At 47.3% G+C, this 121,896-nt stretch overlaps 1 protein-coding gene across 1 annotated transcript; it reads left to right on the top strand.

The window, feature by feature from the left end:
* Nucleotides 1-22,089: 22,089 nt before the first annotated feature.
* HS3ST3B1 (heparan sulfate-glucosamine 3-sulfotransferase 3B1) lies at nt 22,090-64,877 on the top strand. The gene is made up of 2 exons (XM_072821063.1): nt 22,090-23,089; nt 60,934-64,877. Exons 1-2 carry the CDS (start codon nt 22,536-22,538, stop codon nt 61,550-61,552), a joined length of 1,173 nt encoding a protein of 390 aa, XP_072677164.1. The 5' UTR covers nt 22,090-22,535; the 3' UTR covers nt 61,553-64,877.
* Nucleotides 64,878-121,896: the final 57,019 nt, after the last annotated feature.

Raw genomic sequence — 121,896 nt, 5'->3', positions numbered from 1 at the left:
GCAATCAGGTGGATAAACCCCACTCGGCTCCCCCGGACCCTCTCCCACGCTTCTGGAGAAGGCTCATGTGCCCGTGAGCAAGCCTGCCCACCAAGCTGCCTGGTCTCTTCTAGAAGCAAACGCCCCCAGGTAACACCTGGCCTGTCCCCGGGCGTCCCCTCACTTGGCGTCACCGCCCATCCGTGCCTCTGTGGGATTGAGCCTCTTACATACATTGTTAGCACCTCACTCCCTGCGTCCAGCTTGGTTTTCCAGAAGGATCAAACCACGATCCTGGCTGGCTGTGCCCCAAGTCCCTGCTGGGGGTTGGAAGTGGCACCAGTCGTCCGTTCAGAGAAGTTGCTTTCTTCTTGCACAGACCACAGCTGATGGGCCCCAGGCCCTGTAATGGGGACCCGTGCGCAGGGGGCCTGGGACTGCAGCTCTGCCCGGTGGGGACAGTGCACAACCGGAACATCCAGACCCCTGTGCGGAGCTGGGTGATGGATGTGGACGTGGGTGGGTGGACACAGCGCTGCAGGTGGACTCTCGGAGGGGGTCAGGGATAGGGGGACAGTTTTCCTGAGGCCTGATTGGGCCATTGCGCTTAGATCTGGAGGGAGGCCATGAGGGGCCCTTCCTGTCCTGAGCTCCCCCTGCCCCTGGGGTCCTTACACCAAACTCCTATCCCCTGAGCCGGTGAGGGTGCCCTGACCCCCTTGCAGCCTAAGGGGGCTCAATTAACACTACACACTTGGCCCTTGACCTCCCTGGAGCCTCCACTAAACGTGCTCTTGGCATTGCCAGGTGTCTTTGATCGTGGCACCATCACACCATGGCCCATAGGAGCCACCGTCCTTCTACCCCTTGGCCACTTTGTGCCACCAGCACTGCCACCTGAGGCTTTCTTGTCCTCTCCACCTCTTTCTGCATCCCTGTTATCATCGACTCATAGAAATCTTCCCTCTACTTCTTGTTTCACGATAGCAGACACTTCGTTGGAGTCCAAGTGGTGTGAAATTGATCGTGTTTACCATTTTTAAGTGTCCACTTAGGAATGTGTTCATGATGTTGTGTAACCATCACCACTATGGGTTTCCAAAACATTAGCAGAACGTTTTCAAAATAGAAATGCCCATTAAACACAACTTCTCCCTTCATCCTCCCCCCAGTCCCTGGTAACCTGCATTCTACATGCTGGCTGGATGCATTGCCTGATTTCTACCTCCTCAGAGAAGCTAATCATGCACTATCGGCCCTTCTGTGCCCGGCTTATTACACTTGACCTAATTTTTTTTTTTTTTAAGATTTTATTTACTTATTCATGAGAGACACACAGAGAGAGGCAGAGACACAGGCAGAGGGAGAAGCGGGCTCCATGTGGGGAGCCCGATGTGGGACTCGATCCCAGGACCCCGGGATCACGCCCTGAACCAAAGGCAGACGCTCAACCACTGAGCCACCCAGGCGTCCCTTGACCTAACGTCTTTGAGGTTCATCCATGCTGCTGTGGCAGGTGTCACAACTTCATTCCCTTTTATGATGAGTGACCTTCCATCGGATAATACACCCCATTTTGTTTATCGTCATCTGTTAATAGACACTTGGGTTGCTCCGACCTTTTGGCGATTGTAAATAATGCTGCCATGAACATGAGTGTATATCTTTCCAAGACCCCATTTTCTATCTTGGGGGATCTGTTTCTAGGATTGGAATTACTGAATTATATGGCAGTTCCGTGTTTGGTGTTGTGAGGAACTGCCAAAATGTTATTTCAAGCAGCTGCAGTGGTGTGATGCTCCCACCAGCGATGCACAAGGGTCCCGATTTCTCCACCATCTCCCCAACTCTTGTTACTTTCTATTTTTGTTTTGTTTTGTTTTACAGTAGTCATCATAATGTGTGCAGAGGGGTGTCCCATTGTGGTTTTGATTGGCAGTTCCTCAGTGACTAATGATGCTCAGCATCTTTTCACAAGCTTATTGGCTATTGGTACATCTCCATTGGAGGAATGTCCATTCAAGACCTTGACTATTTTTGAAGCAGGTTGTTTGTACTTTTTCTTGAGTTTTAGAAGCTCTTTATATATTCTGGATATCAATTCATATCAGATATATGACTTGCAAATATTTTATCCCATTCCGTGACTTGTCTTCTCATTCTCCTGATAGTATACTTTTATGCACAAAAGTTTTTAATTTTGATAAAGGCTGATTTAAATATTTACCTATTTTATTTTATTGTCTGTGCTTTCAGTGTCACATCCAAGAACTCATTGCCAAAGCCATTGTCATGAAGATTTTCCTCCAGTGTTTCCTTCTCATAGTTTGATAGTTTCAACTTTTAAGTTTAGCCTCTGAACTATTTTGAGTTAATTTTTGCATATGATGAAAGGTACAGGTCCAACATCACTCTCTGCATGTGATTATCTGTTTTCCCATAACTATCTGTTGAAATGAATTTCTTTTCCCATTGAGTAGTGTGGAACCTGTGTTGAAAATCAACCAACCATATATGGGAGGGCTTATTCTGGGCTCTCTATTATATTCCAGTGGTCTGTATGTCTGTCTTTATGTCAGCTTCACACTGTTTTGATCACTGCTTTGCCGGAAATTTTGAAATCTGAAAGTGTGAGTCCTCCAACTTTGTTCTTCCTTTCCAAGAATGTTTTAGCTGCTTGGGGTCCTTTGAGATGCCACATGAATTGGAAAGTGTATTTTTCTATTTATGCAAAAAAAAAATGCCATTAGAGCTTTGATAAGGATCACATAGAATCTGTAGAACGCTTTTGGCAGAATTGTCATCTTAACAATATTAAATCTTCCAAGTCATGAACACAAAATGTTGTTCTATTTGTTTATGTCCTTTTTAAATTACTTTCAACAATGTTTTATAGCTTTCAGTTTATAAGTCTTTCACTTCCTTGGTGAAGTTTGTTCCGAAGTAGTTTATTCTGTTTGATGTTGTAAATGTAACTGCTTTTTAAATTTTTTGGGGGGGGTTGTTCATCATTAGCATATAGAAACGCAACCAGTTTTTGAGTGTTGATCATGTATCCTGCAACTCTGCTGGGTCAGTTTATCCACTTGAACAATCTTTTTCTGGAATCTTTAGGATTCTTTTACATGTAAGGTTTTGTCATCTGTGAACAGGGATAATTGTTTTAATTTGGGTGACTTTTATTTGTTTTGGTCTAGTTGCTCTGGCTTAGGCCTTCTAATATTATGTTGTTGTTTTTTTAAAATATTTTACTTATTTATTCATAAGAGACACAGAGAGAGAGGCAGAGACACAGGCAGAGGGAGAAGCAGGCTCCCTGCGGGGAGCCCGATGTGGGACTCAATCCCAGGATCCCAGGATCACACCCTGAGCCGAAGGCAGACACTCAAACACTGAGCCACCCAGGTGTCCCCTAATACTATGTTAAATAGAAATGGTGAAATGGACTTTTTTTTTTCCTAGTTCCTGATTTTAGAAAAAAGGTTTTTGTCATGCATCAGTGAGTATGCCAATACCTGTGGGCTTTACATGAATGGCCTTTATTATGTTGATGAATCTCCTTTCTATTCTTACTTTATTGAGTATTTTTTTAATCATGACAGCATGTTGATTTTGTTGAAATTTTTTTTGCATCAATTGAGATGATCATGAGTCTTTTCCCTTTATTATATTAATGTGGTGTATTACGTTGATATACTTTCATATGTTGAATCATCCTTGCATTCCAGGAATAAATTCTACTCTGTCATGTTGTGTAGTCTTCTTAATATGCTGCTAAATTTATTTTGCGATTATTTTATTGAGGGTTTTTGCATCGATATTAATAAGGAATAATTTCACTGCATCCTATAAGTTTTGCTATGTTCTTTTTCATTTCCATTTGTCTCAAGGTATTTTAAATTTCCCTTGTTGGCTAGTATCCAAGATCTATAAAGAACTTATTAAACTCAACAGCAAAGAAACAAACAATCCCATAATGAAATGGGCAAAAGACATGAACAAAGATCTCACAGTGGAAGACATAGACATGGTCAACAAGCACATGAGAAAATGCTCCACATCACTTGCCATCAGGGAAATACAAATCAAAACCACAATGAGATCCCACCTCACACCAGTGAGAATGAGGAAAATTAACAAGACAGGAAACCACAAACGTTGGAGAGGATGCGGAGAAAGGGGAACCCTCTTGCACTGTTGGGGGGAATGTGAACTGGTGCAGCCACTCTGGAAAACTGTGTGGAGGTTCCTCAAAGAGTTAAAAATAGATCTGCCCTATGACCCAGCAATTGCACTGCTGGGGATTTATTCCAACAATACAGATGCAATGAAACGCCGGGACACCTGCACCCTGATGTTTATAGCAGCAATGTCCACAGTAGCCAAACTGTGGAAGGAGCCTCGGTGTCCATCAAAAGATGAATGGATAAAGAAGATGTGGTTTATGGATACAATGGAATATTACTCAGCCATTAGAAATGACAAATACCCACCATTTGCTTCGACGTGGATGGAACTGGATTATGTTGAGTAAAATAAGTCAATCAGAGAAAGACAAACATTATATGGTCTCATTCATTTGGGGAACATAAAGGATAGTGAAAGGGAATAAAGGGGAAAGGAGAAAAAACGAGTGTGAAGTATCAGAAAGGGAGACAGAACATGAGAGACTCCTAACTCTGGGAAACGAACTAGGGGTGGTGGAAGAGGAGGTGGGGGGTGGGGGTGACTGGGTGACGGGCACTGAGGGGGGCACTTGATGGGATGAGCACTTGGTGTTATTCTATATGTTGGCAAATTGAACACCAATAAAAAATAAATTTATAAAAAATAAATAAAAGAATATAGTTTTGAAATAAAATAAAATAAAATAAAATAAAATAAAATAAAATAAAATAAAATAAAATAAAATAAATTTCCCTTGTTTCTTCTGTCCTATTTGTTAAGAAGGTGTTGTTTGGGATCCCTGGGTGGCTCAGCGGTTTAGCGCCTGCCTTTGGCCCAGGGCGCGATCCTGGAGACCCAGGATCGAATCCCACGTCGGGCTCCCGGTGCATGGAGCCTGCTTCTCCCTCTGCCTGTGTCTCTGCCTCTCTCTCTCTCTCTCTCTCATGAATAAATAAATAAAATATTTTAAAAAAAAAAAGGTGTTGTTTAATTTCCACATATTTGTGTATTTTCCCATTTTTCCTTTGCTATTGACTTCTAGTTTCATTCCACTGTGATGGAAAAAATACTTTGCATGATGTTAATCTTTTTACATGTGTTAAAACTTGGTTTTTGGCTTAACATATGGTCTATCCTAGAGAATGTTCCACATGCTCTTTAGAAAAAAATGTGTAATCTGCTGTTATTGGGTACCGTGTTCTGTATGTCTATTGGGTCTAATTGGTTTATACTGCTGTTCATGTCCTTTATTGATCTATCCATACTGAAAGTGAGGCATTGAAGTCTCCAACTATCACTAGAATTATCTGTTTCTCCTGTCAATTCCATCAATATTTGCTTTACAAATGTGGGGAGGAGTCTGTTGTTTGGTGCATGCATGTTTATAATTGTTACATTATCTTGATGAACTAACCTTTTATCAATATGTAATGCCTTTTTTTTTGTTTTTTTTTTAATAAAAGTTTTTGATTTAAAATCTGTTTTGTCTGATGGTAGTTTTCTTTTGGTTACTATTTGCATAAAATATCTATCCTTTAACTTTCAACCTATTTGTATCTTTAGATCTAGTGTGCATCACCTATAGATAGCATGTATTTGGATAATATTTTCTTTATACACTCTGCCTTTTGACCACATAGTTTAATCCATTCACATTAAAAGTAATTACTGGGGATCCCTGGGTGGCGCAGCGGTTTGGCGCCTGCCTTTGGCCCAGGGCGCGATCCTGGAGACCCGGGATTGAATCCTACATCGGGCTCTCAGTGCATGGAGCCTGCTTCTCCCTCTGCCTATGTCTCTGCCTCTCTCTCTCTCTCTCTGTGTGACTATCATAAATAAATAAAAATTTTTAAAAAAGTAATTACTGATAAGGAAGGACACTTGCCACTTTGTATTTGTTTTCTATATCTCTTATAGCTTTTTTCCACTCATTTCCTCCACTACCTTCTTTTGTGCTTAGTTGATTTTTTTTTTTTTTTTGTAGTGTACATTTTGCTTTCCTTCCCATTTCCCTTTGTGTGTATTCTGTAGATATTTCTGTTGGGGTTATTATGGCATTATGCTTGAATTTTCTTTGTTTTCTCTTTTTAAAAAGCTTTTTAAAAATTTATTCATGAGAGACACAGAGAGAGGCAGAGACACAGGCAGAGGGAGAAGCAGGCTCCCTGTGGGAAGCCCAATGTAGGACTCGCCCAATGTAGGACTCGATCCCAGGACCCCAGGATCATGACCTGAGCCAAAGGCAGATGCTCAACCACTGAGCCACCCTGATGCACCATGCTTGAATTTTCTAATTATAACAATCTAATTATAGTTGATATCAGCTTAACTTCAATAGTATATAATACACAGCTCCTTTTCTACTTCTTTCTGTTATTGATGTTGCAAATTACATCTTTATAACATTGTGCATCCAACAACATAAATATTTGATTTTATGCATTTGTCTCTTGAATCACATGGAAAATAAAAAGTGGAGTTATCAATCAAAGTTACAATAACACTAGCTTTTATATATGCGCATGTATTTACCTTTATTGGGGTTCCTTATTTCTTTCTACAGCTCCAAGTTGCCCTCCAGCATTCTTCCATTTCTACTTGAAAGAGTCCCTTTGCTTTTCTTACAGAGCAGGTCTAGTGTTAACAAACTCTCTCAGCTTTTGTCTGTCTAGGAATGCTTTAATTTCTCCCTCATTTGTGAAGGTCAGTCTTGCCAGATATAGAATTCTCGTTTGACAATCGTTTTTGCATCAGCACTTTAAATATGTTACCCCCTCGCCTTCTGTAATACCAAGTTTCTGTGGAGAAATCAACATGCAGTCTTATTGAGGATTGCTCGTCTGTGTTGAGTGGCTTGTTGTGGCTTTCAAGATTTCCTCTTTGTATTTGGCTTTTGACAATTTGATTATAATGTGTCTTTCTGCAAGTCTCTTTGAGTTTACTCTACTTGGAGTTTATAGGGCTTCTTGGCTTTGTATGCTTAGATGTTTCATCAAATTTGAGCTGGTTTTGGCTATTAATTCTTCAAATAATCTTCTTGCCCCTTCATTTCTCTCTCTCTCCTCATTCTTGGGCTCCCATAATGTGATGTTGGTTTATCCATTGGATGATGTTCCACAGGTCCCTTAGGCTCTGCTCACTTTAACTATAAGACCTCCAAGTAGAAATGTTGAGTAGGAAGTGGAACATGAAACTGGGTCTCAGAAGTGAGATGACTGAGCTGGAAGGGACACACATATTAATGGAATAGAGTAGAAAGGCCAGAAATAAACCCACAATTATATGGTCAATTAATCTTTGATAAAGGAGACAAGAATATGCAATGGGGAAAAGACCGTCTCTTCAACAAATGGTATTGGGAAAACTGGAGAGCTACATGCAAAAGAATGAAACTGGACCACTTGCTTATACCATACACAAAAAGAAACTCAAAATGGATTAAGGACCTAAATGTGAGACCTGAAACCACAAAAAATCCAAAACGAGAGCACAGGCAGTAATTTCTCTGACATTGGCCACAGCAACGTCTTTTTAGATATATCTCCTGAAACCAGGGAAACAAAAGCAAAAATAAACTATTGGGACTACATCAAAATAAATAGCTTCTGTACAGCAAAGGAGAAAATCAACAAAACTAAAAGAGAACCTCCTGAATGGGAGAAGATATTTGAAAATGACATATCAAATAAAGAACTAGTGGCCAAAACATATAAAGAACTTACACAACTCGACTATAAAACACCCAAATAATCCAGTTTAAAAATGGGCAGAAAATATGAACAAACATTTCTCCAAAGAAGACATACAAGTGGTCAACAGACACATGAAAAGATGCTGAATATCCCTCATCATCAGAGAAGTGTGAATGAAAACCACAATGAGATATTACCTCACACCTGTCAGGAATGGTAAGATAATAAACTCAGGAAACAAGCGTTGGCAAGGATGTGGAGAAAAAGGAACCCTCGTGCACTGTTGGTGGGAAGGCAAACTGGTGCAGCCACTGTGGGAAATAGTTTGGAGGAGCCTCAAGAAATTAAAAATAGAACTACCTCACAATCAGAATTAGACTACTGGGTATGTACTCAAAGAATATGAAAACCTTAAATTGAAGGGATACATGCACTCCTATGTTTATTGCCACATTATTTACAACAGCCAAGTGTCCACTGATAGATGAATGGGTAAAGATGTATATATATATATATAATATATATATACATCTTGCCATAAAAGAGCAAAATCTTGCCATTTGCAACAACGCGGATGGATCTAGAGAGTATAACACTAAATGAAATAAGCCATTCAGAGAAAGACAAATACCATATGATTTCACTCAAGTGTGGAATCGAAGAAATGAAACAGTGAGCAAGGGGGAGAAAAAGACACAAACAGATTCTTAACTATGGAGAACATACTGATGGTCACCAGAGGGGAGATGGGTGGGGGGTACAGATGGAATGGGTAATGGAGATCAAGAGTACCTATCTTGATGAGCACTGAGTAATATATGGAAGTGTTGAATCACTATATTGTACCCCTGAATATAACATCGTATGTTAACTATACTGAAATTAAAGTAAAACTTAAAAAAAAAAAAAGAAGACTGACCAACAGATATAAATTTGGAAGTTACCAAAACATAGGTGATGTTCCAATCCATGGGTTTTGATGAGGTCACTTAGGGAGACCATGTAGAGAAAAAAGAGGTGAGGACCCCAAACTCTCAAACCCATCATTTAAAGGCCAAGTGGATGAGAGGAACCAGCAAAAGAACTGCTGAATGCTAGCTGGGCTAGCTGGGCTCTGCAAGGTGTCCAGATCAGACCCCCTGAGCCTGGATTCACTAAGACAAACGTTCTCTAGAATTATGCAATGACATCTAAGTGTTTGAATCATTACTCAGTATCCGTGTTTATACTGTGGAATCATTAAAGCCAAAGGCAGATGGAAGGTCATAAAATGCTGTTTTAAAAAGTCAGTAAATCCTTCTTGGATGGACCAGAGAAATCCTCAAGGCCTCTTCTGGACCTAAACTCCTATTATTTGGGCTTCCTCAGTTGCTTTAGGAAATAACTACTTGTGTCTGAGCCAGCAGAAAGGGATCGGAAGGCTGGGGGAGAGGCAGAGAAAGTCCTTGTGCACAGCTGCCTCAGTTTCCATTTGAATTCACTTTTTGTATTCACGTTTAAAATTATTATCTTCTTTCTTTCTTTAGGATTTTATTTATTCATCTGAGAGAGAGAGAGAGAGAGTGCCAGGGAAAGGGCAGAGGTAGAGGGAGAAGCAGATGTGGGGCTCGGTCCCAGGACCATGTGATCATGACCTAAGCTGAAGGCAGTAGGTACCTAACCAACTGAGCTACCCAGGTGCCCCTTAGTATGTTTTTTTCTCTTTTACGATGAATATATACCTTTATAGTATATAGACTTAATGCCATCAAGATTCTCCTATAGACTGTGAGCTACATGAAGGCATGGACTGTGTTTCTGTTGCAAATGCAGCATCTTAGCCCAAGGGGTGGTGCAGATGAATGAATGAATGAATGAAGGTGTTGAGCTAGTGAAAGATCCAGAAACTCATCTACTTTAGAATCCAGGGGACCTAAAGCAGACCACAAACTGACATTATCCATGCCTATTAAGCAAGCTGCTAGTTTAATGCAATAACCCCACCATGCTTAATTACTTCAATTACTTTGAGCAACAACAATTTGTTGGCCACTTACTCTAGGTCTAAGATCTCGGCAGACACTGGGGTCAGGGTTAGGGAAGATTTACAAAGAGGTGGAGGAGATGGTCCCTGGGTGGTCCACTACGATATGTACAAATGGAAGAAAACAAACAGCCCAAGAGGGTTCTTTGGTTCTCTGTACCCCCCCACCCCCCGTAACGGGCAGACCTAGATCTGGAGGCTCTGTGCGGCAGAGCAGAGAGTGTGGGTAATGGTCTGTTTGGCTTCTCTGTTGAACTCTAGATGACCTTGGGCAAGTCAGTTCACATCGTTGCAAAGCAGCAATCTCTTCCATAAAAGGGAGTGCTTTGACTCACTGCACACAGAAGTCCTTTCGACTCCAAAATTGCTGTTTTGTCTTTGTCTTCAGGACCTATCTGGAAGGAACGGGGGTTTGTAGAGGCCAGAGGTTGGAAGCTGGAGTTACAGATGCCTAATACACTTGTTTTGGGCTCAACTATTAATGGCCCCCGAGACTCTTTTCAAATTGTTTCAATAGTGGAACATTTAAAAATCACATCCCATTCAGGGGCCCCTCTGTGGCTCAGTCGGTGAAGTATCTGCCTTTGGCTCAGGTCATGATACCAGGGGCCTGAGATAGAGTCCTGCATCGGACTCCTTGCTGGGTGGGGAGCCTGCTTCTACCCCTGCTTGTGCTCTCTCTCTCTGACAAAATCTTAAAAAAAAAAAAAAAAAAAGATAAAATCACATCACATTTATGCAAGCAATTTCACATAAAAATCCAATTTTCCAGCTTTGCTGGAGAAATTGGAAGATCTGATGGCATCAGAACACGCTAGCCCAGAGGTGGTAGGGGCTGACTTTCCCATTTACCGTGGATCTTTCAGTGGTTTCTTACCTGTCCTGTTGGTCTCACTATTGACTGAGTTTCGGAGCAGGGATCTGGAACAGGGATTCACATTTATGGTACAGGCAAGTGATTTTGATGGAGGTATGTCAGGGAGGGACATGAGGGAGCTTCCTAATGAGGTAGAGTGGAATGCCTGAGAGTGTTTTCAATCCTAGAGATTCTCAAGATTCTCTTCCCACTTCCTTACCTGATGATTGCCAGACATCATGTGGGGAAGAGTGTACAGAGATCATTTACATAATGGCCAGAGAACTAGCATCCGTTGAATGCTGCCATAGGTCTGGCACTGCCCTAAGGCCTCTGGCGTTACCAGTCCCATTTTACAGATGGAAACTGAGGCATAGAGAGATTAATTAATTTCTCTGAGTCCTGGGTTGATAGGTTGACTGGGCCAGATGCTTTTACTACAGATGAAATCAAGGCTAACAGCTACAGGTGTGCACAACTAAAATCCAGAGTCTGAGTAGGGAGGCAACAGGGCAGGCAGAGCAGAGCCTGGGGGTTGAATGTTAGCTGACTTGAGGGTAATGGCTAGAAAAGCAATCCCAGCACAACATTTTTACTCCAGTACAGTGTGTTGCTTTTAACACACTGTTAACCTCCTCCAGACAAATTCTTGAACAAACCAAGTGAGAGGCAGCTCTGGGTCTTAGAAACCAACCTCATTTTTTGGTAGAATCACATTTGTGCATTTGTGCCCAGCAGATGGAAATGGGGTCGAAAGCCTATGGCCTGTGGAAGTTTAAAAGGTGGGCGGAACACTCTGGAGACAAAGCCCACCATTCAGAGCCATGACTAATTTTCAGGGATGGCTTATAGAGTCAGCATCACTCCTTTGCACTCACAGGCTTCACAAAAAGCACCAGGCGTCCTGATTTCGGGCGCGTTTCCCAAAAGCTCAAAGTTAAGAAATTCATAAAGTGCTAATGTAAATCTAAAGGAAAAAGGCCATTCCTTGTATGGCTGATTTTTCTCTAATGCACTCAGCAAAGCAAGGGAGCCGGCTGTAGCACGTATGACGACAGGAAACTCTCTGGTCTATTACTTCAGCCTGTTTGGTGACTGCCGGGAATTGGAAATGAAGAATAGGTTACAAAGGTGATTTCCAGAGGGAGAAAGAACGGAAGAAGGAATAGAACAGTCAGAAATGGAAGAGGAGGACACATCAATAGCAAAGCGAATGTGGTGTGACATTACTGGGGAGAAGCCGGGGGCAGGGAGGCATGGTATGGAAATCTCTGGAATCAGCAGCCTTTTGGATAAGAAATGGAGCAAGGGAGAGTGTGCATTTGCTTTTTTTTTTTTTTAAGCTGGTGATGAGTCACAAAAACAAGGTACCAAACACCTGACTGCAGAAACATTCCAAGTGAAAATATTTCAAGATTTCAGAGATCACTAGTCATACTTCAATGGGTTTGGGTTGAGAGAAATGTCCATAGGACTCCAGAAAGTCAACCAAATACTACAGCCAATTACTTCCTGCCACTTTAAGAGGAATCACTTGGAAATAGCTGATAAGTGTATGCAGACCTTCGGGATATGGGTTATGAGAATCCCCGGTGCCCCCAGATACTTCTGCAGATTTTCTCTTTGATTAAAACAACAAGATTCCTTTTTTAGCCAGTAAGTAAGTAAAGTCTGGTTCAAAGGCTCTCAAACTGCCACCTGCTACTTCAAAAGCTCTCTCAATTCCCTGAGCAATTTACTATAGGTCACTGGCGCTTCTGGGTGTAGTTCCCACATTTCTAGCCATGCTCTCTCTGTGTGTGAAGGTAACATCTGATGGCGGATTTTCGGTACGGACCTGTCCCCGGAGGTATTTGTCTGCCCTTATGGCTATGATGGTGGAGACAGAGAAAGGTCCTACCTGATACAGATAGATGAGGATCTTCAGGGCATTCATGGGACATCGATTTTGGTTCAATTCTTTAACTTAAATGTTGAGGTGGATGCTTGGATGGCACAGTCGGTTGAGCATCCAACTACTGATTTCAGCTCAGGTTGGACCTTGGCGGTGTCATGGGATCGAAGCTCACATCAGGCTCCGAACTCTGTGTGGAGTTTCTCTGTGTGGGATTCTCTCTCCTTCTTTCTTTCTTTCTTTCTTTCTTTCTTTCTTTCTTTCTTTCTTTCTTTCTTTCTTTCTTTATAAAGGTGAGTATTTTTTTTAAGTCTTTTTTATTTATTTATGATAGTCACATAGAGAGAGAGAGAGAGAGAGAGAGAGGCAGAGACACAGGCAGAGGGAGAAGCAGGCTCCATGCACCGGGAGCCCGACGTGGGATTTGATCCCAGGTCTCCAGGATCGCGTCCTGGGCCAAAGGCAGGCGCCAAACAGCTGCGCCACCCAAGGATCCCCCCCCCCGTTTTTTTTTTTAATTAAAAAGTTTTTTTAATTTTGTTTTTTCTCTCTCTTTCTTCTTTTGCCCCTCCCACCTGTGCTCTCTTTCTCTCTAAAATAAATAAATAAGTCTTAAAAAAAGTAAGTAAATGTTGAGATGACTGATAGTTCCTTGTCTATGTTCCTGTACAGGAGCTATATATAAACTGTCCTATATATAAACTGGGCCCAAGTATAAGTAAGAATGTGCTAAGGCATACTGATTATTAGTGAAAAGCAAATAAAAAGAAACACATTGTGGGGCACCTGGGTGACTCAGTGGTTGAGCATCTGCCTTTGGCTCAGGGAGTGATCCCAGGGTCCTGGGATCAAGTCCCACAAGAGGCTCCCCACAGGGAGCCTGCTTCTCCCTCTGCCTTTATCTGCCTCTCTCTCTGTGTCTCTCATGGATAAAAACATTCTTAAAAAATCTTAAAAAAACAAACAAACAGTAAAAAAAAAAAAAAATACATGGAGATGGAGATACCAGCTCATATCCATTAGGATGGCCACTGCTAAAAAAAAAAAAAAAAAAAAAAAAAAAAAAGGTTTACAGTGATGTAGAGAAAGTGGAATCCTTGTGCACATCAAACTGCTATGGGAAACAGCTCCTCAAATAATTAAACAGAATTTCCATATGATCTAACAGTCCCATTTCTGGCTATATCTCCAAAAGAATTGACAGGAAGTTTTCAAAGAGATATTTCTATGCCTTCACTCATAACAGCACTAAGTCATCATAGTCAAAGGCAGAAGCAACTCATGAATGGATAAACAGAATGTGGCATGTGCAACAGAATATTATTCACCCATAAAAAAGAAGGAAATCCAGACGTATGCTATAGTATGGATGAACCTTGAGGAAATAATGCTGAATGAAAGAAATCAGACACAAAAAGATACATACTATGAATCCATAGGGACAGAAAGTAGAATGACAGTTGTCGGTGGCTGGGGAGGAAAAATTAAGGATTATTGTCCAATAAGCAGAGAGTTTCTATTTTGCAAGACAAAAAGAGTTCTAGAGGTTGGCTGCACAACAATGAGAGGCTGTGAAAGAAACCAGGTGGCCGGCATGTTACACTGCAGGCCATGAGTGTAACGATCTACCACAACCACCAAAAGGATGGTTTTATATATATATTCAATCTATAGTTTACAAATCAATAAGAGACTAAGGGGAAAAAATGTAGAAAACACAATCTAAGAGAAGATCAGAAATGAGGGAAAAAGAAGCAAAGATAAAAGATGGAAAATAACATCTAAAATACAATACAGGGCAGCCCCGGTGGCTTAGTGGTTTAGCACCACCTTCAGCCCAGGGTGTGATCCTGGAGACCCGGGATCGAGTCCCACACTGGGCTCCCAGCATGCAGCCTGTTTCTCTCTCTCTCTCTCTCTTTCTCTGTGTGTATCTCTAATAAATAAATTAGATTTATTAAAATCTTTTAATATTTTTATTTTATTTAAATAAATAAAATAAAATAAAATATAAAACTAAGCCTGTGTCATGAATTAAAATAAAAAGGGGTAAGCTCAACTGTCTTTGTAATATTGTATTAAAAAGATAAATTATGCTAAAACATCTGGATAGTGGAGTTATAGATGTTTATGTTATGGTTCTCTTTGCTTTTCAAAGAGAGGTTTGAGATATTTCCTAATTAAAAAAATATTTTGGGGGACAGCCCAGGTGGCTCGGCAGTTTGGCGCTGCCTTCCACCCAGGGCCGCCTTTGGCCCAGGGCCTGATCCTGAAGACCCAGCCAGGATCGAGTCCCACATCGGGCTCCGTGCATGGAGCCTGCTTCTCCTTCTGCCTGTGTCTCTGCCTCTCTCTCTCTCTCTCTCTGTGTGTCTCATGAATAAATAAATTTTAAAAATCTTTTAAAAAAATATTTTGGGGACGCCTGGGTGGCTCAGCGGTTGAGTCTGCCTTTGGCTCAGGGCGTGATCCCAGGATCTGGGATCGAGTCCCACATCAGGCTCCCCACAGGGAGCCTGTTTCTCCCTCTGCCTATGTCTCTGCCTCTTTCTCCCTATGTCTCATGAATAAATAAATAAAATCTTAAAAAAAAAAAAAGACATGGAGAAGTCCTAAATGCATATTGCTAAGTGAAAGAATCCAATTTAAAACAGCAATGCTGTGTGATTCCAACTATAGGATATTCTGGAAAAAACCGAAACTGTGGAGACAACAAGACCAGCGGTTACCAGGGGCATGAGAGGAGGGAGGGACAAGTAGATGGATGTGTTTCAGGCAATGAAATTGTCTGGCACCATAATGGTGGGTACATTTTGCCACCACATTTGTCAAAAACTCATTGAATGTCTAACACAAAGCATGCTATACCCCAATTAAACTGTGGACTTTACATAATAATAATGTGTCAATATTGGCTCATCAGAGGCAACCAATGTACCAAACTAACACAAGATTTTAATGTCAGGGCAAAGTGTGGGTGGGAGTGTGCTGAGATGAATGGGAGCTCTATACTTTACACTCAATTTTTCCATCAACCCAAAACTGCTCTAAAGCCTATTAATTAAATAAAAGTGAGGAGTAAGAATAATAATTCCTAAACTCTCAAAAAATTACAATGAAAAAAATTATGTATACAATGCTTCTGAAAAACCAACAAGGTCAAAGAATAGGTTTGATGTTTCAAAGAAGCCAGCTTTCCTTCTGAAGCGGTAGAAGCCTGGTCATCGAAGGACACTGCACCTACGTCACAGCTGGACCTCCTTCTGCCCAAGCCTGCCCCTTCACCCCATTCTAGGTGTTGGTCCCAAGGGCACTGCCTCATAAGCATCCTGTACACTCGTCCTTCCCTAGCTACAATGTTTTTTTTTTTTTTTTAGATTTTATTTATTCATTCATGAGACACACAGAAAGAGGCAGACACGGGCAGAGGGAGAAGCAGGCTCCCTGTGGGGAACCCCGTGCGGGACTCATCCAGAACTCCAGGTTCACGCCTTGAGCCAAAGGCAGACACTCAACCACCCAGGGGCCCCAATAATTCCTTAATTTTAAATTGAAGTTATCTAGAGTTAGCATTTAAAAAAACCACACACACACAAACTGATATTGATTGATCCCCCATATTTTGGCAGAACGTTACTGTTGAATGTCCTCATTAGACAAAAAAGAAAAAAAGCAGGGAAACATACACTTGCATTTGCATTAAATATTTAGCAAGGATGGTTGCCTCCGGAGAGCTGGCTTGGGGTTTGGGCTCAGGGAGTCATACCCGACTCTGCCTTCCTTACACATTTGATTTTTTCAGTGTTTGTATAAATGTTTCCATTATTTGAAGAAGAAGGAGAAGGAGAGGGAGAAGAAGAAGAAGAAGAAGAAGAAGAAGAAGAAGAAGAAGAAGAAGCAGCGGAGGAGGAGGAGGAGGAGGAAGAAGAGGAGGAGGAGGAGGAGGAAGAGGAGAAAAAGAAGGAAGAGGAGGAGGAGTGAAAACAGCAGCAGAAGAAAAAGCATAAAAAGAAGAAAAAGAAGAAGAAGGAGGAGGAGGAAAAGCAGAAGGAGAAGAAGAGGAGGAGGAGGAGAAAGAAAGATAAAGAGGAGGAAGAGGAGAAGAAAAAGCAGTAGAAAAAGAAGAAGAAAAAGAAGAAGGGGGAGGAGGAGAAGAGGAAGAGGAAGAAGCAGAAGAAGCGAAGAAGCAGCAGAAAAAGAAGAAAAAGCAGAAGCAGAAGGAGGAGGAGGAGGAGGAGAAGAAACTGGCGTCGTAAGGAAGAAATACCACGTGAGAAAGGGGCAGCTGTGCGTGTGTTGGGCTCTGAAGAAGAGCAGCAAGCTGAGCGAGGGGGGTGCTGGCGAACCCACGGTGGAGGGGCGCGCTGGGCTCCCGGGGGCTGTTACCCGTATGGTGCCGAGGCCCCTACCCGGCCCTGTGGAGGGAGGGGTGGGGAGCAGGACGGGGCGGGCCGGGGCAGAGGGAGAGCTCCAGCTGTGACGCTGGCCCCCGGCCTGGACCCCGGGGTGGGGGGGGGTGGCCCTGGGGCCGGGACTGCCCTCGGGAGGGCCTGGGACCAGCAGCCTCCACCCCCGCGCCAGTCCCTGGGTGGGGCCGCCCTGGGAAGAGGCGCCCTGAGTGGGCGGCGTCTCGCGCAGCCCCCAGCCCCGGGGGCCCAGGCACAGGGCAGCTGGGGCACGCGGCCTCCGCCCACCCGGCCTCCGAGCCCGCAGCCTCCACCACCACCACGGTAGAGGCTGACGGCTCCCTCTGTGCTGGGCCCGCCCGCAGGCGGGGGTGGGGTGGGGTGTGGTGGGTGACGGTCAGTGTGGACGTCTAGTGGGGAGGAGGTGTAGACACTCCCCTGTTTGCCTCTCTGTTCTCAGAGACGTGCTGTCTCTTGGCAAAGCGGGCCTCCTGGAGACGCGGGAGAGTTGCAGACGCCTTTGGTGCCACCACAGTAAGTGTGGAGAGGGAATCTCAGGCAGGTGCAGTGACCCCTGTGGCCGGGTCCCCCCACCCCCAACTCAGCGGCTCAGGCCAGAAAGGCTGAGGACAGGATTGGCCTGGGAGGATTTCCGGGGCCAGGAGAGCCCAGTGGAGGAAGAGGGGCCGAAGGCGCCTGCAGGAGAGGACAGTGACGTGGAACTGGGGCTCAGAAGGGTTGTGTCACTTGTGCAAAGTCACACAGCCAGGGAACGGTCGGGAACTAGTGTGGCCCTGCTGTCTGGCATTCAGGGGCCTGGCAGGAAAGACGGGACACGCTCCGACTGGATAATTTAAGGGGAGTGTAATAAAAGGACTCCACGGAAGGTGCTGGAGGGGGAGAGGACGCACAGGACCAGCAGGTGCCAGGGCACGGAGGAAGGGCCCGGCCTGGAGAGGTGAGGGGGACAGCCGCGCCAGGACCCGGTGAAGGAGGGGCTGCCCGGGGACGTCCGGAGGGAGGCAGCCAGCCTTCAAAGGCCCGGCCTCTAAACCTCCAGGCTCAGCGCGGGTGCGCACGACTCGACTCCTGGCGACACAGAGCCGCCCAACCAGTCTGGGCATCCAACTTCCAGCTGGAGGGTCTGCGCAGCCAGCCGCCCCCGGGGTTCGCAGGGGGCTCTTCCCGCACCCCTGCGCTCCCCTGCGCTGACCCGCCGCTGATCCACGCCCCCAGGTCGCCCGGGGTCCCACCGAGGCAGGGCCAGTACGCGCCCCCCCCCCCCCCGCCCCGTTCCTCGCTCCGGTGACCCGCGCGGCCACTCTGACCGGGAATTCGGAAGCCCGCCCCCGCCTGGCCCGCGGCAGCCTCGGGGCTGAGCAGGTGCCCGCCCCCCGCCCCCCGCACGCGGGGCCCCGCGCACCCTCCGCCCCCGGAGGGGATGGGAGGTGACGGGGCGGAGGGCGACACCGGGGACTCGGGGGGCCAGGAGGCGCCGCGGCAGCTCCAGCGGAGGGGAAAGCCGCCTTCCCCAGGGCGGGGCTGACCCGCGGGCCGCGGCCTCCAGCGGTCCCTCCTCCCGGCCCCGGGCGGCTGTCAGAGCGCCCCCTGGCGGGCGGGCATTGGAGGCGCGGCCGCGACCGGACCGCGCACCCCGCGCCCCACCCCGGGGGGAGGAGGCGGAGGAGGAGCGGCCAGCTTGCAGCTGCGAAGCCCCGGGAGGCCGCCTGGCTGCGGTGCGGGGGTGGGACGGGGGCCCCTGGGAGGGGAGGAGGGTCCGGGTTCCCGGGACGGCCCCGCAGGGCGCGGCGGTGGGGCTCCGACCTGGGAGCCGTGGGTCCCGAGCCGCTGCGGGCGCCTCGCTCCCCGAGGCCAGAAGCGGGAAGCCCCGCGGCGATCTGTTGGCTCCAGTCCCCTCTTTTACAGATGGGGAATTTTAGGGCCAGGGAGTGACCTGGAGGGGTCACTCGGCGGGTCGTTGGAAGCAGGACCCGGGGAAAGAGAACACGGGCTGCCCCCCCCCCCACCCCCGCCCCGGGAGTCCCTGTCCCTTTGCGGCCGGGTTAGAACCTTCAGAGGCCCCAGGTGAGCACCCCATTAGTAATCCCAAACCCGCCAAAGTAAAACACGCTTTACAGGGGCGCTCCAAGGGAACTCGCTCCTTTCCAGATTTTCCAAATGCAGACGTTTAACATTAAAAGATAATTTTTACCAAGGGGTAACTCTCTCCAGTTTCGGGTGGCGTGGCTTTGCCGCTGGCCTGCCTGGCTGGGGCGCGGCGGGGGTGGGTGGGGTACGGGGGACCCCGGCACTGCTGGGCCCGGTGTAAGGCCGGGAGCTCAAACTGGGTTCACGGACAGCTTCGCCAGCCGCTCTCTGAGCAGGGGTGAGACTCGGGTTTGGCACCTGCAGAATGGGAGCACCGGAGAGACAGCAGAGCCCGCAGGTAGCCGCAGCCAGGTGTCGGGGTGTCGGGGTGTCGGGGCGCCTTCTGAGCCCAGGGGACCGACCAACCAAGTGGACGGAGGGGCCCAGCCCTGACTGCTCCACAGCCGCGCAGCCGGTCCCGACCGCTGCTCTGGCCGCAGATGACCCGCCGACCCGGGCGGGGGGCGGGGGGGGGGGAGGGAGGCGTCCAGAACTCTCCATTGTTCGGGTGCGGACTGATTGCGCGCTGGTGGACGCGGGAGGCCGCTTGCTCGGCTCTGGGGTGCGCGGCTCTGCGGGGCTCAGCTCCGCGGAACACTCCGGGCAATTTCCGATGCCCACTCCCTCCCTCCCTTCACCCCCCAGGGAAAAAGAGCCCTAAATAGATCCGGCGGCTTGCATTTGTAATCCTCTACTTTTTTTTCTTTTACACCCAGGGCTTCTCTAGCCCTCGGGACAGAGATCATTTTTATTGGGAGTCTCAAAATCCTTAAAAACACACATACATAAAACTAGAAGATTCACACCCAACCAGGCCTGAGGTTTGCCACAGCGGTACCCACAATTCGCCCGAACACACACATCACAAAACACTACTACCCTCTCCCCCAAATCTCTCAAAAGTCAAGCTCACAGCCCCTCCCCCCCAATAATATGAATTTATTACGAGACACACCCTTTGGAGACACACTTCCCTTCTTCCATTTGCAAAGTAAAGGTTTGGGCTAAGACTCAGAAAAGCACTCTGGGGGGAGGGGGTCTTCGAAGTTTAAATAAATTAATAATTAACTAACGGAATTTAAAACTTAGGCCGAGTAAGTCATTTCTGAAGAACAAACAACATCCCAGCGACAAAGGTAAAAGAAAAGGTAGAAAGGCATCTCCTCCGCACCTTCCTCCTACGCCACCCCCCCCCCCCCCCGCGAATATAAAAGGGGCTGGAGAATCCTCTACCTAAATTATTTCCCCCTCAGCAGTTTTGTAGGAAAATGTCTATGGAGCAAGCAAGGTGGTTGCAAAGAGGTGGCGCAGGGTACAGCCCGGGGCGCGTGGGTCCCACCGTGCCCTCCGGGTCATCTGAACCCTGTCGGGTCCTCGTCGCCCCTCTCTGGCCCATTTCCCAACCGGAGGTGTGTGCTAAGGGCTGGGGCCAGAGGGGAAGTCGCCCCAGAGGAAGGGTTGTGGGGCCGCGGGGACACCGGGGGACAGCGGGGCAGAGGGACCAGGGTTCAGGGCGCGGCCGCCGCGCACGCCTGCGCCCACCGGGATATGCAGCAGCGTGGGCGGCTGCTGCCGGTGAGTCACCCCGGGGAGGGGGCCCTCAGCCCCCTGGGGGCCGCGCCGGGGTCGGAATCGGAAGGAGCATCCTGTCCCGGAAAGGCGCGGGGCCGGGCGCTGGAGGCCCGCTGGCCGCGCCGGAGCGGGGGTGGCCGGCGCTGACAACTTTCTGAACCACACTCCCGGGGCCAGGATGCCGCAGAGTGAGGGTTTGCAGCTCCGCGGAAGCTTGGGTCCCCGGGGGTCCCCTCTGCAGAGAACCGGGGAGAGCAGCTCACCCCTGCTGCATTGGTGGCTTAAATGCGTGCAGCTCAGCGATCGATGAGCTCCAAATTGACTTTGCCTTAAAAAGAAAGGGAAAAAAATCGGTGGGAAAGGAACACCACCTCATAATCGGTGTGACAGCTCAGCAAACCGCACTGCCCCCGAATGAAGGCGACTGGAATGCTGGCTTTCATGTTGATTCGGAGGAAAACAGCCTCGTAAACCGTGACGCCCCCCCCCCAAAAAAAAACCTCGTATCGGGACAGCAACTTTCTGCACGTGACTTTCACACCCCCTCTCCGACCACGAAAACTCTCCACCGGCCTCTATGTCACGGTCAAGCCTCTTCCCTCGCTGCCCGACCCCGCCCGACCTTTCCCGGCGGTTTGGGAACGTAGGGAAGATTTTTCTTGAGGACAGTTGACACCAATCTCTCGGCTGCCACCCGCAGCCCCAAAGAGACCAAGTCCTGGCAAAGAATAAGAAGGAAAAACTTTTTTTTAATATAAAGTTTGACAGCCACTTAAACTGCCTAAACCGGTGCCCCTTCCGAGTCCCCGCGGCGTGGGGCGGTGGGGCCTGGGGGCCGCAAGCATCCGTGGCCTGACTCTCGCTCCTCCCACCCCCTTCCTTCTGCACATCACACACACACACACACACACACACACACGCACACACACACACGTCACGAGCCCGCCAGCCAGACACCTGGATCTGGACTCGAGTCCCGACGCGAGCGCAGCGACACGCCAGGGCGGGCTCTCGCGGGGAGCGAGCGCGTGAAGGTGCGCGGGAGCGGGAGCGCACCGCATCTCGGCTGCGCGGGTCGGACCTGTCCCCACGCCCTGTCACTCGGGCGTCCTCCCGCCATCCGCTCCTGTCACCAGCCCCTGGCTCCGCCCCCCGGCTCCGCCCCGCGCCCCGCAGCCAATAGGCGCCCCCGACCTCTCTCCACCGCCCCGAGCCCTTTCCACACCCCCACGTTCCGGGAGCCGGTTGGCTGCGGCGCGCTCCGCGGAGCGCCCGTAGTCGCGGGGCGCTCGGGGCTCCTGGTAGGCGGAGCGGCCCGTCACTCCGGCAGGCTGGGCCCGCCCCCCCACCTCGGTCTCTCGCTCTCTTCCTGCGCAGTTCTTCGCAGCCTCCGCGGGGAAGTGCCGGGGCCGCTCCCCGGGCTCGGCCGGCAGCACCGCGAGGAGGCGAGCGGCCGTGCGCCCCGTCTGCGGTGAGCAGGGAGCGGGAGAGCGGCGTTGTCCCGCCCGAGCCGGAGCAGCCCCTCGCCCAGCAGCAGTTGCCGCCACCCCGACTTTCGTTCCAGTTGAGGCTCCTCCCGGGCAACATGTCAAAAGCCGCCACCGCTACAGCTGCCGCCGCCACCTGGGGAAGAGCAGCGGCGGCGGCGGCGGCGGCGGCGGCGGCGGCGGGCGCGCGGGGGCAATAAGCCGAGCCGCCCCGGCGTCCTGCGGGCCAGGGAACCCTCTGCGCGCTCGCAGCCCCGGCGGGCCCGCGCCATGTGCTGAGCCATGTCCCTCGCCGCGCCCCCGGGCTGCGCATGGGGCAGCGCCTGAGCGGCGGCCGATCCTGCCTCGATGTCCCCGGCCGGCTCCTGCCGCAGCCGCCGCCGTCCCCGCCGCCGGTGAGGAGGAAGCTCGCGCTGCTCTTCGCCATGCTCTGCGTCTGGCTCTACATGTTCCTGTACTCGTGCGCCGGCTCGTGCGCCGCGGCGCCGGGGCTGCTGCTGCTGGGCTCGGGGTCCCGCGCCGCCCACGCCCCGCCGGCCCTGGCTGCGGGGCCCGACGGGACTGCCCCCAGGCTGCCGTTCCCGGCGGCGCCGGCCACCCCGCCGGCCGCGGGCCAGGAGCCGGCCGAGGGCGCCGCGAGCCAGGAGGAGCCGAGTCCCGAGGCGCCGGACCCCCCCAGCTCCATCTCCAGCTTCTTCAGTGGGTCCGGGAGCAAGCAGCTGCCGCAGGCCATTATCATCGGCGTGAAGAAGGGCGGCACGCGGGCGCTGCTCGAGTTCCTGCGCGTGCACCCCGACGTGCGCGCCGTGGGCGCCGAGCCCCACTTCTTCGACCGCAGCTACGACAAGGGCCTCGCCTGGTACCGGTGAGTCTGCGCCCGGGGCCGGGGGCCGGGGCGGCGGGGCGGCGGGGCGGCGGCCGCGGTCGGGACCGGCAGAAGAGGGAGGGAGGGAGAGAGAGGTGGCGTGTGCTGGGGAGGTGACAGGGGCACAGCCCGCGACCACCGGTGGGGCGGGGAGGGACAGACGGAGGGAGAACCCGCGGCGCCCAGAACCCGCCCCAGGCTGGTGCGCGGGGCTGGTGCGCGGGGCCCCGCGCTCTCCACGGCGCAGAGAAACTTCTCGAGGAGCTCCGGCGGCTCCGTGGCCCACGGTGCTCCTCGAATTGGTCAAAGAAGGGGGCCCCGCGACTGGGATGGCGCCCAGGGGAGCGCGCAGCCCTCTAGTCGTGGCCGTTGCGCAAACCAAGCGATCCAGTGTTGCTTGTGTTTTAATTTTTTTTCCTCGCGGAGCCCGGGACGTGGTGCGCCCAGCCCGACGCGGTCTCCACCCTAGAGCAACTTCTGCTCCCCAGATGGGGATGGGGGCGGGGGGGGGGAGACGGTGTCTGCAAACTTTTTTTTGTTAGGATCGTGCTCCTTGCTGGAATCCGCGGAGGGTCGGAGCCGCCTGGCTGGCGGGCTGCTTGGGCTCGGGAGGGTGAGCTGGGCGGCTGGCCCGGCGCCTCCGCCTGGCGGACGGGGAGACCCGCGGGCGGCGCGGAGCGTGGAGCGGTGCTGGTCCCTGTCGGGCAAAGGCGCGCACTGCAGCCGGCGGGGAGCGGCGCGCAGCTTGGAAGGCTCCGGGGCGCCTCGGGCTCCGCTCGCTGCCCTCCGCCTCCGGGGCCCGGGTGCCGGGAGAGCGCGGGCACGGACGCGCGTCTCCGCGGGCCCGGTACACGTCGGGGCGCCGCGCGCGTAGGGGGTTTCACTGATGGAGAGATGCGCGTTGCCCGGAGATCGGGGCTTCCGGAAGCGCGGTTTTCGGGTCAGGGTGTGGGTCGGGTCTCCAAAGGGTCATCATCGCGACCTCTGCGCAACGCTCTCCAAAGCTACCGGTCTTTGGAGGGAGCTTCTGGGTTGCTCGAGCTTCCCGGGAGGCGCGGGTGGGCAGGGGGTCCACACTCTGGCCTTCGGGAACTTGGTCGCCAACCAGGGGCCGGGCCGACGGCCCCCACCCGTTCCCTCTGGTCTTCAACCCCCAACCCTCCGAAGTGTGACTCCCATCGAGTCCCCGGCAGACGCCCTCCGCGCCCCCGAGGTGTCCAGACTTCGGAAAACAAAAGGGGAGAGTCGAGCCGAACCCGGTTCCCTGCTCCCATCCCCCCCGTCTCGGCCTCGGGAGAGCGAAAAAGGGGGCTGACCCAGCGGATTAAAATCGCTCTCTTCCCAGCCTCGCCCTCCCCCTCTCTTTTGTCCTTAATGTTTTTATTATTGTCAGGAGTTGCCCAGGTCCCGAGGTGTAGCCAGCCGTGACAGTCACGCTGCCCACCGCTCCCGGGCCGTGGACGCCGCTCGTGAGACCGCGCGCTCTGGAGTCCCCGGTCCGGACGCGCGTCCTGGTTCGGGCGGCCCGCTCGCTGCTGGCGCCGAGCCTCGGTGCTCCCATCGGTGCAGTGGGGGGATCCCGTGGTTACCCCCGGGCGGGGCGGGGCGCGCCGGTGCGCTCGGGTGCCCGGCTGGCACGCGGGGGCCTCTCGGGCTGTTAGGCGGTGCCACTGAGCGCATTGTTGTTCCTGCGGCTCCCACTGCGCCTCTCCTCCCCCCGGGGTGAGGGTCCTGGGGGACCGGGATGGCAGGCTGTTGACGAGCGCTCCCTTCCGGGGTGGGGGGGGGGGTAGGCATCCACCTCGGGGCCGGAGGCAGCCCGGGATTTTCTGAGATCAGAAAACTAGGGGCTGGGTTGGGAGGACCTGGCAGGAAAGGAGCCGAAGCCGTCAAGTCAGGCGCTTCTAGAAGCACCCGGGGCGGGCAGTGGAAATCCCCACAGGAAGATGCACGCAGGCTCCGAGGCGGCCGCGCTCCACCTGCCACGTTCCTTTTGATGGATTCCAAAGTGCGAATAAAGCCCGGGGCCGCCCTGGGAAGCCTCGCCGCGCGCCTGCCGCCGGGAGCGCAGCCGGGGAGCTCCGGGCGGGAGCGGGCTGCGCTGCGGGGCGGCGGGGGGTTCGCCGTCTTCTCCTGAGCCAGAGCTGCCGCACCGGGGGCGGGGGGGTGCCCCGGGCCCGCGGCGATCACCCCCGGCGGACCCCGCTGGCAGGAGGCGCAAACTGCAGACCGCGCAGCTCGCCCCGCGCGCCGCGATCCCGGGCTGCTCCAGCAGCGCCCGGCGGGACCGCAGGCTTAATGCCTGTTTTCCAGGAAAAAAATTAAAAAAATAAATCTATAAAACGCCACCACCATAAGTCTTCTTAAATACCATCTGCTTGCTTAATTTTTTAATTGATTTGAACTATTCTGGATGTCTGGGCCAATGTGTGCACTCGATTATTTTTTGAAGGCAGCCGTTTTAACTTTAAACAGACCGCACCCGAGAGGAAACGCCTGTCCCAGAACAGTTTTCTTTAAAAAGCCGGGGCCCGGCCGGAGTTTCCCGGGGCTCAGCCGAGCCTCGCTGCTCGCCCCCGAGGTGTGTGCTCCTCCTCCATTGCAGCTCCCCGCCGCCCGCACGGTCAGGCCGCAGACTGCGGTAGCGCCTAAATAATCATTAACCCGAAAGAGTTGCATTGCAGTTCCGAGACGTGGTTTTAAAACAGGTCCTCGGAAGCCAAAACGAGGAGAGAGGGGGAGACGTTTTGCAGGCATTTAGACGTTTTGCAGGCATTTAAGCAACTACGGGTACGGTTGGTTGAATCCGATAGTCAGCCGGGCAGTCTGCAGGAGAGCGAGGGTTTGGCTGTGTCTGAGCAAGTCGCTGATGGGTTTAATCCGCCGATAGGCAGTCCTGCTAGTAGTGGCCTAACCAGTAAACCCAGGGCCTGGGCACTTTTGCATGAAGTCTTCGAATTGGATCGTGCGCGGTTCTTTGCCCTGGGCTTCGCGAGCCACGCTGGGCCGGGCCGGGCCGGGAGGGGTCGGGGTGGGATGGGGCATCTAGCAGGGTGGCCACAGGGCGCTGACCTTGCCATCCGCCAGAAACCAGGCGCTTTTCAGCTACCTGCCTTGCCTGCTACAAAATTCAAAAGTGCTGGTAGGTGTGGTTCACCTGCCCAGACCGAGTTTGTCTTGGTCTGGGATTAAGACTCTCCAGGTTGGTGGTTGGGTTTTTTTCTTTTTCTTTTTCTTTTTCTTTTTCTTTTTCTTTTTCTTTTTTTTTTCCAGTTCATTATCCAACTCGCTCTTTTTCTCCCTCTGATAAAGCCTCCCAAATTTAGCAGGTGTTGCAAGGACCCCACAGAGTGGCTCATCAGGACTTTTCGGTGAAACTGGCCCTTACCTTCTGCTCCAAGGTTGTGAAGGCGTTTGAGAAATATGGGGCAGTGGTTCAGGAGACCCTCCCGTAGGCCAAGAGAGGCCTGAATGTTGACCGAAACCTTGACTTTAAAATGAAATAGGTGCCTTCTTTCATCAGTCCTCTCTTTTTGCTTTGACTTAAGTTTGGTAGATTTTCATGAATTTTAATGGCCCCCGGTTTGGGAATTAAGTTAGCTAATTATTGAGTGATTCTTGTTTTTTATAGAGAAATATGCCTTAGTCATGACGGTGTCGGATCCTTCCCCACCTTGACTCTTCTTTCCATTTTTGGTTGTACAAAATAAGCTGACACCTCAATGCTGTGGCCACATTTAAAAAAACCCAAAAGTACAGTGTGTGGGTGGTTTAATAATGTTGATAGCTAACACTTACTGAATGTTTTCCCTATGTGCCAGGCACTGTTTCAAGTTTTACAGGATTAGCAAATTTAATCCTCATTACAATCCTCTGAAGTAGGTACTTTTACAGGCGAAGAAATACAGGCCCAGAGAGGTTAAGCAACTGGCCCGAGGCCTCACAGCTGGAAAAGTGGCAAAGCCAATCCACCAACCCAGGCAGTCCTGCCCCAGAGGTCACCCTGTGCTGTGCTTACCTCCGTTAAGTGACCCAGGCATGTTGTTGGTCCTATATATGATGAGTTCCAAACTGGCTTTGCTTCCAAAGAGTTTGCATTTTCTCCTGTACACCCCTGCCATGACCTCAATGTAGATTGCTCACTTTGTCAATCAATTTAAAAGAGTATCAGCTCCAGGATAGACTAGCTCCTCCATCCAGAGCTGGTTTATAAGTAGAGTAAGGATAATACACTATACAAGTTTCATTTCTCTGCTGCATGGGACAGAGTCAAAGGAGTCATTAAAATTACAAAAATATAAAGGCAGAGAAAACATAGGGAGTGTCCCTACTGAGAGTAGATTTAGTCTTTTCCATGGGCCTTTTTTAAGGCTGGGAGGTATGGGAGGAGATAGGGTTAAGTAAGATGTTCCAGAACTTCTTGGAATGGATTTATTCATTAAAAAAAAAAAAAAATACAGTGCCACAAATCAACATTGAAAACTTGTACTCATTAACCAGAAGACAATTACAACTACCACTTTTTGAGCAGATTTCTTTAGAATTTGAGTCTAAAACCCAGCAGCCTCAGAACTCTCTCTTGAAACCCAATAGCTGAAAGTAGCAACTTCTCCTGCATTTTCAATTTAACAAATGTCGAGAAAACTAATTTTTCCCCTATTTTCTTCGATTAGTTCTGAAAACCTGGTGGCAAGGACTGCTTCTGTCTTCACTGAGGGAAATTTAAGATCTGATCTGATTGGAGATAATCCTTTTTGAAGTAATTTGCACTTTCTCAGTCCTGGAGTTTAAAACCAAATCTTCAACTCACTTCAAGCTGCTGGGTGAAGATCAAAAAATCTACATTTATATGCAACAATTTGAAATACAAACCATCATGTTACAAAGCTGTCAAGATTTATTAGCAAGACAGTGTAGCATGTGTTGAACTCTGGTTTTAATTAGGCACCTAAATTAGACCATAAAATGGTTGATTAATCTTTTACAAGTTGAGGGGAAAATATAACATAAATTAACCTAATCATAAGTGTTTTCCCAGATGCTCTTGAGTTAATAAAATAGTCAATATCTAATAGCAACCTATTTGTTTTAGATAAATAAAAATGCTTAAATGTATGAATTAAATTACATTTTGCTTTCCAAAGTGATATGGCATTAATGGACCGGTCTTTAAAAAATTAGCCTAGGTCTTAAAAATATGCAATAACATAATATATTATAATTAGGAATTAAATGTTTATGACTAAACTAGATTTTACCTTTTTAACGGAGCCCTGAGTATTAAAAACTTGCAATTTAATACAGACTAATACTTATATATTTTCCCTGCTAAAGCTGTACCATTTGAGATTTGTTTTAAGTGATCTGTCGCAGCTGTTTTTCTAGTTTGGTGTTTTGGTTTTGTTCGAAGAAAAACTTTTTGAGATTTAGAAAAATCAGTACGCCACAGTACCTCACTCCAAACACCTATGCTGGTTTACCTTTTTGTTTAAAACATGTAGGTTGCAAGGTTTTCCGATTACAGAAGTTGACCCTTTGAATCACTAAAATTATTTAGAATTAAGAGCGCACCAGGAGTTAAAAAAAAAAAAAAAAAAAGGCCAACAAACACAACCCATCAGGCAGCCAGTGTTATGAATCAGGCAAGTGGCATTTATTTCGAGCTTCAGAACTGAAATACGTGACTAAGATTGCTTGCCCACTGCTTTCTGTGTCAATAGTTTCCCAATACTTTATGTCCTCACTCTATGAACATGGAAATGAAGTTGATGGACAGAAACACAAAATGTCTACTCCAAAGGCAGAGCATAATGAACATTTCTTTTGCTGTGAATAGAGTTAGTTTCCAAATAGGGCGCTACCTCTCTCATTTAACAGTGGCTGATTTCAGACAGTAAGGGAAATTTCAGTTCTAGGCTGTTGGGATAGTCAGGAATCCCAGCAAAATGAATTCCCCAAGTATGTGGCATATTTTCAAGGGTAATGAATACAATATGCTGCCTACCTCAAATGAAAACATTTACCATGACCGAAAAGAAATGAGATACTGGTATCTTTGAAAGCTACTTGGAAGTAGAGCATGAAGCTTTTTCTAATATTTAAAACATTACCTTGTTAGAAATCTTCTAGTGCTCTGACTCTCCCGAGGTAAAACTTAACACCAAATAAAACTGATGTTAGTGGATTTTATTTTATTTTTTCCTGAATTTAGACTTGGGGAAAAGTTTAGCATGTGAGGAGCCATCACCAGCTTGGTAACAGGATAATAAAATAATTTTCATTGCAGCCAGGAAGCTGTGTTAAAATACTGCTAATGCTAATAATACCTCTCCCTCATTAATTTTCTTTGCACATAGATAAGAGTTACTGAATTCCTTTATACCTGTATCTTAAATTCTTTATAAATGCATATTTCTGTGACTTGAAACTTATTAAAAATAGCATCAGTTTAACTGGGTCATTCAAAAAAATTTACATTGCGTCATGGGCGAAACGTGTAAAGAGCAAAGCTGTGTACTGCACAGGGTTGGTTTGGCTCCCAAAGAGAGCTGCTTTTAAAAATCTTGGTTGTGGGCCTGGCTAGAGGGACTACCAGAGGGGAATTTGTTTTCTATTTGCATTATAAAAGTATGTATGAAAAAAAATTGTGTGTGTGTGTGTATATATATACACACACACACATGTTGTGACTTGATACATTTGTTCTGGAACAGAAGTTCTTGGGATAAAACACTTCGCTTCTAAATATAGCAGATGTGTTAAAATTAAGAGCCTGCTTTGAACAAAATCAAGTTGGTGGTTATTTCAGCCCAGACTAGACCATTTCTCGCCAAAGGGGATCAGTACTTTTAAAGCACTTTTGACTAGAGTGTGAATGATTCTATGTGCGTTCAAGCAAGCAACTGGGGTGGGGGTGGGGGTGGGGGGTTCAGAATCTCAGCGCCCCCCTCGCCCCCAGGCTCTGTCCCAGGCGTCTGGACGTGGTCACACTGGCTCAGAAGCCCACACAATGCTGAAAGATTGTTCTGGCCCGTGTGAAGTTTGGGGCAGAAAATGGGAGATTGGAAAAAAAAAAAAAAATATGGGGAAGGCAAGTGAGCAGCAGCAGGCTCGTCACGCAGTCCCGACTGCAGGGCCGAGGGGCCGGAGGAAGGGTGTGGTGACAAGCGTCCAGCAGGGCCCCGCACAGCCGCCCCCGCCCCGCCCCGCCCCCCGCCCCCGCGCGGCCACGTGTCCGTCCCTCTCGGGGAGCCCGGGAGCGCCCGCCCGACCCGGCGCCCGGGGAGGTGGCCGAGCGCGCAGCCAGCGGCACAGAAAATGGCTCCGCGGCTGGAGCAGGCGGCACGCTGGTCCCTGTGTCGCGTGGGATCCCGGCATCTGGGCCAGGACCGCGGAGCCCCGGAGACAGATGGCGGGGCGGGGGCGGGGCCGGCGGCCGGGCGGGGGCTCCCCTCCGCCCCCGGGCCGCCCGCTGCAGCCACGTGACCCGGCCGCCGCCGCCGCCGCCGCCGCCGCGCTCCGGCCTCACCTGTTGGGTCTGCCCGCGCTCGCGGACGGGGGGCGGCGCCGGCGGGTCCCGGCCCCGCGCTGATTGGCCCGGGCGGCTTCCAGGAGGCCAATGGCGTCCAGCCTCCGCGCGGCCCCGCCCAGAGGGGGGCGGGGGGGGCGGAGTCAGGGGCGGGGCCGGCTCTCCCCGCGGCCGCGCCGTCCTCCCCGGGAGCGGGGCGCAGCGCACCGGCGGGGGCGTCTTGCACCCTTCCTCTCTTTCCCTGCGCAGTTCCTTTTTTTGGACGAGGGGAGGTGTGTCTCCTGGAAATGTTTGCTCCGTCGGGTAGAGCTCGGGGGAGGAGGGGTGGGGTGGAGAGAGCCGGCCTCGCCCTCCCTGAATCCCTGGGTGCTGGCGCGCGGGGCCGGAACGAATGAAGGAGTTCTGAGTCGGGCGAGAAACCGTGTTTTAAGGGCTCTGGCGGGGAGAGGGGAGGTGAGCACGAGATGCCCACTCCGGTGGGTGTCTGGAGCGCGAGCCAGCAGATTGGGGGGAGCGCCCCGAAGTAGCTTTAGTTCCGCGAATGGGGCCCGTGAAGTGACAGGATGAAGACAAAGTGGCAGAGACCCGGGGTGGGGAGGACTGGAGGCCCCAGGGCGCCCTCCTTCCCACCTCGTGCCCTCGGCCAGCAGCTACCCCCTACCCCCCCCCCCCCCCGGACAGCCTGGGAACCCGGAGCGCCGCCCTGCTCCCCCAGCCTGCAGGTGGGCACTCAGCAGCTGACCCTTCTCTGGTGCAGCAGTGCACGGGGTGTCCGTTGTTGGGTTGGGATAACACACCTTTTTGGGGGGCTGGATTTTTTGCAGAGGTGCTGGAGATGACCTATATTAAAAGGGCAGGAAGGGGGATCCCTGGGTGGCTCAGCGGTTTAGCGGCCACCTTTGGCCCGGGGCGTGATACTGGAGTCCGGGGATCGAGACCCACGTCGGGCTCCCTGCATGGAGCCTGCTGCTCCCTCTGCCTGTGTCTGCTCCTCTCTCTGTGTCTCTCATGAATAAATGAATAAAATCTTAAAAGAAAAAAAAGGGCAGGAGGCTCACAGAGGCCAGTGCTCTTTGCTGCAGGAGAGATGAAGAAATGCAGGATTTGGGCCTTAGGTTCATTAAAGTAGACTCCCCCCCGGGGTGGGGGAGGGGAGAGATACCCTAAAAGAATTCGAGAGCAGTATTTCACCCCCTGATCACTCCCAGTGCCTTCCCCCACCCCCCATCTGCAGCTGAAAGGCCTCTCCCTGCGAGCTTAAAGGGCTGGAAAGGAGTCCTGGTACAGGTCCAGCCCATTCCTCTTGATGGGCTGTTCCTGGGGGTCCCTGGTGCCCTCTAGGCTGATTGTTCTAGAAGCCTGCAGACACTGAGCATATGCTAGTGCTGCCAGTGGACACAGATAGACAAAGAAGTAAACATCCTGTTCCCAACCCTGAGCTGTTACCCAGGCCCCAAGTGGGTGCGTGGGTGGGTGTGGGGGAGGGGCGGGCACGAGGAGCTGGTGGTGACTTTGTTACTGATTTGAAACATGACGGTTTTAAGTCTTTCTCTGCGGTGGTGAATAGAGACCCTCTTGCAAATCGCGCCGACCTATTTTTTTTCACTCCCCTAACAAGGATTCCTCCAGCACTTTTTTTTATATAAGATTTTATTTATTTATTCATGAGAGACCCAGAGAGAGAGAAGAGAAGAGAGAGGCAGAGACACAGGCAGAGGGAGAAGCAGGCTCCCTGCAAGGAGCCTGATGTGAGACTCGATCCTGGAACTCCAAGATCACGCCCTGAGCGAAAGGCAGTTGCTTAACAGCTGAACCACCCCGGCGTCCCACTGGAGCACTTATTTTTTAAAAAAAATATCTAGACTCTGTCTTTCAAAGCAGTTCTGGGATCACAGCAAAATGGAGCAAAAAGGCCGTTCCACCTGCGTGTGCGCCCTGTCTTCACACATGCCCAGCATCCCCCAGGGTCACCATGCAGCACCAGGGTGGCCTGTTTTGCCAGTGATGAACCTGCATGACACAGCATTATCATCCGGAGTCTGTAGCCTGCATTACAGAGTTTTTACAACGGTGCTCTTGATGTCACACGTGGTGTGTTTGACAAATGCATGACCTGCATCCATCATTATCGTATCCTGCAGAGGAATACCGGTGCCCTAAAAATGCCCTGTTTGAGCACTGGCTTTTGTCAGGTGCAACGCCAGGCAGCGTGGAAGTACTCAGGAGGTGCAAGGGACAGGAACTTGTCCTTGAGAGGCCTGTTTTAGTCCATGATATAAAAAAAAAAAAAAAAAAAAAAAAAAAAAAAAAAAATTGCACAGGCTCAGAAATGTCACAAAGCAATTAAAGCACTGATTTAAAAAAAAAAAAATTCAGGTCCTGCCGAATCACTGATAACTCTAAAAATGGTTTTAAGGAGGACAGGAAGCCTGTGACAAAATAGTGCAAATCCAGAAACGTGATTTTGTTTGTAGTTTACCTTCCAGGAGCTTTCGGAAGGGAGCTAAGGAGATACAGGAAGGAGAGGGGGGAATGTCAGTTACTATGTGATGCAAGAGGGGAAAGAAAAAAAAAAAGAGCTCAGCCTTAGTGAGTGAGAGCCTGCTGTGTGCAGGGAGTGATGCTTCCTGTGTGATTTCCCGCACGTTGTGGAGGAGGAAGGGAAAGCTCTCAGAGATTGCCTAAGGTCATACAGCTGGATCTGTAGGTGGCTCAGCCTCTTGAACCCAAAGCCTCCCGAGGGCCCTGCAAACGCCACATCTTGGAGCTCCTATGCAGGCCTGAAATTCGACCTGGTGTTCCTTCTGGACCAGTGCAGGCCCTCTCTTTCATGGTTCCTCTGCCCCAAGACAGACTTCTCCATGTTAAAGTAGCCCCAGGGTTATATCCTCTCTCTCTCTTCCTTCTGCTGCCCACGCCCACTGCTCAGCCTCCTCTTCTGTTCGAAGGACATCTGTGTTGATGGCTGTCCGTGCGCCCACCATGTCATGCATGCACCCACCATCACTTTGCCACCACCACCCCGGTGGCCCAGACTCAGACCTGAGGTCTGCGTATTCGATGCAGCTTTTCCAACCACAGCCTCCTTCCGTTTCTTCATCCACCAACCTCTTCTCTCTCACCTGTTCTTTGAAGCCACCCCCATTCGGTTCTCAGGATCCCCCTGAAATCCTCTCTGTCCCTGTGGACTGTTGCTTCCCTTTTGCCCTCTCTGCCCCCGGCTGGTGGAGACATCCTGCTTGGTCCGTCCCCAGCACCTGGGCAGGAGAAGCGGTCACCCTAGAGCAGACCCGGCCCACGCCCGGTCGATGCCCTTGTCCAAGAACTTGGCTCTGAACTCTGCAGCTGGCTCGCTGCTTGGATCGCTTACACTTACCCATGCCATGCCCCACTGTGTGCATGGAAACTTCTGGATGGGGTCTTCTTTCGTCAACCCACTGGGCAGAAACTCCAGAAAGATCGTGGCATCTGGAGAAATAGCACTCGCTTAAATGGTTCTTCTCAACATGAGCTTATTTTCTACTTTTCTGAGACCTCCCTCCAGCACTTCGAAGAAGTGACGTGTTCTTTCTTTTCTGTATTCTTTGAAGAAAATCTTAGACACTGTATCATTTTATCTGTAAATCTGCCTCTTTTTTTTTTTCGTAGTCAGATTTTTATTTTACATATCTGTAAGAAAGTGTACAAAGCGGAAGCCTGCAGCCTGATGAGTGCTCAAAAGGCAAGCTGAAGAACTCCTGGGGCCACCTTCGTGCCCCCTTCTGGTCACTGTCCCTGCACCCAAGATAACGACTGTCCTACCTTTCACCACCATAGATCAGTTTTGCCTGTTGTTGAATTTAATATAAACAAAATCCCGGGGTGAACACTTGCAGGGTTTTAAAAACATGTGAATTCATTGCCAATATCGACAGATTCAGAAGCTTTGCAATCAAATCAAGATTTCCTGCTTCTCTTTACAAAGGACGCAAGGGTCCTCCTGGCAACAGCTGGCTGTGAATGGGGGCGTGTTCTCTTCCACTTAACACACTCCCCACTGCACCTTATTGTCTCCCACTTGGCCCTCTTTACTCACTTGTTACGTGCCCGGTTCTGGGTCAGGCCAGTGCCAGACAGAGGGGAGCTACAAATTGTCCCCTTCCCTGCTCCCCTGCCTTTTTCAGGTATACACTATTCCAGGATTGACTTTCCTCCATCTAGTTCATCATGGACATTCTTGTTAGATTTTGGCATTAGCATTTTCCTATTTGACTTGGTTTTCACTAAACATAGCTGTAAAAATTCCAGGAGAGCTTGCCCGGGGCTCTCCCCACCAGGACTCTTTGAAATCGGAATCATGATCATAAAATCAGTTTGAATGACCTGCTTCTCCTACTTAAAAAAATATCTCTGGATCTTTAACTGGCTCTTCTTGCATCTGTGTCCCCCCCACCCCCACCCCCTGCATCCCCCAGTTGGGGGTCAGCCTTTTGCTACAGACTCCATGACCTTGGCTAAGTCACTTTACCTCTTTGGTGTCAACATCCGCACGTGTCTAGTGGAGATGAGCCCATCCGTGTTTCCAAACTCTGGAACGTTTGGAAATGTTTCCAAACGGGGCCGTGTTTTCCCGATCTGTTGTGAACCGATGCCCTACTTTGTGTGACCAGCACATGGCTCGTGCCCTACCCAACAGCCACGCTGGTCTCTACCCTGGCCGTGAGTTCACTCATCAGTTCCTGGGGTGTTGTGGCACCGCTAAATGACTTACGACAGCTTTAAATGCCTGCTGTCAGGTTTTACATGTATCCTCTTGAGGACAGTTTGCAAGTACCCTGCAGACCGCACTTGGAGAACTACTGTCTCCGGTGTCTTCAGTGAACAGAAAGTTCTAGGAAGATTGATTGGTGATGTGTTGAGGGGTAAAAAATGGTTCGATGTTAGCATATTAAAGGCTCTGAGAAGTACTGCAGGCAAAAGACCCAGGACAAAAGAGAAATCTGTTTCATTTTCTCACACCTGGCATTTCCCCCTGAGTACAGATTCCTGTTTTCACTCAGTACCTACTGATCACGCGTGGTGCCGGTGCATTAGCAGAGCAGGCCTCTAGGGTTTCTCGAATTTTGAGGAGGCCTCCTTCCCCTGACCCCGTGCTCTGTCTCCATCTTTAGCCCTTGGAACAAACAAGCTGCTCCTTACGATGGCAGGTTAGACTCCTTACCTTGCTCCCTTGTGAGGTTATCTCAAACCTAATGTGTAGGCACCCCCCAACCACCCCCCCAGGGTGATCATGCTGAAAAAGTAAAGAAAGAGAAGAAGGTGGACGCCTGGGTGGCTCAGTGGTTGAGCATCTGCCTTCAGCTCAGGGTGTGATCCCGGGGTCCTGGGATCGAGTCCTGTATAGGGGTCCCCGCAGGGAGCCGGCTTCTCCCTCTGCCTGTGTCTCTGCCTCTCTCTCTGTGTCTCATGAGTAAATAAGTAAAATCTTTTTTAAAAAAAAAAAAAAAAGAAAAGAAAAGAAGAAGAAGGGAGCTTGCAGGAAGTCGGGGGACCCAGAGCAGAAAGGCGCTGAGGCTGAGGCCTGGGGGAGCAGAGTTGCTCCTGCGGGTTTCAGGTCGGGTCTTGCTGCGGGCCGCCTTCCTTGGAAGGCCTCCCCTGGCTGGTGTCCCGGCCGCTAACTGCTGGCCAGCCTTCCTCCAACAAGCCCCTGTCTGCTTTCAAAGGTAAGTGCTCTGTCTCTGCAGCTCAGTGGCATTTGCTGGTCTGGAGAGGGGCGAAGCATCCCTCCACCCCACCTGGCACCCTGGGGTCCCGGGGGTCTGTGTGTTTACCATCACGCCGGACCCATGGCTCACCCTGCACGGGTCCCCAGGAAATAACGTTTTCTGCTTTGGATCAGTGCTGGCAGCCTTGAGCTGCACACAAGCCAATCGCTCCTCCCTCCCACCCCACTTTTTTTTTTTTAACATGCATTTTCCCTTTTGTTGTCTGGGGCCAAGAGGTGGGGGGAACAGTCAGAAGAGTTGTTGGGACCCACAGCACCGGAAATGAAGGAAACGTTTAGATTAGGTGTCACTGGGAAAGGAGGCGAGTGAAACCTTTTGCAGTGAGAGGGGGGATTAATTTACCTGTTTGTACGAAACTTAAGTTACAAGGGTATCTGGATTTCCCCTCCTAGTGCTCTAAACTTGCTGGAATGATCTTACTAGCTTCTGATGCACTCACCATCGAGTTCTTGTCCTGGGTGAAATTCTAACACCTGTTTGGATGGCCCCCCTCACCTCTGCCCTGAGCTCTTGCTTGGGGGCAGGGGGTGGGGAATGCTTGCCAGGGACTTTTCACATGGTCTGGAGGCGGGCAGTTTCACACCAGAGTGGGGTCCCCTGTTCCATATACCTGACCAGCTTTTCATTCTTATCTCGCTTCCTTCCTATAAAGTTACGTATCTTTTAACGAGATATTTAATACCCATCTTCTCATTGGGTGGGGGCCTTCTGAGTGCCCCGCAGTAAGGCAGGTTTTTTTTTGCCAAGTCACAGCCAGGGCATCTTGATGGCACTACTGATGGAATATGGTGCCTGCCATTCATTCACTCCTGATTTGATTTTACGCACTGGACAGATTTTGAAGGCTGGCAATGGATCAAGCAGTCTGAAAGCACTGGGGGGAAACAAGGTGCGAAGCCGTTGTCAGAAGCCTTAAGGTACTCACGGTCTTGGTCCAAGGGCCACGGGGAAGGATAGAACAAAGGGAGAAAATTCTGTGGGAACAGAGAGGGGGAACCCAGGGAGAGGCCATCATTGAGCTGGGCTTTGAAGCATGGATAGGAGTTTGCAGATCGATTGTCCCAGAAAGCAGATTAAAAGCATTCAGGGCGGAGCAGCACTGTGGGAAAGGTTCAGAAAGAGAACTGGCCGAGCACTGGGGATTGGGTGGAGCAGAGGACTTACTGGATTGGGAGAGGCGGCTGGCTCAGAAGTTGAATGGTATGTTGGTAATCTTTATTTTACCAGCAAGAGGGGTTCTGGGGGGGCCAGCTGAGTCTCCCTTATTAGAGAAATGTACAGACTTTATTTTTTAAAAATATTTTATGTATTGATTCATGAGAGACACACACAGAGAGGCAGAGACCCAGGCAGAGGGAGAAGCAGGCTCCCTGTGGGGACTCTGATGCAGGACTCGATCCCAGGATCCTGGGATCACAACCTGAGCCGAAGGCAGACGCTCAACCACTGGGCCACCCAGGTACCCCAGAAATGTAAAGATTTTACATGAGTGTTGCATTTGAACTCTTGTCACAATTTCTGAGGAAAATGAAAAAATCTGGTATTTCCAGGAGGAGAAAACAAGAACACATATGGGTGGTTTCCTAATATGAACAACGCTTAGCTTTGCGGGTTGACTTGTATGTTCTTGGAACATGCAGTTTGCAGTTCTTAGAACACGCGTCTGTTCCCCGTGGTGCTCATGAGGGGGGCCAGACACCCTTTCTTCCTCACGACACGAACCACCCTTCTGCTGACCGTAATCTGGAGGACTGGCCCAAAGGGCCTTTGCTCTGTGGTCTGAAGTTTTGGGGGGGAAGAGCCATTCTTACCTAACTCCCCACCGGGCTCCGAGTGCCAGCTTCTCCAGCCAGATGCCATGGAGCAGCCGATGGCTGCAAGCTTGCAGGCTTAGGGCTGGTGCCCTAACCACTTCTATGGGGGGAGGATCCCTCATTCCTTAGGGGGGGGCCTTAGAGCCAGCCGAGGAAGCAAGGAGGAAGGGGGAAACCGCCTGGGCCCAACCTGTGCCCTCCTGTCTCCCGATCCTGAACAGGTAGACAGAAACCGAGTTTGAGTCCCAGTCGCGCGTGTTCCCAAAGTGATGGAGTCCCTACCCCCCCGCCCCCGGAGGACCTCAGCTAAGCTTGGGAGCCTCCATGTCTGTATGTAAAAGTGACTGTAGTAGCCGTCAGGTGTGGCCTAGGATTGCATGACCCCTGGGGATACACGGAGGGGGGCTCAGGAGAGCACGGCCTGGGCTCTTGCTTCAGGCCCTCCTCCTCCTGCCCTGTCTCCCCTGGTTCCGTCTCTCATGGTTCTTCTGAGCGTCCTGTCTTCCTCCAGACCCAGCTGGAGATGCCAGGACAGGACAGGCTGGTGGCTTGCACGTGTTCTGTAAGAAGGGCGTTTGTGGGGGGAGCACATGTGCCAGCTTCTCAGGACTCAGACTTTTGTTCATTTTGAGGTCTTCGATCAAAGGAGCCACCTCTTTCGCAGATGGTGTCTTTCGGGGATGTACATAGAACGTGTGTGGGGAGCTGGGCACATCACCTGCAGGTGTTTGTCATCTCTGGTTGCTCGACCTCCAGATGTGGTGCGTGGATCGTACTCGGGTCCCGGACACCCGTGTGCTCCACCCTCAGACAGGAGAGCCCTGGCTGCAGGGAACGGCGCTCCCTACCCTGTCTCTTGCCCCCTCCCCACAGAGTGATTGCACTGTTGGGTTCAACCGTGGGCTTAGGCCCAAAACATCACCCCCCCATGTTTGTTTGTTTGTTTGTTTGTTTGTTAGATTTTCTTTATTTATTCATGAGAGACACAGAGACACAGGCAGAGGGGGAAGCAGGCTCCATGCCGGGAGCCCGATGTGGGACTCGATCCCGGGACCCCAGGATCATGCCCTGAGCCGAAGGCAGGCTCTAAACCGCTGAGCCATTGCCGCTCCCCGCCCCCCCCCCCACCCCACTGCCCAATGTTTAACATGTGAGCTCTGTAAAGAAGTTTCCATCTGCTTGCTGCTTTTCAGTGACATTCTGATGTGGCTTCAGTGTTGGTTTGTGTCCGACTGTAAAATCCTGTGGCTTCTCTGTAGTCAGTGGGGTGTATTGAGGGACCATCCAGAGGAAGCCAGTGTGAGGGGCGCCCCTGAGGGACGCACAACCTCACTTAGCTCTGGGTCTCCCTGTATGAGGATGCCCACTGGTGTTGGTTTTGTTCTTTGTGGTTGCGTATGTTTTATGAATTTATGGAACATCTATCCTGTGCCAGTCTCTGGGGCTGCAAAGATCGATTCATTTCACGGATGTTTATTGCACATTTATTTTATCAGCACCACCCGATCCTTGTCCTCAAGTGGTTTATATTGTACTAGCGAGGTGAGCAGTAAAAGGAGAGTAAGTAAACTAATAAAAATATAATGTCCTGGCCGATAAGAGCCACGAGGAGAAATTAAACAGAACAGGGCATTGGAGGACGGTTAGCGAGGAGGAAAGAGCCGTCCTAGGAGGTCTTTTTCAAGAGGCGCTGTTGAGAAGAGGCCTGAATGAAGAGAAGGGATATCTGAGGGTCCTGGGGGTGGGAGTGTGTGTCCCCAGAGAAGGCTTTGTGACCACAGCCTTGTGATCAAAGGAGCTTGTGGGGAGAGGGCAGAGAAGAAGCTCTTTATGTTCTTAATGTATTCTCCGTGTGAACGGATGCCAGTTGGAGGGTCTGTGAACGCGAGCGACTGGATCTGACCTACTTTTTAGAAAAACCCTGACCACTTAGTGGATACTGGCCGTAGAGAGTTGAGGGTGAATGAAGGGGTTGAGATGGCTCAGTGGGCCTTGAAACAGGCAAAAAGAGGGGAATGGCTAAGGCAGAAAAATACTGCAGAGGAAGACTTGTTCTGGGTGGGGGAGGATCTCCACTGGGAAGGCTTCCAAGAGTAGGGGACACCCTAGTAAGGTTCTGATGGATGAATAGGAGTTTGTGTGTGGACCCTGTGGGGAAGGGGGTCTTGGGCAAAAGGAATAAATGTGGAAAGGCAAGGAGTGTCTCCCTGAAAAGGGGTGGTAGATACAGGGAAGGATGAGCAGAGGAGAAATGCAATAAGCAAGGTAGGACAGAATCAGGGGGATTGATGTATTTAGGGAGCAAGCCCTAAGATCGTGACTTCAAAGTGTAACGTATCCTGCACCTCCCCACTCCCCCAAGTATTTCAACTTGGAAGTGGGATTTACAAGATGCCACTGAGTAGCGTTAAATGGGAATTGCTTTTTTGCTAGTGATCAGAAAAGATGCCACCCAGAAAAAAAAAGGAAAAAAAAAAAAGACAAGTGCTAGAGATCCTCTCAGGATGTGTTCGGGACCTGCGTCCTCTAAGCTGGGTGCTTTTTGCTTGTCTGGATGGAGCCTTTCATTAGGGGAAAGCCTAAAGCCATGTAATTAGAAATTCCACTGCTCAGCTCTTCGGACCTACAACAGAACGGCCCCGTGGACGCCCGGCTCCAGGATTCTTAGAAGCTGAGCAGGGCCGGGCCGTCTGTGCCAAAATGCCAAACCCGGTAATTAAGAGGTGGCTTTGCAGGCACACACCTGTTCTGAATATGCAATTAGTGCCAGCCGCCCTTCTTACCGGAGCTTGTACCTGCACCGACCACTTGCAGGGGTTGTGGGGGGCGTACGTATGGGTTTATGTCCCCTGCGCCCCCTTAACTCTCCGCACCCCCAGTTCACTTTCCTTTCCTCCTTTCTAATCTGAACCCATCTTTTCTCTGTTTCTTTCTTTTCTTTTCTTTTCTTTTCTTTTCTTTTCTTTTCTTTTCTTTCTTTTTTCTTTTCTTTTCTTTTCTTTTTTTCTTCTTTTCTTTTCTTTTCTTTTCTTTTCTTTTCTTTTTTTCTTTTTTCTTTTCTTCTTTCTTTTTTTTCTCCTGAATGGCACATTTCTGATCATTTTGTCTCCAGCCACCTCTTCTGTGATTTCACCAGGAGCCTCCCCACGCCCCAGGTCTACTGTGCCTTTGTCTGTAAACCAAAGTGAGAGAGTCTTTGCTTCTTGTTCAGGAAGGAAATCGCCAAGAAGGGGGCCAGCTTGGAGGATCGGAGGAGGAGGATGGTGCTTGGGGGAGAGCATTTGGTCGTGGGGTTTTTTACCCCTGGGTTGCTCATCACATACTTTCCACTCCGCAGTCCTGGTTTATAGCCAGGCTAATTTAATTTCCAGCTGAGAGGCTACTCCCCGTATGATGGTAATCTCAAATAGTTAATGAGCTAGAAGAAGAGGCAGCCGACTGAATTGATTCTTGGGGGCTCAGCTCCGAGGCTTCCCTGTACTAATTTATCAGCCTGTTTGTTTCTGGGACTGGAGAGGCCCTTTGAGCCTGGCATAGCTTCATGTGTCTCTCCCCCCTTCCATAGGTGGGTTGAGCTGTGACTCCTGGCCTCTCTGGACATTTGAGAACCAGCTTGCTTTTCCTTTTCATGCCTGGTTGTATCTAAAGGGAAGAAGGAGAGCAGAGAGGATGGCCTCCGGTCAGCTCATCTGTCTATAGGACACCTGTAAAGCAAGCACACTGAAGAAAATTCTGATTATTTTCCTTCGGTCCAGCCCGGGGTATATCACCAGCAGAGCCTCTTGGGTGCGCCGCCTGGAGCAGGGATGCTCTGGAGGATCGGTCCTAGCATTTGGGCCGAGCGCTTTTCTCCTGGGGAGCCCTGACCGCCCCCCTGGAAAACTAAGAGCTCAAGTGCGCAATGGGAACAGTGGCAGAGACATTAGGGCCATGCTTGGGGGAGGCTAATCTGATTATTTTCGTGTGTGTGATCGTTTGTTTCAGTAGGATTGAGTGAGAAATGAACTCAAATAAAAGCATAAGGGCAGGAGTGCAGGGAACCAGTAAGAGGTTTAGCTCCTTGTTTCGAAGTTAATCTCTTCTCTTGCTCTCTCCACACACATTTATTTATTTAGTGTATGTTTATTTCATCATAATCTACACCCCTTATAATTCCAAGAATTAACTTTGAAGCCGACCATTTCGGGGCTCCTGGGTGGTGCAGTTGATTTAGTGTCTGACTCTTGGTTTCAGCTCAGGTCGTGACCTCAGGGTCTTTAGATTGAGTCCCATGTCAGGCTCCATGCTGAGCAAGGAATCTACTTGGGTTTCTTTCTCTTTCTCTGTCTCTCTTGCTTGAGGTCTCTCTCAATAAATAAATACATAAATAAATCTTAAAGGAAAATAAATTTCTTTTTAATTATCAGAAAGGAAGAGAAGGTAGGAAGCTAAGGAGGGTAGGTAATGTGAGATGGGTCAGGTGGGTCTGGTGGGATGGTTGCTATGTTTGAGCTTTTTAATGTTAGAGGTTCTTAGAAATGCCGAGAACTGGGATGGACGTGAGATTCACAGCCGAACATTCTGAAGTCCATTCAAGTGCCCCCAGCCTCACCCTGCCCATTTCAAAGATGGAGCGCATGCCCTCTGAGAAGGTTGGTATGGAGTGCCAACAAGATCCTGGATGTCCAGAGGGCGTCTGGGGGGCTCAGTCGGTAAAGCGTCCGCCTTCAGCTCAGGTCATGATCTCAGAGTCCTGGGATCGAGTCCCACATCAGGTTCCCTACTTAGTGGGGGGTCTGCTTCTCCTTCTCTCTCTGCCACTCCCACTGCTTGTGTGCTCTCCCTCTCAAATAAATAAATAAAATCCTAAATAATAGTAATAATAATAAAGGATCCTGGGTGTCCAGTCCTTTCTTGTGAGTCAGGTGCTGGGCAGGTCTCAGCATGGACCTCATAATGGCCAACGACAAGAGAGAACCACCTTCTGATAAAAAGGAAGGCCATGTATTCTTTACCAGGGACTGAGTTCTTTTTCTGTTGGGTACACGTCAGGTCATCTGGTGACCAGAGTCTCCGTAGCTTCCAAGGCCATGTGTAGGCCCACCATGAAGCCAGCTCAGCCCGTTGATGCTTTCTAAGATGCGGAGATGTGTCCCATTTGTAGGCAGAACCTTAGGGGGTGGGCTTTGCTCGTGGGGCCTAAATGTGAGCCAGCATATTTATTCTGTGGATGGAGAACACGTGTCTGCTCAGCTTTGCGCTCTGACCTCCTAACGCTCCATCCCAGTTAGACTTGTGACGGCAAAGCTCCTGACTGGGTGGCACAAGTGCTGTTGGCCTGTGTCAGGCTTCTACTCCTGGGCCCGGGGACAGGCCTTGGGGGTCTGTGAAGCCCTGAAGCGGAGCCCCGAGGTCTGTGTACCTGTCGCGGGGCTCCGGAGGGCCCAACACTCTCCACTGGTTCTCTGTGACCTCTCACAGTGGAAGAGCCCTGCTCCCCGGGCCTCGCCCTGTGGCGCCGTGTTTGGTCCTCAGCGAGGGTTGTCGCCATCTGTTGCCAATCGTCTGTTCTGTTCTGAAATGGGGTGGGGGGGTTCCTTCCTCCCTCACACACTGTATTTGTTTCATAAAGAGGTATCTCGGAATTCCAGATTCGTGGAGACATCTTAAGATCACAGGTGGGGCATCACCCAGAGAGCCTCTTTCTACGGTCGAGATGATTCCATTTCTCAGCTTCTTACTTGGTGGTGGCACCGGCCGCCAAGTGACAAGTTCATCAGTGCACGTGGAGCAAGCCCCCGAGAACTGTCTTTGGAGGGGCCGGAGCTGGAAGGAATTTCCCAGACATCCGGATGGGGCAGCAGAGAACTCATCTCATTCTCTCTTAGGTGGTGTTTGCTCCTGGGCTCTACTGCTGTGTGTTCCCAGCCCCTGGAGATTTGGAAGTGGATTCATTTGGAAAAGTAGCAGCTTAAAGAAAGGCCTTTATTGGGTTTTTGTCCTCGAATAGAAAACACCACTGAGCCTCTCAGAGAGAGGCAGCCTGCCTCCCGGCCTCCTGCCTCCCACAGAGGCTGCCCACCGCCCACCCACAGGCTCTCCCATCCGCCCAGAACTGGCCTCATTGGACCAGAATTCTAACCAGAACCTGCAGTGATAGTGGCCTACTCTCAAAATTTATTTTTAATTTTTATACATGTGGACACAAAAACCTAAATTCTCGTCTGTTGATGATGCTTCTTGGAGGAGCACCCACATCTTGCGGCTCATTCCCACCCCGGCTGCTCTGTGGGAAGCTACAGCTTACATGGGTGAATTCACAATCCATTAGTGCCAGGCCCTTGACCCACCTCGCCCCAAAAGTGAAGGCAATCCTTGCTGATACATCTTTCCTCATTTCTATCCCGTTCCCCCGCTCTTCATTTTTCCTTTCTTCAAAATGGCTTTGAATATCTGCTGTTTTCATTCCTGCTGTCCCCTTCCCATTCGGGTGCACAGAAGCTCATTTATTTTGTATCTATCTTCTTTTTTTTTAGGATTTTACTTACTCATTTGACATAGAGATAAAGAGAGGGAGAGCACACAGCAGGGGTAGCAGGAGGCAGAGGGAGAGAGAGAGAATCTCAAGCAGACTCCATGCTGAGCATAGAGCCCGGCACGGGGCTCGATCTCACAACCCTGAGATCACAACCTGAGCCGAAACCAAGAGTTGGATGCTCAACCGACTGAGCCGCCCAGGCCCCCCTATTTCGCTCATTATTAATGAGAGAACCAGGCAGGTGTTACCATTGGTTCAGCGGAGAAGTCAAAAGAACTTAAGTTCCCTTGGAATGAGGCAATGTTGATATGAATTTTTGAAGAGGGCAGGAAGCTGACACACACACACCGCAAGTGGTAGGAATGGTAGGAAGTGGAAGGGGAACCCGCAGACCTTGAGCTTCCACTGGAAAGTGTTTCTCTGCATACCTGTGGTCAAGGACTGTATGGCATTGCTGTGTTGTTATTTATGATTCACAGAGCTGCAAAATATTTCAAAGATGTGAAAAGCCTGCAGTCCACTAACTGGAAGGAAGCACTCTATACAATGCAGCTTTCCCCTTTTTGCTCATTCTAAATTTTTTTTTCAAGTTTTGATTTAGTTTTTAATAGCGGTTTAATGCCTTTCTTGAATTACTGGTTTAACTTAAATTTTGAAAAAAATGTAATATATTAATACACATACCATAATCTTCAATAACAGGGAGAACATTAAGAAAACATTTAGCAAACATTTTTACATTCAAACCTGGATATTAAAATAAATGCATTGATTACTTTGAATCACTGTCTATCAAACCTCATGATTCACATTTTGGGATGGATTCTTTTCTGAATGCAATACCTAACTTTTGATAATTTTTAAAAATTAATATTTGATCAGATAATGTAAGTCAAGGGATCCCTGGGTGGTGCAGCGGTTTGGCGCCTGCCTTTGGCCCAGGGCGCGATCCTGGAGACCCGGGATCGAATCCCACGTCGGGCTCCCCGTGCATGGAGCCTGCTTCTCCCTCTGTCTGTGTCTCTGCCCCTCTCTCTCTCTTTCTCTCTCTCTGTGACTATCATTAAAAAAAAAAAAAAGAAAAAAAAAAAAAGACTCTAGACTCTCTCTTCCGGGATACCTACATATATTTTAAAAAGAAAAAAAAAAAAAAGATAATATAAGTCAAAATGAAGACAATCAATCCTTTAAAAGGACACACTATTTGTCCATGTAACAACAGCTCCAAAGTATTTTTGGACAATTTGATACCTTCATTCTAAATTTCTTTACGTGTTCTTACATCAGTCTTTGACAGGCTCACAGAGACCAAATCTGTTTTTAACATGTTCTGCTGGGAAGCACAGTCCCCCCATGGCTCTTAACACATCTTCGTGCCACTTCTCTCCTACATTTGACGTGGCTTTTCATTGCCTCAGATCAAATCCAACTTCTGTTTAGCGTTTCTTCATTTACCCACGTACCCTTCGTTCGTCTAACAGCAGCTTAGTGTTGCCACCATGATAATAAGGCACAGCCCAGGTCTCAAGCCCCTTGAGCACCGTGAGCAGCAGATAGATAGAGGTCATGCTAAGAACTCTGCATGCATGTGCATGTGTGCACACACGCATGTATTTGCCAGAGGGTGCTGGGAGGGTGGTGGTCATGAGAAGGGAGCAAGGATTGCTGACCCAGAATGGGGAAGGGATGAGTGTCCTATAAGTTTTTTTAGGGGGAGGGGGACTGAGAAGAATATTCTAGAAGGAGGGAAGTTCATGGGGGAGGTTGGAGAGAAACTTCAGGACACATTTGAGGAAGTGCAGGTGCCTGCCCACAGCTGGGATGAAGTAGGGTTGGGGGAGTGGTGAGAAAGGGAGGTGGGGACATGGGGGGCCCTTGGAGAGAGGCCATTGCTTTGCCATCCCACGTGGAAGGCTGTGTGGGTGGAGAGCTGGGGAGATGGATAGGCTCAGCCAGCCAGTTTTCCAAACTTTTTTTTTTTTTTTTTAAGATTTTTATTCATGAGAGACACAGAGAGAGAGGCAGAAGCACAGGCAGAGGGAGAAGCAGGCTCCCTACAGGGAGCCCAAGGCGGGCCTGGATCCCAGGACCACAGATCATGACCTGAGTCAAAGGCAGACACTCAACCACCGATCCACCCAGGTGTGTGTGTCGCCCCCCCGCCCCCGCCAATCTTTCTGACCTGATTTTTTACCATTCTTCCAAAAAAAAGTCTTTAGTCCAGGCTAAATGACCCAGTCACTGTGTTACATTCGTAAACTTGGCTCTCGTTTCTTCTTGACTTCCAGCTGTCGGTGGAAGTAGCTCAAGGAAGCTTCAGTCATCCCCAAGGACACACCTTCTGGGTGCTTCTTTTCCACACTTCCCACTTTGAGCCGAGCATGCAGGATCTGTAGGTCAACTTCTGTTGCATAGAATTTCTCTCCAAATTCACAGTAAGCCCCTGGAGGGCAGGAATCCTTCCCACAAATAACAAATTACCCCCCCCTCACCAATTTCTTAATCATCCATGATAAATAGCTCACTCACATTCCTAGTCTGTTTTTTCTTGCTACTACCTAGGAGAGAGAGAGAGACATTTGGGGTGTCGCAACCTGCCACCATGTCTTGGATGCCTGGGAATGCAAGGGAATTTTAGTACTGATTAAAGCCAAACAATAAGCAAAAGAATTCAACCACATGCAACAATAAAGACAGGTAAACATAATAACAGATATACATCACGACATGATATATAGTATAAATAACAAGGTAGAGGTGCCCAGGTGGTTCAGTGGTTGAGCATCTGTCTTCAGCTCAGGACGTGATCCTGGGATCTGGGATCGAGTTCCGCATCGGGCTCCTCACAGGGAGCCTGCTTCTCCCTCTGCCTGTGTCTCTGCCTCTCTCTGTGTCTCTCATGAATAAATAAATCTTTAAAGAAAATAATAAATAATAACATAAATCAGCGAATGAGGATCATTTTTCTCATTGTCATGAACCGGTGACCACTTATTAATTAGGCCAGGTGGCCATCACGGGTGGCGCGTCCAAAGTCCGCTAGGGAGGGGCGCCCACAGCTCGGCTCTGTCCTGCAGGGGAAAGAAGGAATCCTGATTGTACGTCACTTTTGTCCTCTGCTTGAGCATGGCATGCAAGTTGAAGGCCTTCCTTGTGCCCATGGCCTCCTGGTGTCATTGTGTCACCTAACGTCACAGGTGTGCTGATACATAAATACTGCTCCAGAATTCACTCCGGGCGTCAGGATACTGTGACCATCCCCATCTTCCAGCCTGGCGCAGGCGGTGATCGTTCATCATTCTAGTCCTTCTTGCACGTTTGCACCGCGGCCTCCAGCCCTTTAGCATCAGGCACTGCCGGCTCATCTCCTTGCATTTGTTCACGTTCACGTTCGCGGAGCATGTTGCTCTCAAGTACTTCCTGGGCCCGTGTTTAGCTGTTGTCTTGTGTTTTCTTTTGAAGATAAAAATCTTGAACACTCACAGCCCAGACGGATACCAACAAAACACAGAGGGCAGTCCGATTCCACCGAACGTTTGGTGCTTAGAAATAGTCCTCAGGCTTAGAAATAGTTACGGGGTTAGTTTTCCGCTCAGGCTAACGCAAGGTAAAAGGCTAATCTCCCTGGCAATTCCTAGCTGCTCTGTCACCAACCATCTCGTCACTTGATCTGCTTGGTGCTTATGGTTTTGCTCCCTTGTGGGCCTTGCTGGGTCGGGCAAGAGAACGCTTTGTCTAGAAGCAAAGAATTGCCAGCGATTTTAAGACTCACCCAGTCAAGCAGGAAACTCCCAGAGAGTTTCATCGAATGTAAAAAGTCACGATGAGACGCACTCACACGGAAGCGTTGCTTCAGCCTCTGGCACGTTCCATCTTTCCTGTCTCTGGACATGAAAGGCTCAAGCAAGGGGGGCTCTGTAATCTCTAACAAATTAATTGATTCTTTATTAAAAAGAAGAAGAAGAGGAAGAGGAAGAAGAAGAAAGAAGAGGAAGAAGAAGAAAAAGGTTGACCATGACAATGGATGGCTGAGAATTTGGGAGGTTGGATGTTTCACCTGCTGAAAATGGACTCTGGTGAACTTCGATATTTCCCAAGCTGAGAATCCCAACACGAGTGTGGGGGGGGACTTGGGTGGGTGTCCTTGCAGTTTCCATTGGCAGTGCCTTTCCCCTGATGTCCTGGAGAGACCCCTTCCAGGCCGCCTCCAGCCCTGGGTCACACCAACAAGGAAGAAGCACGGCCTGGTGACGCTAAGGGGTGTACGATAAGAATCAGCATTTTTTTCCTTTGTCAGCATTTCTCTAAGTGCCTAGGCTCCCCTGGATGTTCTCTCTGGGTGGAATGTCCTCCTTTTCCTCTCTACAATGTCCCTGAGCTATTTAAAGCCTGTGATAAGGGAAGTTTATTTGTACTCATTTCCCTTTAGTTTAGGCCTCACTTAAACTTCTGTCTCAGAATCTTTATTGACCTCATTCACTTTATACGGTTTCACTTGATCACCATAAAATGGGGTTCTGTTTGTTGAGTAGAAGGGAAGCGGAGAGCAGGATGGAGCCGTTGTCCTGAACTTAAGTCAAGGGTTGAGTGCGATTTCTCTGGTCCCAAAACCCTACCGGCCGCACACCAAGGAGGCAGGAAGGTAACGGATGACATCAAGTCTTCACTCCGTAGATCTGGTTTCGGCCAGCTGGGTTGTTTCTTTACATCAGCCTCAGGGGGACCCCTGCCCCTGAACTGTGGCTGTTCTGCTCCTTGTAAGCGTCATCCTCTGCTGTGTTAAAAAGAAAAAGAGAGAGAGAGAGAGAGAGAGAGCAGGACGCCTGGGTGGCTCAGTGGTTGAACATCAGCCTTCTGCTCAGGTCGTGATCCTGGGGTCCTGGGATTGAGTCCCCACAGGGAGCCTGCCTCTCCCTCTGCCTGTGTCTCTGCTTCTCTCTCTCTGTGTCTCTCATGAATAAATAGAATCTTTTTTAAAAAAAGAGAGAGGGAATCCTTCCAGGTAGGTTTATTCCTATTAAAGAAATATTCCTGCTTCTTTTCCCATTCTTCTTTGGCTTGGAGCATCACATTCATTCAGTCAAGTCAACCCAAAAAGTGCTTGATGTTCCTTTGTGCCCAATGTTCCTAGCCAGCCCCCCCAGCCCCCCCCCCCCGCCCCCGCAAAGGTCCCAACTTGAGATCATAGCGCAAGTGAAGAATGAAAGGAAGCCAACACTCCTTCAAATACTTGTTTAGTTGTTTGTTTGTTCTAAAGATTTTAAGTAATGTGTACACCCAGCATGGGGCTTGAGCTCACCTCAGGCCAAGAGCCGCGAGCTCCATCGACTGAGTCAGCCGGGCACCCCTCAAATACTTGTTTTTTCACATGAACTTTTGAATTTGAGAACCAGTTTGGTGTTTGTCTTTAGCAGTATTTCCCTAGAAACACCCCTAGTATCTAAGGGTATCTAGGGCTGTATGTATCCAGATACTAGATACCCCTAGTATCTCCTTGGGCATCTGCCAGAGGAGATAGGGTGGGATTCATTCCACATTATCCTTGGGCAGGGTTTTCCTGCTTTAAGGGGCTACTCACCTGCAAGCTACATTTGACTTTATTTTTAATTTTTTTGTAAACTAAGCAGGACAGTATTTCCATTTTAGAGATGAAGCAAGACAGCTCAGAGATGATAGGCATCTTGCCGGAGACCACACAGCCTGGCCTTGAACTCTGCTTTTCGTTCTCCTCCACCAGGTACCAGGCTACTTACTTAGGAAGTGGGTGCATAGATTTAGGGAGTGTTTATCATTGGCCTCTGATTTATATCCTAGGGGTTGGTCTATGCTGGCGCCCCACCACCACCACCCGGGTGCAGTTTATGCATATTAAGAATCATCAAGATAACTAGAGGTTCTACTTCACCCCTGCCACCTTGGGCCAAACACTGCTGGCCGGGAGAGGAGCTGTTAGAGGGGTGGTATGGGGAAGGTGGGTAGTAGAGGGGTCATCTTCTAGAATCTCAGCACGGAAAGAACATCCTCTTAGACCAACCCATTCACTTTTTTTTTTTTTTAATGTTATTTATTTATTCATGAGAGACACAGAGAGAGAGGGAGGCAGAGACACAGGCAGAGGGAGAAACAGGCTCCCTGTGGGGAGGAGCCCCATGCGAGACTCGATCCCAGGATCTGGGATCACCACCTGAGCCGAAGGCAGACCCTCAACCACTGAGCCACCCAGGTGTCCCCCAGCCCGTTCACGTTTATAAGAGGGAAACTGAGCCTGAAGCTTTGAGGGCCTGTCCAGGGCCTGAGGCTCCTGTCGGGGGCAAGGCAGGGACCGGAACCCAGGGCTCTGACCCAGCACCAGAAGGCCCCCTCCCTGGCCCCGCGTGTCCTCTCCCAGCCTCCCTGTGGGGGGTAGTGATTTTCCTCTGATCTCTGATCTCTGATCTCTGGGCCTGGCCGAGCCGAGTGCTTCAGAAGCTCCAGAAGCTCGTGGTGGAGGCCTGTTTCCAGACTTGGGCAGCGGTTGCCCCAGGTCGTCCCTGCCCCGGGAAAGGAGCCTGCGACAGTGTCCCAGCCCCAGGGACGGGCGGCCAGCCCGGCTCCACACGGGGGATCCCCGAAGCAGGAGCCGGGATGCTGGAACTCCGGGGCTTCCAGCGCGTCCTGCTCTCCTTTCCGCATCCTCTGCTCTGCCTCCCACCGCCCAGCCGCCCCGGGGCAGGGCTGAAACTTACTTTCTAAAAAGTCTGCTTTCCCAGAAAAGTCTTTTTGTTTCTAAGGATCAAAAATTGTGTGTGTGTTTCCGGGAAATGGGACGCAGATGACTCCGATTTCACAGGATCGGTCCCCAGCACACAGTGAGGTCCAGTAAACTCGAGCAATGCCCCGGAGAGCTCATCACAAAGGGCTATTAGCTTTTAATTGAAACCCTCCCTCCCCCCCCCACCCCACCCCACCCCCAGCCCCTTCCAGGAACAGGAACTCAGGCCTTTGTGAAGCGAGGCTTCTGCCAAAATAAAAGGCATCTTGAGTCGACCCAGAGGAGTGAGATGCTCTTTTGCGTCCCACCCCCTTATGGCATTCAGGGGGCTTTTCATTTTCTGAGCAGTATTGAAATTCTAGGACAATGGAGGCCAAATCCTTGTAGTGGGGGTTGGGGGCCGGGGGTGGAGGAAGAAGAGGGGAGGGTTGGGAGAGGAGGTCTGGGGGAGGCTAGCCTTTGTTAGCTTTTTTTTTCCCTTTTCTACCCATTACATAAAATAAAATAAAATAAAATAAAATAAAATAAAATAAAATAAAATAAAATAAAATGCCCTGGGTGAAGGGGGTGGAGGGGAAGGCCCAGTAAACTTTATCATGAATAATGACATCACTTCCGGCAGGACATCCCCATCCAGCTTTGGGGGGAGAGACCCTGAGAACAACAGACTGTTTACAATTTCATTTTAAATTATTTTTAAACCCTCCCTGAGGAGTTCTTTGATATGCAAACAGTCTCTCTCCACACACACCCCCCCCCACAATGGAGATAATTATTTATGGAGATGCGGCTCTTTGAAGGGGAGGTCTATCGGGTGGGCTTTGAGCTTCCAGAGGACAGGAAGAAGGTTCCAGATAAGGAGGGGCCAGGCTGATAGGGATCTTGCTCCCACCCCTCCTCCCTCCAGGGGAAGAAAGCGCCTTTAAAGAAGAAACTTCCCCAGAGTGACAACCTCTTAGTTCGAGGCTCACCGGAGTCTCCAGCATTGGCCACAGTCAGGGTTTCCAGAAGTTCTTTCCTGGTCTCTCTGTAGGAGAGTAAAGGGGAGGGATAGGCTGCAGCTCGTGTGAGTGAGTGAGTGAGTGTGTGTGTGTGTGTGTGTGTGTGTGTGTATGAGTGAGAGAGAGAGACAGACAGACAGACCCCCGGAGGTGCACTGTGATTTATATGGTCGCAAGGTAGCAAGACACCAGGGAGGTTTCTGGGGTGCTGGATATTTAGGGTTGGTAGCCAGGCCTTCAGAGAAGGTAAGAAGGGCCTTGCCCCACACTTGTCAACCACACAAACAGCAGTGATCAGGGCTGTGATGACCCTGGGGCCTACTCTTTCTTGCCCCTGGGTTTTTCTATTGAAAATGCTTTTATTATTTTTTAAAGATTCTATCTATCTGTCTGTCTGTCTGTCTATCTATCTATTCATTCATGAGAGACCCAGAGAGAGAGAGAGAGAGGCAGAGACACAGACAGAGGGAGAAGCAGGCTCCATGCAGGGAGGACTCTATCCCAGGACCCAGGGATCAGGCCCTGAGCCAAAGGCAGACGTTCAACCACTGAGCCACCCTGGTGCCCTTGAAAATGCTTTAATTAAGCCTTAGGCCTCAGGTACCAAGTGCCCACGGAAACCTCGGAGAGACCACCCCCTCCCTGCAACCTGCCAGCAACTTTTCCCTCCAGAACTTGTCTGGCTTGCTCCCCTCCCCTCCCCACCCCCAGGTGCCCTTCTTGCCCCTTCAAGCTGGCTTCCCAGTGATGGGAAGACTGAGGCACTCAGCACTGAGCCTGAGATAAAGCCCTCAGCTTCCCTCTCCCAGGCCCTGGCTCCCTCACTTCCTTCCGTTGGGAGTAGAGGGGCCAGGGCAGCCCCAGCTCCGCCAGAGGGGTGCAGAGCAGTTGAGACACTCCAGTGACCCAGGATGTCCTTTCATAAAATAAGAGGGTTTTTTTACATGTATTTTAAAGGCAGAAAGCTCCATATTTTCATCCCTTGTCTTGCATGTCTTCGGTGAAGCTTGTGACCTTCTAGAAGTCTCAGTTTTCCTTAGGACTTCGATTTTCCTTTTATTCTGGGGGGTTGGGAGTGGTGGTGGGGAGTGAAGGGCCAAGCTGCTGTGCTCCTTGCACCCCAGGAAGAGCCCTCAGCTCAGAGGGGAGATGAAGCATAGAAGGGCGGTGGCGAGAAGGGGACACCCAGGGTCGTGGCCCAGGCTGGGGCGGGTGAGAGGCTGGACCCCCCCGCCCCGCCCCAGGAGAAATCCACAGTCCACAAAAAAAGAAGCCAAAGACATCTCAGTGTTGTGATTATTGTTGTGGCTTGAAGTACATTTTATTTTTGAGACCAGTTTGGAATTTTGGTGCAAAATTGAGGGGAAGGGGCCTGGACTTGCTCGTGGTTGTACGCCTCCCCCACCCCCACCCCCACACAGGTGCAGGTGTGCCCCCACTACACACATCGCCCATCAACGAGGGACATTTCTTACAAGTGATGAAACCTGCCTGAACATGTCACAGCATCCCGGGTCACTCTTGGCGTGCATGGGCCTGGACAAACACATGATGGTCCTGTATCCACCTTCTTGGTACCAATGCAGACAATTTTCGCTGCCCGAAAATCCTGGGTGCTCCCCATCGGCTCCATGTCCCGTCTCCCCCATCTCTGCCGATCCCAGTGCTGTCCAGTTCAGCTGCTGATGGCCTGTGGGTTCATCAGGGGGCCTTCTGCTTGCTTTTACCTTATGAAGGTGACATCCTGTGTTTCCTAGATGAGGGGGGGCATCTTGGGAGTTCAGAAAATGTGGGGTATTTCTACAACCAAGTGAGGACATCATTCTCCCAATGGGGGAAGAGAAAGGGGCAGGCCACATGTTCGAGGCTCTCCCTGGGTTTTCTTCCGTCTGGGTGGGAGCCGGGCCCTCCCCACGCACTATGGCTTGCAGCTTTGTCTCCTCTCCATGCCTTCACTCGCATCTGCTGTGCACAAACGTCTCCGGCATCTGCTTGACTTTGCTGAGGTTACATCCATTTCGATAATCTGCCTTTTTATTGTTGTGTCATTTGCCAGTTCAGACAAGAAGTTCAGTTGCCGGACCAGGGGAGCCAGGGATGTCACGCCCGAGGAGACAAAGAAACCGGGGAAGGAGAATGAGGGCCTTGTCACAATTCTCGGGCTTTTGAGGGCTTCTCTGGTGCAGCCGAATTTCCTGCTTCTTGAGGCCTGAGGGTGTGTTTTTAATTGTCTGTCGGCTTTTAGCAGGGACACAGGACAGCCAGGCCGAGACTGGGGATGTGCATTTGTGAACTCTGCTTCTCCTGCCCTGACCTCCAACCCCCTGGGGCTTGGAGGGAAGGTGACTCTGCAGGTGGCGTGGTGGCCTCCTCCACTGTCTGGCGCAGACCCAGGCAGACAGGTATCCCTGAGTCCTGGGGCTGGAGATTCTAAATCCTCATACCTGATTGGGGCCGCCCTCCTTACCTTATCACGATGAGAAAAGCCAGAAAGGGCCCAGCGGTGATTTTTTGACATACTTCATCTTGGTTTCATGGGTTTTTTGGGGTGTTCTTTTATTTTTGTCTTAAAATTTTTATTTATTCATGAGAGACACAGGCGGAGGGAGGAGCAGGCTCCCTGTGGGGAGCCCAAATGTGGGACTCGATCCCAGGACCCCAAGATCACGACCCGAGCCAAAGGCAGATGCTCAACCACTGAGCCACCCAGGTGCCCTATGTTTTTGTTTTTAAGAGGAGAGATGTTGAGTTCATTCGAAGCCACAAGCTTTGGCACAAGCATCCGTCAGGCCTTCCGGTTAGCTGTGCTGTCCTTCACCGGGTTCCCTCTCTTCTGTTGACGTCAGCTAATGCTATCTGACTTGTGCTGCTGCGGGTCAGGCCTTATCTCCCTCTGGTTCTTCCAGTTTGCCTCTTGCCCCACTGGTAGCCTGGTTTGTGTTCAGTGACTCACTCTGAGCGTGCATCTCCGTGCACACGTGCATTTAGGGGCTCGAACCTCCTTTCCTTCTCTTTGCAGTAAACCTGGACCATATTTTATTTGCTGTGATCATGGTAACTCTCTGCAGGATGGAAGCTGTCAGGTGGAACCCTTGCTGGCTCTGGGACCGAGTCCGCTTTCCTCGGAAGGTATGGGACCCCCTAGACTCACCCTAAGCCTGTGACACAGACACGAAGTCTCAGAGTCGCTGAAGGACTTCATTTGGTTCGCAGTATTGTTTGAGGGGAAAGGAGTTTTTGGACCATGTGGCTGTCTGTCCCCTCACATGGTGTCTCCACGGAGGTGGCCAAGTGTGTGACATGTATATGACAGGTTCCGCAGGTTTCACTGAACACTGATTTCCGACCCTGGCTGCACATGAAAACCATCTAAGCAATTGCCACGTTGGGGCCCCCTGCGCCGGGGGCCTCATTCGGGGGGTGGTCTGTGATGAAGCCCGGGCTTTTAGTTCAGAGCCCTCCGTGAGCCTAGTACGCCACCAGGATGTAACCAGCCACCCCAGAGGTGGCACCTGGCTTTCTCATGAATATCCACAAATAAGTCGAAAGCCTGCCATACCCCCTCCAGACCCACCCAGGGCTTAGGCCCAGCTCTTTGGGGTCCCTGATGGTCCCAGAAGATCACTGTGCTTGGCGTTGCTGGATTTGGACGGCTGACATGCCTGCCTTGCCTCTTCAGTTTCATTAAAGAAGTGGGGTCCTGTCTGCTTTCTGGGGTGGGTGATCCTAAGAGATCCAGGGCGTCTTAGGCTCGTCCGGAGGGCAGTTCTCACAGCTGCGAGCCTATGTCTTCCTCAGATTGGCACCTGAGACGCTCTCCACGGGTGGCTCAGTGGTTGAGCATCTGCCTTCAACTCAGGGCATGATCCCGGGGTCCTGGGATCGAGTCCCACATCGGGCTCCCCACAAGGAGCCTGCTTGTATCTCTGCCTCTCTCCTCTCTGTGTGTCTCTCACGAATAAATAAGTAAAATCTTTGAAATAAAAAATTTTTTTTAAATAAATTAAATTTGAAAAAATTAAAGAAAAGTTCTCTCAACCCGCATTGGCATCAGGAGCACCCGATGGGGATAAGGTTTCCTTGCCTGCCCACCTAATAAAAAGGGAAGGAGGGCCCGGGGCTGCTGGAGGGGAAGAGCTGTGCCCACAGTCGCTAATATCCCATATCCCGGGCAGCTCCCTGCCAGAGAATGGGAACCTTGGAGGTCTATTGTTTTGAAATCTGACTCATATTTGAACAATTAACGATCGCAGTCATCTGGTTCTAGCACTGAAATACCTATTATTAAGATCCTAATCTATGGGCGAGAAAAAAAAAATACAGGTGTCTATTTAAAGGGAGGACAGGTGTGTGTGGCTCCGGGTGCTCTTCGTCGTGTGCAGCAGAATCGGGAGGGCGAGGGGTGGAGGGGAGGCCGCGGAGGGCCCACGGGCCGGCCTAGCCGTCCACCTGCCGCCCCGACCGGCCCCCCTCTCCCCTTGGGCCGGATTCTTCCTTAGTAAATTGGGGATTGCAGGCCCCACCTCAAAGGCTCGCTGCGAGGATTAAATCAGATAATGCACGTGGAAGTTTCTCCAAGCGCCGTATAATTATGAGCTGTGACGAGCAGTTTGAGAAACTGGCTTTCATAATGAGCCGCTCAATTAAGCTGCAGCCTCTCTGCTTGGCCCCCGGGAGGCCCGCCTGGGGCTGGAGGGGCCGCGGGGCTGCTGCGAGGGGCTCGCGGGCCCCACTCGAGGGGTCTTGGCCTCCGCCGGGTCCTCGTCCTTTCTTCTTGGAACCACTCGTGCCCAGAGGGGTTTGAGTGTTGGGCCGGGGCGCCACGCTGGGAGGAGGAAGAGAATGGGAAAGGCTTTTGCTCCTCTGTTTGCACATTTATATCTGCTGTGGATAAAGATCACTTATTAGAGAATATATGTTTTATGATGAGAACGTGTATCTGGTGGATATAATTAGAGACCTGAAAATTAGGGGCACCTGGGTGGCTCAGCGGTTGAGCGTCTGCGTTCAGCTCAGGTCGTGATCCCGGTCCCGGGATCGAGTCCCGCATGGGGATCCATCCCCCTCCTCCCCGCCTCTCCCTGCAGGGAGCCTACTTCTCCCTCTGCCTGTGTCTCTGCCTCTCTCGTGAAAAAATAAATAAAATCTTTAAAAAAGAGAGAGAACTGAAAATTAATTTATCACTCATTTTTAAGAGTCCGTGTTTTGCGACACCCATCGCTATAGGCAGCTCTTTAAGGAATATAATTACTAAATTATATAATATATATAATTTATTATATGTTATATATAATTACTAAAGTATATTCCTTAAAATATATAAATTATATTCCTTATAAATTATTAAATTATACTAAAAATAAGGAACCGTGACATTGTAGATATTGAATAGTGTTTGCCTTCAAATGCATGTTTAAGAATTAGAGAATGAAACAAGAAGGAAGCAGCCGAAGGGGGAAGGGGAGGACCCATCTGCAGGCTCCCAGAAGGTTCGGTGCCAGGGCTCCCCACCCAGTTCCCAAGCTGTGTTCCCACCGAGTGGCTATTGGCTCTGTCTGAGCGCAGTGCCCACCATGGAAAAACCCCTGGAAGCCAGCAAAGGGGGGTTCGGGAGGCACCTCAGGAACGATGGGGAAACCCAGGTGTGCGTCTTCCCCATCAGCCACTGGTTGCAAGCACGCACTCCGAGGGGAGAGCCTCCCAAAGCCTCCAGCGGGCACGGGCTGCATGGTCTCATCACAGCAGGAGCCCCCTGGCTGTCATTTGCACAGTCACAGAAAGTCCTGGGGCCATGCACTGCTTTCTGACATGTGTGCAAGTTCCAGACCATCCTGGGGGGAGGGCTCCCTTTGGAGCTGGCACCCAGAATGGCTTGGGTGCCCATAAGCCGTCAAGCTCAGGAAATCTGTCCGCAGTTCAGGAAATCTTTCTTTGTGGCCAAGGAGGCTTTGCCTTCAGACTGGAGGACAGTGAGTCTCCCCCGTTTCCTTTTTACCAGGTCTCTCGTGTGCTCACTCATTGCCCGGGGCCCAGCGAGCCACTGAGGGTTTACTGCCAGGCCTTTCTTGAAGGACAGGGAGGAGAGGGAGAGGGAGAAGCAGAGAACCCGACATGGGGCTCGATCCCAGGACCCTGAGATCATGAGATCCAGGACCCTCGGATCAGGACCTGAGCCGAAGGCAGACCCTTAACCGGCTGAGCCCCCCGCAGGCGCCCCTTGATAACATGTTCTTGACTCCAGCTAGCGACCGGCTCAGTACCAAGGCTGGCGGAACAGTCCTCTCGAAACCCTAGGTGGTGGGCATCATCATTTGGCCCATGGTTCAGATGAGTAAACTGAGGTACACACAGGTAAGATGACCTATCCAGGGTGACACACCATCCATCAGCGGGGCTGTGGAAAGTCGAACCTGGCAGCCTGACTTCAAAGCCCTACCTGAGGACAGACCCCCCCACCCCCACCCCTACCTCTCTGTCTTGGCCCTGAAGAACTTTGGGGGTTAGATTTCCTTTCATAGTGGTGGTAGCACGTGGGTCCTGAATGTTCAGCCGGTGGCAGATGGCTTAACGCAGGGGAAAAAAAAAAAAAAAAAAAACGCTTGGACTTTTATCAGACTCGACCTGCTTTTGGGTGAAATGCAAAATCTGTTGAGCGCCAGGAACTCTCTCTAATCCTCGCTCACATTAGCCCGATGACACGGCTACATTCACCTAAGTGGGTAATGGGCAAAGTGGGTCAATCCAGCTTTAGCTTAAGCAGGGGACGGCTGTGGTGCTGCGAGGCCGTCCTTTAGGGAGAACCTTCTCGCTCTGGTTTGCTGTGGAGGGAGCTCTTGCAGCGTGGGGCCCTTTCAGCCTCGTGCAATAGAGCACTTGGTATCATCATTTCACAAACGTGCTCAGGACCGGAGATGTGGTCTCGGGAGATGAGGGGTGGCTCGAAGCTGGAACTTGAGAATGTCCTATTGAGAGGTAAATATTTGGTCAGAAATGATGTGGGGGGGCGGGGAGAAATGATGTGGAAATTGTCTTTTTTTATTATTATTAATTTCCGGGCCTGTAGAGAAAGCAGTCAGAAATCACTTTCGAAGTTAATGGAAGATTGTGCATCTGTGCCCGAAACTTAATCACCAGTACACACACACACATGCCCAACTGTGTCCTACCATGTGCTCTAAACTGGATCGAATACGGTTAACGCTGATCACCACCGTCCTCCTAGGTGATCGTTTCTAGAGAGCATCCGTTAACAGACCAGGTGTCCAGCATGTTCCAAGCATACGATGATCATTATTTTACTCCTCGTTAATCTTCCGTGACAAGGAGGTGTACTGTCTCTTATGTTTTCACAGGTGAGGAAAGGGAGGCCCAGAGAAGTTAAGACAGGTATTCGAGGTGACCCAGCTTAAATGTGACAAAGCCAGGATTTGAACCCCGGGCAGTCAGATGTCTGAGCCCACTTCCCTTAGCAGTTAGGCTGAAAGGCCCTGGCTTTGCAGACCTCACAACAACTGAATGCGGCAGGTGGACACTCTTCCCATTTCCCATGATTGAACGCTCAAGTTCAGAGAGCAAATAGGGCACAACCTTCCACGTCCGTTTATGTTGTCCGTGGGAACTGCCACCACGAAATTGCTTTCTGGCGCCAAGGTCGTGGCCTGCACCCCACCTCCACCCCAGCTCCTAACAGTTTTGTCTGCATACTTTGGTTTGAATGAATGCCGTGATAGCAATCATACGAGTCTTTTTTTGTTGTTTGTTATGGAATCTAAAGTATTTCTGAAAGCTTCTAGGGTTGGGTCTTGGGGATTTCCTCCTGGCAAGTTTGTATCGGTTTATGGTTCCATCTGATTTCACCTGGTTTTTAGGCTGCCATGTGCGTGCGTGTGTGTGTGGTGGCCTTGGGGTGTGCTTTTCTGCAGTAAAGGCATTTTTGCCAGTGGTCGCTGTGCTGAAGCGGGTACCACACGGCAGGGCCGGGAGGACATCTCCCTTCCCGGGCCCAGGCTTGGTGAACATGTGAGGGCAGGGTTGTGAGGACGCATGAGCAGTAAAATCTCTGGGAGCCCCAGGTGTCAGAAGGGGTCATATCCAGAAGCCAAGAGCCCATGTTCTGACATCAGATGCTTGGGGCAGGGGTACCTGGTGACTCAGGTCTTGATCCTGGGGCCAAGTCCCTCATCGGGGTCCCTGCAGGGAGCCTGTTTCTCCCTCTGCTTGTGTTTCTACCCCTCTGTATGTCTCTCATGAGTAAATAAATAAAATCTTAAAAAAAAAAAAAAGATGCTGGGGGCAGTCAAAAGCTGGACACCTGAAAAAATAAATTTCATTTGCATTTCTTCCCTCTTTCTACCACCGTCCCCCTCTAATAAGAGTGAGCCAGGATGCAAAGTGTTGCCATTGACACATGTGCCCAAAAGAGGTGTGACACCTTCTGAGCTGAGTTTGCTCTGCTTGCTTCCCCCCAGGGACCTGATGCCGAGGACCCTGGACGGGCAGATCACCATGGAGAAGACGCCCAGTTACTTTGTCACCCGCGAGGCGCCCGCGCGCATCTCGGCCATGTCCAAGGACACCAAGCTCATCGTGGTGGTGCGGGACCCGGTGACCAGGGCCATCTCGGACTACACGCAGACGCTGTCCAAGCGGCCCGACATCCCCACCTTCGAGAGCCTGACGTTCAAGAACCGCTCGACGGGCCTCATCGACACGTCGTGGAGCGCCATCCAGATCGGCATCTACGCCAAGCACCTGGAGCACTGGCTGCGCCACTTTCCGCTCGGCCAGATGCTCTTCGTGAGCGGGGAGCGGCTCATCAGCGACCCGGCCGGCGAGCTGGGCCGCGTGCAGGACTTCCTGGGCCTCAAGAGGATCATCACCGACAAGCACTTCTACTTCAACAAGACCAAGGGCTTCCCGTGCCTCAAGAAGGCCGAGGGCAGCAGCAAGCCCCACTGCCTGGGCAAGACCAAGGGCAGGACCCACCCCGACATCGACCGCGACGTGGTGCGCAGGCTGCGCGACTTCTACAGGCCCTTCAACTTGAAGTTCTACCAGATGACCGGCCAGGACTTCGGCTGGGACTGATGGCCCCCGCGGCCCTGGGACCTCCCAACCTGGCTTACATATCCAGAGAGATTATATGTATGTAAAATGTACAGAAATCTATTTTATAATAATTTATTTTTAATTCATAAGCAATTAATTCACTAAGCTGCCTAGCCACACTCTGTAGAGAGTTAGCCTCATGCTCTGTGAACATTCCAAAGTGTTTGCATCTTTTCTTTCCCTCACGATGGATGGTGCTTCCATTTCTTTTTGTGTTTTGTTTTGGAGTTTGTTTTTTGTTTTTTGTTTTTGGGGTTTTTTTGCCCCTCCCCCGTTCTATTTAAAAAAAGAAGAAAAGCACAACTTGAGATTTTGGTTGTTACGGGTATGCAGCCTTCGATCGCTGTCTGAATTCACTTGCCATCTCCTCGGGTCTTGGGTCTTGGGTCTTGGGTCTTGTGCCCAGCTTCTTTCCCTCATTGGAACACCCAACTGCCCCCAGCAATGTGGCTCTCTGAAGGGTCCTGTGGCACATCGCAGCCTCCTGCCTGGGTGTCGACATGTCCAAAGATGTAGACGCCAGGCCCCAGGGCTAGGCATTCCCCCCGCCCTCCCCGCGCCCCCCTGATTGTGCCCAGCTCACAGGGGCAGGGAAGTCACTACCTTTGCAAGGATACGCGCTTCCTATCTGGAGTCGGCATCCCAGGGTCCATGGACTGCAGTTTTTAATTTCAAAAGATGGCCTCTGCATCTTCTGCCCCAGTCCCTAGTTCATTAAGCAGCTTGAAGTGTATGCAGGTGTTCTTGCCCCGTCTTGCCCAGGTCACATGTGTGAGACACTTGGGTGCTGCTTTAGACCTAAAGACGACCTCTCATTTGCACGAGTGCACCACGCTCGGTTCTCCAGGCAGACAGTTCTGCTTCGACACACCAAAGAATCCCCTAGGCTAGCAGAAGCACCGGCACAAACCCACGGGGGCCAGGGATCAGGACCCACAGGGGTCAGGTGCATCCCACACCATCAGAGTCCCCCACTTAAGGTGCTGCTGGGTGCCGAGCCAGCCCACGTGGGGCACATCCCAGTAGAGTGAGCACCTCATTGGGCAGAAAAGACAAAGAGTACCAGAAAGACAGGCAGTCCGTCAGAAGAAGAGGGTACCTGGCTCGTTGCTTGATGTCTGGAGCTCTCCTCGAAATTCCTGGCTCATCGCCGATGGGCAGCACAGTCTGTAGCCAATAGCCAGACAGCAAGAACCAAGTGTGGCTCTGGCACAGACAGGCTGGGAAAAGAAAGCTGGCCCATGTTACCTGAAGGCGGCCGAGCTGACCCTTGTGAAGATGTTTGAGCTAGATCCCCAGCAGGAAGGCTGCCAGCGTAGCCACTGTGGATGCAGATTGCTCTCCCCACCCCTCCCAGTTGAGAGAGCCCTTGGAGATTATTTTTGATGACTGGCCTGTGGCCGTCGGGGAACCATATAGCAAGATGACACAATGAACATCCTCACTCTATCCCGTTTTCTTAAACCAGAATGCTTCTCCCCTAAAAGAGTTTTCATTCGAGTTGCTAGTTTGAGCAAGGCATGTGTGAGGAGATACACACATCATCCAGATGGTTGGGGTGTGCTATTTGCAAAGACCCTTTTGCACATTGGATGGGGATAACTTGCCCGACAGAGCAAGAGAACACGCATGAAAAGAGAGAGAAAATCCTTCATCTCTCCAAACTGAGGTCACTGGTCTGTGAGTGATGTCCTGTTGGTAATCTGGTTTGCATCTGCCCACACGTGTGTCAGCCCAGACGATGACTAGCGCACACCAAGCAGCAAAACGATCATCGAGGATGGGCACGGGGCGCTCTGTGCATTCATTCCTGAGATACTCCGTTCATTTCAGAGCTGAAGTCCCAGCCTCTCCCAAGTGGTGCTCAAGCGCCCACCGAACCCTGCTCCGCCCGCCTTCTGGCCACTTCGGTGCCCCGGCACGGCTCATGCTGTAGGATTGCAGAAATTCAGAGGAGGGTGTGCGACAAAGCAGTAGGAAGGCTTGCACACATTTTTCCTTCCCCTCTGGGTCCCCGTCTTCTTTCCAAGCGGGACAGTTTTGATTAAGTTGTTTATCCCCTGCCTTGCAAGGGAAACAGGAAGTCTTCCGATAGAAGAAGGGTCACTGAGTCATGAACACTGAAGTGAGTCAAGATTCTATTCTGGGTCAAATCCTTGAATCCAAGCAGATGTTGGTCATTAGCAAGGACGGACCAGTGCACGTTTTTCTGTAGAAGACAAATAAATGAAAGCTGCCGTGCATCTCTTCGTAGGGGCCTGATAGCTTACAGTTCCTGACCCTTCCAGACGCGACATCTGCCCGGCGGATACACCCCATCATATGATAGTTATTATAGGAGCCCGAGCACACACATGTTCCTCCTGCCGAAGGTAAGCGACGGGTACAATTCAGCCTTGAGTTCCTGTTCTAGCAATCTCCAAGGCCACCAGCTCGAGTCCTTAGCTGCTAGAAGACAAACACCCAGTTCACGTTTTGGCACTTTGTCCCAGGGCACGCGTGGGTTTCTTTTTTTCCCAATTTACAGGAAAAGCTCTGATAATACTCTGGGGAGGGGGATGGTTCTTGATTCCTCTCCATTTTCATTTGCTCGTTAAAAAACAAAAAGATTAGCAAACAAAAATTGGAGGTTTTCATGGTCCTGGTGTTTGTGCTGTAGTCTGGTAACCTGACGGGTGGTCCCTGGAAAGCTATTTTAGGTATAGTGATGGAATAATAAATACTTAATTTGGATGATGGAGGAAGGGACATGGTCTCTTTCGTGGGATTTTTCTTTGGAAGTCATTTTGAGTGACGGATATATACTATTGGATCTTTGGAGAAATCATTTCAGACCTTTGGAGAAATATTTCAGGCCAGGATATTTATAAGAAAGGAAAATGGAAGGTTCCAGTAGACTAGAAATACTTTTAGCGTGTATCTCAAATGCTGACACAGACATCTGTGTCATTTACGCTGACACAGACATCCGTGTCATTTTTCTTTTCCAGTTTCTCAAGAAGGAAGGTCAATGAAACCGAAAAGGTGTGGTTAGAATTCTTTTTTTCACTTTCGTAACATTAATTTATGACTGCGTTCGTTCAGCCCAGTAATCTGAGAAATACTGTGCAAATTCTAGCAAGTGTGTCTTCTATAACCTGGATGTTAGAATAGCCAATATGTACAAAAAGATTAAATCAAGTATTTTGTCCTATGTATAACACAAATTACTTTTACACAGAGAAAGATGTTTCTAGGAAAAAGAAATTCTGGTAATTCATACTATTTCTTTGTATGAACAAATAAAATTTATTTTACCAACTTGTGGGTGCTTTCCAGTTTTCTTGTGTGTTGCGGATGGACAAGGGAGTGCTGGATGATTCTGAAACTCATCACATGCCTGCACATGCACATGCACAGTCATTCTGAGGGCAGGTTGATCTTGTCGATTTCCAAATGGAACCAACCTGCAAATACTGGGGGCAGATTTTTTGTAAATGACTCTGAAGGTTATGAGATCATGGGAAGGGCCCTGCCCCCGCCGGAGGAGCATTCATGCCACCTCTAGAACACCAGGACCACCATGTGCTACAGGTCTTCAGAGCCTCAGGCTCCGGCCAGGGTGGTGGTGGGAGCTGCCACCGAGTATGACAAAGCAGAACATGGATACAAGCTGGGTGATTTGGGTGATGGTAGCAGCCCCTCCTCACATACACAGTTGCATGGAGATCCTTATCCTTGAAACAGTAGAAAAAATATTTAGACAAGACAATGTTTCCATATCCTGAGCCCATAGTAAGAGACCTGTTTTGTTTTGTTAAGATTTTATTTATTTTTTCATAAGAGACACAGGCAGAGGGAGAAGCAGGCTCCCTGCGGGGAGCCCGATGCAGGACTTGATCCTAGGACCCCGGGATCATGACGTGAGCCTGAGGCAGACGCTCAACCACTGAGCCACCCAAGGCGCCCCAAGACCTGTTTCTTTTGTCATGACGTACCCTCTGCATCATGATGATTATTTATGGTCTTAAACATTTGATTCGTCCTTATGTTTTGCTTTATTTTGTTTTTCAATTTTCCATGGAGATTAATTCTAGTTTGGTACACCTCTGGTTGAGTTTTAGAGTAGCAGACACCAAATGGATAAATAAAGGCTCATATCCGGAGAGTTCTGCTTTCTTTATATTTTTTAAACCACTCCATTGAGGTGTAATTGGCCTAAAACTGAGTACATATTTGATGTATATAATCCAGTGAGTTACATGGTGAATGTTCACTCAAAATCCTCACCATTATCAATGCCATAAGTATAGCCACATCCTCCAAAAGTTTCCTCCCACCATCTTTATTTTTTTGTGATAACATTTCACATGAGATCCACCCTCCCAGCAAATTTTAATTTGAAAAGGGAATGAATATGTTCAATCTTAGGTGAAAAGCTATTATCTCCTGCCATAAAGAGGAGGTAACCAAAAAAAGAAAAAGAAAAAAACAAACAAACAATGAAACCAATCAATGCTAATACTTTCTAGCTAGATCTGACTCAAGCCAGGTTTGTCATGGGCTCACCCACTGCTCCTGGCAATGGTCACTCCTGGTGAAGACTAGCACTTTGCAAGTTAACATCATTCCTGGAAGAGTGGAGAAGAAGAAGGCAGGAGCTGCCTGATGCTATTTGGTGCTGAATCCATCAATACCCAAAATGGGAGCCCTACCACCCCACCCCACCCCACCCCGCCGATATCTGGTAGCCCGGGGGGGGGGGGTGTGTGGCGGGTAGCACTGGGTTTTCTCGCATTTTGGAAAACACTGTGATTCACACCAAGAAAACATCTTGTAGTCTAGCATTCTGGGAAGGCAGTGAAAAAACCCACCCCAGCCAAGTGGAGAATGCTAGGGAGTCAGGCAGGAAACAAATCTTCATTGACATTTGGTTTTCAACACCCAGGATCAAACCTGGGAATATGCTACTAGGTGATGTACGTGTGGGCCTTGAATGCCGACCTGACTTTGCACCTGTCCCATCAATTTTCTGCTTTTTCTGCAGAAAGGTAATACAGGGATCCCTGGGTGGCGCAGCGGTTTAGCGCCTGCCTTTGGCCCAAGGCGTGATCCTGGAGACCCGGGATCGAATCCCACATCGGGCTCCCGGTGCATGGAGCCTGCTTCTCCCTCTGCCTGTGTCTCTGCCTCTCTCTCTCTCTCTCTCTCTCTCTCTCTCTCTCTCTCTGTGACTATCATAAATAAATAAAAATTAAAAAAAAAAAAAAAGAAAGGTAATACAACGGATGGACTAAAAATCTACTTATTAACCTGAGGGCAGTTTAAAGAAGTGGTTTATAACTGCAGACAAATACTGGAGTGACCCAGAGAGGTCTTAATAAAATACAGAAGCTCTAACACCCCTCAGACCAATTACATCAGAATCTATAGGGGGTGAGGCCCCAACACTGGTAAATTCAAAAAGCCCTCCCCTCCAAGCACAGACTTTGAGGGCATTACGCTTCCTGAAATAAGTCAGACCAAGAAAGACAAATACTGCATAATCTCACTTATCTGTGGAATCCAAAAAAGACAAAGTCAGAGACACAGAGCAAGGGGTGGTTGGTTACCAGAGGTTGAGGGGTAGGAGAAATGGGGAGATATTGGTCAAAGAGAACAAACTTCCAGTTATAAGATGAACAAGTTTAGGGATATAATGACTATCTAATGTGATTGTAGCTGATAATACTGTATCGTATACTCCAATATAGCACGAAGAGGGTTGGTCTTAAATGTTTTCACCATAAAGAAGAAATGACAGTTATGTGATGGGTGGAGGAAGACTATGCTGGAAATCCACTTGAGATTTATAGATGCATCAAGTCAACGAGTTGTGTACCTTAAACATACACAAAGTTATTTGTCAATAAAATCTCCATAAATCCGGGAAACATTTCAAATTAAAATACTGTAACCCAAAAAGCTCCCTAAGCTAGTCTAAACATATAGCCAAGCTTGAGAGCAATGGTTTCTGGACCACTTCAGCATCTCCTGGGAACCTGATAGGCATGCCAATTCTCGCACCCAGCCTCGGACCGACTGAATCGGAAATGCCTGATTTAATAAGCCCGCCAGCTGATTTTGATTCATGCAAAAATTTGAGCGTCACTGTGTTAGAGCAGAGACCTCAAATCATTTCATATCATTTTGAAACTAGAGACCCTTGGATCTCTAATCAAGCACATTGTCTTCTGTACCAGACTTCACCAATCAAGGCAATTACTAAGCTGTCACTCCTTATAATTCTGGGTCTCCTTTTGGAAAGTCTGGATAGGTTAGCGCTCTCTGCACTTCAAATAGTGGCCACTGCTGCCTGGCTTCCCTCACTCTGCTGGGTCCTGTTTTTTTTTCAGGCAGCCCTCATGCTGTCATCTCTAAGATAGTCCTGAGAGGGGAACAATAGGCTGATGCAGGAGAGCTAAAATCCTTTAAATCCCCAACTTCACCTGACCTTCTAGATTCAATCTTCAACAATATATTCCCAGCATTCCTCTGATTGTGATGATTCCTTTTTATCCTTCACAATGGACTCCCCAGACAAAGCCCAGTGATGTAAGGCTAGAGATTCCATCTAGCCCTCATGTTCCCAGTTATGAGTTGATCTCAACCTAGAGTTCCTAATAGTAGCATCCAGTTTCATTTTTCTGTTCTCATTCCTTTTTATGATTCCAAGTATGAAAGATGATAGAGTAGTCTTGTTGCACAAAATCGGCTGTAGTAATGGATCTGCATACTCAAAGCCTGTACCCACCCACCCCCACCCCCCATTTGAGAGCTTGGCATCTTTGGCTCTATGCAACAGTCTAGTTTTTGTGTGTAAACTAAAAGTGACTAAATGACCCCACTGCAGAGTTTCCTAAAAGCCACAGAAGATCCTCCCCCACTGCGCCGACAGCTGTGTGAAGGGACTAGAGGCTCCTTCGTTTTCCTTTTTACCCCTCCGTTCCTCCCCTATCTTGCAACCCTTGGTGCATAGAAGCTGTTCTAATTCCCCTGCAGAATCTAGACTGCACATGCTTCCTCTTTGGATATATTGAGCAAGAGAAGATATAATAGAGGACACCAAGATTCTGTTGGAAGCAGCAAACAGCAGAAAGTCTCTGCAGTTCCTTGAGAAGGGGAGGTGTCTGATGAGAGGAATCTCAGAGACGTTTATTTTGGATCTAGTATTTGATACAAATCGAAGCAAGAAGAGTCTGGAGTCATCGTTGGGCTCATTCATTCAATAAATATTTATTGAGTGCTTACTGCTGCTAGGGGCACAACCCTAAACACAACGCGCTTCCTGCTTTAAGGAATTCACATTCCAGGCGGGAGCTGGAGGATGTGCACAGATACAACGGGAGGAATGAGATCCGACATGGGCCATGATGAGGTGCTCTGGGAAATCAGGTCAGGAGTTCCTAACCTGATTCGGGGCAGAGGAGAGGGAGGGCCTTACCTGAAGAGCTTGCAGGATGTAGCCAGGCGATGGATGGAGAGTGATAGAGAGGCAGAGGGCAAGAAGAGCCGTATATGAAATACAGCCAGTTGGCAACTGCAGGCCATTTGGTAGGAATCAGCATAGAGTGTGTGGGGGGATGGGAGAGGATGGTTCTGGAAGGATAAGAGGGAGGTTGTATTGCAGGCCAATGAAGAGCAGTTCAGCTGCTTTTGAGCTCAGGTTGCCTACTTGATACCTCTATTTAAACATCTCCGTAAGCATCTCAAATAAAAGCATGCCACAAATGAATTCTTGATTCTTTTTCGTGTATCCCCTCCGCTGATCCCACTGGCTCAGGAGTGCTGTAGCCAGAAAACTTGGAGCCATCCTTGGCATCTCTTTCTTTCACATTCCTCTCATCTGGTCCTTCACTAAGTCCCACTACAGCGACCATCAGAAAGCTTCCCGAGTCCCTTCACTTCTTCCTGTCTCCTGTGACACCACCCCCTGGCACCAACCACCCTACCGTCTTGCTCAACTACCTTGCACCTGGCTTCCCACGCACCACCCCCTGCTCCCTCCCACCTATTCTGCTCACAGTGCTTTGGGGAATCTTTTCAAAACTCAAATTGGACTGTGTACTCCTTCTGCTAAAGACCCTTAAATAACCTCTTATTATATTTCAGATAAATCTAATTAATTTGCTCTGCAAGTCCCACCCAGCTTCACTGTAAGCAGTCTCCTCCTGTTCCCCATGCTCCAACCACAAAAGTCTTCTGTTTGCTCTCTGGGGAGAAGCCAAGTTCTCTTGTGTGGATGCCTTGGGAGCAAGGTTAATTCAGACTCATCTTTCAGATCTCAACACCCTTTTCTGCATGAATGCATTCCTTAATGAGTGAGCTCTTCTCTAGCTGTGATTATGCCAATGAACCACATGTGCTGGTGTTCACACCCTTGCGTAGTCTTTTCCCACAATGACTTGGCACTGTGCCTCTACATGCCTTAACCTTCAGTAGATGACAGAGACAGAGCTGTGCCCACTGCCCTTCACTGGCCTGGCCACTTCTGCTTCCCCTTCCTTAGAACACTCACTCTTGGGATGCTCCCCCTTGGAATCCAGCTGCCATGTTGCAAGTAGCCCAAAACACATGGAGAGACCATGTGTGCTTATTTTAGTCAACAATCTCAGCTGAGCTTCCAGAAGACAGCCAGACTCAACTGCCAATCGTCTTAACCCAACACCTTAGGGGTTCTAGTTACTCAAGCGCTGCCCCACCCCCAACCACCCCCACCTCCGCCCACTGCAGCTACAGTCAACATCACATGGATCAGAAGAACCACCCAGCTGAACCCAGTCAACCAATACAATCAAGAGAGATCATAACTGCTTTTGGTTGTAAGCCACTAAGTTTAGGGTGCTTTGAATTATTACAGAATTGGGACAATCCTCCATCTAAAGAACATATATTCTTATTTTAGCTCAGAGAATCCAGTCCCATTCCTTGATAGCGTTTGCTGCAATATATAGCTCTGCTGGTACCTCCTCAGCATTAGTTCACCATTTTCATGACAGCAGAGACTGTGGCTTCTTATTCACTAGGAAAGAGTTTTTGAGGCACCTAAAATCTGCTTAATTGTCTGTTGAATGAAGGAAGAAAGAGTTGGGATTATATCCTGAGGGCAAGAGGATAAGAAATTTAAACAGGTGAGTGACAACATAGATTCATGTGGAAGAAAAGTGATATTTTAAAAGCTAGTTTTTAATGAGGATGGAATACTTCTTAGAGAGCTCATCTTATGCTTTAAGAAACAATAAAGACAAAAAAAAAAAAAAAAAAAAAAAAAAAAGAAACAATAAAGACTTTGGGATTTGAAAAGGGAAGGCTTTGGGCTTCAGTCTGGGTAAGAGGTGATGAGACAGGAGAGGCTAAGAGTTAATGAAAAGTAATGTGAAAGGTGGCTTTTGGGGGGCTGCAAAAAAATAAATGGGATTTTAATATTTTGAGATGGGCTCTAGAGAGACATCTAGGGAGAAACTCCAAGCTGCCTCTGCTTCCTGTGTCTGTGTCTTCACAAGGCATTCTCCTTCATGGGTGTATCTGGATGAATTCCTTTCTTTCCAAATCTCCCCCTTCTTGGGAGGAGGTCCGCCATATTGGATGACCTCACCTTAACCCAATGACATCCGCAAAAGGACTATTTCCAGATAAGGTCACATTCACAGATACTGGGAGTTAGGACTTAGGCTTACATTTTAGGGGATACCCTTAACTCCAAACAGCCCAATACCCCATTTATATTGTTAGCAAGAGGTGCTCTAATTCTCCTCCCAACATGCAATCCCCAAGCCTTTCTTAACCTTTGTGGGCTTTGTGGTCCTTTCCAATGGGATATGAGAGACCTTTGGAATATCAGCTCTGCCTCTGAGAATGAAGGGAAGGTTTCAGGAGAGAGAACTGATAACCACAAGGGACATGTGAACCTCAGAAGTGAAAGACATCATCATGGACTCCCTGTAGTTAAAATTTTAGTTATTTTTCTTTAAAGATTTTATTTATTTATGAAAGACACAGAGATAGAGAAGCAGAGACACAGGCAGAGGGAGAAGCAGGCTCCATGCAGGAAGCCCAATGTGGGAGTTGATCCTGGGACCCCAAGATCATGCCCTGAGCCAAAGGCAGATGCTCAACCACTGAAACACCCAGGCGCCCCCAAAATTTAATTATTTGTCTATGAGCATGAACCTTAAGGTGTACACTCGGAAGGCTGAGAGACTGGTCTAATGGATTGGAGGTGGGGGCAAGCCAACAAAAACCATTGAGAGCCAATTGGAGGAATTTAAGGGGTAAAGAAGCATCGAGGATGAAAACAGGCTTCTGAATGAAACACCTGGGTAGCTATCCATGCTGAAGCTTAGCTGGGAAACTGAGGATCAGGAGCTCCTCACTGCAGTAATACAGACATTACAATGAGGGTCCCAGATGGGGAGGTGGCTGGGGTGGGGTTCCAACTCTAACCTCTGCTTTCCCAGTTGCCCTGCTATCGCAAATGTCGCAACAGGGGCCCTGTTGGATTGGATGAGCTCCCTAAGCATCTGAGAGCTTGGAAGGGCAGGCCAAGCTGGGAGGCTCTGGGAAAAACTGCGTCATTTTACTGAGTTTTTGGTAGTAATTGTTTATTATTTATAGGATTTTATTCAGAGAGCATGTCAATTTAATTTATTTTTCCTTAACGATCCATGCACAGAAACACATGTCCATTGATAGCTTGCTCAGTAGCTTAACATTGTCATCTTGAATGTTCTCCAAGGCTTCTTGGGCTCTCAGGGGTCCAGGTGCTCACACAGCATCAAAGCAATGTGTTACACAGGGGTGTTCAGTGGTGAGTGTTTTGAACTGGCGATTGAGGACTTGATTCTGTGCAGAAGTACATCATGAAGTTAACCGTTGCTAGAATGTGATGATTCTAAAGGATCTGATTGGTAACCATTAAAATCTGGTAAGCTCTTTCAATGGAATGGGTGACCTTTTCTCTAGATTATGTGTAGAAGGCATAGTAATGAGCTCCACTGGAGACCCACATACTGCCATTTTGATGATTCCGAATCATCCATTGGGTGAATGTCCATTTGGGTCTTTGTCTTCTGCTCAAATGACCATTTACTTATCTATGTCTTATTGGGGGTCTGATCACTGGTTTCTTGGGGAGACGGGAGAAGAGGCTGAAGACTCATGAGGAAGGGGAGATGCATAGCATCAGAGCATCAAGTCTCTATTGCCCCAATTCCCCAACCTGAGGTTCTTAGACTTTCTACCTACGTGCTCAGCCCATTCCACTCCAGATTTGGAGCTTTGAACTACCACTTCCTGACTGTTGCCTTAAGAAAACTATTAACCCTCTCTGAACCAGGTTCCTTAACAGCAGATTGTAGTCGAAGCTCCTGGCCTAACAGGTTTATAAGGATTAAAGGAGAATTCATCTGTGAAGCCCTTATCCTATCATCTGGCATGTGTATATTCGATAAATGTAACTTTCCTTTATTCACCTCTCCTGACTTATCTGTGGTCAGGATGGGACAAATATCTAAAGCCTCAGGTTCAGGTTTGCGGGTACCTAAAAATAACCCCTTCAAACCCCAGTGGCTTCAGACCTGTTGGGAGACCCTCCTGCCTTCCTCTCAGCTCACTGGCCTAGTAGGTGTGAATGCTTTAGGATTTCATATTTCCTCCAGAATTAGAGATTGCCCTGGATTCCTGTCTGTTTGGGTCCTTAATGCCCCGGGTGACTCCAGCCCTCAGCTGTGATCCCTGTACCTCTCCAGCCAGGGGCTTGAGGCCAGCACTGAATGGGCCAGTTGGTACTCTGAAATCCTCATTCTACTCCTGGCAAGATGTGTGCCCTTGGGCATCTGTTCCCTATGCAGCACCCCTTTTGGGGGATTACACCCCTATGTGAGTTGGTGATTTCCTGACCCGGGCGTGGGGGACCAGCCTGCAGCCAGATGCATGGCCTCAGCCACCTCCCGTGGGCATCTCCCATGCCTGTTCTTGCTTCCCATTCCTGATAACCCAAGGGGACATGGTAGGCAGGAAAGTTGCACAGACCCCAAGTGTGAAGAGACAATGCAAGGGTTGATCAATCTGCACCTGTAGGGGGGCACCAGGGTGGCTCAGTGGTTGAGTATCTATCTGTCTTCAGCTCACGGCATGATCCTGGGGTCCTGGGATCAAGTACCACTTCGGGCTCCCCACAGGGAGCCTGCTTCTCCCTCTGCCTGTGACTCTCTCTGCCTCTCTATGTCTCTCATGAATAAATAAATAAAAGCTTAAAAAAGAAAAATCTGTACTTGTCAAAGGAGAAACATAGATGTTAAAAACAGAGGTCACAGACAAAAAGCTACTGCCCCCCAACCCCCTGCAAGGAGTCATTTGTGGTTCAGCTTCTCTCTAACGTGCAAATTTCCCTTCCTCACCAGACTGTGGGGAGCTCCGACCATTCCCCACTTTCTCCCTGCCCCTTGCTTCTTTGCAGCCCAACCCAAATTCCATATTTTTCTCTTTTTTAAATATTTTATTTATTCATTTGAGAGAGAGACAGAGAGAGCACAATTGAGGGGAGTGGCAGAGGGAGAGAGAGAGAGAGAGAAGCAGACTCCCTACTGAGCAGAGAGCCCGATGACTCGATCCCAGGACCCTAGGATCATGACCTGAGCTGAAGGTAGACACTTAACCAACTGAGCCACCCAGGTGCCGCTCGTTGTGGTTCTTTCTTGATCCGTCCTATAGAGCATTCCATTTCTAAGAATATATTGCAATTGCTGTTCATGGACATTTGGATTTTTTCCCTTGATTTCTTCTTCTGTATCTACCTCCCACTCAGCATATGATTTAAACTTCTTCCTCTCCCACTAACTGAATACAACCTGCATGAGAGCAGAGACTATTTTTTTCTGGATTCTCAGAACCTGCAGAGTGTGTGGAACACAATTGGTGCCCAAAGTATGTGTTGACTGCGGGAAAGTTCACTTAACCTCCTCTTGGTTACTTAAAGTGCTGCTCAAACATTCTCTCCTCCTCCAGGCCTTCAACAACTTCTCCAGGCTAATTTTCAACAATGAAGACGATGACAGCAACAGTAGCTCCCATTGTTGAGCTTACTGTGTGTGAGAAGATTTTTTCTTTTTTCTGTTTTAAAGATTTTATTTATTTGTTCATGAGAGACACACACAGAGAGGCAGACACAGGTAGAGGGAGAAGCTGGCTCCCTGAGGGGAACCCAATGTGGGACTGGATCCCAGGACCCTGGGATCACGACCTGAACTGAAGACAGATGCTCAACCACTGAGCCACCCAGGCGTCCCTCTACCCCAACTTTTAAAGCAAACGTGGATCCAAAGAACAATACATCCCCAGGGCCATGCTGCAGCCTCCTCCCCAGGTCCCCAGATCCTGTCCCTGTCCCCTTGCCCTCCTCTCTCCCATGACCTATGTCTGGGCTGCTACTTGGAGCTACCCTGCAATTTAGGAAATCTGTCCACATCTTCACCTTCTCCATGGCATTCTGTGAATGGCCTGGGCTATTTTAGAGGAAGGGAATGTAAATATCCCTGAAAAAATAAATTTTGACCTAAAGAGTTGGTAAAATTCAAGTCATTATCATCTGGATCATCTCCAGTCTCTGAGTTGTGAAATAACATTTCGAAATGTCATAAAAAAAAAAGTGGCCTGGATACTGCAGTGATGGATCTGAAGGGCCTGACAGCTCTAGTACTTAGCTTGGAATTTATGAATCAAAAGCTTTAAAACTTAACCCAAGAAAGTTTTTTTAAGTACTACTATTTCCACCTAATTAAGGACTGTCATACAAATATGATTTATTTACAGCTATCATTCATGTATAGAGTAGAACTATCCAAGGCTTTTTAAAAAAAAATTTCTAATGACTTTAATGCATTAACTCAATCAAGGGGCTTTCTAAAAATATTATCTTTCCCCTTCTGGATAAAGAAATTAATGCCTACTTATCATATAAAATTTAGAAACTGTAGAAAAATATAATGAGAACATGAAAATTACTGGAATCCAACCACCTGGAGATAATCATGGTGGACACATATAGGAGAATATTTTGAATTTTTTTCTGTGCACACTTGTATGTAAATTTATATATGTACAGTATAAAAACTAGATAAAAATATGCATTGTTATGTATCTCACTTTATTTCACATTATATTTGTACTCATTAAACAGACTCGCAACTCTAAACATTGTTAGAAAACATGATTTTTAAGGACTTCAGGTTGTCTTTCTTATGGATTTACCATAATCTGTGTAGCCTTTTCCCCATTATTGGAAATTCTGTTTCTAATTTCTTGCTGTTATAAATAATGCTTTCATGAAAATCTTGTACATACTTTTCCCTTTTGATTATTTTCCTGGCCTAGATATAAACAGAATTAGTAGGATGAATACAGAATCAAAGGTTATGATCTTTATAAAGACTTCAAGGAATTGATCTCTTTCTTAGCAAGTTACATGGGGAAGACCATTCTTTTGTAATATCGAGTGAAAAAAATAGGAAATGGAATTAAATCTTCATTACCTCAGTTATTTGAAACACATTAAAATATGTCTTATAGGGGCAGCCCGGGTGGCTCAGAGGTTTAGCGCCACCTTCAGCCCAGGATGTGATCCTGGAGACCGGGGATCTAGTCCCACGTCAGGCTCCCTGCATGGAGCCTGCTTCTCCAACTCTGCCTGTGTCTCTGCCTCTCCCTCTCTCTGTGTCTCTCATGAATAAATAAATAAAATCTTAAAAAATAAATAAATAATGAATTTAAAAAGTCTTATAGAAAGATATATGTAAGTGATTGCCTCTGAGCAGTGAATTGTTTTTTGTTGTTCTTTGTCTTTATTTTTCTACTTCTTTAGACTTTAAAACTTTAAAAAAAATAAAAATAATTTTTATCTATTTATTTGAGAGAGGGAGAGAACGTGAGTTGGGGGGGAGCAGCAGAGGGAGAGGGAGGAGCAGACTCCCTGCTGAGCTGGGAGCCCAGTGCAGGACTCCATCCCAGGATCCTGAGATCATGACCTGAGCCAAAAGCAGACACTCAACCTACTGAGCCACCCAGGTGCCCCCACCCCTCAAAGTTCTCTGATCCCAGATTACTCTAATATCTCATCTTATTAGTGGATGCACAATTACTGCTAAAGTCTCAAAAGTTTCTTGACATTAATCATGTCAAAAAATAAAGATTCAAGGTAAATTAAAATAGAATTTTCTCAGCCTGGGTAGATGATTAGCTCAATCTGTGATTAAAGACCATTTAATTCTATAGAGAAAAGTACTCAGTTGTATGCAGGTACAATTACAATTACTTAGGATTGTACATAAGTAGTAAATTGTATTAAAGCATACTGCCTTTCAAAGGTTTTAATTAGTACACTTATTCAGAATATATTTGTTGAGACCAGCCATATCCTGACATGGGTAAGAGTGCTGAGAAAGGGGTGTAGCCTCTGACCTCCTGCAGGTGACGCTCTACTGGGAAGTAAAAGGATTCCAGTATCAATTTCAACGTGTGGGTTTTCCAGGACCACCAGGCAGTTAACTCACTATTTTTAAAAATTTTTATTTATTTATTCATGAGAGACACACAGGGAGAGGCAGAGACATAGGCAGAGGGAGAAGCAGGCTCCCCATGGGGAGCCTGATGCGGGACTCAATCCCAGGACTCCAGGATCACAACCTGAGCTGAAGGCCGACACTCAACCACTGAGCCACCTAGGTGCCCCAGTTAACTCAGTTCTGACACTCTCTACCCAAGACAGCATCAGATCCCAAGGTTAAGGGTTCAGCCTAATATGCTGCCCCTCACCCCCTGACTTCAGGTGCCAATCTGGAGTCCAGGTCGTCACTTGTGCTTCTGACAGCTTATAGATTGGAGCTTCCAACCATCATCTCCATGGGTCAGATTAATTTCCTAAGGTAGCCCACAGAACTCAGAGAAGTATTTCACTTACTAGATGATCAGTTAGTGATAAAAAGAAATAGCCAGATGGAAGAGATGTACAGGGGGAGCTCTGGGGACAAGGCGTGGGGGAGCTCTGGGGACAAGCTTCCATATTTTCTGGGTCCACCACCCTCCCCTTTCTCCACGTGTCCACCAACCCAGAAGCTCTCCCAACTTATGGAAGTTTCATTACATAGGCCCACTTGATTGAATCATTGGCCATTGGTGATTCAACCTTCAGCCTCTCTCTTCTTCAATGAGGTCCCAGCAGGACTGAAAACTCCAACCCTCTGATCACCTGGTGGGTTCCCCCAGCAATCAGCCTCCCTCCTCAGGTGCTTTCCTAGATTTGCCTCATTAACATAACAAAATACCTTGCTCTCATCCTAGGAAATTCCAAGGGTTTTTGGGAGTCAGGTGCCGGAAATGAGGATGAAGACCAACTACATTTCTTATTATAAATCACAATATTGCAGAAGGAGATGAACATTCAAGAGCTAACCACAAGTAATTACAAATCAATAGGCAACTGCAAATTGTGGTAAGTATTCAAAAAGAATACATGGCTTTATGAGAAGAGGAGCATGATTTCATCTGAGGAAAGCAAGAGAGGGTTGTGAGCTAATATCTGAACAAATAAACAGATGGTGACCAGAGAAGGGAAAAAAGAATATTGCAGATGAGTAAACTATGCAAAACCCTTCATAGCCAAATAATATTGCACGACTCATGATATAAAGCTACCATTGCTTGAAAACTGTCATTTTGTGCAGATGGTCATTTTGGTTGATGGTCCCATCGATAAATGATTTGGGAGCACTTTTCACAATAATATCTATACCACTGTTGAATGTCTTAAAAAAAAAAAAGCAAAATTCAACTGAATAAGTTTGAAAGATCTTGTTGGGTTTATTCAACAGTTCATGCACGAATCAGGGAGCTTCCCATCTAACAGATAGAAAGGAGCTTGGAGGAACTGTACAGGATGGAAGACTTCTTGGCAGAAGGGAGAGTGGGGACAAGGGAAAAGAAAAGCAGGTTAGTTATTGCAAGGTCACTTCTTATAGCGGATGAGGGGGTCTAGCAGGCAGATGGCCTCGCTAGTGCCGATCATGTGATTCCGGATTGCTTTAAGATTCTATTTCTGGGACGGCTGAAACTTTAATTAAGTCTCAGTTCGGTGCTGTGGGGCTTAGCAAAAGCAATTCCATTTGGGGCTTGTTGTCTTGTTTTTAATGCCTGCCATGTGCCAGGCATACTGCCTTATGTTTCTTATCCAAAGTTGGCTTTATGAACTATATATTTTTATTACTATGCCTACTTTAGAGACAAGAAATGGGGGGTTGGAGAGATGAAGAAATGTATCCAAAGACCCCTGGCTCATGGATAGCGCACCCAAGTCTTGAATCCAGTCAATTGATTCTAGAACACATCATCTCACTCAACCACTGACCACCCAGGTGTCCCATTCCTACACTCATTCCTACACTGCCTGGGCCATGGCCCACCTTGATGCACATGTGTTCCACAAGGTAACAAATGGGTTAGCTGAGAATGGATATTATTGGCCTTCTTTTCTACTCCATTGTATTTTTAAGATAATATGTATTTATGAAACCTACAAATGACATGACTTGGTGCTATTAATGTGACATCATTTATAAAACTCACAATATACTTGTACCATTGACTGTGGGTGCTCCCTTTCTGCCTGAGGGATGAAGCAGTGAGGGGAAGTCCTGTTTGGACACTACATTGGAAGCCTGCTCTAGTCCCGAAATGGTTCTTTGCCATCACTGGGAGTTCCACCACTGTCTTATCTTCTCTTAGCTTCCTACTTCCCATCTGACCTCTGCCCTTGAAATGCCTATAATCTAGGAAGTAAACCCAGCTCATATGGAGGAGTCACGAGTGCCAAAGTGAATGTTTTCCACACGTTAGCTTTGTTTGAGAAGAGTTAGAGGCCTTTCCCAGAACATATGTTTAAAAATATATGGATAGACATTCTCTTTAGAGCTGTTGGCTTTTTCCAGAACATCTCTTTACAAATGTGTTTCAATAGAATGTAGAAAGAGATGAAAAAAATGCTGCATGCTTATTGCACCAATTCAAACAGTAAAGATCACTAACTTTCCCTCCATCTCAACCGTATTTTTCTGTGCATGCATATGTTTGTGAGGTTTGTATACAATTCCATAAAATGGTCATCATTCCTTAAGAATTGCTCTTTTGGGGCACCTGGGTGGCTCAGTTGGTTAAGGGTCTGCCTTTGGCTCAGGTCATGATCTCAGGGTCCTAGGAACGAACCCCACATTGGGCTTCCTGCTTCTCCCTCTGCCTCTCCTCCCGACCCCTGTTTGTTCTTACATTCTCTCTCTCTCAAATAAATAAATAAATAAAATCTTTAAAAAATTGCTTTATTAAATATTTACTTTTTACTCAAGAAAATATCACACTATACCAATAAACCATTTTTAATGATTGCTTGGGATTCCATGGTCTGTGATTTTACTTAACTATTCTTTTAGTGGTTTCCAATATTTTACCAGTATAAAAATTACTGCAGTGGGCATTCCTATACATATATGTCACATAGTTTCTATTTATGTCCTTAGGGTAAATTCACTGACAGAGAACTTCTTCTTCTTCTTCTTCTTTTTTTTTTTTTTTTTTTTTTTTTTTACTGACAGAGAACTTCTGATGAAAGGTGTAAATGCGCTGAGCTGTTTGTTGTACATAGTGACTCTTTCCAGCAATGAGAATGCACTAATTTTCTACCAAGAATGTGAGAGTATCACTAACTCATATCTTCCAAATTCAGGTTCACCACTCTTTCAAATATGTTCCACTCTCATAGACTAAAAATTATACGTGTTCCCGTGTTGTCATCCTGGTCCATATGGAAAAGTTTCAGAGGCACCAGCCAAGGGAAAAGGCTGGCTGGATGAAACCGATCCTCCTCTTTGAAGATCCAGAAACTTACTCTTTTCTATCCCTCACAATGATCCGATCCCAAGAGACTGGCTCTCCCCAACTAAAACGTGCAGAACAGTGAGAGCAACACTAAGATGTCCATTATTGTCAATCGAAACCACAGCCATCACGAAGCTCAGAAATCCAGGTGTGAATAAAACCAGTACATTTGGCCTCAGAATGCCATGCATGCACTGAATGTCCATTGGAAAACTCTTTATGATTTTGCATATATAAGAAAAATCACTGTCACAGGGAACAGAAAAACATGAAATCCTTGTCTCCAGCATGGTCATCAAAAAGTTGTTTGATGAACATGGGATCAAAATAAAGATGAGGAGAGAATTCAACAGCATTATGGATGGGTTTGCCAGAAAGAACAGTGTCTGAAAGCTTCTGGCCATCATCACTCCACTTTGGCTCCATCCTGAAGACAGCCTGCCACAGAGATGGGAATGTTCGTACAACGTGGTTACCCTGGGCAGCATTCAGACGGAGCTGCCATCGACTTCGGCCACCTTGTTCTGTTCTTCTATTCCTGAGATCCCCTTCTGACGAACACATTTTTTTTTTCTATGTTGGTTCATGAAGTGGGTTGTTGTGGGGTTTTACTGGCCACCAGTCTTCTTCAGGTGACCTTACACGGCCATTACCTGACCTAGTAAGGATTCATTTTTATTCATCTCTTTTCTTTTTTTCTTTAGTGAGAGACATGAGAGAGAGCACGAGTGGGGAGTGGCAGAGGGAGAGAGAGGATCTTCAGAGATTCAGAGAGCTTGGTGAGGGCTCGATCTCATGACCCTGAGATCATGACCTGAGCCCAAATCAAGAGCTGGATGCTTAACCGACAGTGCCACCCAGGCGTCCCTCCTCTTTTCATTGAGCAAATATAAATGGGCCAAGCCCCCCCCCCCAAAAAATGGGATGCTTATTTGCTATATTAATCAGGAATCCAGTTACAAGTGACAGAACCCTGGCTTGGCTTAGCCTGGAGAAAAACAGGAATGTTTACTGGCTCACAAATGAAAACCAAAGGAGTGATGCAGATGGAGCTGGATTGGCAGGCAACTGGAATCAGAACACTAATGCCATCTAGCTCTTGGTTTCTCAGTGTGGCATGGAATTGCTCTGGCTTCATGCCTTCCCACAGCTGACCAGGGAACAGGGATATGTGTGTGTGTGTGTGTGTGTGTGTGTGTGTGTGTGTGTGTGTGTATCAGCAGGAAGGGGACAATTTGTAGATGTGACTCAGAAAAGTTCCAGACTCAAGACCTTCATGAAGTGAACAGATATCCAAGGACTTTTCCCTGCCAGTTTGTACTGAAATAAAGATACTTGAGAAGAATTTGACTCATCCAGCTTGGGTGCCCAGGCCCCAAGAAAGGTGAGTTATATATCCTTTAGCAATACCCAGTTGAGTGGAACATTTTCCAGTAGAATTGGGTTGGTCTCCTGTGCGGGCAAAATGATATATAGTCACTATGCGTACCTGTCATTGATAAATGGTGGGATGCCATTTCTAGTTTGTCTCTTGTGACTCACCCATTCAGGTGTTTTGTTCCTTTGGAAAATATGTGATTTTTCATACCTGGGTTTTTAAACAGAACCAAACACTGGCTTTCTCATCGCCCCCCGCCCCCCCCCCCCCGCCAGCTTTGTCACAATACAAATCTGTAAACTATGTGCTCGAATGAGGCATCCAGCTGTTTGACAGGCTCCAGGGGTTTCATAGGTGACCAACTAGGGGATTATGATGAAGGTCTCAAGGGGCAATGTTACTGAGATCTCGTCCCCCTCCTGGCTGGTGCTCTTCTCCAGCTAAGGGCAGGGCATAAATCACAATTGTCTAAGTAACAGACTAAAGAGGATGTACTGAACTGTGTGAGTGTAAGCTCACTAGCAAGGGGCCCTGAGTGTTCTCAGAGAAGAAAATTAAGGTGGCGTGGGAGCAGGAGATGATTATCCTCCATAAATCTCACTCTAGGGGAAGGCAGGCTTCTGAGATTGCCTGTTATCTTGACCAGGGATGTGTTTATCATATATGGTGGTTGAGTCCTTATGCTGCCAGCTCCCAGGAACATGGGGATTTAGGAAATCATTCATTGTTTAATGCCCCAGTCTCTTCATCTGAAAAATGAAACTCACAAACATAATCACCTTACCAGGTGATGCAAAGCATGTCCCTATTTCATTGCAGATGGATTCATGTTTCTTCTTGTCTTACTTACCACCATCTGGAAAGGGTTGGAGATTTCAGTCTGGAAGCTCAAATATTCAGAGCGACAAAACATTCTTTGGGAGCTCATGGGCCTGGGCCGTGCTGTCTCCTACTGGGATGGAATCTTGAAACTCTAAGGTGCACCATGGGAAGAAAGGGGGTTCTGTGATCAAACTAGTTTGGAAAACACGGAACTTAGCAGAGTTAAACAGGTTGTTGGGAGCTTCTGTTCTGCTCATGTGTGTGCAATCACCACACTGTAGCCACAGTGATGTTGTTTGAAACAGAAATAGGATGGTGCCACTCTTTGACCTGGAACTTTCCAATGGCTTCCTGTTGCCTCTCCCCCTGGCCTACTAATCTCTTGCTGAGTCATCAGATCCTCTGCCTTCAGGATTTCATACCTCCTCTTTGTCCTCTCTGGGGTGATTTTTTTCTACCTCATCCCAGGGTGGTGCATTGGCACTCTCTAGGTCCCTGAGGGCTCCCTCCCTGACCACCCCATCTAAAGGAGGCCCTGCACCACCTAGTTTATTTCCCTCAGGCGACCTTTTGGTTCACATGGGTCTCATGGTGGCTTATTTTCCAGATCTACTTCAATTCTCTATCATCAAAGAAAATTGGTCTTCCTTCCTCAGGCTGCAGATCCCTCTGTGCTTCCACCCATCACTTTATGCACTCTGGAATTAACTGCAGTTGGGATATGCATGATGACCGCATGAATATTTACAACGACGCAAGAGAATTGCATCGAATGCACCAGCTATTCTATCCCTTGCACTGAATGACTTCACTATTTTCCCCCTTGAATTCACTAAATGGGACCATGGGATTGATTAATGGGATTTATTTGGAATTTAATGAGACCAGGAGTTTTCTCACTGAATCAGGGAGTTGTAATGGGTGGGCTGATGGGTTGCTGGCACTGTGTAGCCACACGGAAGTACTGCCCATTCACTGGGCAGGCCCGAAATAACCTTCGTGTTAAAGTGCTGGAATGTGCTTTCACCGGCTCCATAAGGAAACTTGAGCCCATCAATCAATCAGTTGGTGCCAACCTTTTGGGAATCACAGAGGTGCATGCACTTGCTCACCCATCAGGTGTTTGTGTATTTCTTGGAGGAACAATGTAGGTTGATGGGATGTTGGAACTTGAGCGCTCTGAGACACTGGAGCCCATTCTTGATTTTGCAGGAGGAGAAACTGAGGCCCAGAGAGGTACAGGATAGGGGATAGGGGAGCTCTTTTACTGCAGATGACTTCATGCTTTCTCCTTTCCTTTGGAGTCTTCCTTGACTATCTTTGCACCTCCACTTGTTCATCACCCGATGCCTTTGGCACTTGCTGCCATCGCCGGGTGTTTAATCCTTCAACTGTTTGGTGAGCCTTTGCTCTAGGTTATCTGTGTCTCTCATACTGGGTTGGAAGCAGAGATTGTCTCTGCTCATCTGGGCTGGGCTCCCTGTGCAGGAGCACGAAGTAACCCTAGCACCCTGTTAGGCAAGGCAGGTCTCTGCCCTCCACTAACAGTGGCCTCTGCTGTGATCTGAGCATCTGTATCCCTCCCAGAGTTCATGTGTTGAAATCTTACTACGATGGTATTAGGATGTGGGGCCTTTGGGGGGGGGGGTGATTAGGCCATGAGGGTGGAGCCTTCCTGGTAGGGTCAGTGTCCTGATGAAAGACCCCCCGCCAGAGTTCCCTGGCCTCTCCCAACCCCCTGGAGACCCAGCGAGAAGCATGTGACCTGGTACAGAGCCCTCCTCCCAGCCACACTGACACCTTGATCTTGGATATGTAGCCTCCAGAACCTTGAGAAATAAATTTCTGTTGTTTATAAGTTACCTGGTCTGTGATACTTTGTTAGAGTGGCGGGATGGGACTAAGACAGCCTCTACCTGGTTTCCTCAGTTGAGATCCCCACCCGGGGCCCTGGAGGCATTGACTTTGTGAGCCCTGCTCTGGAGGCATGTGATTCAGTATTCTTTTTACATTTATTATTAATTACTTAATTTTTAAATATTTTATTTATTTGATGGAGAGCAAGAGAAAGAGAGCGCAAGTGAGGGTGGTGGGGGTAGTGGCAGAGAGAGGGAGAAGTGGGCTCCTCTCTGAGTAGGGAAGCCCAATGCAGGGCTGGATCCCAGGACCCTGGGATCATGACCTGAGCCAAAGGCAGATGCTCAACTGATTGAGCCCACCCAGGAGCCTTTCTTTTTAAAAATTTAATTATGGTAAAATATCCATAAAATTTATCATTGTAACCATTTTAAGCACACAATTCAGCGGCATTAAGTATGTTCCCGTTCTGGTGTGACCATCGCTACCATCCATCTCCATCTCCAGACTCTTTGCATTACCCTAAACAGAAACCTATAACCCATTGGACACTAACTCCAGGCCCTGTGCCCCCACAGTTCCCATTCTGCTTTGTCTGTGAATTTGGTGACCCTAGGAACCTCATGCTGTCTTTGTCCTTTCGTGACAAAAGGTCTTTATGGTTTTTTTTTTTTAAGATTTTATTTATTTATTCATGAGAGACACAGAGAGAGAGGCAGAGACACAGCCGGAGGGAGAAGCAGGCTCCCCACAAGGAGCCCAATGTGGAACTCGATCCTGGATCCTGAGATCACACCCTGAGCCAAAGGCAGGCACTCAACCCCTAAGCCACCAGGTGTCCCACAAAACGTCTTTATTGCAGTCAGCATAGTGTCTTCAGAATTCATTCGTGTCACAGCCTGCGTCAGAAAGTCCTTCCATTTCACGACACAGTAATATTCCATGGCATCAGTACAGCGTATTTCATTTCTCCATTCACCTGCCCACAGATACTAGGGTTGATTCCACCTGCTGGCTGTTGTGAATCGAGCTGCTGTGATCGTGGGTTTGCAAACATCTGTTCGAGTACCCTGCTTCCCAGTCTGGTTTGCTTTCGGCTCTCTCCTCCCCTGGAGAAGCTCACAGTCCTCTGGGGCCCCCTCCCAATTCACAAGCAAGAGGTGGATGTGGCTCGCAGTGGGGCCGACAACTCCCTGGAGCTCACGGGGGTGTCCCGCTATCTGCTTGCAGGATGCTCTAATGACTCTCCCGGGTGCACACTGCATGGGAACTTCAGGCTGAATGTTTTGGCTGACCTCTGCCACCTTTCCCCCTAAATGGTTGTAAAAATGGGGGAGTGTGGGGGTGAGGGATTATTGTTACCTTAATTATTTTTGAGTCTCACGAAATTAATCAGTGTCCCAATGATTGTTTACGTTAGGCCATATAAGAACCGATCCCAGCATAGCCAGCTCCTCCAGCTGTTCACAGATGTTGAAAAGGGCCATCAGGAAAATGTAGCAGGCCCGTGAAGAGTGGGGCTGAGGATATTTTCCTAATGATGTGTAACCAGTCAGAAATGAACTATTTGGTTTCTACCCCAAATTTAATTTAATCCATGACCTTAAAACACTCAGAAAGGAGGGAGTTTGAAAATATACTGTGGCTGTCGGACCGCTTGGAAAAGGATGACTTTCTTCCTGGACAAAGTAAGTATCTCCATCCCCTGAAAACTATGACCACAGTGCCAAGGCCTGAATTTTGGAAGATCTGTTTTATTTAGCAATGGGAATGCCTTGTAAATGGCATCAAATTGTTTTATGCAAACAAGCAGATGCACGTTTGTTTTAACCTGTTTGTACTTACAGGCTTGTTTGTATTAAGAATCTCATATTCAATGAGAAAGGGCTTGCTGCACTACTAACCATAAACCAGCCACAGTGGGAATGTATTCTCTTGCCTATCCACTCAACAAATATTTATTGAAAAACGACTGTGAATCAAGTATCTCACCTGGGCTCACTCCGAAGCAGAGCCTGAGGCAAGGATGTGAGTGCAGCCAGTTTATTTGTTGGTTGACTCTGGGAAGCAGGAGTGGAAGTGAGGGGAGTGGGGTGTGGCAGGGGGAAGGAGAATCAGTGAAGGACGTGCTGACAAGTGGGGTTCAGTCATGCTGCAGACACCTGAGAAAACAGGTTGGGGGGCGTCTCAGGATTGTCCATGTACAGGATGGGGGGTGAGGGAGAATGTATTTCTGTCCCTCAGTGATTGAGAGTTACCCCTGGGGCATTAATTTGTCTGCATACCTCTGGCAAACTCCTGAATAGGAAAAAGCAGGTACTTGAGATGGGGAGCTGTCACTTGCAGAAACCCAGGTGACAGGAGGCCAGGCATTGACAGTGTCGGCTCTAACCCCCTGAACTAGTGCTACGGATATAGTGATGCACAGATCTCTCTCTGTTCTCGTTTATGAGGCAAGACAGATTTTAGTTTATTTATTTTTATTTAAATATTTATTTATTTGAGAAAGAGAGTGAGAGCGAGCACAAGGGGGAGGGAGGGGCAGACGCAGAGGGAGAAGCAGACACCCGGGGGAGCAGGGAGCCCTATGCAGGGCTCCATCCCAGGATCCTAAGATTATGGCCTGAGCCTAAGGCAGACACCCGCCCTGACTGAGCCCCCCAGGTGCCCCGAGGCAGGACAGATTTTAAACAAAGAAACACACACATAGTGGTTGTAATTGTGATAGATGCCTGCAGGAGAAACCCACGGTAAATGCCTAATGGGGAGTCTAGCTTCCTCTAGGGATTCTGAATGTTTCAAATTCCAAATAAACCAAGTCTTAGTATGATTTATGGAGTATTTATTTACATACTACAAGAAAAGTTTAAAATGTGGTTTTGTAACAAAGGCCTATGAATTTTGAGTTTTGAGGGTCATCCTAAGGAGCTACCAAAATATCCAGAATCCAGGGTGACAAACTAATTCTGAGACTTTTTGGAGGGTCTGACAGTGTGATTGTGGTTAGGTTGCTCTGATTAGACTGATCAGTTATTTTTTTATAAAGATTTTATTTATTTATTTAAGAGAGAGAGAGAGGGACTGAGCACGTGAGCAGTAAGGAAGGGCAGAGGGAGAGGGAGAAGCAGGCTCCCAACTGAGGAGCCCCGTGTGCGGCTCTATCCCAGGAACGCAGGACCATGACCGAAACGACCCCAGGCACCCTTATGGCTGATCAATTATGATGGAATGATTTACATCATTTTAAAGAATATTTCTTTTTAAATATTTCTAAATACACTTTTAAACAGATGGACACATTGGGGTGCCTGGTGGTTCAGTGGGTTTAGCATCCAACTCTTGATTTCAGCGCAGGTCACAATCTCATAGTCCTGGGCTGGAGTCCTGCATGGGCTCTGCACTCAGCAAGGAGTCTGCTTGAGATTCTCTCTCTCCCTCCGCCCTTCCCTCGACTCTCGCACATGACTGGGCGTACACATGTTCTCTCACAAATAAATAAATCTTTAAAAAAGTAAACAGATGGACACATTTGAAAATATTTAATTCTTGGGATGCCTGGGTGGCTCAGTGTTTGAGCATCTGCCTTTGGCTCAGGGTGTGATCCCGGGGTTCTGGGATCAAGTCCCACGTCGGGCTCCCTGCATGGAGCCTGCTTCTCCCTCTGCCTGTGTCTCTGCTTCTCTCTGTGTCTCTCATGAATAAATAAATAACATCTTTAAAAAAAAATTATTCCCTAAATATAAGAATGATATAGGTTTTCCAGAGAAAACAAGGAAATAGAGATATCTAATATCATGTGTATTTACATAATAATTATATATAGTATATATATAAATAATAGAAAAATGTATTGTTTAAGGGTGATTTCCTTCCAATTTTTTTATTTATATGTATTTGACAAATACTTGACATTAATCAATTTAATATTAAGTTTCTCTTTTCCTTGGATGATCCTAAAAAAATGCATTGAATGCTGTGAGTGACAGAACAGCAGAGGTGTGGATTTGAATCATATTCTAAACGAGTGCAAGAGTCTTGCCAAAATCAGCAAGCACACTCATTTTATGAGAAAGATTCTGGTCTTTGGTGGTAGTTTTAAATTTGAGCACACACACAAATCTCTACGCCTCTATCCCTTGCAAATATCCTAGTAGCATCATCTGTGAATGTCAAGATCATGTGTGCACACGTATTTCTTTTATATGCGGTTGAAATTATACCAAATATGAGCTTTACATCCTATTTTAGTCAACATTATGTTTTGAGCATTGCAGTTGTTCTCATCATGATCATTTTGATGGCCAAATGATATTCTGTAGCACGAATATATCACAATTTGCTTTCTATTATGGGAATATTAGTTGCTTCCAGGTTTGTGTTTCTATAATCGATCCTGCAGTGGATACCTTGAGCATTAACCTGTGTCTCAATGTTTGAACATTTCCTGGTGTAGATTTTTAAAATGGCAATTTCTGAGTCAGATAAAAAAAAGCAAAAGAGGGACACCTGGATGGCTCAGTTGAGTGCCTTTGGCTCAGGTCGTGATCCTGGGGTCCAGGGATGGAGTCCCACATCGGGCTCCCTGCGAGGAACTTGCTTCTCCCTCTGCCTGTCTCTGCCTCTCTCTATCTCTCATGAATAAATAAATAAAATCTCAAAAAGAGGGAAAAAAAGAAAAAGTATTATTAAGGCTTTTCATAACTGTTGTCATATTTACTTTCCAGAAAAGCTGAAGTGTGGATATACATTTTCAGAAAATTACTCAAACTCTTGAATTAGACTGATAAATCTGTTTTGTCAAAATAATCAATCTGGATAGGTTTCCGGAGTTTTTAGATGCCTTTATCTTCATTATAAGAGTAATAGAAATTCATTCAAGGATATTGAGAGAAGAGAGAACATTGCCTTAGCTCTAACCTGCCAGATACAATTCCAAAGTCACTTCTTATATACATTTAACTAAAACATATTACAATTTTAAAGTATTTTTGGTTTCTGTTGTCTCTCTTTCTTTTGTACAAGTCTCCTCCCTCCTTTTTTTACATCATCAACATGTGAGCCTTGTTTCTGAGTACACGGGGACAGCGTGTACATATGTGTGTGTATGTGTGTGTGGCCAATATAATGCTAGACGTTTCCCTTTTTTTCCTTTTTCCTTCCAGTGTTGGTGTATTTTTCTTTGATTATTATTTTTTTAATTAAAAAATGTTTTTAAAGATTTTATTTGAGAGAGAGAAAGAGAGAGAGCATGAGTACATGGAGGAGCAAAGGGAGAGGGAGAAGCAGGTTCCTGCCCAGCAAGGAGCCCGTCACAGAACTCGATCCCAGGACCCTGGGATCATGATCTGAATTGGAGGCAGATGCTCAACAACTGAACCACCCAGGTGCCCCTGGAAGTTGTGTTTTCTAAGAGAAGCTTTCAGAATTTTTTTTTTTAAGTTTTCAGAATGTTTTAAAAGCTCCACAGAGATGAGCCTGACATGAGATTTTCCTTCACTCACAACCCTTTCATGAGCTCCAGACTGCCCGTTGCCACCACAAGCTTGGAAACATGGTTTTTCTGGTAGCAGGTGTCTCTACCTTCAGGTCAGAGTAGGAAGGAAAGGCAGGAAGCCTTGAACTCCTCTGCTCTTATATTTATTTATTAATTCTATCAGGTTGACCCTTGGAACCAATGAGTCGATGAGGTGTAATGGTTGACCAATGCAAGTTAAACTAGCTCCTTGCTCTTAAAAAAAAAAAAAAGGCCACTTTTTTTTTTTTTCATTTTCTTTTTCAGCCATTCTTTCCCTCTGGTTGTATGTTCATGCTGTGTTGACGGTCAGTGGAGGTGGCCAGGACACAAGTGGTGACAAGGACAAGAGAGCACGATAACGCTTGGAGTTTTGGCTGACAGAGGGGTGAGAGGTCAGAAAAGTAAACAGAGATCAAGGGGCACAGATAAGTGGGGGCAAAGCCCATGCAAACACTGGCTCTTTGAGGGGGTGGCAGGCTGAAGCAGCAGCACAGGGCCTGGCCGTCCTGGAGGGGGGATGGCTGCTGGCCTGGGGGCAGCTGCTTGCCCAACCCAGCTGCACTTTCTCTCCTCTCCTCGCCCTGATGAGAACCGACCCTCCTTGAGTTCTTCCTGGGGACCCTGTAGTTGCTGAAAGCTGAAAGCAGCTGGCAGGTAGCTGTGCAGGGCAAAGGCTGAGCCCTGATGCTACTTTGCACAAGAATAAGCTTCCTTGCTTCCTGCCTCTTTCAGGAACAGGTTGACTGCCCCTAAGAGAAGGAGCAGGTGCTGGGAACAGGGGGTCTCAGGTTGCAAGTGGCTGCTCATCTGGGTTGGACCAAATCTAAGAGGGACCAGCAAAAGAAAAAAAAAAAAAAAGGATGTGCACTTAACTTTAAATTGAGTCCTAGTGTGGGTTTCCTCGATGCAGTGCCAGAGACAAAGATTTTGTGCGAGTTGTTTATTTGGAAGGTGACCCTAAGGAAACACCAGGAGGGGAGTGGGCAATGGAGATGTCCAGGGAAACCAGTGATGTTTGCATTATGGAGAAGGTCACCAGGGTGGGCTACAGCCTCAGTGTCCCTGGGGAAGCTCCGAGACCAGTGGAGGGCACACTCCAAGAGTTAGCCCCTCCAAGAGGAGTGGGAGCCAAGCCATTGATTCATCAATTCCCCAGAGTCATTGGTTAGGGATTTTTTTTCCGGGAGGCATTATGTCCCTGGCTTGTCCACACTCTGGCTGAGTGGGCTCCCAGTGGCCAGACAGAAGCCAGGGACAAGGAGTCGGGGTGTGACACTGGAAGCCAATCGGGTAGGTGCTCAAGGCAGTGGTAGGTGCTAAGGGACATGGGCAGAGCTCTGAGAGTGGGTGCTTCCAAGTGGAAGTGGGTGTTCTCAGTGACTAACACAAGTCCACATTCCACTCCAAGAGGCCTGCAAGATGCAGCCAGGAAGATCCTCATTACTCGCACCCCGCCACAATGATCGCTCCATAATTTAATTGATCAAAAGAGGCCAGAAAGCTCTTCCTCCATCCGCCTGGCCTCCAGCCCTCCCCCTATTTTGATGGCTTTTTGTTGAAAACCTCAGGAATGTGTTTTATGCAATGAGGTTGGTTTGTTGTTGTTGACGTTTGGGGTATTAATTGCCCCTTTGTACCCAACCAGGCTTCTCGTGCAATGTGATATGAATTACAATTTCCAAGGCAGCAAAAACCGGGGTAAAACAACCATGAGAAAGAACTCAGTGGACAGCCAGGGAACCGTGTGTTTCCGTTTGCCAAGTTCATGATTTGTGAGATAGCAGCCTCCTGACAATTTTGATTTATGTTTCACGTAATCATCTATTATCTTAATTTGTAGCATTTCTTTTAAACTCACCTGAGGGCATGTTCTTTCAGAAACTCAATTATGTGCCAGTTAGTTGTTTGACAACACTCCTGGCAAATGGTTGTTATGCGAGTGGGGTCTGTGTGTTTGACAGACAGCAGGACACAGCAGGCTTTCAACAGGTGCCTCGGGGAGGGGACCCCAGGGTGAGAGAAGCCTCCCGAAGATTCCCCACGGAGTATGATGTACTGATGAGCACAGAGACCTGAAGTCCTGACCTCTTACTCAATGGAGTATGCTTCACCAAGGAGTGGAGGAGGGAATGTCATTTGAGAAGTGTTTATTGAGCATTTGCCATGTGCTAAACCAGTGATTCCTTTGGTCTTAATGCTTTATGAAAATTACTGAAGACCACAAGTGCTTTTATTTATGGGCATTATATCTATGAATATTTTTCATCTTAGAAATTTAAAGAGAAAAGATTAAAACGTTATTATTTTAATTCATCCAAAGAATCGCCATAATAAGACCATTCCATGCTAATGTAAGTAACATATTTTTACAGAAAAAAAATTACTGTATTTTCCAAAACAAAAGAAATATATAGTGGGAAGAGTGGCGTTGCTTTACATTTTCGCAAATCTCTTTTATGTCTGGCTTGATAGAAGGCAGCTGGACTTCCACGTCTGCTTCTGCATTCAATTTATTGTAATATGTTGTTTTGGTTGAAGTATATCAAGAGAATCTGGCCTCGCAGAGATACATGGTTGGAGAAAGGAGGAGTATTTTAATAGCTTTTTAAATAATTGTGGATGTTTTTTCCTTGATGCAATACCCAAATTTGATAATACCCAAACTTCCTTCCTTTCTTCCTTCCTTCCTTCCTTCCTTCCTTCCTTCCTTCCTTCCTTCCTTCCTTCCTTCCTTCCTTCCCTCCTTCCTTCCTGCCTTCCTTCCATATCACGGTAACCATTTTAAGCGTACATGTTGCTGTGCAAAAGAATAACATTTTTTGCTTCTTGTCTGTTTTAGGAACGGTTTGATTCCCCCTAAGAGAAGGAGCAGGTGCTGAGAACAGGAGTCTCAGTTTGTGAGACGCTGCTCATCTGCGTTTGACCAGAGGATCAAACTGGTTCTAAGAGGAACCAGCAAAAGAAAAAAAAAAAATCAGTCGAAGACTCACCTATTGATGTGTGCTTCTTTATATGGAGTACCTTCACATTGTTGTGCAACTATCACCATGGTCCATTTCTAGAACTCTCTTCTTTTTTTTTTAATTTTATGTATTTATTCATGAGAGACATGTAGAGAGACGCAGAGACACAGGCAGAGGGAGAAGCAGGCTCCCTGTGGGGATCCCGATTCGGGACTCGATCCCAGGACTCTGGGATCATGCCCTGAGCCAAAAGCAGGCACTCAACCACTGAGCCACCCAGATGTCCCTCTAGAACTATTTTCATCTTGCAAAACTGAAACTCCATCCCCATTCAACACTAATTCCTCATTCTCCTTCCCCGTAGCTCATAACAACCATCAGTCTACTTTCTGCCTCTATGAATTTGACTCCTTTAGCTACCTCATATGCATAGATTCTTACAGTATTTGTCCTTTTATGACTGGCTTGTTTCACGTAGCATAAGATCCTCAAGGTTCACCCACATCATGGTGTGGGTCAGAATTCCCTTTGTTTTTTGGCTGAAAAATATTCCATTGATTCCCACATTTTGTTTATCCATTCCTTTTTTTTAAATTTTTTTTATTTTATTTTACTTATTAATGATAGGCACACAGTGAGAGAGAGAGAGAGGCAGAGACACAGGCAGAGGGAGAAGCAGGCTCCATGCACCGGGAGCCCGATGTGGGATTCGATCCCGGGTCTCCAGGGTCACGCCCTGGGCCAAAGGCAGGTGCTAAACTGCTGCACCACCCAGGGATCCCCTGTTTATCCATTCCTTCATCACCCATGGACACTCGGGTCGCTTCTACCTAATGGCTACTGTGAATAATGCTGCACACATGGGTGTGCAAATACCTGTTTGAGTCCTTGCTTTCAAATCTTTGGGGATATACATTCAGAAGCAAAAATTTTTTAAAAAAAGATTTTATTTATTTAATAGACACACAGAGAGAGGCAGAGACACAGGCAGAGGGAGAAGCAGGTTCCCTGTGGGGAGCCTGATGCAGGAACTTGATCTCAGGACCCCGGGATCACAACCTGAGACAAAGGCAGATGCTCAACCATTGAGCCACCCAGGGACCCAACCCAGAAGCAAAATTGCTGCACTGTCTATGGTAATTATGTTTGTAATGTTTTCAGAAACAGCCATTATTGTTTAGTAGTAGTTTCTTAAAAGTTGGTTGCAATGTGGAATTTGAAACCACATCAGTGAACTTTCTGTGATCTATTACATGAACATTTATTAGTCTGCCTTGCATAGTGAAGGCACGATTCTTAAAACAGTGCACATGGGTCATTTGGAATCTTTTGGCCCCAGTGAGTTTTGCAGATCTCCCAACTAATGGTTCATTTTCAATGCAATATAGAACAATCACGTTGGCCAATATTAAAGTCTTTAATGTATTTCAAAGCTGTCAAGATCATGGTGACAGATATAAGTTTTCTAAAATTCTAATTTTCCCTTGAAAGCTTTGCGTTTTATCATCAGCAACCAATGCTGTCAGTTGTTTTCCTTGAAGTGACAGGCTGGCTTTGTTCATTTTCGAGAACACGTCGGCCAAATATTGAAGCGTGAATCACTGGAGCTTGTCCTTTTTCAAGTAATGATGATATTCCAGAGAGGAAAAGCCTTTTTCAGTGTGCAATTCACACAACTGCCCAAGGACTTTTCTGGGAGACGACTGTCCTTTGTTACACAGTGTTTCGGGCAGGAGAGAGTCTGGGTTGTGTGAATGGAGATTTTGGTTCTCGGATTCCTCAAGAAAGAGTTTTGTGAGGATCTGAGCTCAAATAACGACAGCTAGGAGGAAAGCAGTGATCACGATGCAGTTTATTAAGGACAGCACACTCTCAAGAAGGGAGACGAGGCGGGCTCAGAGGTGGCAACTGCAAGGGGTTAGGGGTGTCTTTTCTTTTTATGTTTGCAGAGATCATGGGTCATAGCTAGACACTGAAGTTGTTTCCAATCATCTAAGGGGCCCCTCCTACCCATTGGGAGGGGGAATTTGGGGCCATACAAGGTTCTTGCTGGAACTGTCTTGACCATCTTCCCCCCTGGTAGAGGATGGGGGGGAGTTGAAACCACAACGTAAACATATTATAATGACGCCATAGGTTACCCAGGGGCAGATGTTGAAGAGGGGAGCACATGCTCTGCACCTGTGGCTCTCGGTCTGTCAGCCCCCTGGGGGTGTAGGAAGCCGTAAGGCCAGGATGTTGAAAGCCTCAAAGTCAGGATGCTGTGCCCTCAGCCTTCTAATGTGTCACCTGTTTATGTGTAATGCGTCGCCTTTGCCTCCAGCCCATGGCTAACTAAACTGCCTATCCATCAACGACAGACGTGTCTTATGTACACTTCCCATGTCGTTCTATAGAATATTAAACAACACAGGTATTCAAGGATCAGGCAGGATTTTAATTTTTGTTATTATTATTATTTTTTTTAGATTTTATTTATTTGAGAGAGAGAAAGAGAGAGCAAGAGAGAGAAAGTGTGGGCAGGGGACGAGGGGTGGAGGGAGAGGGAGAAGCAGACTCTCCGAGGAACAGAGAGCCCAACGTGGGGCTTGATCCCAGGACCCAAGGATCACAGCCTGAGCTGAAGGCAGCGATTGAGCCACCTGGGCACCCCAGGATCCGTCAGGATTTAATAAAGTTCATCAATGTTACTGATTGGTCAGGGATACGCTTTAGTGACACTGCCTTCTTTTGCTGTCCCTGTGTTGGCCGGAAAACAGAAATTGTGTACCAGTCCAGTTTGGATACTGCCTCTACTTGGGTGAAGGCTACAGCAGGTCCCCCACCAGCACCTCCCACCCCTGCTTTTGTGCCATCAGTGTAAGTATGCAAATATCAGCAAATAGCAGCTTAGTGTGTTTTTAATGGATTATGTTTGACACAGATCATTATGTTAATTTTGGGTGTCCAACATTGTGATTCTACAGCTCTGTACCTTACATTGTCCTTCCCATGGGTGTGTAGCTTCCATCTGTCACCATACGGTGCTCTCACAGTTCATTGACTATATATTCCCTGTGCTGTACTTTCCATGCCTGTGACTCATATATTCCATAACTAGAAGTCCGGACACCCCCACTCCCTGCCCACCCATTACACCCATCCCCTCGTCCCCTCTGGCCACCACCAATTTGTTCTCGTATTTATGGGTCTGTTTCTGCTTTGTTTGATTGTTTTGTTTTTAGATTCCACATGTAAGTGAAATCATATGCTGTTTGTCTCTCTCTGTCGACTTATTTCACTTAGTGTAACAGCTTCGAGGTCCATCCATACTATCATAAAAGGCAAAAAACCTCATTCTTTTTCATGGTTGAGTTATATTCCGTGTATACATACACCACGTTTTCCTTATCCATTCATCTGTCAATGGACACTTAGGTTGCTTTCATATCTTATTTACAGTAAATCGCGACACTTCGTATTTTCTTGAGAATAGTTTAGATTTCACGGACTTCCTGAAAATTGTCTTGGGGAAGCTCTGGTCTGCAGGCTGTCCTTTGGAAACCACTGTGCTAAATATGATACTATAAGACTAAAAAGTCAAATACATCCTAAACATATGTGTAGGTTGTACCTTCTTTATTTGTTTAAAATACGTATTTTCGGTCTTCAAAAATATCACAGATCTGTAATAGAAAATGAACTAAAGGGCAACCCCGGTGGCTCAGTGGTTTAGCGCTGCCTTCAGCCCAGGGCGATCCTGGAGACCCAGGATTTAGTCCCGCATCGGGCTCCATGCTTCTCCCTCTGCCTGTGTCTCTGCCACTCTCTCTTTGTATCTCTCATAAATAAATAAATAAGGTCTTTAAAAAAAAAAAAAAGAAAATGAACTAAAGCAAATACATGACAATATGAGTCACCAGTAACCTCATCATCCATCATTTTTTAAAAAAGATTTTATATATTTACTCATGAGAGACACAGAGAGAGAGAGGCAGAGACACAGTCAGAGGGAGAAGCAGGCTCCCTGCAGGGAGCCCGATGCAGGACTTGATCCCAGGACCCCAGGATCTTGCCCTGAACCAAAGGCAGATGCTCAATGGCTGAGCCACCCAGACATCCCCACCCTTCTACCTTCCTGATGACTCTAGGCACCTCATCGAAGTGAGATCGTACAGCATTTGTCCTTTCTGTGACTGGCTTATTTCGCTTAGCATAGGTACCTACTGATGTTGACAGCCAGCTTTCCCAAGCTCCCAACTGGCAACATCAGGAGGCGTTGATTCCACTGTGGATAACATCAGGATTTCCACCTTAAGCAAATCTGGTCAGGGAAGGGGATATATGAACAGAGACCCTGCTCTTTGGAGGGATAATTTGTCTAAATGCATTGTCAGAAGAAATGACATTAGCATCACTGTTAATGAAGCTTCCACTGAATGTCTATCGATTTGAACAATCAAACTGGACTTTGGGGCGTGTATCTCCTTGCAATTTCTGTGGTGAGGAGCACACCATCCTGGACCAGAAGGATTTTTGAATTCCTGGGACTTCGTTGTCTTATCCCTCCTCTTAAGTGGAAGGACCCCTCATTCCAAAGGCTGGTTTGGATCAGATGCTCTAGTCTGGATGGAACGTCGCAGAGTTGGCTTTGCCTATGGAAACTCGAGTGTAGTACAGCATTCACACCCCACAGCACTGAGTCTGTGACATTCCAGTTCTCTAGTAAAATTAATTTAAGCTGTCGGCAGAGTCTGAAGAATGCAGACGCTCACAGGATTGCAGAGTGTGCTGTTTAGAGAAGCGAAGACTCTCTTTTTCAGTGGGTAATAGTGGTGGTATCTGACTTCTCCCCAGGGCTTGTTCTGTGCCAGGAACTCAGTTATTGACTGTATTAGCTCACTTCATTGTACCAAAATGCTATGAATTGCTTCTTCTTAATGACTTTTTTTTTTTTCAAATGAAGAAGCAGAGGATAGAGGGGGTAAAAAAATTCCTAAAATTACAGTAGGTGGAGAAGCAGGATTTGAATTCAGACAATCCAGTTCTGAGCCCTCGGAGCTTCATAAACCAACCTAAGATTCCTGATCTAGCAACAGATGCTGAATATTAATTACACTGATTTGTGGAAGGAAAAAAAACCTGTTAAGAATGATGTAACAGTTTCACTTCCAAATATCAATAAATATTATATTCAAGTTATATTATATTCAAGTATATATTCAAGTTATTCCTTGTAATTATGGAAACACAAGATACTTTTCTTTAGCAGTCATTTTTGAAAATATCTTGTTGGGTTCTGCAAACAAAAACATTTGAAAACCCTGTTCAGTTTACAACTGATTTTATAAGAGAGTAACGATCATCTGATTTGACTAGTAATGAGGAATGAGAAAAAAATGACTTAACTCTAATCCACAGAATTCAATGCTTTGATCAACACTTCGATGACCTTACTTTACTGTAATTAATTAATTAAATCAATAACTTTAATTAACGTCAATGCAATATTCGACACAATTAAGAGGCTGTTTTTCAATATAGTACATGTAGATTATTTCTTTATGAAAAACAGTGTCAGGACTAACTCTGTTCTGAGAAAGACGTTACTAAACAAAGCAGGTGTGCAAGGCACCCAAACGTTCATAAACCCGGCAAGCGTAAGTAAAATTTTAACAGCCTTTCTTTCTTGTTAATAATGATATATGAAGCTATGCACTACTTTTACACTAGCAGAATAAGCCTATGCATTTCATCCAGGATTATGACAGCGGATCAGACAAGGCCCAGAGGGAGGGGACAGCTGGCGATATGACTCCCAACCGCCTATTGAAATTTTAAAGAAGTTTTCTGCTTTCCGATCCCTATCATGTCCTCTACTTCACTGCAAGAGGCAGATTATTACAATCCCCCAGGAGCCCATCAGAGGGACCTCGGGGCAAGGAGGTCATGTGATTCAATTGCAAGAATATTTGATGAATATCTACAAGGAGCTTGGAGCTCTGGTGGTTGGGGACAGTTTTGGGGAGACAAAAGCTGGATAAAACTAAGGTGCTAGTTTTTTTTTTTTTTAAAGATTTTATTTATTTATTCATGAGAGACACAGAGAGAGAGGCAGAGACACAGGCAGAGGGAGAAGCAGGACTCTGGGATCACGCCCTGAGCTGAAGGGAGGCGCTCAGCCACTGAGCCACCCAGCCACTGAGCCACCCAGGCGCCCCAAGGTGCTAGTTCTTCTGGAGTTTATGGTCTTTTTTAGGAGAGGAGGCAAAAGTTCATGAAGTAAAGAGAACGCAGCGAGAGAGGAAATGAAAGAATGGGTGTTGTACTCGGTAAGTGCCTGATGAGTGCCTGGCAGAGAGACAGAGGGTAGGGATTGTGCTGGAAAGTGGAGACCGAGGTGGTACATGCATGTGTCGAACCAAAGCGTAGCCGTGGTCCCCAGAGCCAAAGGCAGAGCAGTGGGATAGAGCTGAGAGCTGTAACACAAGAGAGATTTCCCAAACTACAAAAAGATCAGAAACTACATATTGAAAAAGACTTAGTCCCTGAGAAAATCAACCCAGAATGACCAATGCCAACACATATTCTAAGGAAAGGTTTGGACTTAAACAAAAGAAAGAATAAAAAGAAATCCTTTGGACAAAAGGCAAAACCAGCCAATGACTCAGAAAGGGAATTAGGTTATCATCAGACTTCTCACGGCTCTGTGTTATACCAGGTGGAAACGGAGTGATGTCCTCAAGACTGTCCCTTACTGAGCAATGTTCTAGAAGACAAGTTTCAGACAACTGGAATGGATGGAGGCAGGGCCGTTAGGGTTGGGGTGGAGCTTTCAGTGTGAGTTGCTGCAGAACTCAGATCAAGGGAGGCTTAGCAAGAAGATGGAGCCGGGCCTGGGACGGTTGTGTGTTGACAGTGCAGGTTCGGAACAAGCACACGCACAGAAGGGGAGTGAGGTGAGCATGTTTGAAAATGTTTTTAAACAACTCTCAGAAATGAAATTAAAATATGGGGGGCACCTGGCTAAGCATCTGCCTTCGGCTCAGGTCATGATCTCAGGGTCCTAGGATCGAGCCCCACGTCAGGCTCTGTGCTTAGCCAGGAGTCGACTTGTCTCTCTCCCTCTGCTGCTCTCATAATGCTCACTCTGTTTCTCAAATAAATAAAATCTTAAAAAAAAATATATGGTACTGCTTGGGGCGCCTGGGTGGCTCAGTGCGTGAGCATCTGCCTTCAGCTCAGGACATGATCCTGGGGTCCTGGGTTTGAGTCCCACATCGGGATCCCCAAAAGGAGCCTGCTTCTCTCTCTGCCTATGTTTCTCTGTCTCTCTCTCTGTGTCTCTCATGAATAAATAAATAAAATTCTTAAAAAAAAAAAAGAATAAAAAGAAAAAAATAAAAGAATATGGTACTTCTCTTCTGAGACTGTTGATGTGTGTAATGGGGTAAGCAGCTGCCTTTTTGCCTTCTTGTCTTCCCCTCTACTCTCTTCTCCTTTTCTATTTTTTGTCGGCAGCCACGCCGGGGACTGCTTATTTAACACCTCCCTGACTTTGCAGGTTTCTGGTTCTGGGCAGAGGGCCTCTGCTCATCCCTGTTGGCATTCTTGCCGTATTCCTGGCCGGCTGGCTTAGCACGTTTTTAAATCTCAAAGAATACTTCTGTTCAGACCGATAAGGACTTTTGGTGTATTTCGTTAATCTCTAAATGTCTGTCCTGCACCACTGATAGCCACCGTCCACTTCTCACCAGATTATAAACAATTAATCCGTCATTTCACTGGAATATTCTGTTCTGTTGAAAACATAGCCTTTTCCCCCATGAATTTATTAATTGTAGGTGCTCAGCATGATGTGTTTTAGTGTCACTGAAAGGCAAGGGGCTCGGTTCCCTTCTCTCCATTTTGCATTTTCTGTGGCACAAAGGAGAAAATGTGGGGTGCCCATTACTCAGAGGGAGACTTTTGCTTTTCTTCATGTCACCGAGCACCATGTGACTACTGTCTATGTGTTCAACGGTCTCCCCATGGCAGCAGGAACATTGTTTGTTTGCTTTTTGCCCCCAGTATCTGGCAGCAATGGTATCTTAATAAATATTTGTTGATCGAGTGAACGAAATGCTTTCAGATGTTATGCATCTGTGATAGAGCAAATGTATGTGTCCTTAAAGGTAGGCTCCACTAAGTGTAGCAGGCATTATTTAGTTTTTTATTTTTGAAGATTTTATTTATTTATTCATGAGAGACACACAGAGAGAGGCAGGGACACAGGCAGAGGGAGAAGCAGGCTCCCTGCAGGGAGCCCGATGTGGGACTGGATCCCAGGACCGGGATCACGACCTGAGCCAAAGGCTGAGCCACGCAGGTGCCCCAGAAGATAACTTTTTTTCAGCCTACATTGAGCTATATTATGTATAAAAAAGCATAAAAAAACCCAAACGCAAAAAAAAAAAAAAAAAAAAAACCCAAACGCATGAGTAAATTATTCCTTTAAAAATTCGTGAATGGAAACATGCTATATACATTATTTTCACCTTGATTTTTCCTCTTGATTCACATTGTTTTCACCTTGATTTTCATATTATATTAGGAGGTCATTCCATATCAATGCCTACAAAAGATTCCTTATTTCCATCTGATTCCTTTGTATAGATTGATGATAACATATTTTCCCAGTCACCTGCTGATGGATGTGTAGGTGTTCTGCTGTTACAGACAAAGCTGCAATGACTAACCATGTATTCAGATATTCCATAAATCTGAGGACATGCGAGTCTGAGGGACAGATTCTGACAAGTGGACTCTCTGGACCAAGGGTGTATGTGTTTATGATTTTTGGCAGATTTTGCCCAGTTGCTTACCATGGATGCTGTATCAATTTCCACACCCCTGCCATTTATGAGAGGGCCCCATCACCACTCTTTCATGGGCGTTTGGGGACCTTATAGGTGCCCAGAGGGGTCTGTGAGAAGCACTGAAGACTTGGATCTTTTCTGTACGAAAGTAAGCATTGTTTCGGAATAAGACACGAGGACCCAGGCAAGTCTGCTTATGGGGAAAACGACCCGTTTCTAGTTCAGAGGATTGTGAATTTTCTGGAATGCATGCTCACAGTGCCAAGCTCAGGTATACACGTTTGTGCACGCAGGGAGCTATACTTGACTAGTAGGTGGGTGCCCAGTGCCTAAAGTACCTCTTGGCAGCATTCGTGCTAACATTTCAGAGGCTGGATCTCTTGCCCTCAGAGCCTCAGGCCAAGGCATTCTTTGGCTGCTGGGCCAGTTGATTTTTAGTTGTTTTTTTTTTTTTTTTTTCCTTTTTTGAAGGAAGGTGTGTGTGTGTGTGACCCTATATCAGGGAGTGATTTCTGTACAATCGATGAGCTCAGCAGTGGCATGGGTCCAATTTCATCATTAAGGCCGTGTGTACACGATGTGAAAACAGCCTGTGAATTCCATGCGTTCAGATATTTGGTGTGTTTGCAGGGGGGAGGGGAGGGGCAGGGGATGATCAATTAAAATGATTGTTAGATTTAATTGACTGGCGGCTTGAATTGATGAGACAGTTCCATTAAAATGGTCGATCCAATTAGGCATGTAAGATGATTGAAAATACAGGATCAATTGCTTCTAGGGTATGTTTTCACCGGGCTTAGGCTGAGCGGCTGGGAGCTCCTGCCCTGTCTTGCTGCCACAGCCCTCGTGGTAGCAGTTGGGTGGCCCGATGGTGGCTGGGGGGCTTCCAAAGTGTGCCATTCAATCCCAGGGAAAGCCCAGGCAGTGCAAAAGATCTGCCACAGTAATAAGCAAAAAGCGCACTTTCCTGTTTTGGTTTTTTTTTTTTTTTTTTGTATTTTGAATCACCAAGGGTTAGGGCCAGCACAATCTTTAGATGTCCAAAAGTCTAAAGGATTGAAGCCAGTCCTGTAAACAAGAGTGATGTCTGTTTGTTGTCGTTATTTTAGTTAATATGCATTTTTTAGAAAAGATTTTATGAATTTATTCTTGAGAGACACAGAGAGAGAGGCAGAGACACAGGCAGAGGGAGAAGCAGGCTCCCTGCGGGGAGCCCGACGTGAGACGGGATCCCAGGACTCTGGGATCACTCCCTGAGCCAGAGGCAGATGCTCAACCACTGAGCCACCCAGGCGTCCTAAGTTAACATATATTTTTTAAAAAATATTTATTTCCTTGCTTATTTTTAGTCTCCACATCCATGCTGGGGCTTGAACTCATCACCCGGAGATCAAGAGTCCCATGCTCTTCCAACTGAGCCGGCCAGGCGCCCCTGTTGTCATTATTATATGGGCACATTCTCGTAAGCTCCTTGCCCAAGAAAGTCTTGGTGAATTTGCTTCACATTTCCATGCAAGCTACTACCAGGCATCGCAGAGAGCCACCCACTTGGCAGCAGTGACATAATGAGCATCGTGCTTTTTCGCTCAGTCTGCAATTGGAAGTAGCGCCTTTTTACATAAGCAAGCAATGTTAAATAAATAATGTATTGGACATCATTGTAATGCTTTTCCATTGTGGAAGAAAACAGCCCTGCCAAATGTGGAGACAAAAGAAAAAGAAAAGAATAGTCTCCAGAGTCCATTCTTCTGGTCAAATTGTTATTATCCACTTAAAAGTTTTGGTGAGAAGAGGCGAGTAAAAATAAGTCAAATGAAACCTGTATTTTAGGATTAGGTCCTCCTTGTGCTGTAGGAAAACTGAGCATATACTATCCAAAAAGTACCTAAGCACGGACAGTGTGGTTGGGGTCTTTTCTGTCCTAATTGTATGCATAAATTTTCCTGGATTTTTTTTTTTTGGGGGGGGGTATAAAGCTTTCCCACAGCTCTGAATCTTCAAATCAAAATCCTTCAATTATCTGGGTCTTTATTCTCTGTCTTAGGAGTGAGAGTTTATCTGATGCTGCCTTTTGCAGACGTAAGGGAAAACCCTCATTTTCCTTACAAATGTTCACATTCACTCCTCAGGTTTAAGAGATACAGAAGCTTGTCTCCGTGTGACAGGTGTCTATGAGACAGTGGGCTCCAGTTTCAGCCAGGAGGCCTCTGCGGTGATAATTGTCAGGTGGAGCTGACCTGTCTTTGGAATTGGGGGTGAAATGAGTTGATTCCATTTTTTTTTCCTGCTGCTGCTGTTTTTATGAACAATTAGAAATAAAATCATTCCCTTAATCAGTGGCTATTTAAAAAGCTGGCTTCCAACACTGAGTGTATCAATAAACTTCCATGTCTGCTAAAGAATATGTTCTCAAAGAATTGAGCTGTCTTTCAGCAAAAAATAATTTTAAGGGAAAAGTAAATATAATTTTATTTTTTAAAGTGTTTTATTTATTTATTCTTAAAGATTGTGTTTATTTATTTGAGAGAGAGAGTGGCAGGGGGAGAGGGGGAAGCAAACTCCCACTGGCTAGAGAACCCGATGCAGGACTCGACCCCAGGACCCTGGGATCATGACCTGAACCAAAGGCAGATGCTTCACCGACTGAGCCACCCAGGCACCCCTATTTCCAAAACTTTTTCATTCCACAAGCAGAAACTCTGTAATGCAAAGAATAACTCCCCACCCCTCGCCCTCCTGTGCTCGATAATCTCCATTCTGCTTTGTATCTCCTCGAATTTGCCTCCTCTGGGTTCCCCATAGAAATGGAATCCTACAACATCTGTCTCTTGGTGTCTGGTTCAGTTCACTTAGGATGGAGACTTTACAGTTTCCTCATGGAGCGAGGGTCAGAACTCTGTTCCTTTTCGTGGCTGAATGATATTCCGGGGCGTGGGTATGCCACATTCTGTTCATCCATCCATCCGTTGATGGATGCTTGACTTGCTCTTCCTTCTTAAACTGTCAATGCTGCCAAGGCCATCGGCACACCTGGATATCTGCCCAAGTCCCTGCTTTTAGCTCCTTTGGTTAAAATACCTAGAAGGAGCAGTTTCCTTTTTTTTTTTTTTTTTTTAAAGATTTCATTTATTTATTCATGAGAGACACAGAGAGAGAGAGAGAGGCAGAGACACAGGCAGAGGGAGAAGCAGGCTCCCTGCAGGGAGCCCGATGAAGGACTGGATCCCAGGACCTGGGGGCCACACCCTGAGCCGAAGGCAGACACTCAACTGCTGAACCACCTAGGTGCCCCCAGCAGTTTCCTTTTAAAAGTTCCTTTCCAGGGGCGGCCCGGGTGGCTCAGCGGTTTAGTGCACCTTCGGTCCAGGGCCTGATCCTGGAGACCCGGGATCGAGTCCCCACGTCGGGCTCCCTGCATGGAGCCTGCTTCTCTCTCTGCCTCTCTCTTTCTCTCTGTGTCTCTCATGGATAAATAAATAAAATCTTTAAAAAATAAAAATAAAAAATAAAGTTCCTTTCCTGCGCATCTCGGGTAGACTGGCTCCGCACTGTGGAAGTGAGAGCGGCAGATTCAGTATCAGGAAAGCAAACCAAGAATTAGCAACAAAGGGTTTCTATTTTGTGTTTTAAACTGGAGACACACTCTAAGAGTAAAAAAAAAAAAAAAAAAAAAAATTCAAATAAAAGCAAGGGCTCTCCTTTTCCCCTGTCTTCTCCTTCCTTCTCCCCAGCCCCCAATGCACTGCAGACCGCCCCCCACCACCACCACCACCACTCAAGTATGTGACTGGCCTCCTGTGTTTATAAGGCCGCTCTGCAATGCGATTGCTCCTCCAGGACTTTATTAATGACATTTACGATTCCCATAATAACTAAACCGTGCCGTTCTCCCAACACCAGGCCTTGGAGAAGTCATTACCCTGGTGATCACAACAAAACTGAATTCTAGCGCGGGTTGCCTGCTGGTACAATACGCTGTGAGTAACTCTGTGTTCTGGCAGTAAAAACAAATTAAATTAAAGATCCCTGTTCACCAAAGGCCTAATTCTAATTTTTGCAAAGTTTCCATTAAACAATATTGTCTACAGAAAGTACACACTAGCATGCTCCCCCCCACCCCCTTTCCCCGCCGGGAGCTAACTGGAAAGGAAATTCCAATCGGAGAATTATTAAATTTCCCCATTAATTTTGTGTTGCGCCCTCTTAGCATTTATTAATAATATTAGGAAGACTCAAAGATCCGTCCTCTTTGAATTCCATAAAGCATTTATGGAAATCGCATTTCATCGGGGAGATGTGAATTGCTGAAAATCAGAGAGGAACAAAGCAGCAGATTAAAAGGAGTTTGCTTTGGTAATAAATATGGTAATGGAGTTTCTTCCTTTTATTAATGGCACGGAAACATTTCAGGGGATATTTTAATATTGTGTTCCCCCGAAGAACCTCAGTCCAAGTAGTTTTTCTCCTAGCATTTAATGAGAGTGGTTTTCACCTTGCCTTTGATTTAGCAGTCCTTGGAAACAGCGCATGGTGTCTGGGAAAAGCAGGTGTGGTTTCCCCACCACAGGGGGCGGGATAAAATGGCACTTCTGGGAGAAGGTGTGTGGGTGGGCTTCCCACACTGATCTGTGGCTTGGTTGATGGTTACTCCAAGGCTACGGTGAATTATTCCATTTTCCTCCATTCCCCTTTATTTGAGATGGATTCCGGGGCTCTCAGACAGTATTTCCCAGGTACTTCTGAGCAGGGTTGTACTTGAACAGAAGAGTGGAGGAAGTTGGCCGAATGGGAGATGGAGACTTCTGGATCCCCTGCCAGGTCCCAGGGACCAAATGCTAGATGCTTTTATGTACCTTGTTTTATTTTGATTGTCACAGTAGACAATCAAAATAAAACAAAGGTACATATTTTTACGCTATGCTGTGGACAAGAAAACCTGCCCAAGGTCACATAGCTTTTTGGTGAGGAGCTCTCATTCATTCATATTTGTTCATTCATTCAGTCGTTCAAACATTCAACTACTATTTTTCGATATTGATTTGCACTAGGCATGGGGTTAAACAACTGTGACCAATGTAGGTGTTTGTTATCTAGTGGGAGGGAAAAACAGAAGAAGCAATCATGGTAAAGAATGAGACAACATGGGACGCCTGCGTGGCTCAGTGGTTGAGCCTCTGCCTTTGGCTCAGGTTGTGATCCTGGGGTCCTGGGATCGAGACCCGCATTGGGCTCCATGCAGGGAGCCTGCTTCTCCCTCTGCCTGGGTCTCTGCCTCTCTTTGTGTGTCTTTCATGAATAAATAAATATGATCTTTCAAAAGAAAAAAAAAAAGGAATGAGAGAATGTGGAGGCACTTTACATTGTTTCTACTCCAGGAGTGGCCAAATCCCATTCACTTTCCCCTAAATCCTGATGGCTCCATGGAAGCGGAGGGAAGATTTCATGGATTGCTTTCGTACCCCAAAGCATCTTGGTCTATAGTTGCTACCCCGAGGACTCAGAACAGATGCACAGACCCTCTGTGCCTGTGGTTCCCAGGGGCCACCCCTGAAGTGCCATTCAGCTTGTGGAGCCCACAAATCTACAAGCCCGCCGGGTTTAGGTGAACGAGGATCCTCAGGGGTAAGTGAGGAACTGGGATCTATCTGAGTGTTGGAGGCAGTCGGGAATCGTCTTCTAGGGTATCTTCTGGGATATTGATAATCCCTGGCAGAGCAGGGGGTATCCCCAGGGGCTTGCCTGGATCTGAATGAAAAGCAGGGTGTCCAGGTGTTCTAGCCATCTAAAGGACAACCCATCTGGCCTTCTCCGAGTGTGCCAGAAGTAACTCTTAGTGATACATCATCAGGGCAAATGAACCAGGTTATCTTGCCCAGTGACATTCCCGAGGAGAATAATTGGGCTGCTCAAATCAGAGTTTCCAGAAGCTTAGGAATCAGAATGGTCTGAGGAGCTGTAAGAAGTGGCTCATTAATATATCAAAGGACTTAATAATGTGCTGTCAGGTCCCTAGTCCAGCGGGGGTGGAAAGGTTTGAATGGAGCGTGGGGACTTGCCCAGCATATCAGATACCGCGGGCCTCCGGCCTTCTGTTCCCTTTATCTTCATTCTGGGGCCTCCTCCTTTCCTCTCCTGATTTATGTCGTTCTCTTATTTAATCATAATCTATATCTTAGCCTGGGTCTGCCCCCCCAGAGCAGAGAGGAGGCTGCAGATTGGTGAGACAGTGAATTCTATTTGAAAGAACTGTCAGCGGGGGCACCTTGGTGGCTCAGTTGTTGAGCGCCTGCCTTTGGCTCAGGTCGTGATCCCGGGGTCCTGGGATCGAGTCTCACATCAGGCTCCCTGTGGGGAGCCTGCTTCTCCCTCTGCCTGTGTCTCTGCCTCTTTCTCTGTCTCTGTCTCTCATGAATAAATAAATAAGATCTTTAAAAAAATAAAGAAAGGGCTCTCAGCAAATGCTAGGGGGAAACTAAGGAGATGGGACCAGCACAAGAAGAAGGCCAAGGCAACAGAGGGGTACTGTGCAACATCCCATGGAGGGTAACATAGGCCCTGTGCTTGCAGGGCACAGGAAAACTCGTACCCCACAGTCATCCGTAAGCGGGTACAAGGAGCCAGCCCATTTGTTGAGTGCATCTCTGTGTGGCCGGTCAAGGGCTGGTTCCCAGGCACTTCTAGCTCTCGGAGCTCCTGGGAAAGTGGGCACAGAGATGTGGGTGCTGGTCACTGGGAGTGAAGGCACACAGACAATGAGTGTGCCTGGCCGTGGGAAAAGGCCATGGTGGAGACAGGCAGCGTTCACTACATTGTGAGAGTGATTCACATGAACACTCCTGTATCTGTGCTCTTTATTGTGATGTTTAATTACTTTTTTTTTTCCTAAAAAGCAAGTAGGTTGGATGTTTCATATGTGTTTAAAAAACCAAATTTATTGATGTGCCTTGGTGTTTTATCTGCCACTTTTGGTGTTTTTTTTTTTTTCCCCCGTTTTGCTGTTCCTTGACAGCAGGGCTTCTCAACATGTGGTCCCGGGACCAGTGGAGCCAGTATTTTGGGGGCACCTGTTAGGAATGCAGGTTCTCAGGCTCCACCCCAGACCTATCCACTTAGAAACTCTGGAGGGGCACTTGGAAATCCAGATTTTAAAAATTCTCCTGGGGTAGCCCAGGTGGCTCAGTGGTTTAGCGCCGCCTTTGGCCCAGAGCCTGATCCTGGAGACGCAGGATCGAGTCCCATATCAGGCTCCCTGCATGGAGCCTGCTTCTCCCTCTGCCTGTGTCTCTGCCTCTCTCTCTCTCCCTGTGTCTCTCATGAATAAATAAAAAAAAAAAAAAAAAAAAAGAGTTCTCCTGGTGATTCTGATGCTTCTGAAAGCTTGAGAATCATGGCCTTATGGACTGGGTAAGAGTTATGGTGATAGGAAAGGAAAGAGGGGAAACTCACATTTACTGAACACTGACTTTATGCTAAATAGAGTCGCAAGTACTTTATACTCATGAGCTCATTTATTACTTATGACTCTTAACCTTTACATGACATAAACATCGTAAGGCCCATTTTCACCAACTAAGAAGCTGAAAGTCACAAACTGACTTGCCTAGGGTCAAAGTTAGGTTCGGAACCTAGGCCTGGTTTTAAAGACCATGCCTTTACTAAGGTGTTGTGCTGCATTAGGAAAATAGATTCTCCAAAGAGTGGTGTTCATGTTGAAAACTGGAGACAAGCACAGACTTGGATAGGATGCAGTCTTGCCTAGGGCTCTGGCTCTGATCCCCACAAGTGCGTGCGGACTGCAGCAGGGAGCTGTCAGGTCCAGTGGAGGAGCAAAGTGGGGAAGTATGAATCACCATCACAATGCATGTGGGCTGAGAATCTCTTTCTCTCAAATATTCTGGAGAAAGTTGGGCCTGAAAGGGAGTAGGGGCATGCTAACTAACCTCTATGAGAATAGAGGATGTCTGAATGGCAGATATCTGGCTTTGTGATAACAACAAAATGATAATTGCATAATCATGTGCTAGTGATAGTGGAGGTGGTGATGGTGCTGGTGGTGCTGGTGATGATGAAAGTGGTGGTGATGGTAGAGGTAGTGGCAATAATGGAGGTGGCAATGATGCAGATGATGGCGGAGGTGATGGTGGAAGTGGCAGTAGTGATGACGGTGGAGGTAGTGTTGATGGGGAGGTGGTGGTGGTGATGGTGGAAGTGAGTGGTGGTGGTGATAGCGGAGGTGGTGTTGATGGGAGAGGTGATGGTGGAGGTAGTGCTGATGGGAGAGGTGGTGATGATGTGATGGTGGTGGTGATGATGGCAATGGCGATGGTGGAGGTGGTGGTGACAATGGTGGTAGTGGGTGGTGGTGTTGACAAAGGTAGAAGTGATGGTGGTAGTGGTGGTGATGATGGTGGAAGAGGGTAGGGTGGTGACGGTGGATGTGAGTGGTGGTGGTGATGGTGGAGGTGGTATTGATGGAGGTGGTGGTGGTAGTGGGAGTGGTGATGATGTTGGAGGTAGGGATGATGGGAGAGGCAGTGGTGATGGTGGAGGTGGTGCTGATAGTGGAGGTTGATGATAATTGGATAATCATCATCACCTCTACTGGGGGAGAGGTAGGGGAGAGATGTTAGTGGAAGTAGGTGGAGGTGTTGATGGTGGAGGTGATGTCGATGGCAGAGGTGGTGGTATGGGCTATGGTAGTGGAGATGATGCTGTGGTGGTTGTAATGATTATGACAGCTACCACTTACCAGGTATTGTATTACAATAAACCTTACATGTATCATCTAACGTAGAGTCTCACTTTGATCCTCATGACAGCCCAAGGTAAAGCAGAGGATGGAAGGAACCATTACCACCATTTTACAGTTGAAGAAACAGAGTCTTCTGAGAGAAGTGCAGAAGCTAAGCTGGAGGTGATACGTGCATCAATCATAAATTAATCCTTTAGTTAATCTCAGGAGATCTTTATGAGGCAGCTATCATTGCCTGGTAAAGACAAAGAAGCAGAGCACAAGAGGTAAGTATTGTATCGCTCATAAATCTATAAGTGCAGAGCCAGGAATTGACCCAGGATCCACCTTTGACCCCTACCTTGTCCTCTCTCTCTGCCCATGTTCAGTGGGGCGTAGAATCTTCAGGATATGCTCGATTCTTTGCAACATTTCATGACGACTTATTGGAATTTTCTGGTGTTTCCATAGAGAATTCGTTGCAGTTCCTGACTTTATGAGCCCCGGGAACTCCAGTTCCCAAGTTTTCGTTGCATCAAAGAGTTGCATGTGTTTGCAGTTCCTTCCTGTTCCACATTTGGCACACGAAATTGCACTTCTCCAGTGCAAATTCCATACTAATTGACTGATTGAAACGGGATTCTATTTCAAGTGTGCTTTGTAATCGAGCACATTTCTTGGGCTGTAGCTTCGGGTCACCCATATAAAAGAAAAGACAAATCTTGATGTTTTATCTCTTTCTGAGAGAGTAACTATAATTTGGCTTATTTTGCATTCTACTCGAGTAGGTTCAAAGCTAAGCTAAATTATGAAAGGCTCCAGCTGTCACTCTGGAAGATGCCTTTTTGTATATCCGTCTGGAAAGGATTTGTTCCCGTGGAAGCTTCTATACCTTACAGATATCAAATGCTGCTTGAGATAGGTGGGCTGGGACTTGGAAAGCCTTTCATCCCTGTAAAGTTTTTTCTTTGTAATTGGGGTACCCTTTGATAGTGTTTGACTTGTACTGACTTCTTCTAACACTCCTGGCTACAATCCTAGTCTTAGAGAAGAAGTGTGGTTGCTGGATCTTATGTGAGAAGAAGACTGCCTTATGTGAGAGATAGCTGGGAAGGCAGTGTGGCATAATGGTTTATCTTACCCAGTCAAAGTGGGATCTGCCAATTATTGCTGGCCTAGAACTTTCTGGTATTAGTTCCCAAGGAAATCTGGAGGTTGCACCAGAATGTAAGTCAGTGAGGAAACCAAGCATGCTGTTTTGCTCAGCTGCTGTGTTATCCTAGCAAGACTTTCTCAATGAAGGAAGTGCTGCATAGATTTGTAACCTGGTATAAACTCCTTATTTTCTTGAAGATCCATGTGAAAAAGTTGGAGGTCCAGCTACTTCAGGTAGCTCTGGTTTAAAGCAGAAATTCTGGAACCAAAGTGTATGACTTCACATTCGAGCTCTGCTACTTATCAGCTAGATGGTTTGAGGTTGGTTACCTAACTTCTTTGTGACTCAGCTTTCTCATCTATTAATTGTGAATAACATTAAAAAGATTTTATTTATTTGAGACAGAGAGCAAGTAAGAGTGAACACAAGAAGGGGAGAAGGGCAGAGGGAGAGGGAGAAGCAGACTCCCTGCTGAACAGGGAGACTGATGAAGGCCTCGATCTCACAACCTTGAGATCACGACCCACACCAAAGGCAGACACTTAACTGACTGAGCCACCAGGTGCCCTTATCTACCACTATTAAATATATACATATATATGTGTGTATACACATGTACGAATATGTACACGTGTGTGTGCATATATAGCTATATCACATAGTAACCACTATACAAGTGTCAGTCAACATCAGTAAAAGCATAACAACAACCATTACATGAACAGAACAACCAGTATGGTCTTGCAGGGGCAGCTAGAGGTGTGTCTGTCCTTTGAACTGAGATGACTGTGGAATGAGTAAGCTGGTTAGTTAAAGCAAGGAGAAGCTGGGGCTGAGTTTTGTAATTGGTAAGGATTTGATCTCCAGAGTTTTATTTGCTGACTTCCCAAATTGCCATCTCTGCCCTCAACTATTTCTGAAAATAGACAGGAGGATCCCAATTAAGAGATAGCCCAGGGGGCACCTGGGTGGCTCAGTTGATTGAGCATCTGACTCTTGATTTCGGCTCGGGTCATGATTTTAGGGTCATGGGATCAAGCCCCTGATCAGGCTCTATGCTGGGCATGGAGCCTGCTTACGATTCTCTCTCTCCCTCTCCCTCTGCTTCTCTCTCTCCCTCTCTTCCCTTCTCTAAAAAAAGAAAAAAAAGAGGTGACCAGAGTTGGGGGAAGAAGAAAAACATCATTTCATGTTCTAATGGATTTGTTCAGTTGAGTGCAGGTGCCGGATTATGAGCTCCGTGAAGACTATGCTTGTTATATAGAAGGCTCCATAAATATTTGTTGGATAAACAAATAAGAGACTAATAGCATCACCAGGAATGCAAAATGGTTCATTCTGCAGATGATTTCATGTCCAGAAATTAACACGCCCTAAGATACGGAACAAGGAAAGGGACTCTACAAAGGCTCTGCCGCATATTTGTCACTCTGTTCCCACTGGCTCAGCACAGCCTCACCAAGATTACCTGTAGCTTTTTGTCCTTTTGTTGAAAAGATCAGGGGAAAACTGAGCTCCAAGCAACTCATCTTTTATGCATCACAGTTACATTCTCATTACACTGTGAATAGAATTTGAAGTCTGTTTTACAAATTTTGCTTTAGGTCTAGGATTGAAACTTTGAGCCTTCCTCCATACAATGTTGGAAAGGCATGGCCTTCAGAGCCCATGGGAGAAGAATTCTAAAGACTCCTAAAACCAAAACTCCGGGGACATTGTGTTTAATAAAGAAGGGCAGGAAGGGGAGTAGTCATGTTGTTTTTATTTATTTTTATTTCCTCTAATTTCCCCAAGGGAAAAATGAAGGTTGGCAGAAAATGTTGGACTGAGTGGGAGGCTGGATCCAGAGAGCTTAGGTGAAGGCTGCAGGGTACTTTTTCAAAAGCTGAGTTTGATTTTGCTTATTTTTAAAAATGAGTTTTTAAAAAAGATTTTTATTTATTTATTCATGAGATACACAGAGAGAGGCAGAGACACAGGCAGAGGGAGAAGTAGGCTTCTCCCCCTCCATCAGGGGACCCTGATGTGGAACTGGATCCCAGGACCCCGGGATCATGACCTGAGCCCAAGGCAGATGCTCAACCACTGAGCCACCCAGATTCCCTAAAAATGATTTTTAATTGTGGTGAAATATGCCATATTAGCATTTTTAAAGGTAGAGTTCAGTGTCATTAAGCACATTCTCATGGTTGTACAAACATCACCACCATCCACCTCCAGAACTTTTCATCCTGCAAAACTGAAACTCATTTCCACTGAACGCTCTCTCCCCAGCCCCTTACCCCTAGCCCCTGGCAACAGTATTGAACTCTACTCTCTAACTCTGTGAAGGTGACTATTCTAGCAACCTCACATCAGTGGAATCATACACCATTTTTCTTCTTGTGACTGCCTTATTTCACTTGGCATAAGGTCCTCAAAGTTCATCCATTTTGGAGCAGATGTCAGCATTCCCCCTCTTTTGAAGGCTGAAGAATATTCCATTGTATGGATAGGGCACATTTTGTTTGGCCACCAATTTGCAGATAGATAGTCGCCTGGTGGCTTCCACCTTTTGGCTAGTGTGAAAATACGAACCTGAGGGTACACATACCTCTCTGAACTCTGATTTTAGTTCTTCTCTTTTCTTTTCTTTTTTTTTTTTAAAGATTTTATTTATTTATTTCACAGAGAGAGAAAGAGGGAGAGAGGGAGAGAGGGAGAGAGAGAAAGAGAGAGAGAGAGAGAGAGAGAGAATGAGCAAGCACGAGCAAGGGGGAGTGGCAGGCAAAGGGAGAGAGAGAAGCTGACTCCCCACTGAGCAGGGAGCCCAATGCTGGACTCAATCCCAGGACCCTGGGATCATGACCTGAGCCAAAGGCAGACACTTAACCGACTGAGCCACTCAGGTGCCCCAATTTTAGCTATTTTCATAACAGGTCTTGCTTTTTCATCTGAGCACCAGAGCACTAGGAGCCTAAGGTAGTGTGACCTTCAGTAGCTGCCCAGGTGCTTTTTTTAATAGATAAAATTTGTCTTTTTTTCCTTTTCTCTCCCCCTTTCTTTCTGTCCTTTTCTGTCATTTCTCTCTCCATCAATCTCTCTCTCTCTCACTGGTACTTGCTTTTGTTGGAAGGAGGCATTGTAGGTAAAGACAACACTTTCTACCCTCGCAACATCTTGCAAGATGTTTAGATTTTATCAAAGAACATATAGGAGAGTTACTAAACACAATTGTGGAGAAATGGACCGAAAGAAAATAGTGGATTAGGCTTTGGTTTAAGGTAGAGCTACCGTAAACACCCATGTCTTTACATGAGTGAAAAGCATGAAGATAGATCCCCTGGATTTCATGGTTATTCTTATAGAATGAACTTCCCATCAGATAATGCAAACCTGTCCCCTTTGCAAGGTAAATCATCTGAAACAACCGGAGTGTTGTCCAGGCAAAAGAGAGAGAAGGTTAGATGGCACAGAATAGACTCAGGACATCTTTGTAGAGCAATGGGATTCTGATTTAACTGCAGAGAGAGAGAAAGCATGAAGTGAAGCTGCCTGAAGACACTAGAAAAGTACACTTACATGCCAGAGTTCCATGGGTCCCACTGGCAGGTAGCGGGGCAGGTAGCTAGTGACAGCTGTATCTTGGGGCAGAGCTATGGCAGAGGTGATGCTGGCAGATTTCCGGAGCCTGGAGAAAGCTCCCAGTGGTTACAGCTGTGCTCTCCTGTCGTCCACTGACAGCTTGCTGGGTCTGAGCAAGTCATGCATGCCCCCAGCTAGAGGGCAGGGCTGTAGAAATGGAAGTGAGTGTGTTCGTAATTATGAAGAAATACACAGAGGGAAAAAGACTGATGAGAGGTTCACTAAAATGTTTGTAGTTTGGTTTGGGTTGGTGATTCTTTTTCTTTTTTTTTCTACTAATAATTTTTTTTTGATAATAGAAAGTGCTATATATAATAATTTAGAAAAAACAAAACAAGAAATGTCCATTTGGCTTGTTGTTTTCTCTCTCCTGTTGCTATCACTAGTAAGAAGTTGTGGCCTGTGCCCCTGGGTCTTGACCTCCCTTAAAAGTCCATTTCTGCAACAGCTCCCCTTTCTCTTGCTCTGTGTATTGGAGGCTGTTGTCAGAACTGGACACTGACATTGGTTCTCTTTTCCTAAAAGCACTCAGATTTCCTTTTAGAGAATTACATCACCACTGGGTGCTCTGTGGGTTTTATGCTGAGTAGCGCCTGCCTTCTTTTTATGGAAGCCAAAGGGGCCCTTGGAATCCTCTACTACCCTTTCCTCTTTCTGCCTCCTGCTTCAGAAAAGGGGCAGACTGAGGACTTGAGTCTAGCCATTCAGATTTGCCTCCTGTGGTTCTGAATGTTGAGTGGTATGTCCTCAGGTTGGGAAAAACTTTGTTGGCACTTTCATTCCCAAGGAAGCACCCTGGGAATACTGTTGAGTAGTGCTTGTCTCTGAGCCTTTATGGAGTTGCCTGAGTTAGCTCGTTCCAAGCCTTCCCTTGGATCTTGAATCTCCTGCATTCCCCTTTTGGCCAATCAATTCCCCCTTTGCTAGAGATAATGAGAATCAATCTCGGTTGCTTGTACCCAGAGTCCTCTTTGAAATCCTGAGCACTGCAAACCAGTATGGTCACTTCAAGGGTCCCCCCAAATTTTATTGCTTCACAGGTGCTCATACCACAGCGAGCTCAGGTGGTAGAGCAGACGATGTTCAAGAGACAGCCAATGACAGGACACTCAAGGTCCAGTGGGAAGCAGAATCCTATGCATGAGAGTTTAGATGAAGAAAATCTAAGCGTAGGGACAATTTCACGGGTATAGACAAGAGTTAAGCAAATCTGCAAAGAATATTAATCATGCATAGGGACTAACATGATTGAGAAGCTGCCACCACCTTCAGGATAGAAGAGGAAAAATGGTGTCCGTGGATCTGAGTCAGAGCTGGAGCCATGAAGTTGTGGAGGGGCTCGTTCCAACGCAGGAGTCTTCTTCTTTTTCTTTCTTTTTGGTTTCTACAAGTTGACTGACGTATAATTGTCATATCATACAATTCCCCAGTTTAAGGTACACAATTCAGTGGCTCACAGTGGAGTCACAGAGTTGAACAACCATCAGTTTCGAAACACTCGCATCACCTTGAGAAGGAACACTGTACCCTTCAACAGTGGGTCTCCACTTCTTTGCAACTCCCCCTTCCCCCAACCCCTGTCAACGACTAAACGACTAATCTTCTCGTCTCTGTCAGTTTGCACATTCTACACATTCAAATATATAAGGTCAATTCTCATGTTTCACAGTAGGTACGTTCTCTAAGGATGCAGCAGATCTTGAATTAGTACATCATCTAAGTCAATCATTGCTCTCTTGTAGGAAACAGGAGACATTTTCATCAGCAGATCAAATATATAATCTTGTTCTACATGTGTTTCTGTTTAAGGACACCTTATATGATATCGATTGTTGATTTATTACTGTTGGGCTCAATCAAGGTCAACAGCACTGCAACCCAGCTGATCTGACACATGTTTCACTATACAGCACCTCACAGCCTTGTTGCACTTAGGAAAACCGGACATCCCTTCAATATTGTCTTTGGGAGATATTTTAAGCAGCAGAATCGCCAAAAAGAAGCAAAAATATGGAAACGTGGCCTTAACTAGACTGCGGAATGGATGTCTGGGAATGTGCACATGGGACAACTCAAGGTTTTTGTCATTCTGCGCATGTCTGTGAACGACCGCAGATGCATTGTTGAGTATTGATTTTGTGATTATAAGTAGGTGAATTCGCAAATATGCAACCTCTAATGAGGGCTAATCTCATTATCATGCAATACCTGACGCTGGGCTTCCTTCACTTGTCCTGACATCTTTTTTTTTTTTTTTTTTAGGATTTTATTTATTTACTCATGAGAGAGAGAGACAGACAGACAGACAGAGACAGAGAGAGAGAGACAGAGAGAGAGGCAGAGACACAGGCAGAGGGAGAAGCAGGTTCCATGCAGAAAGCCCGACATGGGACTCGATCCCAGGTCTCCAGGATCACGCCCTGGACTTAAGGTGCTGAGCCACCCAGCTGCCCTGTCCTGAAGTTTTCAAGTGTCATCCACATTGTAATGTGTCGAGCCCCATTCCTTTTTATTGCCAAATAATATTCCATTGGCCATTGTGGATAATGCTGTGAGACACATTTATGTACAACCATCTGTGTGAGCATATATGTTTTCACTTTTCTTGGGTGTATAAGGAAGAGTGGAACTTCTGGATCACCTGGCAACTCTATATTTAACATTTTGAGTAGCTGCTGGACTCTTTTCTCAAACACGTGCACCATTTTGTATTCCCACTAGCAGAGTGAGGGGTTGCAATTTCTTCACATTCCTGCTACCACTTATTACCTGACTTTCTGACTACAGTCAATCTACTGAATATGAAGTGGTTTCTCAGCATGTGCATGTTTTTAAAGATTTTATTTATTTATTCATGAGAGACACAGAGAGAGGCAGAGACATAGGCAGAGGGAGAAGCAGGCTCCCTGTAGGGATCCCGATATGGGACTTGATCCCACGACCCCAAGATCATGCCCTGAGCCAAAGGCAGACATTCAACTACTAAGCCACCCAGGTGCCCCTCTCAGTGTGGCTTGAATTTGCATTTCCCTAATAACTAATGATGTTAAGTTGTGCGTGTGTGTGTGTGTGTGTGTGTGTGTATGTATCCTTATTGGAGATTTGGAGGAATGCCTACTCATACCCTTTAGGCAGGGGTTCTGAACCTTTTTTGTGCCACCCCAGACAGCCTGTTGATACTTTGAAGTCCCTTCGTGGAATAAAGCTAATAGAATTACCAAGAAACCCAATCATAGTAAATAAAGTCATCAAAACATTTTAAAAAACGAGATGTGTCATATAGTCGAAAATGACTATCCTTACGAATGTGTTAAATAAATTAAGAGGCAGATTCAATAATGCTTTAAACTGAAGGTAGTGATGAGTCTTAATATTTGAAGACAATTGCAACAACTGTAATATAAACTACAATGAAGGATTTAATTTTGATTGGGCGACAGAATCACAGCCCTAATACTCCTGAGCTATGTTACGCAACAGTATTGCTAACGTTTATTTCCTACACTCATTCACCGAAGGAAATGCTAAATTTTGGTTAGAAGTTAATGACAGAAATAATATAGTTTTCCCCCCTTCTGAGATCACAGACCCCTGGAATTCCATGTAAGTCTCCCGAGGTGGCCAACTCGTGGATCCTAGGTTGAGAAGCTGTCATAGAAGGTTTCAACCCTTTCCAGAACCATGAGTCCCACGGAGGGAAAGACTGGGGAAGAAATACCAGCCACTTTCTCTCCTTTTACTCTCAAATCTCCTGTGGACCCAACTGGACGCCAGAAGGCAAGAGAGTCTGGATGACGCAGTACATGGGATTCAGACCCCCGTGGTACAGACAGGGCTGGGAAGGTGGGGAATGGATTGGTTGGGGCGGCAGGAGGGGAGGGTGGGGAAGGAGCACTGGTGGGGTGCAGTGTGGTGACAGTACCCTGAGAATAACCAACACCTTGACCCTAAGTTTGGCTCTCTGTTGAGTTCCTATCCCAGGAAATGGAGACATGAGGATCTTGGCTTCCATTTGGAATTTGAGAGCAACGTTCCCTCAAGTGACCTTCTTTGGAACATACTGGGAAACCTTGCAACATCTATCCTTCATTTTGGTTTTGAAGACTCACTGTGCATATTAGCCTATTCAAGATGCTGGGAAGATCTGTAGTGTTGAGGCTTTTTGAAATTCTAATTTCTCTGACTCATGTGGCACAGATGCTTTCTTCGCAGCCGTCATAGAGCAGAGCTGTGCGGAACAGCAGTTTGGGAGGTGCCAGTGTAGAGTACAGTAATTTCTACTCACAGGCTGCTAGCTCTCAAAAGCCTTTCACATCCCTTATCCTTTTGAACTCATAGCATCCCCGTGAGTTAGATAATCCTGAGATTCAGAGAGGGTGTGGGACTTCCTCAGATCACACAGCCAGTTAGTGATGGTGCAGTAAATGTAAAGCCAGTTCTGCTGGTGCCCCGTCACATGACAAACCCACCTTTTCCTTTTTTTTTTCCCTTTAACTAATGTTTCATACTTTCTCCAGATAGAGAATCTAATGAACCCAATTGTCAACTTTGACCACTTGAGGAACAGCTTTGAAGATAATTAAGCCAATCGCCTTCTTGCCTCATGGCCCTGTTATGTCTTCTGGCTTAATTGCATTAAGAAGCTTTTAATTGTGAGCCCAGAAAGTGATTTTAAGATGGAAAGAAAAAAAGAATCATTCTGCAGTTTTTCTTATTTGAAACTACTTACTCTGGAAGGTGTGGAGAAGAGGTTCCATCTCCATGGCCGCTTTTAGAGCACCTTCTTATTTTGAGAAAGCGACTATTCTAGAAAAGGAAAAAAAAAAGATCCATGTAAACACTCATATTAGGGGCTTACCAGTCTTTGGCCTCAGTTATAATGGGCTTTTCCTTAAGGGTGCAAGTGTTCACAATAAGGATTATGTCCTGAAATGTATGGAACATTTTAATATATTTGGTCTCTTAATAGTCTTGTAAGACAAGTAAAGCAACAGGGAGCTCATACGGTTGCCCAGCCAGCAAGAATGAAAGCCAACACATGTAATTAGTAAGCCTACTAATTCAGGCTCCAGGCTCTTTCCATTTGTATGGCTCTGCTTTGAACTTTGAACACCCAAGGCACAAAAATGGTGTGTAATTGCTGGGCCACAGAGGAAGGGCAGGTGGGGAGCTGGGAAATTTCAAGCTAATTTTGGAAGGGACAGAGAGGCATGGATAAATAGAAGAAGGAGGGCAGACACAAGTCCAAAGGTACACCTGGTACCCGTGTTGGTGGCGGGGGGATAAAGCTCTTGGGCTTGGATCATTTCAAGAATAATCAGGTAACCCAGGCGGTGCAGTGGAAAGAGGAGAATGTTGTGCCAAGAGATGAACGTCTCCAGTTCATGATCTGCCACCAAACAGTTGTAAAAGCTTAGGTTGGGTGGATGGCCCCTCTTTGCCTACTTCCTTGTCTATAAAGTTAGTAGAGTGTCTATAGTCAAGGTTCTCAGGGCCAGGTAGAGAGTCAGGAAGACTTGCTTTTTTCAGGGAGCTTAGGGTCTAGTGGGGGCAGCAGTGTTTGGAATAATAGGAAATAGCGTGGTGGGTAAACACAGTGTGCTCTACAGACTGGTAACCTCACTGACCAGATATTAAGGAGTCCTAAAAAAAAATTGGGACGCCTGGATAGCTCAGCAGTTGAGCGTCTGCCTTCGGCTCAGGACGTGATCCTGGAATTCTGGGATTGAGTTCTGCATCGGGTTCCCTGCATGGAGCCTGCTTCTCCCTCTGTCTGTGTCTCTGCCTCTCTCTGTGTGTCCTCATGAATAAATACATAACAACAACAACAACAAAAACTCACAGGATCTGAGAGCTGAAGGATGAATAAGAAGGAGGTGGCTAGGGGCAAGCATGATGGCGAGACAGGGGGAAACACTGTTCCAGGGAAAAGGAACAGAATGTGCAAGTGCACAGAGACTTAACCCATTTGAGCAATTAAAAGATGGGACAGGATTGGTGGAAGGCCTTGTTTTCAGCTCCTGCTGCCTGATTCACAGATTATTTTATTGAATTTTATATACCCATAAAATATTCCAAAGGTATAAGAAGGCCTAAAATGGAAAGTATGCCTTTCTTCTTTGCCCCATGGTCATGTATTTCTGCTTCTGAGAGACAGTCGTGAGCATCATTTTCCTGTCCATATTTTCAAAAATACTTTAAGAATTTACAAGTGTATAAATGTGTTTCCTTAGAAATGGCAATATTTTATATACCATTATTACTTTTATTACTTAACTATATATTTTTAATTTTATTACTTGACTACCTTTCTTCGCAATCTTTCCTTTCTTTTAAATGGCCAATCTGAGAGGTGAAATAATTTTAGTTCTCTTATTTTAAGCAAGGTTAAGTTTCATTTGGTATGTTTCAGAGCACCTCCACTTTGGTTTTTTGTTTTTAACTTTTTATTTCAATTCCAGTTAGTTAACATACAGTGCAATATTAGTTTCAGGTGTACAATATAAT

The sequence above is a fragment of the Canis lupus genome, chromosome 3, assembly GCF_048164855.1.
Source record: "Canis lupus baileyi chromosome 3, mCanLup2.hap1, whole genome shotgun sequence".
Taxonomy (NCBI): Eukaryota; Metazoa; Chordata; class Mammalia; order Carnivora; family Canidae; genus Canis; species Canis lupus.
The sequence above is the reverse complement of the archived record's forward strand: the minus strand, read 5'-3'. Positions and strand labels throughout refer to the sequence as shown.

Coding starts and splice junctions, on each gene's coding strand:
- HS3ST3B1 (XM_072821063.1), top strand. CDS start 22,536: ATGGGGCAGCGCCTGAGCGGCGGCCGATCCTGCCTCGATGTCCCCGGC. Junction 23,090..60,933: donor AAGGGCCTCGCCTGGTACCG/GTGAGTCTGCGC, acceptor GCTTCCCCCCAG/GGACCTGATGCCGAGGACCC.